Source organism: Podarcis raffonei, chromosome 4, assembly GCF_027172205.1.
Source record: "Podarcis raffonei isolate rPodRaf1 chromosome 4, rPodRaf1.pri, whole genome shotgun sequence".
Classification (NCBI taxonomy): domain Eukaryota; kingdom Metazoa; phylum Chordata; class Lepidosauria; order Squamata; family Lacertidae; genus Podarcis; species Podarcis raffonei.
In genome coordinates this window covers 20897108-20998567 of record NC_070605.1, presented here as the reverse complement: position 1 = coordinate 20998567, position 101460 = coordinate 20897108, and the positions used below count along the sequence as shown (strand labels likewise).

Genomic DNA, 101460 nt, shown 5'->3' with positions numbered 1-101460 from the left:
AGTCCTCTGTTTGAAGATGTTCTCTGAATGATCTGACTGGTCAAAGTCATTTTGCGTATTGTTTCAGAAAATGGGGATCAAGTAGATTCACTTTTAAAAGATGAATTGGATTGAATTTCCTCCCCATCCCTCAAACACAGTGACTTGGAAGGTGGTAGACTCTCCTTCATCGGAGATTTTTAAGCAAAGAGAGGCTGGCTCCCTGCCGTGGGTGTTTGATCTGACTGGTCAAAGTCTAGATTAAATGTATTTTTTTTTTAAAAAAAAGCAGTAGAAAGGAGAGCAGATGAGCTTTGAAGTTGCCCAACGACAGCAGCACTTGGAGAGCAGACTGAGCCAACTCACCTTACCACTGTCTTTATGGTGAGATGTATTATCTTTCTATCTAAATTATAACTGTTATTTTAAAATCTGCATCTAGACATATACAGTGGCATGTGCAAATGTTATGGAAACCAATATCCTTCTTATCTTACATTTTTTTAAAAAAACAACAACAACTTGCTGATGACATGAGCTGTTTGGCAGTGGAACAGACTAGGACCAGACAAATCTGTCCATTTCAGTTTCTCTCATTTCCCCATTTCCCTACCCTTAAACTCGGTGCCCCACATTTGCACATCAGCTTGCAATTAAAAGAAGAAGAAGAAAGGAAAATCCATCAACATTTTTGCGTGGATTTCTTCTAATTTACACGCAGTTTTGCATGCAGTTTTCCCTGATGCTCACTTCTGCAAAGCAATTTCCCTTAATATAATGGGTTTGTTGTGGGGGTTTTTTTTTGTATATTGCCTTCCCCAGTATATGTTTTTGGTGTGCATTTGCTCGGCTGGAGAACTACATTGCAAAATTCAGAAGGATGGCTGTGTTTCATTTTGCGTATTGTTTCAGAAAATGGGGATCAAGTAGATTCACTTTTAAAAGATGAATTGGATTGAATTTCCTCCCCATCCCTCAAACACAGTGACTTGGAAGGTGGTAGATTCTCCTTCATCGGAGATTTTTAAGCAAAGAGAGGCTGGCTCCCTGCCATGGGTGTTTAAAAGCAGATTTCCTCCATTGGCCAGGGGTCGAATGAGATGGCCTATGCTATGAAGGACCTCCCATTTCTATGATTCCAAGTTATGTGCTGTCACTGCTGCTACAAAAAAAGAAGAAGACATGAACTTCAAAGACCCACAGGGATGCTGTTATTGATTTTTTTCAATGCCTTGTTGTTGTTGTTTTAATTAAACCCTACCATAAATCTTAGCTCTTAGGAAAATCTCTATGCTAAAGTTCCACTTTGGGAACAGGAAAAAGAGGTGAGAGGAAGTTGAGAGCCTTTGTGCTAAGTTTTTCCCCTTCCTTAAATGAAATAGATGGCTTTCATAATAGTGAGACTCTCTCCTGCGGAACAGAATCGTAGCTGCATACCACTGGCAAATTACCAGCATTCCAGAGTAAAGGGACTAACTATTAAGCTTTAACACCTGACATTTAAAAAAATACCATACTTACCAACTTATTGGATTATTTGCAGTTTGAAACAGGGCTTTGCAGACACTGGTGCTGGAAGATACTGGCCACTTAAAATGCAAAGTGTCATTCATGGAGGTTGACCAGCCATATCGAGTGATTTGGCCAGAGCGACAAGCTGACTCACATCTGCTAAGCTGTGCCAAAAGCTATAACTGTAAAATCTATAATGGACTATGGCTCTTCATCAATTATCATGCTGCAAAAGAACAACAACAGCAACGGAAAAAAACTTGCCTAGGAAGATAAATCCAGACTAAAACAAATGCAAATAAATGACATAAGGAGGGGCACATGCTGGATGGCTTCCATCTTTCTCTTTTTTTATATATACATTTTTATTGGGGTTTTTTGCATATCATTTCCAACAATCATTTAACATACCATATTTTTCGCTCTATAGGATGCACTTTTCCCCCTCCAAAAATGAAGGGGAAATGTGTGTGCATCCTATAGAGCGAGTGCAGGCTGCGTGGCTAAGCCCAAAGCCAGAACAGGGAGACGGAGCGCTGCGGAGCACTCCGTCTCGCTGTTCTAGCTTGGGGATAGCTGTGCGCAAAGCCTCTGCAGGGCAGCGGGGTGCCTTCACCCCGTTGCCCTGCAGAGGCTAGAAAGGCTGTTCCCAAGCCAGAACAGTGAGACGGAGGGCTCTGTCTCACTCTTCTAGCTTGGGGATGGCTGCGCAAAGCTATCCCTGAAGCCTTTGGAGCTCAGTGGGACCTCACACTGCGTTCCAAAGGCTTCAGGGATCTTTGAGGTTGGCGGTGGGGGGAAAGCAGCGCTCCCCCCCCACCAGCCCCAAAGAGCAGGTCGAAAGGAACCTGAAGCCTCTGGAGCCCAGTAGGAGCTCCCCCCAGTGCTCCAAAGGCTTTGGGTTGCCTTCACTGAAGCCTGGAGAGTGAGAGGGGTCAGTGCGCACTGACCCCTCTCGCTCTCCAGGCTTCCAAGGTAGATGCCTGAAGCCCCCAGAGCGCAGTGGGAACTCCCACTGCGCTCCGGAGGCTTTGGGTGAATGCACCTTGAACACACCTTGTTTTAGAGGGGGAGAACAAGGGAAAAAAATTTTCCCCTATTCTCCCCCTCCTATGGTACAGTGCGTCCTATAGAGTGAAAAATACAGTAACTTCTTATCTTATACAATATTTTAGACTTCCATCAACCACCTCTGATGATTTTCCGGTCTTTATCACTTATTCTGCATTCCTTAATTTCTCTATTACTCTTAATTATCATTAACTAATAGTCTTTCTTGTAATATTTCAAATAGTCCTCCTTACAGAACTTCTTGCAGTCCTACCAGCGTAATCTGTTCATTACAATTGCTTTTCAAATAATTCATATATTTACTCCAGTCTTCTCAAAATCTCTGGTCCCGCAGGTTTCGAATCCTTCCTGTTAATTGATCTAATTCTGCATAGTCCATGGCTTTCATCTTTCTCAAGAGGCAATGGAGTGCGCCTCTGTGGGTGAAGTCTAACTGCTGTGTTAGCAACACCAAAGTGACCTCTCTGGGGCGCAAGCCTGGGCTGCCTAGATGACAAGACCACTTTCTCAGCCTCACTGATATGGTCCAAAGGAAAGCAGAGCAATATATTTGGCACCAGTTTGGCTGCAAGAGTTGCTGGAAGGTAGTGTACAAGGCACCATCCAACTGTCTTAGAGACTCCACTCATTTGTGTAGGCTTTAGTAAAGGTAAAGGGACCCCTGACCATTAGGCCCAGTCGTGACCAACTCTGGGGTTGCGGCGTTCATCTCGCTTTACTGGCCGAGGGAGCCGGCATACAGCTTCCGGGTCATGTGGCCAGCATGACTAGGCCACTTCTGGCGAACCAGAGCAGCACACGGAAACACCGTTTACCTTCCCGCCGGAGTGGTACCTATTTATCTACTTGCATGTTGACGTGTTTTCGAACTGCTAGGTTGGCAGGAGCAGGGACCAAGCAACGGGAGCTCACCCTGTCGCGGGGATTCGAACCGCCGACCTTCTGATCGGCAAGTCCTAGGCTCTGTGGTTTAACCCACAGCACCACCCGCGTCCCATAAACACTAAATAATAAACAATAAATAAAGCACATCAAAAGGGACACAACCAAATGGAAAACAACTCCCACATAAATCCTAAAATCTAAAACTAAAAAATACAAACTTAATATCAATAACAATTTAAAATGACATTGATAAAAAACAAAAACAATTTGAAAAAGGAGCCATCTCTGTGGAGCAGCAGCAGCAGCCCTCTAGGCCCCGCCCCAAGCCAGGTGGAGAGAGGCAGGGCGGGGCCTTCTTTGTGTTATTTATGCAGATGCACCATTCGATTTTTTCAGCAGCTGCTGCAAAATTTTGCTGCTTTCAGTGCAGTAGAATGTGCTATCGCTTACGTAGGTCTGCACTCATAGAGAGAGCTCCATATGGCTCTTTATGGCGGCAGGCAATTGGGGTTTTCTCCAGTCCTGGCTCTGTGCATTTTTGTGGCAATGTAATGGTTTTACACACTGCCCAGGCCTGTTCACTTGTTTACTTGATTCATCACATCTCCCTGCAAACATACCTGCCCCATAGCAATGAAGGATAAAGAGAGTATGGATGCATTGACCACAGGGGGCTTCAAAAACTTGTTTCCAAACAGCTCTTCTCAGAGGCTTGTCAGACAACTTGGAGATGGGCTTTTTTACCTGCTCTTTTCGCTTTGCTTTCCTCTGTTGAGCAATCTGGTAGTTTCATAGTTGCCCCTACGTTATTTGAAGGCAAGTCAGAATGCTAGAATGCTAGATGGTCAATCGATCCCTCCATCTTCGCCAACACCTTGTCAGACGTTTGATGGCTATTTAGTATGTGACAAGGAGCAAAATCAGTTTTAAGAATCTCTTTGCTCAATCACTGTCGATCTTAATAGAGTGCATATATGACTCAGTTGCCATGATGTGTGTTGGACTCAGTCATGCTCTCTCAGAGGTCCAGCAAGGCCTCTAGTCATAATAAAGATTTTAAAAATGTTGGCACACAAAAACAAAAATTGCTTTTAAGCTCATTGGACCATAAATGTCACACACACACACACACACACACACACACAGAGACACACACACACAGAGCGCGCGCGTTAGTGAACTGTTTGTTTAAATAATCAGCTGATCTGGGAGAATGTTCATAGAATTGTAAAGCTGTGTTCATCATGGTCTGATGTTGTGCCATCAGCACCAATATATGTTTTATTGTATTTAGGAAAATGTTTAACTCTTTACTATGACAAAATCTATCTCAATTAACAAAAAAAAATACCAAATCAGATCTCGCATTAGCTACAATTTGCCGCCATAAGGTCAGTGTGTGTGTGTGTGTGTGTGTGTGACATTTTTGGTCCAATGAGCTTAAAAGCAAGTTGTGAAACCCATCAAATGCCAAATACTCCGAATGAACGCTCAGTAAAGACTGCGTATAATCTAACTTCCGTTTCAGCTTTGTGCAAGCAAACCAGCATGAATAGGTCATTTGGAGCAGCCCTGATAACAGTGGCTGGTGCCTACTAGGACTGATAGAGTAGATGGCAGGAAGACCAACATTTGAAGCCAGGGATAATGGAAGTAAAAGCCATCAAATTTTAGGTTTGTCCCCCTCCCGCTCCCTGCTGCGTTCTACAAGGGCAACACAGAGACCACCCTTTGGTCTGGTTGTAAGTTAGAAGGTTGGCAGATGAGGACTAGCTGAGACATCTGAAGGCAGCCCTCTTTAGGGAAGTTTTTAATGTTTGATGTTTTATTGTGCTTTAAATTCTGTTGGGAGCCACCCAGAGTGGCTGGGGAAACCCAGCCAGATGGGCGGGGTATAAATAATAAAACTACTACTACTACTACTACTACTACTACTATTATTATTATTATTATTATTAACTGAAGGCAAAGTGAGGTTGGTGGGGCACTGCCCCATTTGCCCTAATTAACCAGGCACCTCTGTGACGCTGTGGTAAGAATGTGGCCGACATAATGAGACGTTACCTGGCAGGAGAGCTGCTGTGGCTGGACATGAGGTGCATCACAGCTGAGGAGGGTGGGAGGCAGCGCTGCCACTCACCTTCTCCCCTCCCCCAGGTCAGGCACGAGCACCACAACCAAGGTGCAGCTCCTTCTTGCGTGGAGCCAGGCTCCGATGAAGGAACCTGCTGTGGAAGCACCTGTTTGCACCCCCTCACAAAATTGCAGCCGGAGCCATGGACCCCCACAGACCCCTCTATGCTACACCTTTGTTGAGCACACTGCTTTATGGAAGTGAGTTGTGGGCAATTTACAACCACTAGAAGCCACGCCTCAACACCCTCCGCTTGCGCTGCGATAGGAACATTTTGAGCACCACGTGGAGGAAGAGATTCTCAAACAAAGGTGTCCTCCCAAGCCCACATCTCCAACGTGTTCTCACTCCTGTCTCAGCGACAACCATGTTCCCTTGGTCATGTCCACAGAATGGAAGATGGCAGGATCCCCAAAGACGTGAAGTACAAGGAGCTAGCTTCAGGTACCAGGCCAATTGGCAGACCAACTCTATGTTACAATTGTTGTTTAGTCGTTTAGTTGTGTCCGACTCTTCGTGACCCCATGGACCAGCGCACGCCAGGCACTCCTGTCTTCCACTGCCTCCCGCAGTTTCGTTAAATTCATGTTGGTAGCTTCGAGAACACTGTCCAACCATCTCGTCCTCTGTCATCCCCTTCTCCTTGTGCCCTCAATGGTGGACACACAATGGTGCATCTTCAGCATCACACCAGATGCCTTCATCTTCCTCAGATGCAATACAACATGTCTCTACTGTACCAGTCTCTATTGTCATAGCAATAGAGGTTCACCCCCAAAGGTGCATTCCTTCATTGTCTTCTGAGACAGAGAAATACCAACAACCATTTATTTTTCCTCTTGGTTTTGATGCATCCGTGTGGGGATTTTTGTCTGTTTGTTAGTAAGTGGCTTTGGGTTATGCTGGGTAAGATATAGAGACTAACAGATTTATTAAATAATAATACTGTAATAATGGCATGGTGAAGAATATTTGGGTTACACTGGTTAAGATAAAGAGACTAACAGATTTATATAATAATAATAATAATAATAATAATAATAATAATAATAATAATAATAAATGATGATGGAATGGTGAAGAATATTTGGGTTACACTGGTTAAGATGAAGAGACTAACAGATTTATATAATAATAATAATAATAATAATAATAATAATAATAATGATGATGATGGCATGGTGAAGAATATTTCACTATTTTTGCTGAAACTCTAGTCTCTCCCCTTCTTCCTTCAAACCTCCTCCGACAGTCCTTCTTGAGAGCATGGGCCTACAAATCTCCCTTTAAAAGGATGGCTTTAAATGAAATTCTGTGGCAGCTGCGGCCCCGTAATTTTCAAAATGCTGCTCTTGCTTTGCACAACGAAACGCTGCAGAACTTTTGTCTCTGAATTGTTTTCAGTCATCTTTCCTGGGACACTTTGATCCTCAGTTGTAAGCGTAGCTACTTCGCTAGGCCAGGATGATCGTTGCTAGGCAACATGATAGTTTAGGCTAGACTTGTGTGTTTTTTTTAGTTTTCTTGTTTAGCAAGGCCCATCTGAGGAAAACATGATTGGTCTTTTTTTTAAAAAAAATCACCACTTTGGGGCAGCAGTTGGACTGCGCTCTGCTTGGGAGCAAGCCCCATTGAACACAGGGAGGTTTTCTTCTGAGCAGATATGTGCAGGATTGTGTTGTTAATGAGTTAATAAAGTAAAATTTGGCCTGTGGAGCTTGAAAGGCATGGAATGAAAGGGAACACTGAAGATGGTTCACCGACGAAGAGTTGTAGTAGGCATCAAGAGGTTGGGAGCACAGTGACATTAAACCACTTCGAAAAACACAATAATCTTTGAGGCATTAGTCACCTGAAGGGCTTTTTCCAGGGATCTGGAAGCAAGATGTTGTGTACAGGTTTAGAAGAGGTAGAACATAAAAAAGTAAGGAAAGCCTATTGGATCAGCATCCTCAGTGGATTGGATAAGGGGCAGGTGTTTCTTTCTGCAAATGCTTGCAGGCAACAATTTATACCATCCTGGATGGGTTGGAGAGTGTGGCCGGAAAAGTCTTAACTTACTAAAAAGCTACAGAGCCGCCACAAATTGGGGCCCTTTTTTTTGCATGAGAGATGGGTCTGTGAGCTGTGAAAAACAGGGCAGGAACTGCTGCTAACACCAGCGGTTGTTGAATCTCTTTGAATGCCTTGGGTTTGTTCTTACCTAGGCATTTGCTTGGATTTGGCAGAATGGGGAAGTTGCTGTTTATTGGAGCTGTTTGTAGGGCTTTTGTATATAGCAGTGGTGGCCAAACTTGGCCCTCCAGCTGTTTTGGGACTGCAACTCCCATCATCCCTAGCTAACAGGACCAGTGGTCAGGGATGATGCGAGTTGTAGTCCCAAAACAGCTGGAGGGCCAAGTTTGGCCACCACTGGTATATAGGTAGTTTGTAGCTTATATGACGATTTCACATACATGATCACAACTTTATGGGAGCAACAGGAAAATGAATGAATGAATGAATGGAGAGAGGGAGGGTGGGTGGGAACCCATTCAAGAAAGAACTTTTTAAGGGCCTCTGCCTCACTTACCAGCCTCTGGGAAGGAAGTGGGGTGTCGCAGGGCTCTCGCACAACCTTCCCAGAGCCCAGTAAACAGCCCAGCCTTATTTACCAACGAGGCCCCTGGGATTTTCCCAGCCCTCTCCAGGTTCCTGGCTTTATGTGATTTTGTGTTTATGTATGGAACTTCGAAACTGAACCCTTGGGGAAGCTGTGAGTTACCTATATTTATCTGTTTTTCTCTGTTTATATTTAGTACTTTGCTCCCCACTCTGGGGTTGAAAATATTCAGCGAAGAGCTATAAAATTCTGTAAACAACAACAACATGCAAACGGGAGATTCTCTCATGTTCCCTTTGATCTCATTAGTGCTTCAGTAATGATGGGTGCTAATGAATCCCACCCACCGATGCTCACCCTGGCAGAAATTCACACTAGAATGCCGGTGAATTTTCATGAGGGCTTGGGGGGGGGGCACCCTGTCATTTGGACAGAAGAGTCCCATGCTCTACAGACTGAGCTCTCTCTTATATATATAAAATGGACAATTGGGGGGGGGACTTGAGGAGCCACAAAAGGTTCAGCATTTCAGTGGGGAACCTATGGGAGCAGTCAGTATGAAAAAAATAACATTTATTTTTTAAACATATGGGTGTGTGTGACACACACACACACACAGACAGACAGAGAGAGAGAGATTTCAAGGGACCACTATCCAAGTGCTAGCTGCAGATGATGATGATGATGATGATGATGATGATATCTATACAGTGGTACCTCGGGTTACAGACACTTCAGACTCCGCTAACCCAGAAATAGTACCTCAGGATAAGAACTTTACCTCAGGATGAGAACAGAAATGGCACCGTGGCGGCAACAGGAGGCCCCATTAGCTAAAGTGGTACCTCAGGTTAAGAACAGTTTCAGGTTAAGAATGGACCTCCAGAACGAATTAAGTTCTTAACCCGAGGTACCACTGTAATATTATATATATATATAAAAAGATACTCAAAGTGACTTACGAGAATTTAGACTGAAAAGCCCTTGGAATAGAGGAGTGTTCTCTGTAAACTAGGACACCTGGCTCCAGAAATGGTCCCAGAACGCTGAGTTCTGTTAAGGGAGAGTATGGAAAGTCTGACGAGAGGAGGGGTGGAATAGAGTATCCTGGGAAAGGCCATGGCTGGCTGGAACTCTGGACAAAACCACTCCATTGCAGGCTCCTGTGGACGCTCCTTTGTGGCAAGTTTGCTTCACGCCGTGACCTAATAATTGCAGCAAATAAATACTGCGTACCTGCCTGGTATCCTGGGCATTCTGCCCCCAGAAGAAAAACCATGGACTGCACAATTTACGCATTAAATCAGTAGGACTTTGCCTGGATTTTGACCCAGATATGCAAGTAAATACTGAGATGCTGGTGCTGGGCATCCCAAGTCATAGGCGCTAACTCCCTGAGGTCCATGAAGGGAGTGGGCACCCACATAGCACCCATGGCTTCAAGCTCTCAAGGTTATTCAGGTGCTTTGTCCCGGACCTTAGGCAAGTCCATCAAAATATCATGTTTTCTTGGCATTTTTGTTAAAAAAAGCTCAACAACTTCCGGGATGTCCTGGCAACCCTAGTACTGCATTCTTGTGTGGCAGGAGGCTGAGAGCCTCCTGTCCAGGTATTAGCTTTCTCCTTATTTATTCTGCCACATATTGACATAAATTGTGGCTACAGACAGACAATTTTGCAGAACTGGAATAGGACTCAGCCAAAGTTTCTGCAAGGACAAGATTTGGACGCAAACTCCCCTCCTACGCAGCTCACATTCCTGCTGAAGAAGATGTTGTATCAGAGCAAAGGCCTCTCAAAAGACAGCCAGCCTCTGCAAAGCCTGTAAGCAGCATCACTCCCCCTCCCCACTTGGGATTCCTAGAAATTAGTATTCAGAGGCATACGGCCTCCAGCCAGGGAAGTAGAGCAAAGACACTGTGGTGAGCTGCCGTTGATAGTCTTCTCCTTCATGAATGCAAGAGCTCCAAATCAAATTTAACTGAGCAGCTTGAATTTCCCGGTATGTGACTGAATCCCACCCCAGATTAATGACACTCTTGCTGATCGACAGTTCGAATCCCTGCGACGGGGTGAGCTCCTGTTGCTCAGTCCCTGCTCCTGCCAAGCTAGCAGTTCGAAAGCACATCAAAGTTCAAGTAAATAAATAAGTACCACTCCGGTGGGAAGGTAAATGGCGTTTCCGTGCGCTGCTCTGGTTCGCCAGAAGCAGCTTAGTCATGCTGGCCACATGACCCGGAAGCTGTACGCCGGCTCCCTCGGCAAATAAAGCAAGATGAGCGCAGCAACCTCAGAGTCATCCGCAATTGGACTTAACAGTCAGGGGTCCCTTTACCTTTAGTCTTGGTGGCTTGCAATGCTTGCCTCAGATATGCCATTAAAGTTCTTCTCAAGTTTAGGTTATAATCTGAACTGCAGAAGAGGTTGACTCCTCCTTCCTTGGCCCCTTCCTCAGTGGCGTAGCGTGGGGGGTGCAGGGGGGGCCGGCCGCACTGGGCGCAACATCTGGGGGTTAGGGTTAGGGGGCGCAAATCCACAGGTTAGGGGGCGCAAATCCACGGGTTAGGGGGCGCAAATTACTTGCCTTGCCCCGGGTGCTGACAACCCACGCTACGCCACTGCCCTTCCTGCCCACCCTCCTGCCTCCACCCTCTCCTTCTCCCTCCCTACCCGCTTTCTTCCATTGCTGAAGAGGTGGTGATGGAAGTGCAGATGGGAACAAAGAATAAAAGCCTCCTCCCTGTACCTGGGTAATTGTTATGGGCGTGGGAGGAGTGAACATTTGAGTGCCATTTCTCAAATAGTAAGCCAGGAAGTCACGCCAGAGGGAGGGAAGGTGTTATGAGACATATTGAGGAGTGAGTTGACCTTCTTGCATTCCTGATGATATCACAAAGTTTGGAATCGGAGTAAACCAAGCTATTTTACCTGCATTTTTAAAAATTAATAATAATGACAATACAGTGGTACCTCAGGTTACATACGCTTCAGGTTACATACGCTTCAGGTTACAGACTCCGCTAACCCAGAAATAGTGCTTCAGGTTAAGAACTTTGCTTCAGGATGAGAACAGAAATCGTGCTCCGGTGGTGCGGTGGCAGCAGGAGGCCCCATTAGCTAAAGTGGTGCTTCAGGTTAAGAACAGTTTCAGGTTAAGAACTGACCTCCGGAACGAATTAAGTACTTAACCCGAGGTACCACTGTAATAGGTTTTTCAAATCCAGTTCTAAGCCCGACTGGGGACGTTTAATGCATTAATGCATTAGAACATAGGAAGCTGCCTTTTACTGAATTAGACCATTGGTCTATCTTGTGCAATACTGTCTGCACTGGCTGGCAGCAGCTAGGTGGGGGTCTGTCCCAGGCCTGCCTGGAAATGCCTGGAATTGAACTTGTGACCTTCTGCATGCAAGGTAGATGTCTTCCTACAAACTCTCCTCTGGTCAAATATGTTTTGCCTACTTCAGATGCACTGTCTTCACGATCTATTTGCTGCAATTGGCAGGTGGTTGTTGTTGTTGACGGCATCCATCTGTCTCAAGAGGCAATGGAGTGTGTCTCCTCTCTGGTGCGCAAACCTGAGCACGGTATATGGAGGTCCCAGGCTTCCTAGATGACAAGAGCCCCTCTCGGTCTCACTGATGTGGTCCAAAGGAAAGCAGAGCAATACATTTGGCGCCAGCTTGACTGCAGGAGTTGCCAGAAGGAAGTGTACAAGACACCATCCAACCATCTTAAGGTGTCCACTTTGGATTTGTATAGGGTTTGCTCCTTAGCCGTTTCTTCTCACGAAGATATCCGTCAAGGTGGAGGGTACGGATTTTTCCTTGGGTTTTACTCCTGAAGCTTTACTCAAAAATGAGTCTAGCCACAAGGCATCAGAGGTTATGGATAAGAGGTTTCCTTCTCCTGGATTGGCTACCTTTAGTAAATGCACATTCTCTCTCTCTCTCTCTCCTTCCCCTTGTAGGGAAAGGGAATATTTATTATGTTATATTTATTATTAAAGTTATATTTCCCCTTTCCTCCAAGGAGCTTCAAGTGGTGTGTATATCTTTCTCCCCACCCAACCCAACTTTATCTTCACAACAACCTTGTGGAGTATATTAGGCACAAGGCCACCCAGTGAGCTGAGAGGGAATTTGGTGGCAAAATACAGCTCTCCTCCAGAATGCTGAGGGATATGGCACATAAAGTTTCCGGAATGAATCAGTGGTGTCCAGGCTCAAATTGGGCAATATAGCTAGATATTAAAATAATATGGACAACTCAGACACAATTGCAGCCTTTTAATCTTGTAAAATTGTGCCATCTTCCAATCTGTCAGGGTGCTCCGCAAAATGACTGCCTATTATTGGCAAATTCTCACTATGTCTCTCTAGATGTCTGACAGAAGTCTGAGCTAGTAAATGCGTTGTCTGCTGCCGACTCATCTGAGAAAAATAGGCTCTAATTCACTGCATCTAAGACAGCTGCTTCTGTATATCAGCTAGAGTTTCAAGGCTGAGTTCGATAGGCCAAGCTGATTCAAAAGACTTCAGGTATACAGCTATACAGACATATAAATACGGTTCCAGAAGCTCATTTTGTATGTGGAGAAAACCACTGTGTATGCCCAGTTAAATCTTTGTGTTGGGAAAGGTGCAGATCCCTCGACATCAAAGGGCAGGTGGAGAGTAATATATATGACACAGTGCATCCACTTCTATCAGTTATGTTATTTTCCCCCTTTTTCCTCTCCAGCACTTAGTTATTTCTTCTGGTCTTCTAAAAGTGATTCATAGCATTCAGGTCATTTGCACCTCTTTCAATTCATGCTTACAAGAGGAAATTGATGCCTTGTTTTGTTTTAATGGGCAAAGGAGGTAATTTTTTCCTTCCTATCTCAATTGACATTTGGAACAATTCCAGTAATTGGAATGGCAAACCCTGCTTTAGGCATTATCACCCGAATTCTATGGGAGAACCTGCAGCAAAGTGGTAGAACTCTGCATTCCGAAGGTTGAATCCCAGACATCTCTGGTTGTAGGACTGTGAAAGATCCTGAAGAATGGCATTTGTTCTTGAAAGATGCAAGTTGTTTTATTAGTATTGAGATCCCCAGTGTGGCACCCTCAAAGACCTCCTTGGCCTTCCTTGGCCTCCTCATTTATATTTTTATTTAAAATGAAGGCTTTGGGCACCCACTATACCTTTAAAGCACATTTGAAGCACATTCTTTCCCTCAAAGAATTCTGGGCATTGTAGTTTGTTAAGGATTGCTGTCTCTACAGACATCACCTTGCCAACAAAGGTCCGTAGAGTAAAAGCTATGGTTTTCCCAGTAGTGATGTATGGAAGTGAAAGCTGGACCATAAAGAAGGCTGATCGCCGAAGAATTGATGCTTTTGAATTATGGTGCTGGAGGAGACTCTTGAGAGTCCCATGGGCTGCAAGAAGATCAAACCTATCCATTCTGAAGGAAATCAGCCCTGAGTGCTCACTGGAAGGACAGATCCTGAAGCTGAGGCTCCAATACTTTGGCCACCTCATGAGAAAAGAAGAATCCCTGGAAAAAACCCTGATGTTGGGAAAGATGGAGGGCACAAGGAGAAGGGGACGACAGAGGACGAGATGGTTGGACAGTGTTCTGGAAGCTACCAGCATGAGTTTGACCAAACTGCAGGAGGCAGTGGAAGAGAGGAGTGCCTGGCGTGCTCTGGTCCATGGGGTCACGAAGAGTCGGACACGACTAAACAACTAAACAACAACAAGGATTGCTGGGAGTTGTGGCTTTGTGAGGGGTTAAATTACAGTGCCCAGAATTGAGGGAATGAATGTGCTTTGAATGTGATTTAAAGGTATACTGTGTACACAACCACAGTTTTGTTTTCTAGTGCATAGGTAATTTGCTTCTTTATTTTATTTGTTTTTGGGGTCCGGCGTTGGCACACCTAGTGTATTTCCTGGTCAACCTTTCTGCTTATTTATCCTAAAACATGGCTCTTTATTTTTGTTTTCACTGCAGTATTTCATCTGAAGCCCTTTCCTGCCAAATTCTTCATTCTCATAGCTGTATTACCACAAATATAATTCAACCAAAATGACGGAGGGTGGGAGGGGGAGGCTTTTCAGATGCAAAAGGTGAATACTTTCTGCAACCCATCTTGCAAACAATATTTTTCCTTTGCAATCTTGTTTGCAAGCCCCTTTCATAAACTGAATGTTGGTTGGCTCCCATCATTCTGAAAAGACTCCAGATCAACTCAAGCAAATATCTGGTTTAATTTATGATGAGCATATTAAACAGAATCCCAGAACTTGATTCTGAGAAACAAATAACTGTGAATGGTGGTGTTCTCTGGAAAGATTCCAGCAAGTCATAACATACACTGTTATGAATTCTTGTCTGGTCATCTCTCCTTTGTCAGCCAAAAGAATTTTAATGGGTGATTGATGTTCCTTAATGTTCAGTGGGTGTCTCTTGATGCCATAAATGGACATTGCCTGAACATTAAGGAACATAAAAGAATATGGGCAGGCCAACATTTCAAGAGTTTATGGGCATAAAGGTTTTGTTACAATCAAGTGGCGTTATTTAAAAGATATGAAATAAATAAATAAATAAATAAATAAATAAATAAATAAATACAGTTAACAGTCTGTTATAATTTTGGTTGAGGACTTCTCGCCACAAAATTACCAAAGGCTACTCCACCTTCATTCTTCCCCCCCCCCCCGCCAGATAATCCACCTCAAAATATCAAACGCCAGCCATACAAATAACTCCCTTCCCTTCTTCAGGAAAATTGGGATTACGCATATCATCCCAGATTGCTTCGCAGCCTGCTGCCTGCTTGAATAGCTCAGTCAGTAGAGCATGAAGACTCTTAATCTCAGGGTTGTGGGTTTGAGCCCCACGTTGAGCCAAAAGATTCTTGCATGACCCTCCTGGTCCCTTCCAGCTCTATGATTCTATGACATGACTTCCATGAAAATCCACGATACCAGCTTCTAAGTCAACGCACAAAAATTTTGTGCTGTCCCCTCAAGACGGCATTTTGGGGTTTTAAGAGTCCCTTTTAAATGATCACATTGTGTTCTCATTCAATCGAGGGGAAATGTAAGCATGTTGGGCTTAGGACACAATGTTGTACTCTTTAAACGCTTTGTCGTTAATGCCAAGGTCACAAGTGGTACTTTGTGCTCCATTGATTTCAAGACCCAAGGGAGGTCACTGCTTATGCACAGAGTACAATTAAATCAAGGTTAGGCAAGCAGGCTTCCTTAGTACAACAAGATAATGTGCCAATAAATTTGCATGTGATTTCTAAGCACCAAGAGGCTTCACGACGTTAATAATGACTCTATAAGAATGACCAGCTGCTGGGGGGGGGGTGTTCCTGAAGTTGGGGGGTGCATGGTGCAGTTTAGCTGTTGGTGGGAAGCACATAGGAGCTGCTCCACACCTTCCAGCATTTCACAGGTCATAGAATCATACAATTGTAAAGTTGGAAGGGACCATGAGAGTCATCTAGTCCAACCCCCTGCGATGCAGGAATATTTTGCCCCACATGGGGCTCGAACCCAAGATCAAGTCTCATGCTCTACTAACTGAGCTGTCCTTAATAGCTGCAGCACTTGAAAGGCCAAACTAGATGGAATGTTAAATGCCAAATATCTATAATAGCATGTTCAAGTTATGATTCGTAGTGTTTTGAAGTTTAAAATTTTATGCTATTTTAAATTGTGCACCGCACTTACGTTTCATTTTGCTTCAGAGGCAGTTTGGATGGACACTTATGTAGAAAAGCAGACTAAAAGTATTTTCAAATAAATGAATGGGATATACGACACATGACAACATAAGGGGTCTCCAAACCACCACTATTTTGCAGGAGGGATTCAAGTGCACACAGGAACTTTAGGTTTGTGTGATTAACGTGGGTTAAAGCACTCTCTTGCCCCTGTGCAACAAATCCACTTTATAAAAAGAATAAGACCTTTTTGCAGGTTGGAAAGTGACAATGAAATGAATGGAAATGAATGAATGTTTAACTGGAAGCATATAAACAAGCAGTAAGGAAATCAAGATGAATGCAGCATAAATGTTCGTTGTTGCATAGCCTTCCCACAAACAAATCAGAATGAATGCTCAACAAACTGGTCATTGGGAGGGGCCACAGAGTCAATTATAGCTAGATGATAGATAGTGAAATATACTTGAGAGTGGATTTCATGCTCTTTATTCAGCTCATAGTGGTGAGGAGGAATGGAAGTTCCCCCAGAATGTCTGCTTGATATACATTATTTACACAATGGGCCCCACGTGATTGGCTAATTCTGGGATTCTCCTGTAGGCCAATCAGGTTGCGGATTCACTTCCACCTGGAGCTGGATTGGGTGGCTCCTGTAAACCAATCAGACTGCTGTATTCTGAATCCTATTGTTCTAGGACCAATCAGACTGCTGCATTTTGGATCCTATTCAACTCAGTACATAATAGATAGATGATAGATAGATAGATGATAGATAGATGATAGATAGATGATAGATAGATAGATAGATAGATGATAGATAGATAGATAGATAGATAGATGATAGATGATAGATAGATGATAGATTGATTGATTTGTGTGTTATTGGAGTATGATCAGAAGCTTGAATGGTTTCCAGTCACCATAGAATGATTAATGATATTTGTCATTTCAGTGGTTATTTAAAATGAAATGAAAAGAAAAACTTGGGGGGGGGGTTTACACCTTCCACTAGGAGAGGAAGCCTTTATAACTGAAGAATCTGACATTATTTTATGGCCTGCTGCTTCCCAGCCAACACAAGTTAAATCACGAACGCTGTTCCGAGAGCCATGCCGACATTCTCCGTGTTTCCAACATGCAAAGCAAGCTCATAAATGAAACAGGAGCCAGATGGTCAAGCACCCAGCTAACAGGGAAATAAATGTTGCATATCCTTGTTTCAAATAGGAGAGTAGGTTACTCCAGATCATGGGAATTAGGATACTTCCATTTCCTGAGTCTGCCTCCTCACCCCACTCACCCCCAAATGGACAGCCCTCTGTATTTTTGCAGAAGGAAACAAAATTTTATAGCAACCATTTTTACATTTTGTTAGCATCTCACCCTTTTCTCTTTCTTTCTTTCTTTCTTTCTTTCTTTCTTTCTTTCTTTCTTTCTCCCTGCGATATCTTTCTTTTTCTTGGAACTAAGAGTTTTCCAGATGGTTCATAGCTATCTTATCTTGTGTTGATGCTCCATCTGGGATTCTCCACTTCTCAGAAAAATAAAGATATTTGAAAAACGTTAAACAGTCACAATATTGCTTAAAAATGCTTCCTTGTCACAACAATGCATAATATCTGTCATTTTAAAGGAGGGGAATAAAGGAGCAGAACAGGGTGGAAGGGGAGATAAGAAAGAATTTGTTTGTTTGTTTTTTTAAAAAGTGAGTTCAGTGCAATCCATCCCTATAGTTGCACAGAAATTTTGTAGCCCTGTCTTATACATGCCAATACATGGAAAGTGGGGTGTGTGCTTTGTTGAGGGGCGGTGGTACCTCTAGTGGGGGTCATGACATGCTTCTTCTGGGGTAGTTTGTTCACCTTTGGTCCCCACCCTGCACTCAGCTCTCACCTGTGGTTCCTGAAAGCTGTCAGCATGCAACAGTGGCTACATCCCAAGAAACAGCTGTGATGGGCTGGCTAAACCAGGTGAGGGTAGCTGATGGGTGTCAAACCCTCAGTGTGTCAGGGACTTCCCCTGCATGTGAAGACAGGATCCGGTGGAATGAACGGATGAGACCTAAAGAGGGCCCAATGGTCAAGGAGGCAATTTTTTGCGCATGCTGTAGATGGGGCAGATTGTGGGATGTGAAACACAAGAGCAATCAAGTACAACATTCCTAGAGTGAACATGTTTACACATGGGGAGGAATATTTGTCCAGCCAGCAGGTAAACTTCCTGTTTCCTTCTGGGCTCGGACAGACTTCCTCTGCATGTGACTAGTGGTGGGCGTGGCCTCACCTGTGCAGGTAATGAAAAAAGCACAGGGCAGGACAGCCATCTCTCTCTCTGTGACTACATGCATCGAAGAAGCAACATCTGGTTAGCCAAAGATGCTCTCTTGGCTTCCAGCCAAGAGAGGACAGAGGGACTGTCTCTTTATGAGATAGTTTCCAGGTATATGTTACTTTTCTAAGCTAAGTCTGCCTTCTGGGATCCGACTGTGAACAGAATGTGAGTAAACTCTTTTTATACTTTTATAGAAGACTGTGTCGTGTCTTATCTTTTAAGCTCTCTCTCAAGGTTTCTTCTTGGTTACAGCTCCTGATGAGTGAGGAGAGAGCTTAACCTCCACTAACAGGAGGAGAGAGGTGGGTTTATTTACAGTACTGGAGCCTCGCATTCTGAGGATCCAGGGGCAGCAGGAAGAAGGAGAAATCAGCAAAATGGGTTATTCCCCCACTTTTATCAGCAGCTACTGAGAGCAGCCTTTCCCCAGAATTTTTGTTAATGTTCGATGTTTTATTATGTTTTTATATGTGTTGGAAGCCGCCCAGAGTGGCTGGGACAACCTTTTTATTAAATTTATTATTATTATTGTTGTTATTACAGTGGTACCTCGGGTTACAGACGCTTCAGGTTACAGACTCCGCTAACCCAGAAATAGTATCTCGGGTTAAGAACTGTGCTTCAGGATGAGAACAGAAATCGTGCTCCGGAGGCACGGCAGCAGCAGGAGGCCCTATTAGCTAAAGTGGAACCTCAGGTTAAGAACAGTTTCAGGTTAAGAACGGACCTCCGAAACAAATTAAGTTCTTAACCTAAGGTACCACTGTATTATTATTATTCCTTGGGGGTTCACTGAATCCAACTTGTAGCCTTGCGTGATATGGCTTTTCCAGCATTCCTGATCTATGATTTGCGAATGCAGATCATGCCCATTATTAACATGTTTATCTCATGGATTTCTGAAGTGGCAAATATCCTTTCACCCTCCAGTTCTTTCTGCTGACACCCAGAGAGCCATGAGGTCCAGCTTATCTCCAGAGAGGAAGCCACAGCTCATACAGGCTTGAATTTACTGCTGCTGCAGCCGGCTTTGCTGTAAATTCAGCTGCCACGGCATGCCAGGGCTTCTTCCAGACAGCCTGGCAAGGTAATTGGCTCTCATTGCAGACGCTACTGTGCTGGAGGGTCCCTTATTTTTCATTAAAGGCTTACTGGACGTCCTTTCCCTGAACTTATTTTCTTCCCACCCAGAAACGGATTGCTGTCAGTAGATTGAACTCCCTATGCACAGACTTCATTAGACGGGCACAAAGATGGAAAGACACAGCCCTATCCACTATAGGCTGATAAAATTATTGGACTTGGCTGAGATGGCTAAGCTAACACATTTAGAGAAAAATCATTATAGACTTCTTTCATGAAAGAGAAAATGAACTTGTAAAATCAGGATTCAGAGACTGAAAAAATACTGGTTTGTAGAAGACAGAATATTTGGAGCTTGAAGAATAAATAGCCTATGTAGCTGCAGAGAGCTGGTCATTCTTTTACTCTATCTTTCTTTAGTTTTCTCCTCCTCCTCCTCCTCCTCCTCCTCCTCCTCCTCCTCCTCCTCCTTTTCTCTTGCGTTCTTCTCCTTTAGATTTCTCCTTTTCCTGTATTTTCTTCCTTCTGACTTTTTCAGATTAAGTAGCTGATTTATCTCAGTATATTATAAAAGGATACTTTGTGTAATGGGCATGTATTTTCTCCCCAAAGATCTTTATTGAAACTTAACATATATACATAATAACCAAAATTCCCAATAATTCCCTCACATAAAATATAATATCTAAATTACAACAGCTGCATATTATACACTTAATTATAAAACCCACCATTTACCCTCTACTTCTGTCCACAGCAATTAGACTTCTTTATATTTCTTTCTACTTTCCCCCCTTGCATTCTATAATAAATTATTTTTGTTAAATTCTGATTTTTCATTCTTTCTTTATTGGTTTTGTTCTTGCTTACATTTTTTATTCTAAGCCTATTAGCATGTCATTTTTAGAACAATATTTTGACATATAATCCTCAAAATACTTCCACTTCATTCTTAACTTTTGATTTGATTGATATCTTATAATTGAAGTTAATTTTGCCAATTCTATATACTCACTTGATTTACAAATCCACTCTTCCTTTGTTGGCGTGTCCTGAGATGGGCGTGTATTTCTGTGTATCTTTGAATAAGTACCAATAAATAAAACATAAAGGATTTGATTAGGTGGAAGGAGAAAATCCCCACACTGTGCACATGGCCAAGAAACTAGGAATAAGTTTCGCATGACGTAGCAACACAGGAAGCTTCCTTACGTTGAGTCAGACCATTGGCCCATCTTGCTCAGGGTGCAATACATTGCTGGGCAGATGCTCTTCTGATATCCAAGCAGGAGACATTTTCAGACCTACCAAGAGATGCAGAAGATGGAACCTGTGTCTTTTGGCAGACCATTAAATTGTTGTTGTTTAGTCGTTTAGTTGTGTCCGACTCTTCGTGACCCCATGGACCAGAGCACGCCAGGCACTCCTGTCTTCCACTGCCTCCCACAGTTTGGTCAGACTCATGTTTGTAGCTTCGAGGACACTGTCCAACCATCTCGTCCTCTGTCGTTCCTTTCTCCTTGTGCCCCCAATCTTTCCCAGCATCAGGGTCTTTTCCACGGAGTCTTCTCTTCTCATGAGGTGGCCAAAGTATTGGAGCCTCAGCTTCACGATCTGTCCTTCCAGTGAGCACTCAGGGCTGATTTCCTTCAGAATGGATGTGTTTGATCTTCTTGCAGTCCATGGGACTCTCAAGAGTCTCATCCAGCACCATAATTCAAAAGCATAAATTCTTCGGCGATCAGCCTTCTTTATGGTCCAGCTCTCAGTTCCATACATCACTAATGGGAAAACCATGGCTTTACTATACGGACCTTTGTTGGCAAGGTGATGTCTCTGCTTTTTAAGATGCCATCAAGGTTTGTGATCGCCTTTCTCCCAAGGAGCAGGCGTCTTTTAATTTCGTGACTGCTGTTACCATCTGCAGTGATCATGGAGCCCAAGAAAGTAAAATCTCTCACTGCCTCCATTTCTTCCCCTTCTATTTGTAACTGGCTGACTGACTGAACCCAAAGGGTGCTCATCAATGGTTCCTCTTCATCCTGGAGAAGAGTGACTAGTGGGGTGCCACAGGGTTCTGTCTTCGGCCCGGTCTTATTCGACATCTTTATCAACGACTTGGATGATGGACTCAAGGGCATCCTGATCAAATTTGCAGATGACACCAAACTGGGGTGTGTGTGTGTGTGGCTAACACCCTAGAGGACAGGATCACACTTCAAAACGACCTTGACAGATTAGAGAACTGGGCCAAAACAAACAAGATGAACTTTAACAGGGAGAAATGTAAAGTATTACACTTGGGCAAAAAAAATGAGAGGCACAAATACAAGATGGGGGACACCTGGCTTGAGAGCAGTACATGTGAAAAGGATCTAGGAGTCTTGGTTGACCACAAACTTGACATGAGCCAACAGTGTGACGCGGCAGCTAAAAAAGCCAATGCAATTCTGGGCTGCATCAATAGGAATATAGCATCTAGATCAAGGGAAGTAATAGTGCCACTGTATTCTGCTCTGGTCAGACCTCACCTGGAGTACTGTGTCCAGTTCTGGGCACCACAGTTCAAGAAGGACACTGACAAACTGGAACGTGTCCAGAGGAGGGCAACCAAAATGGTCAAAGGTCTGGAAATGATGCCTTATGAGGAACGGCTAAGGGAGCTGGGCATGTTTAGCCTGGAGAAGAGGAGGTTAAGGGGTGATATGATAGCCATGTTCAAATATATAAAAGGATGTCATATAGAGGAGGGAGAAAGGTTGTTTTCTGCTGCTCCAGAGAAGCGGACACGGAGCAATGGATCCAAACTACAAGAAAGAAGATTCCACCTAAACATTAGGAAGAACTTCCTGACAGTAAGAGCTGTTCGACAGTGGAATTTGCTGCCAAGGAGTGAGGTGGAGTCTCCTTCTTTGGAGGTCTTTAAGCAGAGGCTTGACAACCATATGTCAGGAGTGCTCTGATGGTGTTTGCTGCTTGGCAGGGGGTTGGACTCGATGGCCCTTGTGGTCTCTTCCAACTCTATGATTCTATGATTCTATTTGCCAGGAGGTGATGGGCCCAGTGGCCATGATCTTCGTTTTTTTGATGTTGAGCTTCAGACCAAATTTTGCGCTCTCCTCTTTCACCCTCATTAAAAGGTTCTTTAATTCCTCCTCACTTTCTGCCATCAAGGTTGTGTCATCTGCATATCTGAGGTTGTTGATATTTCTTCCGGCGATCTTAATTCTGGCTTGGGATTCATCCAGTCCAGCCTTTCGCATGATGAATTCTGCATATAAGTTAAATAAGCAGGGAGACAATATACAGCCTTGCCGTACTCCTTTCCCAATTTTGAACCAATCAGTTGTTTCATATCCAGTTTTAACTGTAGCTTCTTGTCCCACATAGAGATTTCTCAGGAGACAGATGAGGTGATCAGGCACTCCCATTTCTTTAAGAACTTGCCATAGTTTGCTGTGGTCGACACAGTCAAAGGCTTTTGCATAGTCAATGAAGCAGAAGTAGATGTCTTTCTGGAACTCTCTAGCTTTCTCCATAATCCAGCGCATGTTTGCAATTTGGTCTCTGGTTCCTATGCCTCTTCTAAATCCAGCTTGCACTTCTGGGAGTTCTTGGTCCACATACTGCTTGAGCCTTCCTTGTAGAATTTTAAGCACAACCTTGCTAGCGTGTGAAATGAGTGCAATTGTGCGGTAGTTGGAGCATTCTTTGGCACTGCCCTTCTTTGGGATTGGGATGTAGACTGATCTACTCCAATCCTCTGACCTTTAAATTACAGCCCTCCAAATGGCAGGTTGTAAACAGTGATGAAGAATGTCCGTACAGCTAAGACAGAGCTCCAGTTAGCCAATGGGAGAGCTCATCCGGGATTAGGCGGGAGGCCCTCAAGTGATGTTGCAGGCCCTCAACCTGCCGCAGACAATAGATGGCCAACAGACAGGGGTAGTGGGAATTGTAGTCCAATGGGACCTAGAGGGCTTCAGGTTGCCCATCGCTGGTGTAAAGCCTGTTCAGGACAAATGAAAGTGGCTTAGGTCAGAAGCAAGAAGAAATTCCGACGAAAGAAGAATGGCAGATGAAATTAATGGATTATGCAGAATTGGACAAAATGACAGGAAGGATTCGAAACCTGCGGGACCAGAGATTTACAGAAGATTGGAAGAAGTATATGAACTATTTGAAGAGCAACTGTAACCAACAAATTACACTAGTAGGTCTACAAGAAGTTTTGTAAGGAGAAATATATGAAGTGTTACAAAGTAGAAAAAGATAGAGATATTGGTTATGAGTTTAATAGGGAAAATAAGAAATGCATACTAAGAGATTAGATTGGAAAATTTTCAGACAGGACTGACGTAAGTCAAAAAATTGAATAAGATGTAAAAGTATTTTTAATTCCTGTTGAAAATGGTATGTTAAAAAAACTAATAAAAAATTATATAAAAAAAGAAAGAAAGTGCCTTAGGTCAGTTTGTTCACCCAACACAGGATTGTCTACTTTGACTGGTAGCAGACCTTCAGAGTCTTAGGCTGAGAACTCACAAACCTATCAAATTTATAAAATCGTGTGTGGAATGGAGAGGGTGGATAGAGAAAAGATTTTCTCCCTCTCCAATAACATACCAGTCACCTGGACACCCCAGAATTACTGCAGCTATCCTGGGATGTCCCTTTATGGCTCCCATGAGAGTGCACGCCCCCAAAGACGCCTGCTATTCTGGGAGGCCGTGTTCTTTGGCGAGTCAACTAGTTCATCCGAGAGCACAGCCCCAAAAGACACGCACCCCAATTTCCCCCTGCAGGATGTGGAGGGTGTGCCACAACACTAGAATTGGTGGACATCCAACTGAAGCAGAACGTTGGAAGATTCAGGACAAGGCTTAGCTGAACGACGGAACTTGGTCCCACAGGAAATAGTGATGGGACTATTGTCAGGAGTAGTCGCTGTGCTCTTCAGATCACCACACAAACGCTTCTTGTTCTTTTATAACTTTTTATTGTGTATTAACAAACTTTTAAACGATCCTTATCTTTAACTATTCTTCCTCAGAGTCACTTATTTCAGACACCTCCTGGGCTCTGCTTCTCCGTGACCAGCCACCCTCAAAATGTCGAACGCGCCCTTCCCTTCGCTTTCCCGCTCTTTTTTCTAACCTCCTTGCTAGAGCTGGCTTGTATCTCCCCTCCTCCGAATCTGAGCTAGAACTTAACCCTTGCCTTTCCTGTGAACATCCTGTCCCTCCCTGTTGTTCCTCTTGCTCTCTTCTGTTAGATTCACTGCTCTCCTCCTCCTCTTGGGGAAAACATTCTCCCTCTGGGAAACTGGAAACTTCTAACTCTAACTCTTCCCTGACATCTATCACCTAGGATTTGGCAAATTCTTAGCCATCACGACTGTGCTCTGCCTTCACAGTGGGAGGCAGCAATGCATCTGAATACCAGTTGCTGGAAGCCACAAAAGAAGGGAGAAGGCTCTTGTCCTGCTGGGTCCTGAGTTTCCCACAAGCGTCTGATTGGCCACTGTGAGAAGAGGATGCTGTACTAGATGGGTCATTTGCTTACACCAGCAGGTTCTTCTTATGCTTACTGATCAGCCCACAGATTTTTCTCTTTCTTTCTTTCTTTCTTTCTTTCTTTCTTTCTTTCTTTCTTTCTACAGAACACATCTCTCCCAGCATGAGCCAACGGAGCTGCTTTGGCTAAGCAGGATGGGTGAGACCTGCACAATAAGCTATTCAGTTTTGCTAATGGAGCATGGCATCTATAATCAAATCTCTCTTCCCACATCTTGGCACAGATCAGACAGGTCACTTTTATTTTCACTTTGGAGGGGGGGGGGGGCGAGAAGCAAAGATGAAAAAAAAAACCAAAAAAAATCCCAAAGCATAAAGAAAAAGCCAGACTGTGTTTTGTTGTTGTTGTTTTTAAATCTGGTCAATGTTTCAGAGGGGTTTTTTTTTGCTAGGAAGCCAACACTTCAGTTTCGTAATTGCAATGCCCTTTTGGGTAATGACCATTTTGCAACCGTAATTGAAAACTCTGGAGGGTTTGATGCGTAAGTGTTGCTTTGTTTTTGGCTGGCAGTTACTGAGGAGATAATAAAACCAACACTTAGCAGTGGTGTTATTTATCTAAATGCATTAAAAAAACCATAAAGGTGCTCTCATTATCATGCCTAGGGAAGTTTTTACTGTTTTACCGTGTTTGATATTTAAATTTGCTGGAAGCCACCCAAAGTGCCTGGGGCAACCCGGTCAGATGGGTGGCATATAAATTAATAATAATAATAATTAATAAAAAATTCCATTTTTCAAACTGAGAAACCCAGGCAAAAGGATTCTAAAGATCCACGTAGTGTCAGTGCTTCCATCAAGAGTTCTGGAGAGAGTTTTCAAGCTGTCCAACATTAAAATAAGAATAAAATTTTAAAAGTATCCAAAGTGTAGTAGAAAGACTGGTGCTATTATTATTCTTTTACAGATTTATAAACCACTTCACAGTCTTGGGCCCGTCAGCAACTCTTAGGCTAACCTACCGCGCAAGGCTGTTGTTCATTTTACCACTGCTTTTATTGTGTTGCTTGAGCATCGTTTGGTGGAGACATATTTAATGAATGAGCAAATAGAACTGGGCTACACAATTCCTTCCCGTAAGTGCAAATGTTGTGTTTTGAAAAGCCATTGTACCTGCCAACATTTCACTGGTGAAAATAAGGGTGCTCTTGTAGATTCAGAAGACCCCTATTGCTCCATCAAGAGATGATTGCTGATCCTGATGGCAAGCTTTGAGCTGTATGGTGCCCAGGAATAGGAGGTAAATTTGAGGCAGCTCATATTTAAAGTAAAACTGACCTCATCTGCACTTTGCGAAATGCTATGCAAACTGAAACACAGACACCCTTCACAATTTGCCCTTCTCTGAATTTTGCAATTTGCAAATTTTGCAAATTCTCTGAATTTCCAGTTGAAAATGCATACTCTAGAATTAAATGGGCATAACTATGCATATAATTAAATGGGCATAACTGCATATAAATGAAAATAACATGCAAAAAAATAGACTGTGGAAAAACTGCTTTGCGTACACACACAAATCTCTATACCTTGGTTCTCAAACTTAATCCATTCCAGGAGTCCATTCGACTCCTGACATGGTTCAAAAACCAAGGTGTGGCTTCTGATTGGCTGCAGGAGCTTCTTGCACTTAATTGGAAGCCATGGAAGCTTCCAAAAAATGTTTGCAAACCGGAACACTTACTTCCGGGTTTGCGGCATTCGGGAGCCGATTTGTTCGGGAGCCAAGCCATTTGAGTACTAAGGTACCACTGTATTAGGGGGAAATTGCAATAAAACGCTGATCAGTTTTTGTGGGGATTGTTGTAGAAATGTGGAGAGCTGAACTTAACAATGGAACTCTGAGAATTTCAAGAAAATGTTTTTCAGGTGGTACTTAACACCATCAAAGCTTGCCAAAATTTATAAATAGAAGTCTAATTTATGCTGTTAATGTGGAAAAATGGAAGGAACATTGCTGCATATCTGGTGGAGCTGCGAAAAAACCAAAACCTACTGGGGTATGTTTCATGGAGAACTCAATAAATAAATAAATTAAAAACATATTTACAAAAGAAACCAGAAGCATATTTATTAGGCTTATTGGGAAAAGAGATACCACCAAAAAAAAGGAATTTTCTTATATGCTACAGCCGCCACCACGATAGTATATGCCAGCAAATGGAAGAGCTAAGTAATACCCACAAAAGAAGACTTACAAATTAAGTCAATTTATAGAAATGGCAAAGCTAACTGCATACATAAGAAGGCAGACAAACCAAAAACTCAGACTAGATTGGCAATGTTTCGAAGAACACATGGGCAAACATGGTTCAAGAAAGAATATGTTGATATGCTTAGATTAAAGGAGTAAAGTAAAAAGGTAAAGGTAAAGGGACCCCTGGCCATTAGGTCCAGTCGTGGCCGACTCTGGGGTTGCGGCGCTCATCTCGCTTTATTGGCCAAGGGAGCCGGCGTACAGCTTCCAGGTCATGTGGCCAGCATGACTAAGCTGCTTCTGGCGAACCAGAGCAGTGCACGGAAACACCGTTTACCTTCCCGCCGGAGTGGTACCTATTTATCTACTTGCACTTTGATGTGCTTTCAAACTGCTAGGTTGGCAGGAGCAGGGACCAAGCAACGGGAGCTCACCCCATCGCGGGGATTCGAACCGCTGACCTTCTGATCGGCAAGTCCGAGGTTCTGTGGTTTAACCCACAGCGCCACCCGCGTCCCCCTAGGAGTAAAGTAGAAAATATTAATTAGGAATGTCATAATGAGATCAAAATTTAAAATTTAAAAACTGCAGTGATAGTATTGAATCTATAATATAAGGAAGTTGAGATGTTGTGGGAAGATATGGGGGTGGGAAGGATTTATGTGTATGTAAATAGTAGCCTTATTTTTGTATGTCTTTGCATACAAAGGTGCATTTCTTTTTCTGTATTACTAAAATAAAAATTTAAAAAAGAAAAAAAGAATGGAACTCTGAGAAGTTGATAGAAAACAAAACTGATGGATTCACCCTTCCTTAGTGACACAGAAGTCTGTGCCCTCGTCTGCAGCCAATCTCACAGCTGTCAACTGTTCCCTTTTCTTAAGGGAAATTCCCTTATTCCGAATAGGATTCCTCGCAAGAAAAGGGAAAAGTTGACAGCTATGGCCAACATGCATCTCTGCCTCTGATTCCGAGCTTCAACCTCAGAGGGCAGGAAGTTGGAAGGTGATGAATAGCAATTCTAGGACCAATGCACACACACTTTAAAAGCATTGCTAGCATCCTGTTTATCAGTGACGAACGCATTCACAAAGTGAAAGCCCAGCCAACATTTTGGCTGCTGCATTTTGGACAAATTGAAGTTTCAGAGTTGTCTTCAAGGGCAGCCCCACATAGAGTGCGTTGGAATAATCCAGTCTGTAAGTTACCAGAGCATGGAGTAGTGGCGAAGTCATCTTTGTCCGAAAGGGGCCATAGCTGCTGAACCCGTGTAAATAGTATTTTTCTGCTTCCATTTTTTTCTTCCTTTCAATGATTTTCAAAACTACTCCAGGGCACTATTTATAAATCATTCAGTGTTCTGTTCATCATCTGGGAGATTTATGGGTCTTGCTCAGTGCTTCAACATGTCACATTCACCTCCCTGTTTTTGATAAGATGCTGCTTTGAAATATTACCCAGATCCCCAAATCATTTCCAGAATGATTTTCACTTGGGTTTCACTTTGTGGGGTTTGTTTCTGTCAAAAAAAGTTTAAATGTAAAAATGTAAAGGCTGAAAAAGGGACGCAGGTGGCGCTGTGGGTTAAACCACAGAGCCTAGGGCTTGCCAATCAGAAGGTCAGTGGTTCGAATCCCGGCAACGGGGTGAGCTCCTGTTGCTCGGTCCCAGCTCCTGCCAACCTAGCAGTTCGAAAGCACGTCAAAGTGCAAGTAGATTAATAGGTACCGCTCTGGCGGGAAGGTAAACGGCTTTTCCGTGTGCTCTGGTTCGCCAGAAGCGGCATAGTCATGCTGGCCACATGAGCCGGAAGCTGTACGCTGGCTCCCTCGGCCAATAAAGCGAGATGAGCGCCGCAACCCCAGAGACAGTCACGACTGGACCTAATGGTCAGGGGTCCCTTTACCCTTTACCTTTAAAGGCTGAAATAGAGGTATGTCATAAACTATACATTTTAAAATGATGGTGATGCTTTTAGACCAGGGATAGGGAATCTTTTTCAGGCTGATTCATTTCCCCCCACAAACTTCTGGAAGCCACATGGTGGTGGCGAACAGGGCCACTTGCAAAAGGGGGTGGACCAGAGAATGTAAATTTTACCTCTGTGCGATTGTTCCTTCTCACACTTTTTCTCTGTGTCCTTTATCCACAGAAGGAAGAGGCATTGTAAGAGACCAAGAACCTCCAGGCAAGAACACCCAAGGTGCGTGTGACGGAAGAACAGTAGGGGATTGGACTAGGGTTGCCAGACCTCTAGGTCTGACCTAGAATCTCCAGGTTGAGATTTTAACCTTTACTTTTTCTATATATAAAAATACTATTAAGACGACTATGCTGTGTGGGGAGTTTGCAAGATTCATCCTGGCAGGAGCCAGCTGCAAATCATTGCATAGACACTCGCAGTTGATGAATTACTTGTTTTTCTCAACGCAGCCTACACAGTGAAACGTCCCACAAGCAAATCTGAACACATTGAAACTTGGGGAATCTGCTTTTTGGCTTGGATGGCTGAAAAACACACACATTTGAATGTGATATGGCTAGCTGCAGATGGAACCATCATCCATCTATATTGTGTTTGGAAACACTCTGAATCCTAGCAAAATCTGAAGTTTACAAGCAGGTCTTATTTCTGAAATATGAGAGTTTTATGATCCATCTTACTTGGAGAATGAAGTCCTTAAAAGTATCTTAGGCATTTCTGGAGGGTGGACACATTCAACTGGTGTTCAGAAGTAGGAACACTTCCAATCTGTGCTATTTTTCTAGAAAAAGAGGTGCTGGAGCTCACAATGAACTGTTCTTTTATAAAGGCAATGGCGCACACCTGAGAGGTGCCAGAACTGAGTTCTGGTGAGTTACGGCTGAAAAAAGCCCTTCTTCCAATACATACATTTATTTTAATTTTTGACTAAAAGCCACATGCAGCTCAGGACAGACTTCTGGAGATCCACCCCCCTCCCAAGAAAAACAGTCAAATGTTCTTACAATGCCCACTTTGGCCCAGAAAGTAGTTCCAGTTGTCAAATATATGGTTTTCCTATAAGTTGTTTGCCTAGAACAGGGATGTGGAAGCTTCCATCAGCCACAGCCCTCAGAACTGTGGATCAGGGATGATGGGAGTTGGAATTCAACAACATCTGGAGGGCCAGCAGTTCCCCATGCTAGATTTAAAATAAATAAAAGTCCCCCCCTGTGTGTGTGTGTGTGTGTGTGTGTGTGAAAAACCAACCAGCATCTTCATTCAATCTATGCTCTAGCCACAAGATCTACTAGTGAAGAATCAGCCAGGTATTTAATGAAAGTTTCATCTCGTCCTAGAACATTATTAGCTGATCTTTCCAGGGCCGATTTGAGAAAAGCTCTTATGCTGCTCAGAGCTGGGAAAATGTCTTCAGCTTGTTTAGAAAGGAAATACTGAAATGTACCTTTCAGCTTAAAATAGTCTTATCTGTGGAGAAGAAGCTACAGAGAACACAGTCCTCGTTTTGTGTTCCGTTGTCTCACGTTGTTGTGATGCCGCATGAAACAAGACCCGATGTCCTTTGTTAAAGGAGCGCGTCCATTGGCTAGATTGAACAATATGATGTGCCCTGAGTGCTTAACAACCACCTTGGAAGGAGTAGAAAGGAGAGAGATAACTATCTTCTATATACTAATAGAGAACCCGTTTTCTGTGTGCGGGTGCTTATGCAGCCAAAGCGTTGTCATCCACACACAAGAGGGAGGTATTGGTAGACTTGGGAGAACCCCGAGGCTTGGAAAAAAACATTATGAGGGGAAATGAGAGAACCAAAACAGTCTAATGATCTACCACAGTGCTTCCCAACCTTTTCCAAACTGTTGCCCCATTCTGACCTTGTTTCCTTCCTGTGGCCCCCCCAGCCCATCCTATGTAGCTATTTACAATTACATAAAATGGCAGGAACATAATGAAATGTTGCTGAAGCAGAAAAACATAGAATCATAGAGCTGGAATGAACTCCAATGGTCATCTTTCTAGAGCAACCCCCTGCAACGCAGGAAACTCAGCTAAAGCATCCATGATAGATGGCCGTCCAACCTCTGCTTAGAAACCTCCAGGGAAGGAGAGTCCAGAACCTCCCAAGGGAGATCCATCTTCCACATACTACAAAAAGTAAACAACATTTAATTGACACAGAGGGGGGAACCTACTGATTACAGTCCAAAAGCATACCCTCCAACATTTCTCCGATGAAAATAAAGGTAAAGGGACCCCTGACCATTAGGTCCAGTCATGGCCGACTCTGGGGTTGCGGCGCTCATCTCACTTTATTGGCTGAGGGAGCCGGCGTACAGCTTCCGGGTCATGTGGCCAGATGCTCTGGCGAACCAGAGCAGCACACGGAAACGCCGTTTACCTTCCCGCCAGAGTGGTACCTATTTATCTACTTGCACTTCAATGTGCTTTCGAACTGCTAGGTTGGCAGGACCGATGAAAATAGGGACGTCCTATTGCATAATAATAATTTTACTATTTATACCCCAGCCATGTGACTGGGCTTCCCCAACCACTCTGGGTGGCTTCCAACATATATAAAAACATAATTAAACATTAAAGAAACTTCCCTACACAGGGCTGCCTTCAGATGGCTCAGGGGTCGGGTAACTCCATACCCTTCAACATTCCTTTGGTGAAAATAACGACGTCCCAAGGAAAAGCAGGACATTCTGGGATCAAATCAGAAACTGGGATGACTTCTGTAAATCCAGGCCTGTCCCTGGAAAATAGGGATACTTGGGGGGGGGGTCTGAAAAAGGCACAAGGGAGTTATATATATATGGGAGAATTTTAAAAAGCAAATGGTCCTCACTGACCTGGTGCAAAAAGATCTTGTAATCCGGAGGAGCCCTGGCTGCCTAGATAAAACACTACAGCCCCACACACCTTTACCTGGGAGTACAGCCCACTGAACTCAGTGTGGCTTTCTTCTGAGTAGGCACTTAGTTATTTACTGGATGAAAGTCAGCAGAACTAGATGACCCTGCTCAGCTAGGCACTGGGGTGGATTTTGCCCCATGCCTTGCAGAGCCAGGCCAGCGGAGCTGATGGACCCTGTGCCCCTCTGCAACATCCAAAGGCCCCGATCTGCTAGGCGCTGGGATGGATTGCACCCCATGCCTTGCGGAGTCAGGCCCAGGCTGCCACCTGGCCCAGCACTGGTGGCAGCTACAAGCAGTGGTCAAAACGGGAGCCTCAGCGGTTGCCCTCTTCCCATGGAAACAAACCAGGACTGCGCCAAGAAAATGCATGTGGCAAAAAGAAGGGCTCGGCCGCCCCCTGGTTGGCTGCCACCTGGTGGGCCTGCCCCCTTACCTGCTTCTGATTGGCTAAGCAGATAGCCAACCAATCAGGATACTTTTAAAAAATGATTTCTTTTCTTCTCACTTCCCTCTGTGGCTTCCTAGCTTCATGTCCCCCATTTACATAAGGTCCACCTGTGGCCCCCTTGGAATATCCTGGGTTCCCCCCAGAGAGCCATATGGGAAACACGGATCTAGCAGACCACCTCCCCTTTGCTGGAACTAAATGGGAGAAGTCTTTGAACAGAGAAAACAAGTATCAGAAGCTGGCATGCAATGAATTGTGCTTCAGTGTCTGGTGGTCTTCTCTCCAAGTTTGCGGCTCAGGCTAGGCATATTCCATTGAACCACTGAATTGGTTGAATACCATACAAACACACAACGTATCCCTTAAAAAATCTGGGACATGATTTACAGGAGACAGAGGGATAAACTTTGCCTGAGGCAGGCTACAGACCTATGAAAGCGACTATTAAAAGGTAGGAGGGAGAATCAGTGGTTGCTTCCAGACAATCTGTTTTTTGAGCATTCATCCAGATCTATTCGTACAAAATTCGTGTGGAGTTTATATGACACCAGCTGTTTATTGAGCTTTCCTTTTTATATGTTTATGGCTGGTTATATGACGTATCCCTCAATTGCTACCCCACCATTTCCGCTGCATTTTCCCGCTGCTTTCCTTGCAAAAAGGTCTGTTTTGGGGTGAGTGGGTTTGTTGTGCAAGAGTAGAAAATCCAGGGATGCGGGTGGCGCTGTGGGTTAAACCACAGAGCCTAGGACTTGCCAATCAGAAGGTCGGCGGTTCGAACGGGTGAGCTCCCATTGCTTGGTCCCTGCTCCTGCCAACCTAGCAGTTCGAAAGCACGTCAAAGTGCAAGTAGATAAATAGGTACCACTCCGGCGGGAAGGGAAACGGCGCTTCTGTGTGCTGCTCTGGTCCACCAGAAGCGGCTTAGTCATGCTGGCCACATGGACATAGTCATGGCTGTACACCGGCTCCCTCGGCCAATAAAGTGAGATGAGCGCCGCAACCCCAGAGTCGGCCACAACTGGACCTAATGGTCAGGGGTCCCTTTACCTTTACCTTTAGTAGAAAATCCACTAATTGCCCCTGAAAAATGAAAACATTCAGGAAATGCCCATTGACACTCCAGATCGTACTGCAGAGAATTGCACACATGCTAAGTTGGTTGAATCAGCTAGTTGTTGAGTCCATCATGTAGATGTGCAACTTCATGATAAGAATGAATTGTAGGCTTAAAAAAGTTTAACTTAGGTAAGCGAGGCATTCTCCATTTCAGTGTGAATTAACATAGGCAACAGGAACAGTGTGACTGGCTAAACTAGAAGCAGGAATCTGGGTTTAAGAAGTCCAAGATTAGAGCAGGGCATTCAGAACTGCATGGAAACAATGAAGTTGTCCCAACATGCTGACACACCAAGCTTTTAATGTGGAGGGCTAGCTTACTCACAAAGCTTCTCTGCCTTGTGGGAATGTCAAGGATGCAGGTGTCCATGGAAGATGTTGAGTGTGTTCCTGGTGGAAGAAGCAGTTCTTGGGCCCTTCTGAGTCCACTTCTGCTGTTTACAAAGGTTGGTTGGTACCCTCCCCAGACTCCACTGATGCTCTCCTCTCCCCAGGACAATTCCTGCCTCCCCATCTAGACTCCTACCCCTTCTAGCCTCTGTTCCCTGTTCTCAGCCCCTATTTGATCCTTCTCTTCTCTCTCCTCCTCAACCACAGACTGCCAACCCAAGCCCGGCAATGTATCAGGGCTCATGATACAGCTATCCACATGTAAGACTAATGTTTGGACTGCAAATGGCCGTTTCGCATCAAGGGCTTCCTTGCAACAAGGTATAGTGAAGTATACAATGTATGTTCTCCAGTCTCTTTCCTCTTTTTTCTGTTGCTGGTGGAATTGGAGGAAGTGCACAACCTGATGGCATGAGACATAAGGAAAGTTTTCACTGCACATTATAAAATGGCAAAGGGAAAACATGACACAGAGGTGCCACTTTCGACAGCACACAGCACCTTAAATCACCCCAACAATCCACCGCAGATTTGCAGAGGGGGAGATCAGGGAGAGGAAGTTCCTTGCCCTAGTGGAACAACTTCAATCCTATAAATTTGATTGGTTCTGTTTCTAACAGAAAAGTATGACTCCACCTATAGATAGATAAATTTCATGCTGCAGAAAACTAGTTTATTTACCGTCACATAAGTTCTTTTTTTAAAGAATTTTTTGTTTTATTTTGTTAATGTGCAGGATATAATAAGACACACATAAAGATCTGAGAAATCAAAATCCTCATGATCTATTACCAGAGGCGGAGCCAGCTGCTCTGACACCTGGAGCGGTGCACATGTTGTGCACCTGGGGCGGGGCACCCACCGCACTCCCTTCCTCCGCCAGTATCTATTACTAACCTGTTTCCTAATAAGTATTCACTATTGCATTAACTCATGCCTTATACTTGCAAGGCTGATACACAAACCATCTCTGCCTTCATACTCTCCCAGATGAGATCTTGCAAATTACAACAGAGGACCTCGCCTGTTTAATCCTTTTTATATTAATGCATTTTTTAACAGTGCGTTAGTGTAATGAACTTTGATCCCACAACTTTACAAAAAAGGGTTCTCTATGCACAGCAGGGCAAAAAATTTTTTTTCCCCTTGCTTCTTTCCAAGAAAACCAAACCCTGGGCAAAGTGCCTGAAACCCTCTGGAACCTTGCACTGCCCTGATACTGGAGTGGCGTGCCACAGTGGGTTTCTAAGAAGAACCCCCATATCCTGGAGATGCAGAAAAGAGATTTGGGGGGAGAGTGGTTAGGGGAAACAGCTAATGACTGTGTGCATGTGCGGAGATCACCAGGAGGAGGAGGAGGAGCTAGAAGGAAGCAGGAACCAGAGTCTGCGGGATCCGTGCACCTTCGCTGGCAGCCAGCGCGTCCAAAGCCCAGAACCAGGGCTTGGCCACCAGGAGGCAGCGCGGAGCTCGGGCTCATCTGCAGGCAGGCAGGCTGGCAGGACCGGGGTGGGTGGAAGGAGTTCCAGCAGTTTGCTGACCCTCATTCCCAACGCAGGTCGCCGGGTTTGGGCTGACCCCTTTGGCTGCCTGTTGCTCGGCGGACCGGTGCAGGCAAGCGAGGGAGAGCGCGCGCGCGCGCAATTACGCATCTGCACCCCGAGGTCAGAGGGAACGTCCGCACCGGAGGGGAGGGGAAAGGAGAAATTCCCTCGTCTCCCAACCCCAGGCGCGCAGGGGACCGACGCGTGGAGCCCTAGTTGCGCCCTGCCCGGAGGTTAGGGATTTTTATTTTATTTTATTCACGACGCGGCTGCAGCAGACTGTCGCGAGCTCTGCACGGCGCCTCGTGCGCTCCCCCCCCCCACTTTTTGCAGCACCTGCTGCCATCTGGGTTCTGCCTTCGCAAAATACAGCTACAAAGGGGGTGTGGTTTGGGGGCGTGTGTGTCTGTGTGCAGAGAGTTCGAGGAACCTCAGCACAGAAATCCGCTTGCAAAAGCGGAGCGGCGTCTGGATGCAAAGCAGCGTTGGGAAACTTCTGCGACCTCGCCTCCGCGCGGATTCTCCTCCAAGCCCTCTTCTCTTCCTGGGAGGAAACAGAGCTGGAGTTACGTTGCCTCCTCTCCCACAGGAGAAGTGCAGCAGCTGGCGCTGAGCCACGCCGGGCGAATTTGACAGAGGAGAATCCAAATACCGCCCGAAGGGGAATCAAGATGTGCAAAGGGAGCCTCGGAGAGGCCGGTGCCCTCACTGCTTAGCCGCCGAGCCGCACCACCACCGCCGCCGCTACTTTCGGATCCGTTTGCCCGCCCCGTCGAACTTCAGGGTTACTCATAAGCGAAATGAAAACGAAGGCGGATGCCAGGGAGCTGTCTGCTTCCTCCACCGTGATCCGGGATCGAGCGGACCTTCTTCAGGAGCCCCTGCTCTCCGATCGCGGCCCCTTTGCCCGACGGGAGACGGTGGAAGCCATAGACCTGTCTCTGGACGGGCTGCTGTATCCCAGAAGCAGCGACGAGGAGGAAGAAGAGGACGAGGAGGAGAGGGAAGAAGAGGACGAAGACGACCACGAGCAGCAGTCGTGCCCCCCGAATGAGGAGGCGGAAGAGAGGAAAGGCGGCGATTCCTCCTCGCTCCGGGACGGCTGCGGATCCCCAGTGGACAAAGACGTCTTGGACCGGGTCCTGGACACTTTCCTGGCGCCCTCCTCCAGCCAAGGCAACATGGAGAGCCCCTCGACGTGGCCTTTCTTTGGCTCGGACATCCCCGAGTTCTCCGGCGCGCAGATGAGCCGCCGCCCCGACGGGCAAGGCGAGGACGCGCCAGCAAACGCCTCTTCGCTGCCTCCGGCGCCGACGTCACCTTCTTCGGTTGTCGCCTCTTCTTCGCACTGGAAGACATTCAAAGATGCGGACGGGCCTCCTTTCAAAAGTCCGAAGGGCAAGGCGCCAGGATCCGCCGCCTCGGCGTTTTCCAGGGAGAAGCAGGGCTTCGCAAATCGAAGCTCGACGGAGCAGGAATCGGACGGCGCCGCCGCCGCCTCCTCCAGCGGCGGCAACCAGGCTTCACCCGAGGGGCACCCGGGGGTCGCGGCAGCTGAGCAGCCCAGCGCCCACGACCTGTTCAACCTGCCCATCCTCCCTCTCAACCAGGCGTACGTAGCCGCCAGGACCCGGCAGTTGCTGGACGTGGACGAGTACGAGGACATGGTCCCCTTCAGCGTGCAGGCGAGCACCCCGCTCTCGCCTTCCGGTTGCACCCTCCAGGATTTTACAAACCACATTTACTCGGCCAGAGACGGGCAGCCGCCGCAGCCGCCTTACGCGTTCGGCTCCGTCGGGGATTTTCAGCGCAACCTCAGGATCAAGGAAGAAAGCCTGGTGGTTGCGGCGGCTAAGAACAACAGCGGCGGCGGCCGCGGAAGCGGCAGCGGCTCTTACTCGGCTGCCAAAAGTTTGCCGCCGCCGCCGGCAGCAGCAGCAGCAGCAGCAGGAGCACCAGCGCCAGCGATGCCTTGCCCAGACTACGCGCCTCCGAGCGTGGTTCCAAGTGCGCTTCCTCCTCTGCCCAAGAATAGCACGGGCGGCATTCCCGAGGCGCCCTGTTCCTCGTTCGAGTCCTTTCTCTACAAAGCAGAGGCTGCAGCTGCTGCTGCAGACGCCGCCCCCGGTGGCCCATACGGACCAGCGCCTTGCAAAGCCTCCACCAGCTGCGGGGCGCAGAGGGACAGCCTCAGTTTGCCCTCCACGTCGGGCGCGCAGCCTCCGGTCCTCTACCAGCCGATTGCCCTGCACGCTCCGCAGCAGTTCGCCGGCCTCAGAGACGGCTTGCCTCAGTTCTTCACGCCCTATCTGAGTTATCTAAGGTAGGAGTTTTTCCAGTCTCTGTTTGAGGCGGCGGCGGCGGAGGGGGGGGGGGAGTTTTTCTTTTTGTTTTAAAAAGTGACGTTTAGGTGGAGCTTGCCAAATTATTAGGGCCAGTGAGATAATTTCTGAGGTGAGTCAGTGTTCCAATTATGGCCAAAAAGGTGGCTGTGGCGGCTTGATCAAAGTTCCGCCCCGTGGTAGTTTTCTAAAAATAGGAATTGAGGGGGCTGTTGCAAACATAGGTGATATTATAGTTTCGACTTACTTTGTTTTCCTTGTGCTGCATCTTTGTGCGCGGTTTAGAGACGGTTGGGTTTAAACAGCATGTAAATCGTGCAAATAAATAACGGTATTCTTTTTAAAAAGAAAAAGAAAGAGAGAAAAAACTCTGACCCCCATATCATCTGAGTACTGAGTACGATCTTTCATCTTTCCACTAAGAAGTTGATTGTAAAGCCATCTGTTCGGAAAGCTGCAACATGGGTGCCTTCTGCAGATCTAGAAAGAAGTTTCAGAAAACTGATAGGTTCTGTAAATAAACCCTTCCGAAAGACTCTATTCAATATTTTGCTTTTCTGCTCTATGAAATATCTGCACTGTCGAAATAATTTTTAAAAATGCATTGAACTCATTGACTTCGTGATTTAAGCAGCCCCACCTGAGACAGAAGGGCAGGCATGGGGTGTTGTTTATGAGTACTGCTTACCTAAGCTAGCTGGCTGGCACTGGCTTTCCAAAGCCTCGAGCAAGGGTCTTTCCTCTCCCTTTTAACTGGAGCAATCAGGGTTCATAAACTGATTAATCAACCATTTAAAGCTTGCAGCTCTACAACTTACACACAGTCCTGTGATCCGCTCCTTCAGTGGAGCAGAACAGGGGAGGGCCTGGTAGGACAGAGTGCGAATCACCATATTCCGTTGCGCTGATTTTCATTATAGCTAATTGCATTGCTTTAGCTGCATTAAGGCTGTCGTCCTACATAAAATCACTGGCAATTATTTCCCACTGATACGCGATAGCTGAGTAAACAAGTCTATGATTGTACTGATTTAAACACATATTTGAAATACAGGGCACTAATAATTACAGCCTCTTACTGCCCTGCACAATGGTTTCACTTTCCAGAGTGCCACTTAACTGCTATGCATTAGTCCTCTTTGAAATAATACATTCGCTGCTTCTCTTTGACATTTCCTTTCTTTTTTTTTAAAAAAGTAAAAAGCAAATTGAAATGTGTTTTGCTCCCTATCAGAAGCTTGTTTGAGTTGCTTAGAGTATTCAGTTAGTCTCATGGGCCAATCGCTGTCCCTTAGCAAAACCTACCTGATCTGCTTGTTGCAAGGGAGGGAAACCAGTAACAAATTAAAACTACACAAACGAAAACATCTACATTCCATTCAGACTAAGTTTTTTCTACTTATGGACAGAGTTTCTACAATGTGAGCAAAATGTAAGCATTATGGAGTGACGTACGACCTGTTATTTCTTGAAAACGCGTTCTCACTCTTTCTCCCAAATAATTCTTCAAATTGTAACAAATCTCGCTTCCCCTCAAAACGGTGGTTTTCAGAATTTCAGTTACTGTTTGTAAATAAACAGCGGTTCATTGCCGGAACGCTTTTCAGAGTTCGCAGTGATTGACAAACCACGCATCATTTAAACCCCACAAAACTTATCTTAAAACTGCTTTGTCTGATAACGGAGCATTGTAGCCGATAAATCTCACCATTCAAACAGGTGCAGCTGACTGGTATGCCTTTGTTAGAAATTTAACATTAACATGCAGAGGGGAGGCAGCTGAAGAATACCTGATAAAACACTTCAAAAGTCTGCTAGCCGGCACTCCCACAAAACCTCTGAAAACCTCAAATTCAAAAATGCACATTTCCCGGCCGACGACATGCAATAAATGTCCTTAACATGCAATAAATGCTAGAAATCTGTGTATCAAACACTACCAGAAACCACCAAGCTAAGAATGTTGAAAAGTTAGTACGCTAGCAAAGTTATTGAATCCAGCTGGAAAAGTGACACATAGAGAATCCTACCACCAATGGATATTAAATGCACGGACATTAGGTATACGCCAGCAGATAGCCGTACCGAGGAAGCTGCTTCCCTTCTGCTTCTTGTTGGTGGAGAATATATTCTTAAAAGGTTCTATGATTTGATACTAGGCTGTAAAGGAAGGCAGCATGCAAAAGTAGATTGTGCAATACTCAACCCCCAGCTTGTGGTCAGCTCAGATGAAGTTCCATTGAAGTTGGTAAATAGTGTGATCTCTCAGGGCTTGATTAATTTGAGGTTTCTTCACAACAGCGATATTTCATTACTAATGAGAGGAAGGAGGTGCAACATGGCGCTTCCATGGGGAAGCGGGGGGGTGGGTGAGTGGGTGGGTGGAGGACAGGATGTGGTCGTTTTTTGGTCAGCGATGTTGCTCTGCCAGCCCTCCCTGGAAGACACCATTTCGTGCATCTTTGGCTGGAGAGACTCAAAAGATCTCACTTGAGGGTGCTTCTGTTAAACTGCCTGATGACTTGGGCTATAGAATGCATTGCTTATAGAATGGTGGTGGTGGAGGAGGCGGGGGTGTCCCCCTAAACACTAGGAACGAATAAATGCTAGGATTTTGGGATATGGATAATATAGAATTGTGCCAAACAAGGAAATTCAGGGAATTCCTGTGCTGACTTATGCAAGCCAGCCTGGATGGCTGGGCGAAGAGCAAGTCTGTTAGCGTTATTTTTTTTAAAAGGTGTTGATAGACGCATCCTTTTGCCTGGGGAGTCAGGTGTGTGTTTGAGGGGGCAGGAAATGGAGCTTTGAAGCAGGGATTCCTGGGAGGAGGAAGAAGGGGGGGGAGAGGCTGGGATCCATCTTTGAGGGAAGCAGCTTGCAGGGTACTTGTGCCTCTGAAAATGTGCATGCTGTAAGGTCTGGACTTCTTCCATGCAGACGGAAGGTGTAAATTGGTGAATAAATCCTATTTCTTAATGCACGGCAGTCTCCGCTGTGTCTTCTATTCTCCAAAGGGCAGGGCTGGATTTAGCTTTGATGAGGCCCTAAGCCAGGCATAGGCAAACTCGGCCATCCAGATGTTTTGGGACTACAACTCCCATCATCCCTAGCTAACAGGACCAGTGGTCAGGGATGATGGGAGTTGTAGTCCCAAAACATCTGGAGGGCCAAGTTTGCCTATGCCTGCCCTAAGCTGCTGAAGGTAATGGGGTCCTTTAAATGTCTAGCTCTCCTTTGTCAACAACAAATTGTTGCTGTTTTGTGTGTGGAATGTATGCTATATGGTAATTTATGGACCTAATAGGTAAAGGTAAAGGTACCCCTGCCCGTACGGGCCAGTCTTGACAGACTCTGGGGTTGTGCGCCCATCTCACTCTATAGGCCGGGGGCCAGCGCTGTCCGCAGACACTTCCGGGTCACGTGGCCAGCGTGACAAAGCTGCATCTGGCGAGCCAGCGCAGCACACGGAACGCCGTTTACCTTCCCGCTGGTAAGCGGTCCCTATTTATCTACTTGCACCCGGGGGTGCTTTAGAACTGCTAGGTTGGCAGGCGCTGGGACCGAGCAACGGGAGCGCACCCTGCCGCGGGGATTCGAACCACCGACCTTTCGATCGGCAAGCCCTAGGCGCTGAGGCTTTTACCCACAGCGCCACCCGCGTCCCTTATGGACCTAATAGGACAACACAAAACACTGTTGCTGTATGTAGGCTTTATTTTATTGGGGTTTTTTATCTTATATTTTGGAAATGTACATCCAGTTTTTTTCTCATTTAAAATTTCTTAGGGCCCCCAAGAGAGTGGGAACCCTAAGCTATAGCTTGTTTAGCTTATAAGGAAATCCGTCACTGCCAAAGGGACACAGACCCTGTGAGTGTGCCTGTTGCCGCATGTGCTCTGCCACTGCTTTGTCGAGCGAGCGCTTTTGTATGTTGTTCACTGAGAGCATTTTAAAAGCAGAATTGCCTTTCGGGTAATACAACTTGGTGAGGTTGAAGTGGGATTTGCTCCACGTGGGGGCAGGCTTTTTTTTTTTAATCAGCAGGAGTGCAAAGTTCAGGAGCGCTTAATTTTTGAGGCAGTTTTGGTTTGGTGTTGTGTTACTGTAACAGAATGAAGGAGGAAACATTTTGGTTTATGAAACGATGCACGGTGCATAGAAAATGGATACAGTGGTATCTCAGGTTACATACGCTTCAGGTTACATATGCTTCAGGTTACAGACTCCGCTAACCAAGAAATAGTACCTCGGGTTAAGAACTTTGCTTCAGGATGAGAACAGAAATCGTGTTCTGGCGGCGCGGCAGCAGCAGGAGGCCCCATTAGCTAAAGTGGTGCTTCAGGTTAAGAACAGTTTCAGGTTAAGTACGGACCTCTGGAATGAATTAAGTACTTAACTTGAGGTACCACTGTACAGGGACGTTTTTCTCCCTCTTCGATGCTGGGTGGGGGGTCATCAAATGGAACTCAACAGAGGGAAATTCAGGACCGACAAATGCAAGTGTGCTATATGTTTATAAACTTAATATTTTTAGAATCTATAAGCATCTATACAGTGGTACCTCGGGTTACAGACACTTCAGGTTACAGACGCTTCAGGTTACAGACTCCGCTAACCCAGAAATAGTACCTCAGGTTAAGAAGTTTGCTTCAGGATGAGAACAGAAATCGTGCGGCATCAGCTGGAGGCCCCATTAGCTAAAATGGTGCTTCAGGTTAAGAACAGACCTCCAGAACGAATTAAGTTCTTAACCCAAGGTACCACTGTAAATCTGTATAACGGTGGCCCCAAATCTCTTCAGCAACTATCCCCATGGTTCCACAAATTCATCCCTGGCACCCCCTACCTAACGCTATACAGAGCATTATTCAAAATTGTGGTTTGCATGACCCACTGAGGTAGATAACAGCACAAAAAAGGTTCAGCAGCATCTCAAAGACCAAAGGTTCTCCACATCAATAGTGGACAGCACACATGTCAGCGACATGTGGGGAACAGTGTAGTTTTTAATGTTAATTGGCTGCACAGGTGAGGGGTGCTGCATCCCCCCCCATCATCATCTTACCTTCCATAAATCTCTCCTCCCCTGGTGCTTTCCCTCCACTTGGCTCACATCTAGTAGGAGGTACTGTACCAGATGAGCATCATGAGTGACAGACTGGAGGGCAGGCAAGGGGAACCTTTTGGCACATCAGATGTCAGCGAACTAAAAATCCCAGGATCCCTGGCCATTGGACAAACTTGTTCAGAAACATCTGGAGTGCCGGACGTTCCCCAACCTGCTGTAGGGAGACAGTCTATAGGTGGTTTGAGGGCTTTGTTTTTGTTCGTAAAATCGGACCTCTGGCACTTTATATGTAATTGATGGAGGCGGACCTGCATTTAATAATAATAATAATAATAATAATAATAATAATAATAATAATAATAATTTTTATTTATACCCCGCCCTCCCCAGCCAAAGCCGGGCTCAGGGCAGCTAACAAGCAATAATAAAAACAAGTTGAATGAATACAACTTAAAAACAAGATTAAAATACAACATTAAAATATTGAAACATTAAAATATTAAAATGCAGCCTCATCACAGGAGGAGAAAGAAAAAAAGAAAGAGGGGGAGGGAATCAAATTGGCTCCAAGCCAAAGGCCAGGCGGAACAACTCTGTCTTACAGGCCCTGCGGAAAGAAATTAGATCCTGCAGGGCCCTGGTCTCATGAGACAGAGCGTTTCACCAGGCCGGAGCCAGTGTTGAAAAGGCCCTGGCTCTGGTTGAAGCTAATCTAACTTCCTTAGGGCCGGGACCACTAGGGTGTTGCTATTTATGGACCTTGAGGCTCTCCGTGGGGCATACCGAGAGAGGCGGTCCCGTAGGTACGAGGGTCCTAGGCCGTGAAGGGCTTTAAAGGTCAAAACCAGCACCTTAAATCTGACCCTGTACTCCACCGGGAGCCAGTGCAGCTGGAAAAGCACTGGGTGAAGATGCTCCCATGGCAGAGACCCCATGAGGAGCCTCGCTGCAGCATTCTGCACCCGCTGGAGTTTCTGGGAGAAACACACTTGCCGATGCCTCATCAGTTTTGGTGTAGGGGTAACCTCACAATTGTTTTGGTGCTTATGAACTTGGATGTTTCTCTCTCCAAACTTCTGCCATTGCAAAGCTGGCTGTCCGTTGCAAAGTAAAACTTGCCATTTCTCCTGCCTTACCTGTGATTTCTATTCCAACGCTTCTCATTTTTGTTTCCTTTCTCCAGGTCAGATGCAGAAGCTGGCCAGAGCCCTCAGTATGCTTTTGAATCGTTGCCTCAGAAGATCTGCCTCATCTGCGGCGATGAAGCTTCTGGCTGCCATTACGGAGTCCTTACCTGTGGAAGTTGCAAAGTCTTCTTCAAGAGAGCCATGGAAGGTATTGTGCAATGTCACTCGTTGTCGTGGTCGCCTTATAATTATCTTGGAATGTGCAATAATTATTATATATAAGAATTATAAGTATTATACGTTCCTTATCATTATCATGGTCGTCTAATAATTAATATGGAATTGTTATGGAATTATTAATATGAAACAGAAGTCTTAAAAAAACTTTTAAGGGATTTGATTTGATTGATTGATTGAATTTCTGTTATGTACTGAGTTGAATAGGATCCAAACTGAAGCAGTCTGATTGGTCCTAGAACAATAGGATCCAAAAGGCAGCATTCTGATTGGTCCTAGAACAATAGGATTCAGAATGCAGCAGTCTGATTGGTTCTAGAACAATGCAGCAGTATGATTGGTTGGCAGGAACCACCCAATCATGCTCCAGATAGAAGTGAATCCACAACCTGATTGGCTTACAGTAGAATTCCGGAATTAGCCAATCATGTGCAGCCCATTGTGTAAATAATGTATATAAAGCAGATACTTTGAGGGGACATTCATTCATTCCTCCTCACCACTATGAGCTGAATAAAGAGCATGAAATCACTTTGCGACTCTGAGTATATTTCACTGGCGATGAAGGTGGGATCCCGCTGAGCTGACTGCCACACACAGCACCGCCACCTGCCGCACCGCTGCCTCGCACCGTGTATCCAGGCTTCAGCTCCGGGACACAAGGAACTCAGAATGGCAACCGACAGCAGCTTCTCGCCCTTCAACCCAGCATCTGGAGACTGGGAAACGTACACCTCCCTTTTCACCTTCCTCCTAGAAGCCAAAGGGGTCACCGATGAAGAAGACGCCAAGAAGAGGGCAATATTCTTCAGCGTCTGCGGAGAGGAGACGTTCGAAATCGCCCGGGCTCTCATTGCGCCTGAAGACGTTGCTACTGTTCCATACAAAACAATAATGGAACAGCTGAAGGGGCACTTTTCACCACAGCCCTCAGTGGTGGCTCGTCGAAATGCCTTCTACGCAAAGCGGCAAGCCCCTGGAGAAACCATAACTGGGTTTGTGACCTCTCTCCACCAAGCTGCCCGGTTCTGCAACTTCTCAGAGCTGGAGAACATGCTTCGTGACCGCCTCGTCGGTGGCCTGAAGGATGAGAAGCTGCAACGACGCCTCTACGCTAAGAAGAACCTAACGTTCCAGGTCGCTCTGGAGGAGGCCCTGGCAACGGAAGCTGCCGAGAGGTCGACGCAAGAGGCACGGCCGAGCCAGCCATCCCAACCGAGGGTCCACCACGAAGACCTCACCGACGACTCAGGATCCAACAGGGTGGAGGTACACCGAGTACAGCAGCGCACTCAAGCAGCCCACATACCACAGCTGCCTCGACGAGAAGGAGGGAACTGCGCAAGCTGTGGAGAAAGTCACGGGAGGAGGACCTGCCGTTTCCGCAACGCAGAGTGCAGGCAGTGCAGAAAATCGGGACACATCGCCCAGGTGTGTCGGGCTCGGCCCACCCGACGCCAGGCATCAGATGACCAATCCAAGAGCCCCAGGTCCCGGGGCCCAACGCACCAAGGCAACTCAACGGAACTCACAGACTTCCAGGTATACCAGTTGCCTCACCCCAACGTAGAGAAAATTTATGTAGAGGTACAGATAGAGGGGGCCCCATGCCACATGGAGCTTGACACGGGTTCAACTCTATCCATAATCTCGGCAAGGACCTTAAGGAAACCGTGTCCTACTGGGGGTCCCAAACTCAGGCCGGCCCCATTCACCCTCCGGGACTTCCAGAAACGTAAGGTCCCCACAATGGGGGTGGGGACCTTCAGGGTGCAATACCGAGGGCGGACGCGGCAACTGGACTTGCTTGTGGTCAAGGGCCCCTACATTAGCTTACTGGGATTGGCATGGTTTGGACCACTGGGGCTAGCCGTAACCGGGGTGAACCACACCAGCTTACAAGTGGACGTGGACGCCATATGCAAGGAATTTCCGGGGGTTTTCGATGGGAAATTGGGACAGTATACGGGCCCCCCCATTGCTCTACAGCTTGACCCCGCAGTACGACCGGTCAGGCTCAAGGCCCGCCGGCTCCCATTCGCCCTGAAACCCCATATAGACGAGGAATTGGACCGGCTCGTGGAGCAAGGAGTGCTGGAGCCGGTGCCTAATGCCCCCTGGGAAACTCCAATCGTCACACCTGTCAAGCCTAATGGTTCGGTCCGCATCTGCGCAGACTACAAATGTACCATAAACAAGGCCCTCACGGCCCATGCATACCCAGTGCCAGTGGTCAGCCATGTCCTTGCCACCCTGGCTGGGTCGAAAATTTTTGGCAAGCTGGACTTGGCCCAAGCTTTTCAACATCTGCCGGTAGATGAGGCCACAGCAGAGGCACAGACGATTGTGACACACAGAGGAGCGTTCAGGGTAAAGCGGCTGCAATTCGGTGTCAGCGTGGCACCAGGCATATTCCAGAATCTAATGGACTCTCTCCTTAAAGGGATTCCTGGCGTCACCCCCTTCTTCGATGATGTGTTGATTGCCGGGCCCACACCAGAGGAGTTTGAGGACCGCCTCCGCACCGTTCTGCACCGTTTCCAGACGGCGGGTCTCAAGGTGAAGCGGGAAAAATGTCTACTAGGAGTGCCTCAGGTGGACTTTCTGGGATTTATGGTGGACGCAGAAGGGGTCCACCCGACTGGGGACAAGGTACGGGCCATTTGTGATGCCCCAGCGCCCAAGAACAAGACTGAACTTCAGGCCTTCTTGGGACTATTGAACTTTTACCATTCCTTCCTTCCCCACAAGGCGACGGTAGCGGAGCCCCTACACAGACTCCTGGACAAGCGGGCCCCTTGGGTGTGGGGCCAGCGCCAGGAGGCTGCATTCCAGGCAGTCAAGGACTTGCTTGTCTCAAACTCGGTCTTGGCACACTTCGATGAGAGGCTGCCGGTGGTGCTAGCATGCGACGCCTCGCCCTATGGCATTGGCGCTGTCCTGGGACACCAACTCCCGGATGGAAGAGAGGTACCGGTGGCATACTTTTCCCAGACACTCAATGCAACCGAGCAGAACTACTCGCAAATCGACAAGGAGGGTCTGGCAATCGTGAAGGGAGTAAAAAAAATCCATGATTTCTTGTACGGGCGGCCCTTCACCGTGGTGACTGACCACAAGCTTGTTGCTTGGCTTGTTTGCCCCCGAAAAGCAGACCCCCCAAGTGCTGTCTCCTCACGTCCTCAGGTGGTCAATTTTCCTTGCCAGCTACCAGTATGCACTGATTCACCGCCTTGGGAAGGCGATGGGCCATGCGGACGCCCTCAGCAGGCTACCACTACCGGAAACAGGCCCCGACCCAGCACCTGCACAAGAGGTTATGAGCCTGGAGCTGCTTCCCGACCGCCCCATTCAGGCACAAGAAGTTGCACACCATTCCAAGAAAGATAGGGTCATCTCCCGGGTCCTGGACTGGGTGTGGAGGGGATGGCCCAGCAGCAGCCCCGGGCCAGAATTCGCCGGCTACACAACCCGCAAACATGAACTGTCAGCCCACAAGGGGTGCCTGTTATGGGGAAGCAGGGTCGTTGTTCCCCAGCCCCTCCACAAAAGGGTCCTCACAGCCCTACACGAGACACACCCAGGGGTAGTAAGAATGAAGGCCCTTGCCAGGAGTTACGTGTGGTGGCCTGGGATCGACGGAGAGATAGAAGCCTGGGTCAAACACTGCCAGGCCTGCCAAGAATCCCGCCCAGATCCCCCAAGGGCCCCAGTCCAGTCCTGGGAGTCCGCCCGAGCACCATGGTCATGCCTGCATGTGGACTTCGCTGGCCCCTTTCAAGGGAAAACATTCTTCATAGTGGTGGACTCCTACACCAAATGGCTGGAAGTCGCACTGGTACCGTCCACTTCTATGTCCGCAGCCATCTGGGTACTACGCAGGCTGTTTGCAACCCACGGGCTCCCCAACACTATCGTCTCAGACAACGGGACTGCATTTACGTCAGGAGAATTCCAAACCTTCACAGCGCAGAACGCCATCCGCCACATCCGTTCGGCGCCATTCCACCCTGCCACCAATGGCCAAGCAGAACGCATGGTGCGGACCACCAAGGACACCCTTCGCCGCATGACGCAAGGGGATTGGGAGTACCGCCTTGCCACATTCCTTCTAGCACAGCACAGCACCCCCAGCTCAACGACTGGCCGGAGCCCCGCTGAACTACTAATGGGTCGGCGCCTTGCAATCAGATTGGACCGCCTTCACCCCGATAGAGCTCAGGATGAGGTAGTGGTGGGGGAAGGCAGGAACCCCCGGACCTTCGAGGCCCAGGACCCAGTGTACGCAAAGAATTTTGGGGCAGGCCCTGCATGGGTACCCGCCACAGTCACCAGGGTCACTGGCCCCGTGTCGTACGAGGTGCTAACAGATGGGGGGCAATGCTGGCGCTGCCACTGCGACCAGATACGGTGACAATTCCCAGGAGAAAACCAGGAGGAGGAGGACAGGTCAGAGGAGTCCCAAGGGAACAGTGGGGCAGTGAGGCCCTTAGAGCAGCAGGGGCCAGCAGGAGAGGCAGAATAAGTAAATACAGAGAGGACCCGTGAGGCCGGAAGGACACCGGAACCAGAACCACGACTGAGCAAGCCGGTTGCGCCAGGCCAAACAGCTCCATCACAGCCAGCATCCTTGGAACACGAGCCAGAACCTGAACCCCGGACCAGGGAACACCCCAGGCCGCAACGCACACGTAGGCCGCCGGCGTATCTCGAGGACTATAAATGCGACCTCCCGGGCAGGACTGGAACTTAGAGGGGAGGGGTGTTATGTACTGAGTTGAATAGGATCCAAACTGCAGCAGTCTGATTGGTCCTAGAACAATAGGATTCAGAATGCAGCAGTCTGATTGGTTCTAGAACAATGCAGCAGTATGATTGGTTGGCAGGAACCACCCAATCATGCTCCAGATAGAAGTGAATCCACAACTTGATTGGCTTACAGTAGAATTCCGGAATTAGCCAATCATGTGCAGCCCATTATGTAAATAATGTATATAAAGCAGATACTTTGAGGGGACATTCATTCATTCCTCCTCACCACTATGAGCTGAATAAAGAGCATGAAATCACTTTGCGACTCTGAGTATATTTCAATTTCTATGCCAGTTTTCATTCAAATGAACCTGAAAGTGGTTTACAACCAATAAATAACCAAAACATGATAAAACATAACAGCACATCGCGAATACAGCATACATCATATAAAATAATTAGCAAATTATCAATATAACAGTTGCAATCTATTAAAAAAACTTAACAAAACAGCAACTAAAAAAATAAGGTAAACCTCACAATTATGGGAAGTCATGTGATTAACTTAAGGATACTTTTCTAGCATGGTTGTTGGTGCGTCTTGCATTTAAGAAGGGATGAGCCTTCTAGATGTTGTTGGACTCCAACTCCCCTCAGCCAACGTAGCCAGTGGGCAGGGATGATGGGCGCTCCAGTCCAACAACATCTGGGGGGCTACCTGTCCCCTACATTGATTTCAGAGATTATTTGCAGTGTAGGATTGCTTTTGTGTTGTGGTAATGATCTAATGTCAGGTGTTAGGAGAAGGTAACAGGAGCAGGTCAACAACAGCTCACACAGCTTCAGTGAAGAAACAAGGCAGTTCAGGAGGCCAGGCCTACAGAGCACAGCAATTCTTCCTGGTAGAACTTTCCCCCCATGAGGCAGTTGTGGGGACCGAAGGTCCTTGCCTTCCCACAACTCCCTAAGTCTCCTCCTCCCCCAGTTCCTTCCCAAACAATCTGAGGCTCTGTTGTCTTGCCTGCCTTTGCTCCTTCTTCTTCATGTCTCTACTGGTCCTGGGACACCAGAGAGGAGGGGAGCTGGTTGCAGCAGTACTCCCTGGCTTCCTCACCAGCCTGCCCCATCTCTCTCTCTCCTGGCCCCCTCCTTTCCTGCCTCTGATTCTGGACTACTGTCTGTCCCAGACTCTTCCTGCTCACTATACCTTGTTAACCTCTTCAACGCCTGTCCCGTCTTCTTCCCACTCTTCTCCCTCTGACCACTCATCATTGTCCCACCACCAATTTCCTGGCTCTGAGCCTTCTTCCCTTGGGGGGGGGGCGGTTCCCAAGCTGTTGCCTCCTACCACTTCTCCGCATCTAGCTAGTCCATGAGCATTTTGTTGGTTTGTGTTCTTGAGTGCTTGCATTCTGAAACTGGGCGTTGATGAAAGGGATAATGCGCAAGCATCTCATTTGCATGCATTGGAGTTGCAATGTTTTCTTAAGTAATTGGCTAAATTAATTAGGAACATAGGGTTGCATGCCAAACAGCGCTAAGTCATGGTCCTGCCAGGACAAAGATTTCAACTTGCATAATGGCACTTTTATTGCTCTCCTCCCACTACACTCCTCCAACATGTGTTTTGCGGGGAGAGAAGTCCTGTTGCACAAATAGAAATCCTTAGTTTGGAAACTGACCTTTACTAAGTCAGACTACTCTGACCGCTAGTGGCTTTCCGGGAGAGTTATTTTTTATATATTTCTTTATTTTCCACAAGATTTATATACCACTTGATTGGAACGAAACTTCAAAATAGATTGAAAGAGTGAAATCGCCAGTAAGGAACAGTTAAATACAACTGCATTATTAAAAACATTCAGGAATTAAGGAAAACGAACAGTACGCTAAAAACAGATTGAAACGCATGCCAGCATTCTGCAGGTCTGGATAGGCTTGCTTAAACAAAAACGTTTTAAGCAGGAACTGAAAAGCATACAGCGAAGGCACCTGCTTTGGGTCAATCAGCAAGGAGTTCCAAAGTGGAAAGCTGTACACTAAAAGACCAGTTTCTTACAAATGCAGAGATGAGTATTATGAGGTATCTGTAACAGCGGCAGTTCTGCAAATTGAAGTGGCAGAGGCGGTATTTCAGGTAAACTGGTCCCAATAGTAAGACCTTAGACTTGGCTGATCATCAGAAACAATTGCAGAAACACATCTGAGCAGAGTTGTTACATGCTGACAGGTTCTGACTCATGCCAGCAACCGTGCCACAGCCTTCTGTAAAAACTGCAGCTTCTGAATCAAGTGCAAGGGAGGCTCCACATTGCATTAATCCAGGCTTGAAGTAACCAAACTACTGTGGCCAAGGTTTCCCAGTCCAGGAACAGCCATAGTTGTTGCACCAGCCACAGCTGGTAATAGGTACTCCTAGCCACTGAGGGTATCTGGTCTTGATCCAGAAGCCCCCTCAGACTGTGAACCTGTTCCTTCAGGGGGAGAGCAACCCCATCCAGGGTTGGCAGTTGACCAATTTCTCAAGTATGGCACCTCACCCACAATGCTTCCATCCTGCCAGGATTCAATCTTGGCTGGTGTTTCCTCATCTATCCTCCCATCTCATCTAGGCACCAGCTCAGGAATTCCACAGCCTCTCCTGATGCAGATCTTAATGAGAAACAGCTGACACCTTGCCCACATGCACCTCTTGGCTACTCTCAACAACTTTGAATAGATTTTTTAAATTGCATTGGAGATAAACAGGTTTCAGTCAAGGTATTTTCCCAGCCTTTCTTGTGACACCAAGCAAGGGTTGAAACTAGGACCTCCTGCATGCCTGACAGATCCTCTGCAGCCCTCCCCACTGAGCCGCATTCTCTCCCCTTTTGACTGATGAAAAAGATGCCCCCATTAATCTGGCAATAGGTTGCTCTGCTTTTCATTTTATAAAAATACCGTTTGCTATAAAAACTGCAGGTGGTGTTCCCCATCTTCCCTTTACACATTCACACACACGGCATGCCTGTTCAAGGTGGTGTCTGCTCAGATGTGTGTGGGTGTCAACTGCAAATGTGGAAATTGGGCTGCTCACTTCAGAAATACAGGGTTTTGCCCTCGTGCAAATTCAGTGTGAAAGCATGGCTGTGTTTGCAAAACACAAACATCTGTCCCTTCCCCCACCTCCCGCAAACGCCTCCAAGAGCCGCGCTCCCTTTAAAGAGCCGTGCGGAGCGTGTGTGTGGCTCTTGGGGGCTTTTCCCCGAGGAGGGAGAATGGCAGCCCGTCAGTGATGGGCTGCCCTTTTCCCTCCTCGGGGAAAAACCAGCAAGCGCCGCACACATGCTCCACACGGTTCGTGAAAGGGAGCGCTGAGCAGAGCCTGGGATGCATACAGGCTCTGCTCAGCGCTCCCTTTAAATAATATTTTTCCACTTGCCTTCCCCCTCTAAAAACTAGGTGCGTCTTATGGTCAGGTGTGTCTTATGGAGCGAAAAATGCTGTATTTACATTCATTTTTTGATAGAGTTGCAAGCTTGGTGGATCAAGGGGATGCTGTGGGCATAGTGTATCTTGATTTCAGTCATGCTTTTGACAAAGTCTCCCAATATATTCTTGTGAGGAAGCTGGTAAAATGTGGGTTGAGCGAGGTAACTGTTAGGGGGATTTGTAGCTGGTTGGCTGACCAAACCCAAAGAGTAGTCATTAATGGTTCCTTGTCATCCTGGAAAACAGTGACTAGAGGGGTGCCGCAGGAACTTTCTGACAGTAAGAGCTCTTGTTGCAGGTAGCTTCTGTGCTCCCTGAATGCCCTCACATCTCTAAGCAGGTTTAATACGACTGAGATATCTCCCCGAGGAATAAAGACATGACTAAAAGCAGATAGTTCCAAGTTACTTCTGTTTCCCTTTCTTGATATAACTGAGCTGTAGTGTCCTGGTGGCAATCACTGTTTCAGAGTCACTGCTTCCAGCCCCTCACAATTTTGTGGATGGAAAAAATTGTGTTGTAGTTGTGGGGTTCTTGCGCAACCAACTCCATTTTCTGAAACAAATAAGAGCCTCCGCGCAAATAAATCAGCAAGGATGTTTGGCTGTTTGTCAGTCTTGTATAGCCTTCCCATAAACTTTGTGCAAACCACTCAAGATGAATGTACAAGAAACAGGTTCTCTGATAGCAACCCATGTCAGTACATAGCAACCCAGTAATTAGAGCAGCAAAAGGAAACCATCTGCTAAGAGTTTGCACTCTTGGTAACATTTGTATTCCCTCTTTGAACTCTTTGGTCACCCTTCACCCTGGTCTAGGAGAATATTTTTGGTCTGCATCAAGAGAAAATGGAATGTGCCTCCAGGTGTGAAGTCAAACCACTGGAGAATCGCAGCGCCTACTGTGGCCGCAGAGACCCGTTACTTGTGATGACTGCATCTCGTGTTGTCTTTGCTGGATTAGCTGCACCGAAGTGACTTCCCCAGGGTGCAAGCCTAGGCAGTGCGTATGGAGGTCGTGTGCTGCCCAGATGACAAGAACCCCCTCTTGGCATCACTGATGTGGTCCAAAGGAAAGCAGAGCCATATGTTTGGCACCAGCTTTGCTCTAGGAGTTGCCAGAAGATGTGAAAGATACCATCCAACCTTCTTAGGGAGTCCACTCTGGATTTGTGTCGGGTTTACTCCTGAGCCTTTTCTTCTTCCGAAGATATCCTGCAAGGCAGCACAGGTTTAGGGTCAGAGTTTACCTTCTCCTAGATGAGCTACCTTCCTAGGTTGATAAGCCCCATCTGCCTCTCTACAGCTCACACAGAAACCACCTCCTTGACCATTGGACCCATTGTTGGTCTCATCCAGTCAACCTGCCAGAGCCTGTCTTCACATACAGGGGAAGTTCCTAATTCACTGAGGGTTTGATACCCAGCAGGTACCAGTATACCTGAAGGAGTTTGATACCCAGTATACCTGAAGGAGAGTCTCTACCCCCATCGTTCTGCCCGGACGCTGAGGTCCAGCGCTGAGGGCCTTCTGGCGGTTCCCTCATTGCGAGAAGCAAAGCTACAGGGAACCAGGCAGAGGGCCTTCTCAGTAGTGGCGCCCGCCCTGTGGAATGCCCTTCCATCAGATGTCAAAGCGATAAACAACTACCTGACATTCAGAAGACATCTTAAGGCAGCCCTGTTCAGGGAAGTTTTTAATGTGTGACATTTTAGTGTATTTTTGGTCTCTGTGGAAGCCGCCCAGAGTGGCTGGGGAAACCCAGCCAGATGGGCGGGGTACAAATATTATTATTATTATTATTATTATTATTATTATTATTATTATACCATCACCTGGTTTAGCCAGCCAGTCGAAGCCATTTCCGAGGATGTGGCTGCTGTCACAGTTTCTGACAGTTTCTAGAAGACTGGTCCAGAATCTCTAGACCATTAGTGGGAAACCTGTGACACCACATCTGGAATTCTGTGTTCAAGCCTGGGCACCACAATTTAAGAAGGATATTGACAAGCTGGAATGTGTGCAGAGGAGGGTGAACAATACCATCACATAGCTGTCAACGTTTCCCCCTTTTTAAGGGAAATTCCCTTATTCTGAATAGGATTCCTCACAAGAAAAGGGAAAAGTTGACAGCTATGCCATCAAGGGTCTGGAAGTCAAGCCTTATGAGGAACGGTTGAAGGAGCTGTGTGTATTTAACATGGAAAAGAGGAGACTGAGAGGAGATACGATAGCCATCTTCAAATATCTCAGGGGCTGTCACATGGAAGATGGAGTGGGCTTGTTTTCTCCTGCTCCGGAGGGTAGGACTCGAACCAATGGCTTCAAATTACAATAAAGGAGATTCTGACTAAACACCAGGAAAAACATTCTGACAGTAAGAGCTGTTTGGCAGTGGAGGAACAGTCTCCCTTGGCAGGTTGTGGACTCTCCTTCTTTGGAAGTTTTAAAGCAGAGGTTGGATGGCTGTCCGCCATGGATGCTTTAGGTGACATTCCTGCATTTCAGGGGGTTGGACTAGATGACCCTTGGGTCCCTTCCAACTCTGCGATTTTATGTTTCTGTGATTCTGTGAATGGGCAGCTGATTTTCAAGGAGCCAAAGAAATAGAACTTCTATGTGCAGGATGTTGAATGATGCTTTTGCATTAATGTTGTTCCATGCAGGATTAACAGTTTGACACAGGGACGGGGAACCTTTTGGATCCCAAGGGTTACATTTCCTTCTGAGGGGCACATGGCAGTGGTGGGCCAAAGACAGAAGTGGACAGAGAAACCAATGCAATTTTTTTCCTTTGTACAGTAGGCTAGTTTCTACACACATACACGCCCCCCCTGCTCTGCCCTCCATCCAGTCAAATAAGAGGAATTACATCCCAGCCCAGGCAAAAACACTTGGGGTGTGAAGCAGGGCCAGGAAGGGGTGTGGCCTTCAGGGAAGGGGTGTGGCCTGCATAGAATTCTGAAGGCTAAATAGAGAGACCTAGAGCAGGGGTCAGCAAACCCTTTTCAGCAGGGAGCCGGTCTACTGTCCCTCAGACCTTGTGGGGGGCCAGATTATATTTTGAAAGGGGAAAAAAACGAATTCCTATGCCCCACGAATAACCCAGAGATGCATTTTAAATAAAAACACACATTCTACTCATTTAAAAACACCAGACAGGCCCCACAAATAACCCAGAGATGCATTTTAAATAAAAAGACACATTCTACTCATGTAAAACACACTGATTCCCGGACTGTCCGCGGGCAGGATTGAGAAGGCGATTGGGCCGGATCCAGCCTTAGTTTGCCTACCCATGGCCTAGAGGGCTATATTTAGCCCCTTGACCTGAGGTTCCCTACCCTGGTTTGTCGTATTGATTAAGGTGACCACAATTTCCATACTTGTCAGTCTCAGCTTGGAGGAGGCTCTCTGAATCATCAGTTGGATCCTTGGGCCACACAGTTGGCAGGCATTACTACTCCTGCCCTGTGTGAAGCATTTTTTGATGTTGGCACTGTCTGGGCTTGGAGCTCATTTTCCCCAAGTGAACCTGTGATCCCTTGGCTGTGTCAGAATTTGTTACCATGTAACTTCCCCCACCCACCCACACCGCCGGCGTTCCCCGTGAAAAGACGTTCTGGATCCCCGTAACCAGAGAAGCAGCAACTTTTTTTGCAGCAGAAACAAAGCAGTGTTTGCAGCAAAAACAACACAGAGTCTTTTTGGCACTTTTAAGATTAAATGATTTATGGCGGCATAAACATTCATAATCTGGGATCTGGTGAAGCAGGACGATAGTTGTGCTGCAATAAATCTATTCGCCCTTTTGGTGCCAGCAAGACTGTTACAGAGCAGTCCTATAGGCTCAGTGGGAGGAGAAAGTCGCCCTGACAGGCAGATAGGCAGATCTGAAGCCCTGCTAGACCCACATCATCAGGGTTGGAAGGTAGGAATAGACCCTCTTCCTCTTCCCATCAGATGGTAATTATTATCATTTTTGAAAGAAAACATTTTTACTTCCTATTATGCAAAGGCTGAAATACTTCTCCCCTCCCCACCCCCATTCCAGGGTCTGTGCTTGAAGATGAGAGCTTGGGATCCACTAGATTCAAAGCCTCCCTGGAATAGCCCCCTCCAGATGAGTAATGACTAGAAGGGGGCACCCAAGGATGACTGGAGGGGATCAGCTAAACAGTATATCATTATCATTGTCATTTCTAATTATATCCTGCCATTCTTCCCAATGGCCTTCCAGAGACAGTAGGATTCCATCCTTAGATGTTTGTTTCTTCTTCTGGAAATGAGAAATCTGAACTGGGCTACACTCTGGAATCTCCTGGCCAGGTGGCTTAGCAGAATACGCGGATGGGTGAATTAAAATAAAGGCTTCTATGACTTTATCTATAGGGATGCGGGTGGTGCTGTGGGTTAAACCACAGAGCCTAGGACTTGCTGATCAGAAGGTCAGCGGTTCGAATCCCCGCGATTCCCAGCTCCTGCCAACCTACCAGTTCGAAAGCACGTCAAAGTGCAAGTAGATAAATAGGTACCGCTCCGGCGGGAAGGTAAACGCCGTTTCCATGCGCTGCTCTGGTTCGCCAGAAGCGGCTTAGTCATGCTGGCCACATGACAAGGAAGCTGTACGCCGACTCCCTCGGCCAGTAAAGCGAGATGAGCGCCGCAACCCCAGAGTCAGTCACAACTGGACCTAATGGTCAGGGGTCCCTTTACCCTTTACCTTTATGACTTTATTTGATACTTTTATACTTCCACTTCCTGCATATAGGAGCTAAGAATGGGTTAGCATACGTGGAAAACTAGACCGGCCATACCATACAAATAAAATAACAAGACAAATAAAGAGCAGCAACAGATAACTATAAAACCACGAGCCCCAAACACTACAGTTCATGTGACAGATGCTTGGGTTAACTTGAGCTGAGCCTTTGTTTAAAGATGTCAGTGGCTGGGGGAAACAAAATGTCACCTGGGAGGGAGTTCTGTAGACAGGGTGCTACCACCAAGAATGCCCTGTCACAAACCTTCTAGCTTCTGCTATGGACAGCAGAGCATCTCCTCCTGATCAAAACGTCTTGAGTTTGTTGGTGCTGGGGAAGATGCTGCCTCAGGTACTTGTGTCACAAGCTGTTTATGGTTCCATAGCTTCTGGACTGTCTTCCAGGATAGGCTTTGATCCTGTGAAGGGTGTTATGAGTGGGATAACAAGCAGACCCAATAGCAGACAGGTGGTGCTGTACCTCTCACCTGGCCTACCTCCAGCTGAGACATTTCTGCATACTGAGATAGGGGGCAGTGAGGTTGGTGCAGTGTTGGCACGCTGGTGGAATCAATGCTGCCCTCCTGCTGGTGTGTTTTCACCGCAGCCACCTTGCCACTGCTTCGTCCCCCTCCCCTTGGTAAGCAGCAGCGACGCAGCTGGAGGGAGGTTGCAATGCTGTCCGGTATTGACCAGACCACTTGCATGTTATGAGAATATCTTTTGGGATTAGGTGGCAGTCTGCATCCCTGGCAACTCTCCTTTTAGAAATCGATTTCTGGCTCCCCCATTTATCTGCTTCTGAAGCAGCTCTGCCCTGTGCACCATGATTAACAGCCCCTTAATCAGTTTTGTTTCCATAGTTAATCCAATTATCTGCCAACGTTGTATTGGGTGCTATTTCATTTTGCTTGCCTTCTCTCACCTTTGCATCCGCACAATAGGCTCCGTGGTTCACTTTTGACAGATGCGTGCTTTATGTATTGTGCTAATATATTTCTTGCAGTAGTAGAACAATATAATCATTATTTGGGAGCTTTGCACATGGCTGCTGTTGGAAGCAAGCAAAGCACAGGGCTCTTGACTTGGAAGTTTCCCAATTTAGTATGTATTGCGGGACTGAAGAGGGGGAAAGGAACCAATCCTCAGCACCATTCTGTATTTAGGGAGCTTAATAATTTCTGGTTGGTATCTGATGCTTTCTTCCTTGAGATAGTGAGCCTGTGGGGTGGACCTTGTCTCTTTATACAGCAGATGACTCTCACCCATCTTAACAATTCGGGGAACCCCACTGCACCAGCCAGCCTAAACCTCTCCCATGCCTCCTTTGCCTCAGTCGCTAAGGTGGAGGATTCTCACGGTGTGCTACAGCATCACCTCTTAGGTGCTGGAAACATGTGGGAAGCATGGTAATTTGTAATTACCATGGCTCCTAGCAACCCTGGAACTGCTGTGGCACCCATTTTTGTAAGTTAGGGTGAAATATACTCAGAGTCACAAAGTGATTTCATGCTCTTTATTCAGCTCATAGTGGTGAGGAGGAATGAATGAAAGTCCCCTCAAAGTATCTGCTTTATATACATTATTTACACAATGGGCTGCACATGATTGGCTAATTCCGGAATTCTACTGTAAGCCAATCAGGTTGTGGATTCACTTCTATCTGGAGCATGATTGGGTAGTTCCTGCCAACCAATCATACTGCTGCATTGTTCTAGGACCAATCAGACTGCTGCATTCTGAATCCTATTGTTCTAGGACCAATCAGACTGCTGCCTTTTGGATCCTATTGTTCTAGGACCAATCAGACTGCTGCAGTTTGGATCCTATTCAACTCAGTACATAACATAGGGAAAGGAGGTCAAGAAGGGCCTGCGTCTAGGGCTTCAGTCGGAGAACAGATGCAAAAGAGCTATCCTTGGACCTGGTGGGTGCAATTCTTTTCCCTCCATCTTGTGGTCGTAGGGAAGGGTCCTAGTTATTCCTTCATTATGGAAAGGGGATTTCTGCTGGGTATAATAGATAGGGGCTGCCCCAAACTCACTGCTCTGCTCCATCTCTGCCCAGTCTCCGTAAGTGGCAGCAATGTTGCTGCCAGGACACTGGCTCAGTTGGGTTGCTTGCTGTTGGTTGGTACCTGGATGGGAGACCACCTGTTTCACCTGTTTCAAAGGTGGGGTATACCTTAAATAAACAAAACTAGGCTGCTTCCTTTTCACATGGAAGACAGGTGTGCCAGGACTGATGAGGCGGTCAGTGGAGCTTGGACCACGCTCTGTCTGCTGCAGTCACCAGCAGAACCAGGCAGGCTCTTTTGAGCTTCTCCTCATTTCCAATATTTCCCCGCCCACTTTGGGTTTGTGGAGAAGTAATTTTGCACCAGGGATGAGGAAGCTTTGGCCCTCCAGATGTTAGAGTGGTCCAAGTCCCACCCACTCCAGCTGCTGACAGGAGCTATGCTATTCCAGCAGACCCTTGTCTCCAGTCACACATCACAGTAAACCAAGGTTTGTTTTAATTTTATTATGATTACACTTATATTCCCCTGTGACATTCTTGCTTGTTCACCTCCTCTCCATTTCATCCTCACAATAGCTCTGTGAGGTAGGCTGGGCAGAGAGATAGCATAGCAGGAAAATGGTATTCCGATTAAAATATGGCCAGAAGAATCTCAAGTATTGCAGCATATTGGGGCAGTTCAATATCATACTGTAATTTTGAAATTAGGCAAATGCCTTGCATATTTCCCCCCTCTTAGTCACACATTCTACCCTTCAGGGAGATGATGGAATTTGAATGCAAAGGTCAAAGGACTGGCTTCTGCATTCTAAAAGCACAGATATTAACCTGAGATGATTTGTGTGTCTGCGTATGTGTTTAAAATATACTTTTTATTAATATTCCCCCCCAAATCTATTCAACTTGTTCAACTGGACACAGATATTCACATGTTTAGAACTAATACGTTAGGGAAACAAATGAGAGCCCAAATTACCTGCATTAGGCAAATCAGCAAATTGTTTCCTAATTATTTCAGACGTGATTTGATTTTCTTTTCCTCTGCGTTGTGCAGATAACTGACAGCTCAAGCCTATACATGTTTACCCAGAAGTAAGTCCTGCTGAATTCAAAGGAACAGTGTGTATAGGATTGCAGCCTAAATTAGTGTAAGGAAGCTCTTACCCTGTTTACAAAGAGACCACAATGGCCAAGCGCTACAAAGCTGCCAAGGATAAGTGCCTACAGCAGGGATGGGGAATGTTTTCTGGCAAGTGGAATAGATCCTTATTTCCCTGACCCTGATAGGCCAAATCATCTGACACCAGTATGATATCAGGTGATAGTGCTGCTGCACTTTGAACCCTCAGTTGCTGGGACTACAGAGGCCAAAACTGGGCTCTTTGAAAGCCCTTTTGGAAACAGTCCCCTGCTGCTCTTTGAACCTCCTAAAGCCAGGTTCCACAGCTTCAGATGGATTGGACATCTGTGGTCAAAGTCTAATGTGCGATATAAAAAACCCCAGAGCAGTCCATTTGTTTGGAGTCTGTGGTTGACCCTCTTCAGGGCAGCCCGTGCCCCTGATGTTTGTGGAGCCAACTTGGGCCTTCTCAAATGGCATCTGTAATTAAGGGCCGTGGTTCAGTGGCAATGCGTCTGAATGGCATGCAGAATTTCCCGGGTTCAATCCCTGCCGTCTCCAGGTAGATCTGGGAGCGAACCTGGTTGGAAATTTAGTAATAATTACTATAGTTCAGGCTTCCTCAACCTCGGCCCTCCAGATGTTTTGAGACTACAATTCCCATCATCCCTGACCACTGGCCCTGCTAGCTAGGGATCATGGGAGCTGTAGGCGAAAAACATCTGGAGGGCTGAGGTTGAGGAAGCCTGCCATAGTTTAATCAGAAATACTGTGGGGAGCAAGACTGTGACCAAGTAGCCTGTGTGCCTGATTGGCCTGCTGTTCAGGTGAGCATTGTTGATGTTCAGTGGGACTTAAGTCATTATTAACTAATACTAACTCTCATTGATTTGGCAACGTCTGGATCTACTTAAAATCAAGTTGGTTTAAATGGTTCTACTCTGACTAAGTCAATGTTTATTACTTTTATATACTGACCTCATTTAGGGAGCTCTGTGTGGCACGCTTGGTTCATTCCTTCCTCTGCTTTAATCCCCACAACACCCTTGTGGGGTAGGCTAGTATGAGACCCTTACTTGCCTGCACACTGTCTTGCCAGAGTGATACAAGCGCTGGTTATCTCCTGCTTGGACTACTGCAATGTGCTCTTCGTGGGGCTACTTTTTTGAAGGTGATTCAGAAACTGCAACTAATCCAGAATGCGGCAGCTAGACTGGTGACTGGGAGCAGCCACCGGGACCATATAACACTGGTCCTAAAGGTTCTTCACTGGCTCCCAGTACATTTCTCAGCACAGTTCAAAGTGTTAGTGCTGACCTTTAAAGTCCTAAATGGCCTGGGCCCTGCATACCTGAAGGAGAGTCTCCACCGCCATCGTTCAGCCCTGATACTGAGGTCCAGCTCCGAAGGCCTTCTGGTGGTTCCCTCCCTGTGAGAAGTGAGGTTACAGGGAACCAGGAAGAGGGCCTTCTCGGTAGTGGCACCCGCCCTGTGGAACGCCCTCCCATCAGATGTCAAGGAAATAAACAACCACCTGACTTTTAGAAAGCATCTGAAGGCAGCCCTGTATCGTGAGGTTTTTAATGTTTGATGCCACCCAAAGTAGCTGGGGCAACCCAGTCAGATGGGCCAGGATTAATCATCATCATCATCACCACCACCACCATCCTTTCATTATTTGTATCCCACCCATCTGACTGGGTTGCTCCAGCCACTCTGTGAGGCTTCCAACATATATAAACATAATAAAACATTACATATTAAAAGTATAAGAAATAAATTATTATTATTACACTGGTTCCCAGCAGGCTTTAATAAGTTAGTAACTAAAAAAGAATGGGGGGAGGGGGGGAAAGGAAGCCTGTTTCTTCTCTCTCTCACTGCCTTTCAGTTTGTGCAAGCTTAGATAGCAAGCGCTATGTTTAAAAATACACTCGATGTCCGCGTCCATAATAGAAGCAGTTCACCAATAACAACTGACTGATCATAATATCGCTGTGCTAATGTCATGGTGACCCTTACATTGTTAAAGTCCATAAGATACTAGTTTTTCATCTGTTGAGTCACGTTAAACAGGAACAGATTGGTTCGTTCCTTTTTTTAATATGACCCAATTCAGGGGGGGGGGGGAGGGGGACACACCAAGTGAAACGTGGCTGTTCAGCCTCTCAGTAACAAGGCTGTTCCCTTCTGAACCTCCTTGCCCCCTCCTCCCCTGTAGGTAATAAAAGCACCTCCGATGGGCATTTAATTACCCAACCAAGAAGATAGAAACAATAATTAATGAGAGATTAAGTGACGGATGAATGGATGGTAGCATCCAGTTAGTTGCTAGAATAATAATAATAATAATAACAATAACCCCTTTTACTTTGGAAGCAGTTGTTGTTGAGCATTTAGCCTGAAGGACGGTTTATACATTTTGTTTACACCTCCAAAACAGATCAGGGAGGCTGACATTGAAGCTGACTAACGTTGTTTCCAGGCTATAGTTTAGTGATTTGTTTGGATGCTTTGCGCTTTATTCACCCTAGCTTTCTGAACTGCCCTGCCCTGCCCTTTCTTTTACTTCTCAGTAATCTAGTGTTCATTTCCCCCATCTTCTTCCTTTTTTTCCTTACAGGGCAGCATAACTATTTATGTGCCGGGCGGAACGACTGCATAGTGGACAAGATCCGCCGGAAGAACTGCCCTGCGTGCCGCTTGAGGAAATGCTGCCAAGCTGGCATGGTGCTTGGAGGTAGGGAGTTTTGATTCACAAAATCATAGAGTCATAGAATTGTAGAGTTGGAAGGGACCCTGAGGGTCATCTAGTCCAACCCCCTTGCAATGCAGGAATCTCAGCTAAAGGCTCCATGACAGACCTCTGCTTGGATGGAGGAGGCCTCGGGTTCTCGTTTTCACAACTGATGTCTGCCAGAGTGCCAGTCGCACGGTACAAAGGCTCCCACCCTTACCATGCTATGACCTCATCATGCCATTCAAACTTTGGGTGGGGTTTAAAGGAGAAAATGTGGCATATAAACGAGAGAGGGCACACTGATAGGTTAAGCTATCGCGGAGGAACACTGTTAATGGCTGCTGTTGTTGACATCCATCTGTCTTGAGAGACAATAGAGTGTGCCTCTGGGGGTGAAGTCAAACCACTGGAGAATCACAGCGCCTGCTGTGGCCGCAGAGACTGGTAACTCATAACTGCTGCCTTGCTGCCTTGGCAGGGGTGCCAACTTGAAGGGGGGGGAGGCAAGTAAGCCCCACCCTGCATAATCAATCACATGACACAGTGCACAGACACCATTTGAATGGCAGTGCCCCACCATGCCATCTGCCAGAAAACGATTCAAGCACAATTCAAACTCATGGTGCTGACCTTTAAAGCCCTAAGCGGCCTCGGCCCAGTATATCTGAAGGAGCGTCTCCACCCCCATCGTTTGGCCCGGACACTGAGGTCCAGCGCCGAGGGCCTTCTGGCAGTTCCCTCACTGTGAGAAGCGAGGTTACAGGGAACCAGGCAGAGGGCCTTCTCGGTAGTGGCACCTGCCCTGTGGAACGCCCTCCCATCAGATGTCAAGGAAATAAACAACTATCCGACAAGACATCTGAAGGCAGCCCTGTTTAGGGAAGTTTTTAATGTTTGAAGTTTTATTCTGTTTTTAATGTTCTGTTGAAAACCACCCAGAGTGGCTGGGGAAACCCAGCCAGATGGACAGGGTAGAAATTAATAACAACAACAGCAACAGCAACAGCAACAACAACAACAACAACAACAACAACAACAACAACAACAACAACAACATCTTTCTTTTTGGAACCAAGCTGAATTTCGGCAAAGTCGCTTGATGATTACAGAGAACTTCTCATTACAGTGGCTGGCTGTGTGACATTTCTCTCTTGATCATGGACTTTGCTTACCCATAGTGCAGGAGGAGATTTCAAGTAGATATTGAAGCATGTCATTTACTCTTTCCCGGGAAACATGGATAGTAAGATATTGCAATTCTTTCTCCTGAGGTCTCTGCAGCTGCTTCTGCCCTGATGAGTAGTGTAATAAGCACTTTCCGGAGAACAGCTAAAGGCAGTGAAAGTGAACTGCATTTTGGGGCTATAGCAGCAGCAGCAGCTGTATTGTCAGATGTGCAGAAAAAATTGTGGGTGGGCAGGAGAGGCGACAGGCAACACAGGCGATGATTGGAATCCTGTCGTGGCGAGGGGTGCAAACCACCCTTTTCCTGCATCACAACTACCAAACAGGAGGGTGCAGTTGTTATGGCCATTCAGTTGCACGGCTGCACTTTGCAATGTTAGTTGGATGTGTGCATGTCCAGAGAGGAATTCAAGAGGCTGTACAGCCTTATTATTATTAGGTATATTATCAGGAAGGCTAATTTGGGAGAAGGGATTGCTTTGCTGTTGGGTTTTTCTTTCTGCAAGTTGCTTGGGGAGCCTAAGTGCAGAGTGCAAATAAATGCTTTAAGAAAATAAAGGCTCCTTACAGAGCTTGTCTGTAAGGAGGTGGGCAGGAAAAGGAGCCCATTGCCAGTCAGAGTGTGAGGAGAGGAGATGGAGAAACTCCTAGTGAGGGCCTCAGTGCTTGTGGATGATTAAACCGCTCATCCCTCGCATCTCTGCCGGGCACTAGGCGGGAATGACACAACAAACAAGAGTTAAACTAGGGTGCTGGGTTGGAATGTAATTACAAACCATAGTTAAAGCAAGCGGAGTTTCAGAAGCCAACTCTCCACTGTGGTTTACACCCCTGATTTGCTAGCCTCGAATAGACCATGGGTAAGCAGCCAGGTTGAAGCTGGATGTGCCAAGAGACTGGAGCTTAAACAGGGGGGAGAGATGGATTGGTGTTGTATTCAAACTGGGCCTCAACGTCTTCATTATTCAGTTCCACTTATAAGGACAAGCTTTTAAGCCAGTATTGGTGAATCACTGGATTGCTATACTGCTTCCACTTATTCAAGGAAAACAAACCAAGCAGCTGATTGAAAACTAATAGCAGGCCACTTTTCATTCTCCTTGGAAAAGCACAGAAGGGCTTGTCGGTTGTGTCATTATTTGCTGTTTAGCATTTGTTAACTGTAGTTCAAGGTTTATAAACATTAGCTGCCCAAGGCTGCAAACAGGACACTGGGCAAAATGTGATTTGACTGGAGCACGTCGACTGTGCGAGTTCATGACCTGTGGGGTAGCGCAGATGTGGCAGGGCTGGTACAGGGATATCTTGGCATACTGTCGCTGCGCAGGAAACAGCCAGAGTTGTAAGGAATGCATCAAATGTAAGGAAACTGGGCTGGATCTAAAGGTCCTTCTGTAGATACAGTCAAAGATTTGGAGAGCTGGAATTCCTTTCCCCAAGGGCCCTCTAGTCCGAACCAGAGCAGCACACAGAAATGCTGTTTACCTTCCCACCAGAGCGGTACCTATTTATCTACTTGCACTTTGACATGCTTTCAAACTGCTAGGTTGGCAGGAGCAGGGACCGAGCAACGGGAGCTCACCCCGTCGCGGGGATTCGAACTGCCAACCTTCTGATCAGCAAATCATAGGCTCTGTGGTTTAACCCACAGCACCACCCGCGTCCCTACCTAGTCTCTGCCTAAGAAATGTGACTCTAAATCTAGCAAGGTTCTAACTCCCTACCCCAGATTTTCCTGGGCTACAGCTCTCATCTCAGAGGTGTATGGGGTGTGAGGGGATCCCTCTGGATCAGGCAAACACCAATTCTCCTTGGAAAAGCACAGAAGGGGTTGTCCTTCTGTGTGGTTTGCCCACCTTTGGTTCCCATCTTGCACTTAGCTTTCACCTGTGGCTCCTAGAAGCTGTCAGCATGAGACAGCTGGCACACCCCAGGAATGGCTGCGGTCGATTGGCTAAATCAAGTGAGGGAAGCCAATGCATCTCAAACATTTGGCGCATTAGGGACTTCCCCTGTATGCGAAGACAGGCACCAGTGCATGGAGTGTATGAGACCAATAGTAGGTCCAACAGTCAAGAAGGTGTTTTCTGAACATGCTATAGAAGGAAGTGAGGGGCAGATGGAACACATCAGCCTGGGGAAGTAGCCCATTTAGGAGAAGAAAAAGTCTGATCCTAAACCTCCACTGCCTTGCGGGATATCTTCAAGAGAAGAAAAGGCTAAGGAGTAAGCCCTACGCAAAACTGGGGTGGAGTCTTGAATGCCTCCTTCTGGCATCTCCTGCAGCCAAGCTGCTGCCAAATGTTTCCTTGAGACCATTGGTGGAGGAAGGTGGGTGCGGTATGCACCGGGTGTCAGCCGTGATGGCGGATGACATCGCTGCACCACCCACCCTGCTCGCTGCATGGGGGGCGGGCTGCTAGGGATGATGCTGCGGGCGACTAGTGGTGCCCCTCCCGAAGCTCGCTATATGGGCAGCAGGCAGCTAGGGAAGCTTGCCACATGGGCAGCAAGTGGTGACCCCCACGTTCGTCACGCGGGTGGCAGGCAGCTAGGGACACTCTCCGCGCGGGCAGCTCACAGCTGCCCCCACGCTTGCCGCGCGGGCGAGCTAAGGATGCTAGCCGTACGGACGGCTAGCCCTGCCCGCGGGCCAGCTAGCCCTGCCCCTGCACCACTCTGGGTGCCAGGGCAGGTAGCTCCGCCCCTGCTTGAGACTACACCAGTGAGGCCAAGAATGGGGTCTTGTTGTTTGGGCAGCTCCATACAGAAAGCCCAGCTTGCACCCCAGAGAGGTCACTTGGGTGCTTGCTAATGCAGCAAAATCAAACTGGGAGGCAGCAGTTACAAGTTACTGGTCTCTGCAGCCACAGCAGGTGCTGTGATTCTCCAGGATACTCCAATAATTTGTATAGCTACTTTACGGTACTACTCAGAAGTAACTGCCTTATGCTAAGTCAGATCATTGGTCGAACTAGCTCAGTATTACACTGTCTGGCAGTCTGTATCTTCAGGATTTTAGATGGGTTTTCTCCCAGTCCTGCTTGGAGATGCTGGGTATTGAACCAAGGACCTTCTGCATGCAAGGAAGGTACTTTTCCACTGAAGAGTTGTTTTCTTTTTTCAGATTTCCTTCTTAATTCTGCGCATTGGCTTGGAGATATGTTTTCAAGGGAAATGTAGCCTCTGGATGGGATTAATAAAGACATTTTTTTTTCAGCTGGCACATGAAATTAATATATGATTTGGGAAGTGTGTTTGAGGGCAAATGTAATTACTGAGCCGTGTGATGTACAACGCAAGAATAAAAGCAATTTCGCTAACCTGATTTAGACACCTCGGCGATTAACATATTTTCATACGTTACATGTATTTAAAATTGAAGTTCAATCACAACATTTGTGAATCACAGTGCGTGGAAGAAAATGAAAACAAGGTTTTGTAAATGGGTTTCTAAGGGCCTCCATTCAGTAAGTTTAAAATATGGGTTAATAATGCAAGCAACAGCCTCAACGACTCTGTCATGCTGTATTGTTATTATAGGAAGTTAACAGCAATTCCGAACAAAACGAGAAAGGAACAGTTTATATTTTCAAAGCATAAATCTTTCAAATAAGGCGTCTTAATAAGTTTGTCAGCAGGTGGTATTTGGGCATAAATTGTCACTTTTGTGCATTCCATAGATGAGAAAGCAGTACAGTGGTACCTCGGGTTACAAACGCTTTGGGTTACAAACACTTCGGGTTACAAACTCCGCTAACCCAGAAGTAGTACCTCGGGTTGAGAACTTTGCCCCAGGATGAGAACGGAAATCGCACGCTGGCAGTGCAGCGGTAGCGGGAGGCCCCATTAGTGAAAGCGCGCCTCAGGTTAAGAATGGTTTCGGGTTAAGAACGGAGCTCCGGAACGAATTAAGTTTGTAACCCGAGGTACAACTGTACTGGGAAATGCTGTGTAAAAAGAGATTTATGGAAGAACAGGGAGTAAGAAAATCCCCTAAAACAGAGGAGCTGGATAAGCTGCAGTTCAGCCCTAATTTAGCATATCTACTCAAGAGTAGAGGTGAATAATTTCCAGAAATTTTGAAACTATTGGGGATGATCCCCCTCCCCCGAAAAGAATAGACCTTTTAGGAAAAATTGGGATGGGTGGATGCAATGCTTTTTTAAATGTCCTTTTTACATGTCAAAACTTGCTTTGTTACTTTATTGAAATTCATTAATGTCATTACAGATTTAACTTCACACATACATACACATACATGCTATATATATATATTCTCATGTGATAATGACAGCACCCTCCAAGAAACAAAAATGCATCTTGCTCCTGCATTTGAGAGTTGTATTCTCATGCAAGACTTGCTTGCCCTCAGAGTACAGGCATAGAAGCAGCAGTAGCAGTAATCATCATCATCATCATTTTATTATTTATACCCCACAATGTTGAATGGTTTATTTAAATGTAAAGGTTCATCATTGTTCCACCCGATGTGTATGTCTTTAAGGGGCCAGAGCAAGGGCCAGAGGAAGATAACGAGACCCAGCTTTACAGCTGTGAAACGTAGCAGGTGCTGCTGAGTTGTATTTGATTAAGGTGTGTCAGCATTTGGGTGTAGTATATAAGGAGCAGCACCTAGCTCTCCCATTACCCTGGGGGATGGGTTGGTGGTTGGGTCTGGTTTGGTTGTTAATGTACTTAGTGTAAAAGGAGTTTTTGTTTTTCTTATTAAAACCTTGTTTAAGTTGTTTTTGAGTCCTTTCTTTTTAATGCATGGTCTCCCCAGCAAGCTCTCTGCAGCGTTACCATACTGCAAACAGCCAACATCTTTGGTTATGGGCCCAGCTGCTGAGTGGATGACTGCATATTTTTGGACTCTGAGAAAGGTTTGAAAACTCCTTCTCCTGTTAGCGTAGTTCTGTGGGTCTGGAAGAGTTCCAGAATGGTTGACCGGGTTCCTGAAGCTGAGAAGGCTCTGGTCTTCCCACAGCTAACAGATGAGAACTATAGTTTATGGTCTTTTCGGGTGGAGGCGCTTTTGACCTCTAGAGAAGTATGGACCTATGTAACTGATGACCCTCCTGACCCTGTGACTAATGCTTGGTCGAAAGGAGATGCAAAAGCCAGGGCGATAATTAATTTGGCAGTCAGCGACCAGCAAGTAGTCTATATAAGAAATAAGAAAACTGCCAAAGAAATGTGGGACAGTCTTGCAGCAGTGCATGTTAGAAAAGAGTCAGCATCTGCATTGACGTTTTTCAAGCAGTTGTACCAGACGAAGTTGCAGCCTGGTGGTGATTTGGCAGCACACTTGAGACGTCTGGAGGCAATACGCTGCGAATTAATTCGAAGGGACATGGACATACCTGATATTCAGTATGTTTTTATCATTCTTTGTTCCCTTAACGAGGACTTTGATGGCATAGCTAGCCAGATATCTGCTGTTCCACCAGCACAATTAACTGTGGAAGGGGCAACGGCAAGATTAATGGGCGAGTTGGACAGAAGGGAGGCTTGTGCCATAAGCACTCCTATTTCCAGAAGTAATGAGGAACGCCATATGCAAACCTGTGGTGATACAACTGCATTTAAAGCTGCAAAGCGTTGTTGGTTCTGCAATAAACAAGGACATTTTGCAAAGGACTGCAGATCCAAAAGAAAGCAAAGTACTCCCAAGCCTGTTTCTGTTCGTCAGTCACGGTTGTCAGCCCAGCAGCCGACATCGTATAGTAGAGACAGAAACGAGCCGCGAGTTTTCCATACTAGGACAACAGATCGTAAAAGACTTAAACGTGCCAAGTGGAAGTCTTTTATTGTCGACTCAGGAGCATCTCAGCACGTTTGCAACGATCGAAGCTTGTTTATTTCTTTCGAAGAGGAAATTGGTAATGTACATTTAGCCAATTCACAAGTCTTGCAGTCGCTTGGCAGGGGTACTGTTAAACTTGACTCTTTAAACATTACAATAGCGAACTGCATTTACTGCCCGTCAGTGGACAATTTATTGTCAGTAAGGTGCTTTGCTCGTCAAGGCATAACTGTGCGTTTCTTAAAGTCGATGTGTGAGTTTTTCGATGGGAACAAACGTCTATTATATGCCCGGGAATCTGATGGTTTATATAGACTGTATTTTCGCACCTACTCCCAATCACCTATAAATTGCAGAGCAGCACAGTCAAGCCAGGGGTTGAGGAATGTAAGGCCACATTCCGGGTGTGTCCATGAGGCACACAGAATTCTGGGACACCTGAATTTTGCTGATGTAATTAAGACAAACAATATTGTTGATGGCCTCAACTTAAAACCATGTAAATTCTTTATGCAATGTCTATCCTGTTGCAAGAATAAGATTAAGGTTGCACGCAAGGGTAGATGCTCAGATAGGAAAGTAACTGAGCCATTTGAGCGTGTACACTGTGATTTAGTTGGGCCACTCCCACCATCATTAGGAGGTTCTAAGTACTGGCTTACCCTGATAGACCAGTATAGTAGATATTGTTGGACTTATGCAATAGCTGAGAAGTCCCAAGCATTTGAGAAGTACAAAGTTTTTTGCAACTGGGTAAAAACGCACTTTAACAAACCAATTAAGAACCTGTTTTCTGACCGGGGTGGAGAATTTGTTTCTGAGGATTTTGAGAATTTCCTGGAAGCGCAGGGGACTACTCATGAGTTATCTTGCCCCCGAAGTCCCTGGCAAAATGGGCTTGTTGAAGTTGTGCAGCGTGACCTACAGACAGGGGTTAAAACGTATCTGCACGATGCTAATCTGCCCAAAGACTTTTGGGCTGAAGCACTTAATGCGTTTTGTTATGTTAGAAATCGCAGTTATCATTCTGGTTTAGATGTCACCCCCTATGAGAAGCTGTTTAAAAAACGCCCTAATCTGAAATACCTACGCATTTGGGGTTCAGATGTAATTATGCATTATCCCGCTAAACAGAAATTGGGTGAACGTAGTGTCCAGGGAAAATTAATGGGCTACCAGCAGGGAGCGTACAGAATTTACATACCAGCAACTGGCAAATTTCATATTACCAGAAGCATGATACAAACTGTAAATTGGAATGGAGTTGCTGTCTTCCAAGATACTGATGGTATAGATAATACTGAGGAAGAAGAGGAAGCAGCAGCAGCAGCAGCAGGAAATGGTGCTTCTGAATTAATGGAAAAAGACAAAAAGTCTGTTGAATCTGATTTGTTTGATGATTTAAAGTCACAGGCACCCGAGGGGAGGTTAGATTCTCTTGAGTTTTCTGACCGTGAGCTTAGCCTACAGGCATCTCTTCAATCTGACAATGATTTACAACCTGAAACTAGTGGTTCACTTAGTCCCATTAAGTCTGAGGAATCTGACTCTCCTTCCGGACTGAGACGTTCAGATAGAAAGAGACAGAAGCCACAACGTTTTGCAGATGAACATTTTAATACTGTGTATGCCAGTAAGGCAGTTTTTGAGCCAAAAAGCTACAATGATGTTCAGAAATTACCTTAAACACACCAAACATTATAGGTTGCAGTTTACAACATGTATTGACAAAGGTTTTGAAATTTTCTGCGATGCATCTCATGCAGTGGAACAAAATAATTGCAGGGGTGTGTCTGGTATGGTGTTTTGTTATAACGGTTGTCCATTTGAATGGAAGTCCCAGACACAAACCATTATTTGTCTCTCCACAACAGAGAGTGAATTATGTGCATGCGTTCAGGCCACTCGTGATGTAGAATGGTATCTGCAAGTATTTGCAGACCTACAGATGCAAGTAACACTACCAGTAAAAGTTTACCTTGATTCCCAGAGCGGACTTGCTATCCTGTGTTCAGAGACCAATACGCAGCGCACTAGAGTCTTAAGGTTACGGTTACAGTTTGTAAAGAAACTAATTGCTGACGAAATGATTGTATTTGAATATGTTCCAGGTGACAATCAAATTGCGGACATTTTTACTAAAGCACTTCCAAAGGTTACACATGAAAGACATGTACAAAATATGCTTTATGTTTTTGTTCCACAATGATGAACCGCAGGGGAAATGTTGAATGGTTTATTTAAATGTAAAGGTTCATCATTGTTCCACCCGATGTGTATGTCTTTAAGGGGCCAGAGCAAGGGCCAGAGGAAGATAACGAGACCCAGCTTTACAGCTGTGAAACGTAGCAGGTGCTGCTGAGTTGTATTTGATTAAGGTGTGTCAGCATTTGGGTGTAGTATATAAGGAGCAGCACCTAGCTCTCCCATTACCCTGGGGGATGGGTTGGTGGTTGGGTCTGGTTTGGTTGTTAATGTACTTAGTGTAAAAGGAGTTTTTGTTTTTCTTATTAAAACCTTGTTTAAGTTGTTTTTGAGTCCTTTCTTTTTAATGCATGGTCTCCCCAGCAAGCTCTCTGCAGCGTTACCATACTGCAAACAGCCAACACACCCATCTGGCTGGGTTTCCCCAGGCACTCTGGGCAGCTTAAAGCATATCTAAAAACATCAAGCATTAAAAACCTCCCAATACAGGCCTGCCTTCAGATGTCTTCTAAAAGTTGTGTAATTCTTTATCTACTTGACATTGGGGGGCGTTCCACAGGGAGGCAATATACTGCCCTCCCTTATGTGTTGTGCTTTCATAATTAAAGACGGGTTTATCTCTGCCTTTACCTGGAGGTTATGTGGACGACAATCTGCTAAGTTATATTCCTGTGTAGGAATCATTTTGGAGGAAATCTGGCCCTTTTTTAGGTCATCCTCCTTGGTATCTTATATGCGTCTTTCCTAGCAGGGAGGGCGGCAGTACTGAGAAGGCCCTCTGCCTGGTTCCCTGTAACTTTGCTATGATCCAGTACAGTGGTACCTCTGGTTGTGAACGGGATCCGTTCCAGAGGCCCGTTCGCAACATGAAAGGAACGCAACCCGCAGCGGCGTGTCTGCGCACGCACAGGTTGTGATTCACCGCTTCTGCGCATGCGTGTGACATCATTTTGTGCGTCTGTGCATGCGTGAGTGGCGAAACCCAGAAGTAACCCTTTCTGGTACTTCCGGGTCGCCACGGGATGTAACCTGAAAGAACGTAACATGAAGCGGACGTAACATGAGGTATGATTGTACTCTTCATAGACTTACATAAAAGTCTTCCTGCTGGGAAGTTTCAGAAATCATTTCAGGAGACTAAATATAGAAACACATAGCCTTCAACATTTTGTTCTTCATTCTCAAAGAAAATATTCCACAATCCAGATATTCTTCTTCTTATTTTCTTTTCTTTTTTTTTATAATGTTTTTATTAAAGAATTTTTTATAACCACAAAAACATAACATTACAGTACAATAAACACAACAAATACACAAACAAACAGAAACAAAAACAAAAAACAAGTACAATTTCAGATCTTAATTTCTTATACCTTTCTTCTCCGACTTCCTCATGCCTCCCTTTTCTGTATTCCAATTTCTAATCAATTATTCAGCAAATCTTCCCTTATTTTAATTTAATTTAATCTTCCTTATTCTCCTTGTCTTATCCATTACTAATAGTAACCATTTATTTTCTAATCCAACATCATTTTAACTTTCATTAATTTTGTAATATTTCTTTAAATAGTCCTTAAATTTTTTCCATTCTTCTTCCGCTGCTTCTCTTCCCTGGTTCCAATACTTTGCGATAAGTATTCTTGCTGCTGCTGTAGCATACATAAAGAAAATTCTATCCTTCTTTAACATCAATTGGCCGACCATGCCCAGGAGAAAGGCCTCTGGTTTCTTCAGAAAGGTATATTTAAATACCTTTTTCATTTCATTATAGATCATCTCCCAGAAAGCCTTAATCCTTGGGCACGTCCACCAAAGGTGAAAGAATGTACCTTCAGTCTCTTTGCATTTCCAGCATTTATTATCAGGCAAATGATATATTTTTGCAAGCTTGACTGGTGTCATGTACCACCTGTATATCATTTTCATAATATTCTCTCTTAAGGCATTACATGCCATAAACTTCATACCTGAGGTCCATAACTGTTCCCAGTCAGCCAACATAATGTTGTGTCCAACATCTTGTGCCCATTTAATCATAGCAGATTTCACCGTTTCATCCTGAGTATTCCATTTCAGCAGAGTATTCCATTTCCTTGACAGAGTCTTAGTTTTGGGATCTAACAGTTCTGTTTCCAATTTTGATTTTTCCACCTGGAAGCCAATTTTCTTGTCCAAATTGTATGCCTCCATTATTTTTTTAGTTTTTCAGTTTTTCAGTTTTTCAAAGCTCTGCAATTTTAATTTATCTCCCTCTTGTTCCAAAATTTCCCAATATTTCGGCCATTTGGCCTCCATATTGAGCTTTTTCTGAGCCTTCGCTTCCATCGGTGACAACCACCTTGGGGTTTTATTTTCAAGTAGGTCCTTATATCTTGTCCAGACATTAAACAATGCTTTCCTGACAATATGGTTTTTAAACGCTTTATGTGCTTTGACCTTATCATACCACAAATATGCATGCCACCCAAATACATTATTGAAACCTTCTAAATCCAAAATGTCTGTGTTTTCAAGAAGCAGCCATTCTCTCAGCCAGCAAAATGCAGCTGATTCATAGTAAAGTTTAAGGTCTGGCAGGGCAAATCCACCTCTTTCTTTTGCATCAGTTAATATTTTAAATTTTATTCTGGGTTTCTTGCCCTGCCAGACAAATCTAGAAATATCTCTCTGCCACTTCTTGAAACAGTCCATTTTATCCAAAATTTGCAGTGTTTGAAACAAAAACAACATTCTTGGCAATACATTCATTTTTATCACAGCAATATGGCCTAGCAACGAAAGCTTCAGGTTTGACCATATTTCTAAATCCTTTTTCACTTCCATCCAACTTTTTTCATAATTATCTTTAAATAAATTCACATTCTTGGCAGTCATATTAACCCCCAGGTATTTCACTTTCTTAACCAATGTTAATCCTGTCTCCTTCTGAAACCTCTCTCTCTCAATCACTGTTAGATTTTTCTCTAGAACCTTAGTTTTTAACTTATTCAACTTAAATCCCGCAACCTGACCAAATTCTTGAATCAGTTCCAATACTCTTTTAGTACTAGATTCTGGCTCCTGTAATGTCAATACTAGATCATCAGCAAATGCTTTCAATTTGTACTGTTTGGCTCCGACTTGTATACCTTTAACCAATTGGTCCCTTCTAATCATATTTAAAAGGACCTCCAGGACCGATAACACTTATTTTTGTGTGGAAACCAGCCTAGGGGTGCAGGTTAGACATGTAAGATAAACGCGTTTGGAGAGCTGTTGCATATCCAGTTCAGATGATGTACTAGGGAGATGCCGACAGTGGGGAAGGCATATTGGTATGGTTAGTTGCACAGTGCTGTTTACCAGAATTGCAGGTAGTTATACTGGGGGCAGCCATTGTGGTTCCTTCCAGATGTTGTGGACTACAATACCCATAAGTCCCAGGGAACATGACCAATATTCAGGGATGGTAGGAATTGTAGTCCACAACTTGCATAGGGCGTCACCTTCACTATTGCACCATTGGCATTCCACCTGCAGCATGCATGATGACAGAATAATGAACTGCAAGGATTTGTTGCGTGCTTGGATATAAGCAGGCGCAGATCTACTATGATAATAATTTAATAAAATATTATTATTTTTTTATACCTGGGGTTTCCCCAGCCCCTCTGGACAGCTCCCAGCAGAATATTAAAAACACTATCCTATCTTTAAAAGACATCTGAAGGCAGCCCTGTTCAGGGAAGTTTTTAATACTTAACGCTGTACTGTTTTTAACACTTGATTGGGAGCCGCCCAGAGTGGCTGGGGAAACTCAGCCAGATGGGCAGGGTATAAATAATAAATTATTATTATTATTATATTATTATTATTATTCTCTAACCCTGGCTAGCAGTGCCAGAAGAAATACATTTGCCCAGGGTTTTTTCTACAGCCGAAACTCAGTTCCAACACCTCTCAGTTGGGCACTATTGAGAACATGGGAGGCGTTCATGTTGAGTTCAGGCGCCTCTTTTTCTAGAAAAAAAGCAGTGTGTTTGCCACAATGTCCCACAGAATACAAGTTGGTCTTGCTTGCTTGTGGAAAGGCAGGCGGTAGGGAACCACATGTCATGTGAGCCAGAAAGATAGCATGGCCTAGGAATGCATACAAAGAGGGTCCCTCTCAACCTGAGGACCATAGATGTGAGGTCAATTGGGTGAATGCGATTAACTTGTATTGTTACATAGATATAAGCTGCAGGGAGCAGCCATGGATGTATTAGGCGGGGAGGGGGTCTTATTAACTCTTTTCTTGCCGTGGTGTGGATAAATAATGCACCTCTTAGAAGTTGCTATTTGCATTTCAAGGGAAACTTCCATTTAGGTCAGTGGAAATGTTCTTTGAAACACAAATAGCAGCTTCTGTGAGACGTGATTTTTATTTTTATTTTTTTTTTGTCAGGGCCGCCAAGCTTCCCCATGCCTGCTGTTTGCAAGTCAATAGACATGGGATGTTAATTGCATTTGCCTAATTAACGTCACATCTCGTTTGGCCCCGAGTGCCTTCACGACTTCCCGGGTTTTTGCAAACTAAATTTACTGCTGGCAGAGAGAGGCAGTGCAAGCCTACGTGGATCATTAGCAAACAAGTCGAGCCCATTGTGCTAACCTTCTGATCCTAGCAGCTGGCGACGTAACTGCCTTTCCAGGACTTCAGAAGCTGTTAAATTTTAACATTGCCATTAATGGATAGATCCTGTTAGCCATCTTGCATTTTGGAAGGGTGGAGTGCAGATCGGCTCACTAAATTACAGGTAAATTTGCGGAATGCAGCTGAAATAAATGTAACATTTGGATGAGGAGTGACAATCATTTCACTGATGAGGGGAAAGAGAAATTATCCAGCCATTTCTTGTGTGTGGCTCAACATTTGGGGTGACTGTAGCATCACATGTCCCCTCCCTCCTTCCCCTCTTCTACCAGTACAAATACAGTGGTACCTCGGGTTACATATGCTTCAGGTTACATACACTTCCGGTTACAGACTCCGCTAACCCAGAAATAGTACCTTGGGTTAAGAACTTTGCTTCAGGATGAGAACAGAAATCATGCAGTGGCGGCGCAGCGGCAGCAGGAGGCCCCATTAGCTAAAGTAGTGCTTCAGGTTAAGAACAGACCTCCAGAACGAATTAAGTTCTTAAGTTCTTAACCCGAGGTACCACTGTAAATCTGTATAAAGTGGTGCTTCAGGTTAAGAACAGTTTCAGGTTAAGAATGGACCTCCGGAACGAATTAAGTACTTAACCCGAGGTACCACTGTATATTACTTTGGCCATCACTTCACATACTTCACAGTGAGCTCAACCTAGAGTGAGGTGTTCAACTCATTATGAGTAAACATAACCGTAGTCATGTTCATTAATTCTAATGGGTCTCAGTAAAACGTAGCTTAGGACCGCCTAGTGTATTTCCAGAAATTTGCTAGGGAAATTTGGGTGGGGTACAGGTATTGGTGCGGGCGAAAGGTGGCCATCACAGAAAAAACACATGATGCCTAGAATTCAGATAAGAGCCTGCAAAGCTGGGGTAGGAAAGAGAAACTTCTCAGAAATGTTCTCCGGAAAATGTCTTCTAAGAAATTTCAGCTTTTCTCTGCTTCAAGGAGCCATTGCAAGGCAACACATTTTTTTTGTTAAAAAAAGATTGCTCTAACTGTTGACAGCTCTTAAGTTCTAGAAACTGTCTTTTGATCCACAGTGCAGATGTACAACATCTGGCTTTATAGCTGTTCATTCTGCAACTGGGCCACACTACACACGCTGTTGTGCAACAGTGTGTGTGTGTGTGTGTGCAACTTATTTCCATTTGATGAAAAGCAGCTGCCAGAGCCTGCTTCTTTTGAGATTTTCTGTCCAAAATTCACCTCCCTACCCAAGCTGCTAACCCTGCCAAGATCTTTCCTTTGAAGAAAAAAGTGCACCAGGGTGGATTTGTTGTTGTTGTTGTTGTTGTTGTTGTTGTTGTTGTTGTTGTTACAAATCAAGCCAACTTAGGACTCAGCTAGGCTGGTAAAGAAAAAGTGATTTATATGTGTTGTATGTGCCATATAACATTGTGCCACCAGGTGACGACGTACAGTCCCGTTTCTCGCTACCTGTTTTCCGTTTTAAATTTACAGTGCTTTCAACTGAAACGCTTCTTTGATGTGTCTAGATGTAGCCTTGCACTCAATGCATGACATACAGTGGTACCTCGGTTTAAGAACAGTCCTGTTTACGAACAATTCAGTTTACGAATTCCGCAAAACCAGAAGTAGTATCCCGGTTTGCGAACTTTACCTCAGTCTAAGAATGAAATCTGAATGGTGGAAGGGCACTGGTGGTGGGAGGCCTCATTAGGGAAAGCGCGCCTCGGTTTAAGAACGGTTTTGTTTTAAGAATGGACTTCCGGAATGGATTAAGTTCGTAAACTGAGGTACCACTGTATTGAGTTTGGTCTTCACAGTCTTCTCTCAACTTGACTTCACAGTCTCTTTGTAACTCAGCCCCCGCTTACCCCTAACTGAGCCCTATCTAGCATCTTATCTTGTCAGGTTCTATCTATAATTCTCCACTTCCTCTTGAGATTGGTTGACCTGGTTGGCTTCTGGGTCTTCAGGAGGGTGACCCAAGGTCCGTCCATCACTGATGGAGGAACATGGGCTTGTCTCTGGGTTTGCCAGGCACTCTGGGCTTAAAAGAGCCCGGCAGGTTCGAAGTCACAGTAGTAGGCCAATATGTTTCCACAGTCTCGTAGCTCTAAGCTGAGGAGAACAGGCTGAGAGCCAAAGCAAGCCTCTTTTGTGGACAGAACCCCCAGCTGCCCTGCCCAGTCCCAAGTTTGCAGGGGTTCAGAGAGATTGGGGGTTGCTCTTGTTCTTGTGCTGTGTTCCAAAAGGGCAAAAGTAATTTCTCCCCTTTCTTTGCCTGGGTGTGTGTGTGTGTGTGTGTCTGTGTCAGCATGGTCCTGGTGCCCGCAAAGTTATCACTGGTCACGCCCAAGTTTTAGGGACCCTCCGCTGTGCCTAAAATTCAGCAGAAATGCCCAGCCTTCTTTCAAACAACTCAGGAAAGAGCTCTGAACCATTCCCTTATTCCGAATAGGATTCCTCGCAAGAAAAGGGAAAGTTGATAGCTATGCTCTGAATAGCCAGCAGCTATATTTTTTTTAAAAAAGACAACAGCTGTAATGACCCGCCAAATAATAGCGATAAGTTTTTGCTAGAACTGCTTTGTTTAATGGGGTGTTTGCGTTCCAATTTGCATTTATAGCCCTGCAATTAAGCATTCTTTCCTTGTTACTACTTCTAAATGTCGCATTCCTTCACTCCTTCTCAGCTGGCACCCGTGTTGGCTCTGTCATCATTTTTCCGACAGTTTCCTTGCACAGGATTGAACACTCTATTGTTCCGCTACTGCTCAGAGACAATGGCTTTGCCCGTGAGATCATCATAATTTCATTAGTGACCAGAGGCATAAATGAGACCATTTTTTAAAAAAAAATCCTTTGTAAAGCTGATCAGATCGCCATCGCACATTATTTTTAGTTTACTTTGTTATATTTATTATGCTCATTCTGTGAAGCCTTAGGCAGGGTCAAGGGTTAGCAAACTGTTTTGCCCAATCCAGTTGGTTTTCTTTTTATGGAGTGTGGCAATGGAGATGGGGAAGAAGTTTGATTCAGTTCACATTTAAAGGCATACCTACTTAATTTATACTTTCCAATAGACTATGTAAGCCAAAGGGGCACCCATTCTTCGGAATTCACATTTCTCCAAATTTTTCGGTACACTCCTGCAGCCAATGTATAAAATGCATTTACTAAGGGTAAACAATGCGTATGAATGCATATATTAGTTTTTTTAAAATCCCCAAAAGCATTGTATTAGGGGAAATAGCCTTACCCCCCCCCAAAAAAAATGAACACAAGGGAAGATTGCATACTGTAATGTGTACGTTAGGAAAAATTTGCACAGAAGTGCTGACGAATTTTCATGGGGATTAAGCCTCGCCTTTTCTCCTGTAAAATGATTCTCTTTGGGGCTGGGCTGGGCGTGGGAGAGAGGATGGCATTAAGGTTCCTTGTGGCTAGCAGTGCACCAAGAAGGGAGAGGAAGGCAATTCAGTTGGTGAACCTCCCCAATTTGCACTTTACAAAATGCAGCCGTCTTTTGAAAACTGCACTTCTCTTAACTTTGCAATGCATTTCTTCAGGCAAGCAGTGCGCCCACCCACACACACACACACATGCCTACACTGTGGTAAAGTGTGCATAAAATAACATACACAAATACATTTTACAGTGGTACCTTTAGTTGCGGACTTAATCCGTTTCGGGGTGCCGTTCGCACCCTGAAAAGTCCATAACTAGAGCGCCTCTTCTGCACATGTGTATGGCGCAATCGAGTGCTTCTGTGCATGTGCAAGGCGTGCAGATCACTTCTGCACATGCATGAAGTGCGCAGATCGCTTCTGCGCATGTGCGGGCAGCGAACCCGGAAGTAAACACTTCCAGGCTTGCCACGTTTATAAGTTGAAAGTCTGTAACAAGAGCAGAATGCAACACGAGGTATGACGTTAGGGGACATGGCTTTGCAAATAATGCATTTTAGGCATACAAACAAACACTCTGAGAAGTTCATGCAGAAGTGCTGGTGAATTTTCATGAGGAACTGTTACAGGAAAATGGGCAAACCAATGTTAAGATGTGGAAAACTGAAGGGTGGAGAAATGAGAAGCTGAGAGAAGCAGGAATTGAGAAATTTGCCCATCCCTAGTAGTGGAGGTTAAATAGTTATTCAACCTGCAGTAGCACTGGAGAATCTAGTATGATGAGCCCTTTCGTGTCCCTTTTCAATAAACCTAACAGCTATCCTATCTATATCACATCCCAGGAGGGGGGGAAATGAAAACCCTTTGCAAGTAAGATTTTTCACAAGATGTTACTTCAAATTTGTCTTTGAAATCTTGATCTATCACCCCTGCTTTGTTCTCTAGGCTGGGCCCACTCCTTCTGGAGTACATAGAGAACTAAGAGGGCAGAGTGACCTTGGAGGCAGAATTATGGTAGTCTGTCGGGAAATAATAAATCGTCAACATTTTTCACCTACTTATTTGGTGAAGCATTCTTCATAGAAACTTGTCTGTTTGCAGTGAATTGTCTAGCACAGCTTGGTACCTTCTCTTCCAACTTTCTTCCACACCCTCGGGAAAAGTGGAATAAATCTAAATCAAGAATTAGGTATGAATAGTTCTGTAGGAGACCAAACAGACTATTGATCATCCCTTGCCTTTTCCTCCAGTGCTACTCCTAACACCAAATGTTGTCTAATACAGAATATGAATCTGGGAGACACTTTATGTTTTTCTCTGGATATTTCCACATTGCCTCAAAAGCTGCTCCGTGTTTCTGACATACATCTGCAAAAGGGAAGAAGCAAATTTCCCCATTTATTGCATGCTTATGCTGACTTTGCATGAAATTTAAATCCTAACATCACTGTACTGTGTTCCTTCCTCACAATGTAAACCTCTGCAGGTTTACTCAGAAGTAAGTGCCACTGAGTGCTGCTGTATTCAGTGGGGCTTGGTCCCACAAAAGCATTGTGTAGATTGCAGCCTAAAAGTCACAGAAATCTGACTTAATTCCCCATGGTGTTTAATGTTTTAATTTGTTGGAAGCCACCCAGAGTGGCAGGGGCATCGCAGTCTGATGGACAGCACAGTCGTCGTCTTCTTCTTCTTCTTCTTCTTCTTCTTCTTCTTCTTCTTCTTCTTCTTCACCAGCTAAAAGGCATAGAAACCAGATACTGTGCAGATACTAGCTATTTCACATCCATTGGATCTAACTAGCACTCATTAGGTTCCCTATTCAAAGGAAAGATTGGATACGTATTATGCATCCATTTATTGCAATTAGTGCTCATAATATTTCCCTGCCCAATTGCTTTCTAGACTGTTACTTTGCACCCTCCTCCATTCTGTGAAGCATCCCTTTCCCTTCTTCTAGGGCTGCATTCATACAGCATTTGATCCCCTTTCCCCTACATTTCCCCAAACTGTTAATTTCTGCATTATATTTGAACTTTCACATGATGTAAAAGCCACTTCTGGAAAAGTAATGGAATATAGTGCTTGCTTAGCACTCATGTCCATGTTATTTTATACTGGGGGAGTGGGGGAACCCTGTCGACAGCCCCCTTAACATGGAAAATCACAGGAGCAAAGTGATGAAATAAGCAGACACAACTTTCTAGGCCAGGGTTGGTGCACTGCATAGGGCTGGCAGGTTGCACACCTGTCTATCACTTGACATTACAGTGACACCTGGTGACCCATTTTTGCCCATGCAGTTTGAAACAGAGCCTTGTAGCAACAGTCAGCAGTTGCAACACCCTTTGCATGGGGCTTCCCAAGTGCCAACAATCAGTTTGTTTGCAGGCAACCCATTGGCAATGCCTGCAAAGTCCCTTTTATCAAAGCCCCATCTTTGATTGTAGGGCAGGTGGCCGTGGCTAGGCTGAAACGGCTTCACAGACCTAGTGGATCTCATTCAGCTCATACCCCTGTTCTAGACCAGGGCAAGGGTGAGAATTGCCCATTTATTGCTATAACCTACCTTGAGTCTTTGGGGCACAGCAGACTATAAACCTAAATTAGCAGAAGATGATCCAGGATGTGGCTCATGATATTACATAGCTATAGTGTCTCTGATCCCGAACTTAGTTGGTTCCAGAGGCAACAACAGACCCAAAATGTTTAAATTTAATAGCAAGCAATCATCTCCAGCTTGACTTGGAACATTCAGATTCATTTTTATAGCAGGCCCAAAGTAGCTTGGTATATGCTTGGGCCTATGCTCAGTCCAAGTCTTGTTGCACTGTGTGATGGCATCCGGCACACAGTAAGCTCGGAGATCCCTTTTTAAAATACCTGCCCAATGGAGCACTACGATCCCCGGAAACCTTGCCTTTCTGTGCCATTTTACTGGGCACCACAATGTAAGAAGGAAATTGATAAGCTGGAATGGGTGCAGAGGAGGGGCAACCTCAGCGGTCTGGAAACCAAAACTTATGAGGTGGGTACGTTTAGCCTGGAAAAGAAGAGACTGAGATATGACAGCCATCTGCAACTATCTCAAGGGCTGTCACATGGAGGAAGGAACATGCTTGTTTTCTCCCACTCTGGAGGGTAAGACTTGAACCATAGAATCATAGAATCATAGAGTTGGAAGAGACCACAAGGGCCATCGAGTCCAACCCCCTGCCAAGCAGGAAACACCATCAGAGCACTCCTGACATATGGTTGTCAAGCCTCTGCTTAAAGACCTCCAAAGAAGGAGATTCCACCACACTCCTTGGCAGCAAATTCCACTGTCAAACAGCTCTTACTGTCAGGAAGTTCTTCCTAATGTTTAGGTGGAATCTTCTTTCCTGCAGTTTGGATCCATTGCTCCGTGTCCGCTTCTCTGGAGCAGCAGAAAACAACCTTTCTCCCTCCTCTATGTGACATCCTTTTATATATTTGAACATGGCTATCATATCACCCCTTAACCTCCTCTTCTCCAGGCTAAACATGCCCAGCTCCCTTAGCCGTTCCTCATAAGGCATCATTTCCAGACCTTTTACCATTTTGGTTGCCCTCCTCTGGACACGTTCCAGTTTCTCAGTGTCCTTCTTGAACTGTGGTGCCCAGAACTGGACACAGTACTCCAGGTGAGGTCTGACCAGAGCAGAATACAGTGGCACTATTACTTCCCTTGATCTAGATGCTATACTCCTATTGATGCAGCCCAGAATTGCATTGGCTTTTTTAGCTGCCGCGTCACACTGTTGGCTCATGTCAAGTTTGTGGTCAACCAAGACTCCTAGATCCTTTTCACATGTACTGCTCTCAAGCCAGGTGCCACCCATCTTGTATTTGTGCCTCTCATTTTTTTTGCCCAAGTGCAATACTTTACATTTCTCCCTGTTAAAATTCATCTTGTTTGTTTTGGCCCAGTTCTCCAATCTGTCAAGGTCGTTTTGAAGTGTGATCCTGTCCTCTGGGGTGTTAGCCACCCCTCCCAGTTTGGTGTCATCTGCAAATTTGATCAGGATGCCCTTGAGTCCATCATCCAAGTCGTTGATAAAGATGTTGAATAAGACCGGGCCCAAGACAGATCCCTGTGGCACCCCACTAGTCACTCTTCTCCAGGATGAAGAGGAACCATTGATGAGCACCCTTTGGGTTCGGTCAGTCAGCCAGTTACAAATCCACTGAGTGGTAGCATAGTCAAGACCGCATTTTACCAGCTTCTTTAAAAGAATATCATGGGGCACCTTGTCGAATGCCTTGCTGAAATCAAGGCAGGCTACATCCACTGCATTCCCTTCATCTACCAGGCTTGTAATTCTGTCAAAAAACGAGATCAGGTTAGTCTGACATGACTTATTTTTCAGAAATCCATGCTGACTATTGGTGATCAAAGCATTCCTTTCTAGGTGCTCACAGACTGTTGGCTTAATGATCTGCTCCAGAATCTTCCCTGGTATTGATGTCAGACTGACTGGGCGGTAATTATTTGGGTCCTCTCTTTTCCCCTTTTTGAAAATAGGGACAACATTTGCCCTCCTCCAGTCTACCGGGACTTCGCCTGTTCTCCAGGAATTCTCAAAGATGACTGCCAGTGGTTCTGAGATCACATCTGCCAGTTCTTTTAATACTCTTGGATGCAGTTCATCTGGCCCTGGAGACTTGAATACATCTAAACTAGCCAAGTATTCTTGTACTATCTCCTTAGTTATTCTGGGCTGTGTTTTCTCTGCTGAATCATTTGCTCCAAATTCTTCAGGTCGGGCATTGTTTTCTTTATTGGAGAAGACTGAGGCAAAGAAGGCATTGAGGAGTTCAGCCCTTTCTGTGTCCCCTGTTTGCATTTCACCATCTTTTCCTCTGAGTGACCCCACTGTTTCTGAAATAGATTGTATCCCTCCATTATTACATTCCAATCGTGGGACTTATCCCACCAGGTTTCAGTGATGCCTATTATGTCGTATTTAGTTTGCTGTACCAAGAGCTCAAGCTCATCTTGTTTATTTCCCATGCTTTGTGCATTAGTGTACAGACATTGAAGTCCATTAATCATTCCCCCGTTTCTCTTATTTAAGGATTTCCCCACCACCACCACTAGGTCTGCGTGCTGTTTGCTCCATTTGGTCTATGACATTTAGATGATCATCTTCATCAATTGATAGACTCCTACCTTCAGTAGCACTGTCTCCCTCCCCCACATTAGTCAGTTTAAAGCCCTCCTGATGAGGTTTCTGAGATTTTTGGCAAAAGCATTCCTCCCAACCGTTGTGAGGTGCAGCCCATCGCTTGCCAGAAGTCCATCTTCAAGAAACTGCAGTCCGTGATCTAAGAATCCAAACCGTTCCTGTTTACACCATTTGCGAAGCCAGCTGTTCACTTCCACTATTTTTCGCTCTCTCCCTGGGCCACATCGTTCAACTGGGAGGACAGATGAGATGACAATTTGTGCATTTAATTGCTTCAATTTCCTGCCCAGAGCCTCATAGTCTCTTTTGATCTTCTGGAGGCTATTGCTTGCAGTGTCATTGGTTTCCACATGAACCAAGAGGAAGGGGTATTTGTCAGTGGGTTTTATGATTCCTTGGAGTCGTTCAGTTACATCTTGGATCTTAGCCCCGGGGAGACAGCACATTTCCCGAGACATCTTGTCAGGCCCACAGATCACTGCTTCTGTTCCCCTCAGTAGGGAATCCCCTATCACCACTACACGCCTCCTCTTAGGTTTGGTTGGGGTTCTTCCGTGAGCTGTCCGTTCCAAGGTCGCCTGTCCGTTCCAAGGTTTGATTGGGGTTCTTCCGTGAGCTGTCCGTTCCAAGGTCGCCTTCCGTGAGCTGTCCGTTCCAAGGACTGACTTTGCTGCTCGCCTTCATATACCTGATCAACTGTAATGAGGGAGAGATCCTCAAATGGAGTCTGTTCTTCGTCTTCCACGCTAGGGGAGAGGACCTCAAAGCGATTGTGTATTTCTAAACAATCAGAGCGAACCCTGGGCCTCCTACTTCTTTGAGTCACGTTTCTCCATATATCTGGCTCCTGTGCTGGTGAACTAGCCTCCTTCTCAGGGGAGTCCCCTGTCTCCTCCTTGGTAGAGACGGTGTGCTCTGTTGCTTCCAAGAAGAGCTCCAGCACTCTAATTCTTTGGAGCGTAGCTACACGTTCCTCCAGTTGCTGGACTTTGTCTTTTAAGAGGGCAATCAACATGCAATTGCTGCAGGTAAAGCTGCCTGCAACCTTTGGCAAGATGGCAAACATTGCGCAGGAACCGCAGGCGACTGCAGCTGTTCCCTCACCCTCCATCTTGAGAACGTGTCGTTGGGGGTGGCTACAGCGGTCCTCCATCATAAAAAGTGTGAAGAAAAAACCTAGGTCTCCCCCAACAAAGGTTTGAGACAAGCTCCCCTAAATCTAAAAGATGGATCAAACTGCGCGCGCCGCTCTGATATGCTCTGATAAGCTCCTCCCACAGCTAATCCCCTGCCTCAACAGAAACCCTGCCCCCTCTGACCTTTGCACAGGGAGAGCAGCTAATCAGCCACAAAGAAACACACACACAAGAAAACTCTTTTGCTCCTTCTTCAGCTGCTGCCCTGCAAGCTCTGAACCAATAGCTTCAAGTTACAAGAAAGGATATTCCAACTCAACATCAGGAAGAATGATCTGAAATCTGTTTGACAGTGGAATAGACTCCCTCAGGAGGTTGTGGACTCTCCTTCCTTTAAAGCAGAGGTTGGATGGCCATCTGCCATGGATGCTTTAGTTGAGATTCCTGCATTGCAGGGGGTTAGACTAGATGACCCTTGGGGTCCCTTCTAACTCTACAATTCTGTGTTTCTATGATTCTCTTGTGATGCCCCTGCTGCCCTCTTCTTTTTCTGCAAAAGATAACTGGCAGTGATAGGGCTCCTGCAGCCTTGATTCAGTACCATGATGGCAGAGAATTGCAAGTTACTAAGGCTTGGGGGGGTCATTGCTACATTTCTCAGACTCCTGGCAACCACAAGTTACAACAGAGAATGAAGGGGGTTGCTTTGGTGGCCAAACTACCATATTTTTTCCAGCTATAGGACACCCCATGTATAAGACCCCCCTATTTTTGGGGACCCAATTTTAAGAAAATGAGGGGAGATGGCCCGGTGGGTGGGAGCGCATCCTCCCCTGTTGCTGCCATGTGGGGGAAAGGATCCAGGGAGTGCCCGCCATGCGCAGCGGCATTGGGGGAAGTTGCACTCCCGCCAACGAGCTGGCTGGTGGCTCGCAGCTTCTCCCCCCACGCAGCTGCGGGCAGAAAACACCCACCAGATCGCTGCCCCCTCGCTGCGGCATTGGGGGAAGCCGCGCTTCCATCAACCGGATGGCTGGCAGCGCCCCGCTCCCCCCCATGCCACTATCTGTGTGTTGGACGACCTCAGTTATTTAATGTGATTTTTGAGTCAAAAAACCTCGTCCAATACACAGAAAAATATGGTAACTATGAGTTGAGCCTCAGCAGTAGCAGATGGTGAAGTCTCTCCATTTACTTTACCTCTGGTCAGTTGCTCTGCTGCTGTTTACCAGGAGGGTGAGGGCGATCTCAACATGGTACCAACCCACTGGCAGCAGCACCAGTCTGCCTCCCCAAGTGCCTTTGCAGCACACCAGTCACACCACTGCCCCTATCTCCTTGTAAGTAGTAGCAATGCGGCCGACTAGAGGTCAGGTGAGCGGCAGCTTACCCACCTTGCCATCGAGGAGTCCAGGCTCAATTCATCATTAGCTAAGAACTTTAAAGCAGAGTTGGTTTGTACTCTGATCTCACCAGTTCCCAATATTAGCTGCGCTACTATGCATATGACATTGCGAGTGTACAAAAAGCTGCTTATTGAATTAAGTATGCATTCTTATATGATGTTTTTATCTGCTTTGCATTTCTGTTTCTGTTCGCTGCCCCTTAGATGTGTGTTTTTGGATTGCAGGTCGAAAGTTTAAGAAGTTCAATAAGCTCAAAGTGCTGAGAGCATTAGATGTTGCACTCCAGCCATCGGTAGCCCTTCCTAAGGACGGCCAAGTCCTGGCACAAAGGCTCTCTTTTTCTCCAGCACAAGAAGTCCAGCTTATTCCTCCATTGATCAATGTCTTGGAGAGCATCGAACCGGAAGTGGTCTATGCAGGATATGACAACACACAACCAGAAACCCCAAGTGCTTTGTTGACCAGCCTCAATCAACTATGTGAGAGGCAGCTCCTCTGTGTAGTCAAGTGGTCCAAGTCATTACCAGGTAACAGTTTGGGTAACAGTACTGCTCTGTTCTGCTTTGTTCAGACCTTATCTGGAGAACTGTGTCCAGTTTTGAGAGTCACAGTTTAAGAAGGAAATCGACTAACTCGAATGTGGTCCAGAAGTAGGTGAGAAAGATGGGGAGGGACTTTGAGACCAAGTCCTGTAATGAAGGACTGAAAGAATCGGGTATGTTCAGCCTGGGGAAAGGATGATCAATAGTCATCTTCAAATATTTGATGGAGCAAATTTGTTCTCTGCTGCTTCAGAGGGCAGGATTCAGGCCAGCCTTTTCAAATTACCGGAAAGGGATTCCAGCTAAACATTAGGAAGAAATTTGTGATGGTATGGGTTGTTTGACTTGTTAACAATACTGCGCTAAATGAACCAGTTGGCTTGGTGTAGGACAATGTAGGCATTGTAAAAATGATAACAACAACAACATAATAAAAATCAGCCGCAATAACACATAAGATAGATATTAAGTTATCTCATGTGCCCCATCCACAGCTTTTCCCCTGCTGCTTTGATATTTAGGTGCATCTTGAATACATTATTATGCCAACAGGCCTGTGAAGTTGTTTAATTTTTATTTTGATTAGCCAGCCATCTTAATGATTATCTGTATTTTTAATTTTGAAGGGTTTAAGGATTTGACACTGTTCACCACCCTGATATTTTTCATGATATGGTGGTAAAGGAATACTTCTATAAATAAATGGTTCAGATGCTTTAATAGGACACCGATAAGATGTTTCACCATATATTTAAAGTACATCCAAAGTATATTTAAACAACATGGCTCCCCCCAAAGAATTCTGGGAACTGTAGTTTCACACTCACAAAGCACCCTTAACAAACTGCAGTTCCCAGGGTGGTGTGGATCTGCCCTCTGTTCATGCTGTCTTCTGGTGACAACTCTTTCCCCTTGCTGTTGTGAAATGAAAAGGAATTCCAGGCATCTGATTGGTCCCTGTGAGAACAGGATTCTGGATCCAATTTGCCCGTGGCTTGATCCAGCACGTGGCTTGATCTCCTTTTGTTCTCATGGAGGCGGCACATCTTAGGGTTCAGGCAAGTTCATATGAGGAAAGGCAGGTTAAACATTCATTTAATCCCTTGGAGCAATTCATGGGCAAGGCTTAAATCTAGATCTAATCCCTTATGACCACATTTCCTTCTAACCAACGAGTTGCTTTTTAAGCATCCATTTTATTTTAGCTCAGGTTGAACAGGATAACGTCTGGTGAATGGATGTGCTGCTTGGTTGTTGTTGTTTTTAAAAAATGTTTACTCCATTATATGTATTATTTTAATGAGGGAATATTTCCATATTTTCCCATGCAATAAATTTCCAGCGTATCTACTTTCCTGTTCCACCTGTTAGTTGCTATCGAAAGACAAACTATACAATGGCTATGCAGTACCTCAGGGGTCAGCAACCTGCAGCCCATGGGCCACAAGCAGTCCATGGGGGTCGTTGAAATGGCCCACGAGCCGCCCACTCAGTGAGTCCCCGCGTGCTGCGCTAAACCGATGCAGTGTGGAGCGGAGACTCACTTCCACAGTGCAGGAAATCGCATCTGCACAGATGCAATCCAGCCCACGGAGCGATGTCCATGGGAATGAAACGGCCCAGGTGAAGCAAACCTTGCCAACCCCTCAGTACCTCTACCACCAGAGATGGCATACTGCTGAATACTAGTTGCTGGAATCGATAAATGGGGACGGTGCCATAGCACTTGGGTCCTGCTTGTGAGCATCCCATAAGGGCATCTCTCTGGCTACCGAGAGAGCAGGATGCTGCACCAGATGGCCTGATTCTTCTTGCATTCCTATAGCCCTCAGTGCTCCAACGCCTGTGGCTTTCTCAGCATTGCTTTAATCGTTTCAGCAAGGTGGCTGCGGGGAGAGGAGATGTGTGCTTCTCTTATTTACTGAGCATATTAATGCAAACCCAGCTTGTCCACAGTAAGAAGATTGCATAGGCCAAACCTGCATAATTTGAGACCCTCTGTGCCAGACGCCATCCACCGTACGTGCCTTTTGAAATGAGAAGGGCTGCAAATTCTCTTTCCTTTTTTCTTTTTAAATCATTTTTATTAGTTTTTGCATATATTTTCCAAACAAAACATCACATCACAGCATCCTCATTTTGGCTATTATAGCCTGTGATTTCCGTTAATGCTGTCTAGTGATTTTCAAATTTGTTATCTGATCTTGCTTTTTATTATTATAATTAGTGCTTTTAAACTTCGTCTCCTAATTATTTCCTTCCTAAATCATTTTACAATAATTTATATAGTCCTCCTTACAAAACTTCTTGTAAGCGAAGTTACATGAATGCAATTGTCTTCCAAATAAGGCATATATTTCTTCCAATCCTTAAGGAAGTCCTGGTCTTTCTGGTTCCGAATTCTCCCAGTCAACTTTGCCAGTTATAATAATAATAACAATAATTTATTATTTATACCCCGCCCATCTGGCTGAGTTTCCCCAGCCACTCTGGGCGGCTCCCAATCAAGTGTTAAAAACAGTACAGCCTTAAATATTAAAAACTTCCCTGAACAGGGCTGCCTTCAGATGTCTTTTAAAGATAGGTTAGCTGCTTGTTTCCTTCACATCTGAAGGGAGGGTGTTCCACAGGGTGGGCGCCACTACCAAGAAGGCCCTCTGCCTGGTTCCCTGTAACCTCACTTCTCGCAATGAGGGAACCGCCAGAAGGTACTCGGCGCTGGATCTCAGTGTCCAGGCTGAACGATGGGGGTGGAGACGCTCCTTCAGGTATACAGGACCAAGGCTGTTCTGCATCCTCCATGTAATGGCTTTAGGGGTTGCTTGTGCGTAAGTTGCCGCCGCTCTGGGCTAGGTTGGCTGGTTAAACCATTTCTCGCTGGACAGCCATCCACGCCGTGGCTGTTCAGTCTCTGGCAGAATCCGTCAGTGGGCGTTTCTTAAACCTTTTCCAACATAAGGGGTGATATGATAGCCATGTTCAAATATATAAAAGGATGTCACATAGAGGAGGGAGAAAGGTTGTTTTCTGCTGCTCCAGAGAAGCGGACACGGAGCAATGGATCCAAACTACAAGAAAGAAGATTCCACCTAAACATTAGGAAGAACTTCCTGACAGCAAGAGCTGTTCGACAGTGGAATTTGCTGCCAAGGAGTGTGGTGGAGTCTCCTTCTTTGGAGGTCTTTAAGCAGAGGCTTGACAACCATATGTCAGGAGTGCTCTGATGGTGTTTCCTGCTTGGCAGGGGGTTGGACTCGATGGCCCTTGTGGTCTCTTCCAACTCTATGATTCTATGATTCTATGATAAAAGTTGTTTGACGCCCGGTCTCCTCCTACTCTCCCTGCACGGAAGTCTTCTGCGCAGGGAGGGTGTGGGTAGCGGAGGACCTGTGCTCTGCCCGCTGGTGTCCAGTGAAGAGTCCCGGAGCCTGCTCTCTGCTTCCCCTATTGGCCCCCCTCTATCCCTGGTGTTGCGCTGATTTTCTTCCCCAACAGGAGACCTGCCTCTCTCCCTGCTTGGCCCCTCTCCAGCATCGCTGTGGAGCCTCGCCTCCTCCTCTAGTTCCGATGGCAGTTCCCTGACACTCCATCAGTTTTATTTGCCACTCCTCCTTCACTGGTAATTCTTCCTGTTTCCGTCGTTGGGCTAATAGTACTCTCGCTACTGTAGTTGCGTATAAAAACAAGTTTTTATCCTGTCTATTAATTTCTGTCCTTCAATAACAATACCAAGTAAAAATGCTTCTGGTCTTTTCACAAATGTATATTTCAACATTTTCTTCATCTCATTATATGTCATTTCCCAGAAGCATTTTACTTTCTTCAAGCCCACCACATATGGTAAAAGGCACCTTTTCACGTTGTTAACCTGCCTCCTCCTCTCCACTTTTCCAGGATTCCGGGGCCTTCACATTGATGATCAGATAACCCTTATCCAGTACTCCTGGATGAGCCTAATGGTGTTTGCCATGGGATGGAGGTCTTATAAGCATGTCTGTGGGCAGATGCTGTATTTTGCACCTGACTTAATACTGAATGAGTAAGTAAAGGATTCCAGCTTCTCTTGCGTTATTCACATGCTCTTGCTCTCTAAACATTGCATGCATTAAGCAATGCCAGTTCCAACTACCTGCAGCGGTAGGTAAATATAACAGGAGGTTAAAATAGATGCAGTATTTTAGAAGCCTGGGTGAATAAAAATGTTTCCACCTGGTGCCAAAAGAAAATAAGGACCGGATTGCCAAAATGTTAATTGCCAGGAATTGGAAAGGGGCTACGGTACCAACAAAGGCAGACTGGCAAAATAAGCTGGGTGAGTATCTGGAATTGGCTAAAATGACACCAATAATTAGACAACAATCAAACCAAAAACTTTTTAAAAAGAGTGGGAAAGTGGGAAAGAATATCTGGCAAAATATTGTTCCCAAATCAAACCCTTGATATGTATTGAATAAATTTCACAAAGTAAAAATTCAGATAGGTAAGTTATTTATTGTGTGTAAATGAGATAATAATCAACACAATTGAAAAGAAAATAGGATAGTAGAAGCTGCAATGAGGTGGTAGGAAGTCATGGGTGAAGAAATGTGGATATTGTTTGGATTTGTTTTATATTTAATATATGTTAAAGTATGGATTGGAATATGTAACTGTCTAATGAAAGAAAATTAAATTTAAAAAATTGAATGTAAAAAAGAAAGAAGAAAAAGGAAAGAAAAGAAGGACCAGGTGAATATTTTTGATGTGGTGAGTTCCATAAATGTGGTACCATGAGTGGAAAGGTCCCATCTCTGATCACCATCCACATTTCTTCCATTGGAGGGTGAACATGGAGCAGCTGATCGGAGACTGATGCTAATAAATAGGTTCATGCTCCCAAATAGTTTAAGGGTGTATAGGTTAAAACCAGCATTTTGAATTGTGCTTAGACCAGAAGCTACTTCAGGTGTTCTCAGACTTGCATGATAACTTCTATAGGACCAGACCCAGATAAAACAGGTGCTGTTGTTGGGTTTTGCGCTAACTGCTGTTTCTGAACAGTCTTCAAAGGCAGCCCCACATATAGGGCATGACAGCAGTCAATGCAAGATGCTGGCAGTGCATGCAACTCTCTCTCTGTCCAGGAGGGGTCACAGCTGGCGATGGTGATGATGGGTGCTTCGAAACCCAAAGGCCACATGGACCTTTAAAGATAAGACTAATCTGATAGTTCCTTTAGACTGTGAGCCTGATCTTTCAAGGGGAGTGCAACTCTATGCAGTCCAGATGGAGCCATCTGTAGTAGTTCCATCAAACCTGGCTTGAGCTTCAGTTCATTGGCTTTCTTCCAATCCATTTTTGATTGGAGGAGGGAATTGCCAAGAATTGCACATGGGTGACTGAGACCAAAAGAGTGTATAAAGCGACTGAGTCAATTCATGGCAGAATTGAGATTTGAATGGTAGTTGTCACAAACACTTTGCTTGAGAGTTCACAGCCTTCACATACCCATACTGGGTTTTGGAGGGGCTATATCAGTTAGTTGTTTTACTTACTGATCATCAGATTTTAATGCTTATCACTTATTTCCAGTCATATGCCGTAACATCGGCACATGAGATATTTGACACTGTGTTGTTTTATACTGCTGCAAAATAAAATTGGCAAAATAAAATTATTTTTTTAAAGCGACGACTTTGTGGCTTCCAAGCTCATCCTCTCTCACACACACCCTTCTTGAAGGGCTAACTTTTTATTTTATTTTTATCTGTATGGCAACAAACTTGTTAGTAAGAAAAAGTCATGATCCAGCACACTCGGTTCCAAGGTTTGTACATGGAATAATCATGGACTTAGCATTCATTTATTTAAGTTTCTTTCTTGTTTTCTGGGTGCAAGACAGAGGATGAAGGACTCATCATTCTATTCACTGTGCCTGACCATGTGGCAAATTCCCCAGGAGTTTGTCAAGCTGCAAGTAAGCAGTGAAGAGTATCTCTGCATGAAAGCCTTGCTCCTTCTCAATACAAGTAAGACACAGCTGCTGCTTCTTCTTCTTCCTCTTCCTCTTCCTCAAATGACACATTGTATGTATGCTCCATCCAGCTGCCAGGGTGAAAACAAAAAGCTGAATTTTCAAGGACCACAGGGACATAACTTAACGGTTAGGGACTATAGCTCAGAGGTGATTCCTAGCAAGTGGTATTCTGAGGTATACTGCCCTTGGTGCTGGAGGCAGGACAGAGGCATCATGGCTAGTGCTTTATCCTTCATGAATGTGTCTGGTCCCCTTTTAAAGCCATCCAAGCTGGTAGCCATCACTACATCGCAGAAGTGGGCAAGGAAGCAGTTTCCTGTTTCTGCTGCATAGCCTTTTCTGCGTCAATTGGCCCTTAAACACATGAGGATGAGCACACAAGTGTGAATAAGAGTAAAGCATTAGGAGGGGAATCTCCCCCCCATCAGCCTCACCCATCATGCAAATCTCCCCAGCCTCCAGTTGCTACCCACTGCCCAAACTCTGATCAAACATGGTTAATTTGGTGACGAACTTTGAGTTTGGATATCTGCTTCAGAGGGGCATGGTGGTGCTGTGGCCTAAACCACTGAGCCTCTTGGGCTTGCTGATCAGAAGGTCGGTGGTTCGGTCCCAGCTCCTGTCAACCTAGCAGTTCGAAAGCACATAGTAGTGCAAGTAGATAAATAGGTACCACTCTGGCGGGAAGGTAAACGGTGTTTCCATGCACTGCTCTGGTTTCGGTGTTCCGTTGTGCCAGAAGCGGCTTAGTCATGCTGGCCACATGACCCAGAAAAACTGTCTGCGGACAAACACCGGCTCCCTCAGCGAGATGAGCGCCACAACCCCAGAGTCATCTGTGACAAGACTTAACTGTCAGAGGTCCTTTACCTTTTTTTATCTGCTTCAAACTCTGTCCAACATACCCAGGTAACTTTGTGAATCTGTACAACCCCTGAGAGAGGATGAGAATGCGCTTTTTGCTTTATTTCAGAATTTGAGCAACGGGGGGCGGGGAGACAAAGCAAAACAATGTGTGTTGTCTTTCCCTCCCTCTTTCAGTTCCATTGGAAGGTCTCAGAAGCCAAAGCCAGTTCGAGGAGATGAGAACAAACTACATCAGAGAGCTGGTCAAGGCAATCGGGCTGCGGCAGAAAGGGGTCGTGGCTAGTTCGCAACGCTTCTATCAGCTGACGAAACTTATGGACTCCATGCACGATGTAAGTTTATTTCAGCAATCTGTAAGATTATCTTACTGTTACACACTTACTGTTACAGTGAAAGACTCCAAGGCTTCGAAGCTCCTGCCCAGGGTTCATTTGCCTTGGAATGAAGGTCAGCTGAGACTGTTTTGTCTTTAGGATATATGCTGTCACCGTATTTTTTGCTCTATAGGATGCACCCGACCATAGGACGCACCTTGTTTTAGAGGGGGAGAACAGGGAAAAAGAATTCTCCCCCTCTCTGCTCAGCGCCCCTTCAGCGAAACGGCAGGAGAAACGGAGCCCCTTCCATTTCTCCTCCCGCTTGGCTGAAGGGGCGCTGCGCAGCTCTCCCTCTCTGCTGAAGCCAGGAGAGTCTTGCTTTCCCGGCTTCAGCAAAAGGAACCCGAAGCCTATGGAGCACAGCGCGAGTTCCCGCTGCGCTCCAAAGGCTCCAGGCTTCATCGAAAGCAATGCGTAGCCTCCAGAGCGCGGAGGGAGCGCTCCCTCTGCACTTCAGAGGCTTTGCATTGCTATCACTGAAGCCAAGGAGCCTGCATTCATCCATAGGATGCACACACATTTCCCCTTAATTTTTAGAAAAAAGTGTGTCCTATAGAGCGAAAAATACGGTATTTACACATTTATGCGTCTTCACCCCGCTCCCAAAAGAAATCTGAAGTCGAGCTTAGAATAGCAATGTGCATATATATATGCAATTATGCAATCATTTTCTCCTTGCTAGTAGGGGTGGAGAGGAAATTAGGCTTGAGTTCTCACTTAAAGGCAAACCAACTTAATTTGCAATTTCTGAAACAATAGAAGTTATGAAACATAGCCATCCTTCGAAATCTACACTTTTTTTTTCAAATTCTGCAATGCATTTCTCTAACCCAGTAATAATGTGCACAGATATGCATGTATTGGGGAAAAGTGTACATAAAATACATGAAAATAACACAAAAATGCATTATTTTAGGGGAAATGGCTTTGCACAAATGTGTACATTAGGAAAAAATGTGTACAAACCTGTGTATATTTAAGGATCAATTTGCACAAAAATGCCGGTGAATTTTCATGAGGATTTAAAAGAAATACCCTGCAAACTGGGGTGGAAATGTGGAGAATTAAGATTGGGGGGTGGGTTGAGAAACTGAGGGAAAGAGAAACTCACAGATTGGCCCATTCCCAACTCAATCACTGGGTCTCATTCTCACATTGCCACAGTAGCTTAGTGGTCACCTAGAAATATTCACCTGTCATTTTGTCTCCCGCCATGAAGTGGGATGAGGATGAGATTGTGAGAAGCAGGGAAGATGAGAGAGAAAATATAACTTCCTGCATTGCACACAGCTTCATAAGTATCGGGCAATTATGGGATGTGGGGGGAGGCAGAGTGAAGAACAACATACATTGTTTGGATGATTTATTGATTTTTTTAATTATTGATTTTCTTGTTAAAAAATTAAAAAATACAGCTTGTGAAACAACTCCATCTCTACTGCTTGAATACTTTCCTCCAATCTCGGGCGTTGAGTGTAGACTTTCCAGAGATGATGTCGGAAGTGATCGCTGCCCAACTACCCAAGATTCTGGCAGGCATGGTGAAGCCTCTCCTCTTTCATAAAAAGTGAAATGCTGTCTCTCTTGGCTGCCTCTAACCTCTCCCCAGCCCAGCCCCATCTCTCATTGGCAGAGATAACACTCAGCAAATGTACATTTTTAAAAGATTTGAGGGAGTTGGTTCAGGGTTTGGGATTTTGCAGTGCCAGGGTTTTTAGCCCGTGTGAGTTTATGCTCCACAAATGTTCTTAAGGTAAAACTTTCTCCTATTACTATTCTTTTACAACAGGTTTTTCTGGGGGGGGGGGGTATCATGACCAATATTTGTCATAAGAAATGTTTTATAATAGGCCTGATTGAATTTCTCCCGAGGAATAAACAAGAGATCAGTTTTGTTTCGTTGTTTTCTGAGAATGGAAAGTTACCTTGTACATTTCCCCTCTTCATATTATTCATTTTTAAATTTCTGCAATGTATTAAGGTTTTAGCTTTTAATACATTTGTGCGAGCACGTGGCTGTATGTGTATATGTATATAAAATGCAAAGAATGTGTTGAAAATAAAATATAAATTGTCTTCTACCTTGGGAAATGTATTCTTTCTCTTCTTTGAAATTTATCTTGCTGGTCAGAGGGTGGTGCTGATTTTTTTACAGTGGCCCAGAGAAAACATGAGGGTACTTTCACATATTAGGATTATTTAGGTTCTTGGTTCAATTGTGGCTGTGTTGGTCAGAATCAACAGTAGCACCAGCGATTATTTGGGTGGGGTGGGGTGGAATCTCCCAATCAATCTCCCTCCCCAGGGAACTCTGGGAATTGTACTTCTGTGAGGGGAATAGGGGTCTTCTAACAACTCTCAGCACCCTTAACAAACTACAGTTCCCAGGATTCTTTGGGGGAAGCCACGAGAATTTAAAGTGATATCACACCACTTCAAATGTATAGTGCAGATGTGACCTACAGTACATCAAACAATTGAGGCAGAAACGGCTCTTAACAGCAAGCAAATCTCTAGCAACCAAAATCTGAGGTTAGGAAGAAATGTATTTTTTTTAAATGATTCTTTATTATAATACTTTAATTATCATATGTACAAACACTGCCAAATCCTATGTAGTACATTTCAACATAAACCAGGCACATTTTGAGACAAAGGTCTGCATCGGTGGCCTAATATAGCATGAGCTAAACACGATCAATCTGTAACAGACAAAAAAGTTTAATGGGTTGGCACTTCTAGAAAGAAAGAAAAAGCAAGATGAGGCTTACCACTAAGTGTGGAAAACTCCAGGGGCGGGGGCAAAACTATTCCACTCTGGCCCTCCATTGTCCCGGATAAACTGACCAATTTCCAGCAAACACTAATTAAAAATAAGCATCTGCTTTCACAAAGCCCAAAATCAAAAATAAGCTCCCTAAGACTCTTTGATGTAACCACCCATGCAAACTTCCTCAGGCCAGTTAATCCACCCTACACACACCCTATACAAATTCAACACCTTTGTCTAAAGGAGCTTCATCAACCTGGTGCCCTTGGGGTGTTTTGAACTGCAACTCCCCAAAAATTCAGGTGCAGGCTAATGGGAGTTGTAGTCCAAAAACATCTGGCAGGCGCCAAGTTGGGGATGACTCAAAGCTTCTGGTGAAGTCATGGAGTCTTGCGAAGGTTAATTTTGAGGTTGGGGGTTTGTGAAGGTGGGCTTTCATTTTGTTTCATTATGGTGAAGAATCCTGTATTTATTTAGATTTTGTTCAAACCTACCCCCCCTCCGCTTATAGCAGACCAGGAGGGGTTTGGCTTTTTGTCACTAAACAGACCAGCTCTTCCTTCTGGCCAGCAGCTGACTTGCATTGCCATCCCTCTGGCTCAGGGAGTCTCTGTCTGCTGCCCCCAATAACTGAAGCCTTTCCCGTTTCCCCAGCTCAGAAACATGTGGAAATACTGTCATGCGAAGCCTAAACCGTCAGCCTTATTAAGATTTATTGGCTTTTGCTGCTTTGTGTCAGGATGACCTAGTATCAAGCACAGGGTTTGTTTTTAATTTTATTCTTCTCCCCCCCCCCAAGCCCTGCGCCTTTCTTCAAATGGAAAGAACAAAACATGTTCTAAGGCTGCTAAAAGAGCAAGCATGTTCTTTATTTGTGGCCCCTTTTCAGCTAAAGGTCTCTAGCATCTGTGGTGACCCGAACTTTGGATCCATAGTATGGATTGTTAAAAGGAGAGGCGAAAAGCAAAAACACAGAAGCGAGGGAGGTGCTTCACTGTCAACGCCGTTGCTGATTTTTCAGATTTTTCTGGCTGAAGTCAAGCCGAAGACTTTTCAAATGGAGGAGAGGTTTATCAGTGGCTATTAGCCGGTGCTGTTTTTCTAGAGAAAGGTGCTGGAACTCACCAGGAACGCCTCCCTCGTTCTCTGACAATGGCAATGGTGCCCACCTGAGAGGTGCCAGAGTTGAGCTCCGGTGAGCACCAGCTGGAAAAAAAAAAAGCCCAGCCATTAGCCAAAATAACTGCGCCATGCCTCCACAGTCTGACGCAGCAGCGTTTCTGAATAGCAGTTGCTGGAAACCACGAGAGGGAAGAGCTCTCTTGTCCTGGAATCCTGCTCCTAGGTTTTGCACAGATTGGCTACTGCTAAAACAGGACGCTGGACTAGATGGGCCATTGGCCTGATTTTAACACTGACTGAGATCCATCCTCTGTGGTTGCAAGACATTTTGCAAAAGAAACATAGGCAGCTGCCATAGACCAATGTGTCGATTAGCCAGTGCGGTCTACTCCTGCCTCTCCCAGTCTCCTGCGCTGCCCAGCTCCCATCAGCTTGGCTGTCATCTTGGCTCGCTCTGATAGAAGTTGTTGTCCAAAATGCACTGAGGGAACCAGGCTGAGGAAGGCCGATCAGGTCTTCCCTGCAGCAGCTCTCTTGGGATTTCAAAGGAGGACTTTTTTTGGTCTTCCAGCCTAGATCTTCAAGGGATTGAAACTGGAAATTCCTGTGCAAAAGCAGCAAGGCCAGGCCTTGCACAGCTTTCACAGGTGTGCAGAAGGGATAATATCATCCATCTGGCAAGCCTGCTGAAATCTCCTCTTCTGCACACCGTGCAAGAGCTCTTGCAGACTTTAGCATCTATATCACCCTCTCCAGCACTTTGCCACCTTGTGGCCTTCAAAGTGGGAGCAACAGACTTTGCATATACAGTGGTACCTCAGGTTACATACACTTCAGGTTACATACGCTTCAGGTTACAGACTCTGCTAACTCAGAAATAGTGCTTCAGGCTAAGAACTTTGCTTCAGGATGAGAACAGAAATCATGCTCCGGCGGTGCGGCGGCAGCAGGAGGCCCCATTAGCTAAAGTGGTGCTTCAGGTTAAGAACAGACCTCCTGGAACGAATTAAGTAGTTCACCTGAAGTACCACTGTACATGCGAAGGTTTCGTTGACCCTGATGTTTATCTTCCCAGGTTTTCTTTATTGAGCCGACAAATCTAGTATTCTCTCTCGGCAGGGAGCCTGGGTACCATTCTTTTGGAATCACTGCCATTTTACTTGGAACATCATTGCCCTTTCACATGTCCCAAATTAGACAGCACTCCATGATTTTTAAGAAGTCCTTAGGCAAGTGTTTTTAAAAGAGCTTTCTGGAAGTACCATGTGGCCTTCAACATAGGAAACTCGTACTGAGTCAGGCTCTTGGTTTTCAGAAAGGAACTGTTCCTAACCTTAACCTGGAGATGCTGGGGATCAGACCTGGGACCAAACCATGCACTCTGTCACCATGTTTGACCCTTCCCTAATTTGTGGGCTGCATAGTTGCTGTGGGCAACAATGCCTTTATCACAACATCTTAGAAGTCCCAGGCATGAATGTCTGCAGCATTTGCGGGTGGGGGAGAAAGTAAACAAAAAATTTTCTGTGTGTTTCCAAGCACAATTCAAAGTTTGGTGCTGATCTTTAAAGCCCTAAATGGCCTTGGCCCAATAGCCATGAAGGAGCGT

The 101460-nt window shown here is 45.5% G+C and overlaps 1 protein-coding gene across 1 annotated transcript; it reads left to right on the top strand.

The window, feature by feature from the left end:
* The first annotated feature begins 35451 nt into the window (after positions 1–35451).
* On the top strand, positions 35452–97678 carry PGR (progesterone receptor). Its single transcript, XM_053385679.1, has 8 exons — positions 35452–37838; positions 44112–44263; positions 63039–63155; positions 88382–88684; positions 92594–92738; positions 94577–94707; positions 95757–95914; positions 97375–97678. Exons 1-8 carry the CDS (start codon positions 36316–36318, stop codon positions 97528–97530), a joined length of 2685 nt encoding a protein of 894 aa, XP_053241654.1. The 5' UTR covers positions 35452–36315; the 3' UTR covers positions 97531–97678.
* Positions 97679–101460: the final 3782 nt, after the last annotated feature.

Coding starts and splice junctions, on each gene's coding strand:
- PGR (XM_053385679.1), top strand. CDS start 36,316: ATGAAAACGAAGGCGGATGCCAGGGAGCTGTCTGCTTCCTCCACCGTG. Junction 44,264..63,038: donor CTTCAAGAGAGCCATGGAAG/GTATTGTGCAAT, acceptor TTTTCCTTACAG/GGCAGCATAACTATTTATGT. Junction 88,685..92,593: donor GTGGTCCAAGTCATTACCAG/GTAACAGTTTGG, acceptor CCACTTTTCCAG/GATTCCGGGGCCTTCACATT.